We start from the raw sequence: 144,179 nt of genomic DNA on the forward strand, positions 1-144,179 counted from the left end.
CGGATTAAGTGTAGTCGATGTGCCTTTTCTAAATTTCGTTTGATTGGTGAGCATCGTAGTATTGTTGTTGCCAGCTTAACTGCATCCTGTTTCATGTCCTGCTTAGTTTCGTTAACATTTAATTAATGAACCAGACAGGGGCTTAAACGGCCAGTTAAGTGTAACATATACACATGAAGTGCATTTCACAGCATGACAATCATATTTACTGCATGTCAGCGTGACAGTGACCATCAGCCCATATTCGAGTATGAGTAGAGGAGGTGGAAAGCTGGCGTTGGGATTTGAGTCAAGGTCTGGCTGTCACCACTTCAAAAGCCTAATGGGAGTCAGTGTTCACAGAGCGTACGATTTAGCGCAGTTCGTTGACAGTTGACAGTCGACAGGGAGTCGTCGTTCCCAGTTTGCAACCGTAGCTGTCACATGCAATGAACCATAGTTCAGAGCAAAGCTCCATGAGAAACTACCCCATCTAAATCACTTCCTTCTTCTCTGAATACGTTTGGTCGTTAAAAGTTTGTGTGGCTACATGGGGTGTCTATGGCCCTAGTGCATAATGGACCTTTCGGGATATTTACCTCGAATTAATTAATACCTAAATTTTCATTCTTTATTTTAAAAACTTATTTCTGCGGGATACAAATGAAATGTTATTTGTTATTAATCTATTTAATTTCGTTTTTTAATTTTTTTAAATTAAAAATTTGTTTTTTGGCCTATATTTTTTTTAAGATTAACTTATAACTTGACTTAATTGCATATAAATTTACTCCTCAAGAGGGACATAAAGCTAGTAATGCATTATTCTGTTTCTACAGTCTATTCCTAAGATAAAGGATCTTAGATATAGTAACATCCAAAATTTTAAGCTTAATTTTTGTAAAAAATCGGCTTTACAAATTAAAATTCTAGTGACAAAAGCATTTCCATGTCCCAAAATTTTTGGTATCCAGTTTTGGGACGAACGATATTGAACTTAATACATGAGTTATTCTAAAAAAAAAATTGGTATTCTGCACTTTGCTGAAATGGTTTAACTTTTTTGTATATAAAAATAGCTATAACTATAACTAACAGTGCCAAATGCTAATTTCTTTTTAAAAATAGTGTTATGGTTACGCCGAAGAATACCAACGATTAAATCTATTTCAATATAAAACTCGATCCAACGTTTGGATTTACATACATCACTACTACCAAACAATTTAATTTGAAGGAAGCGTGAATGGTAACAGATGTTGATGCAAGTTTTAGAAAGGGTGTTAAATATTCGGTTTTCCCGAAATAGGGAAATTAATAACTTAATCTGATAGCTGTTCTTAAACCATTTTTTTTATCTTAAGAGCTAATTACACTGAAGTTTTGAGCAAAGTTCAGTGTAACCAGCCCTTTAGAAACAAAAAACAAAATATAAATAAGGATTTCCTCTTAATAGTAATAAAGGGTATATACTATTTATGAATAAAAGAAACTGCATATGTGCTTTGTTTTTATTGATTTATTTGTTGTCGCTTTTATATTTTTTGCTGTGCTCTCGTCTCGTTTTGATATGTTGGTTAGCCGAATTGACGTTTTGATTATTGCCGTTATCGTCAATGCTTGATCTAATGGTGGCGTCTGGACGACTTTCGGTATCGTTGCCTTCGAAATTCGAATATCTTTTCAAATACACGTACATATTTGTTTTTATTTAAAATATTTCGGCTAAAATTGCAAATTTTAAAGCAGTTTCTATTGCCTTAACAACTTATTTGATTTGTGTTTCTTGTGTGTTGTGCCTTATATTTATATTTCTCTACAATATGTATTCTAGAAAGAGACACATACATTTTAATGTATGTACAGCTTTTTATTTTTCTTCACTTTGCTTAACACTTGTGATAGACCGTATTGCAAATACATAATTAATAAAATCCAAACTTTTGCTTCTTAAAATAATAATAAGTCTCGTTTTTCTGACCATATGATTTTATAAATATATATTTTTCTGCATCGTGTCCCATATTTTTTTCAATTTTTTTGTGATTACACTTACTGGTTTAACAATTTGTTGTCAAAGGACAAAAATGGTTTGATTTTGAATAAATTTTGAAACCTATCAGGTGATGCAAGCACTCATAGTTTCCAGCCAGAGAGAAAAAAATGAAATATTTGTAGCTTAAATTTTGTTTTGTCAAGCAAATAAAGACAATCGCGGATATCATAGCAAATTTTAGAAATTGTGTTGAGTTGGTTTGCAATAGAGACCTGCATGAATATATTCATTTTTAAAATAATAGTGAATAGCCATTTACAGTTCTTAAATTTTAATGTGCCCTGTTCTCATTGTATAAATATTCATATATATTCATCAGACTGGGTACACCCTTTAGTATATTCACATTTTGTGAATTTAATTTTCGAATACTCTGTATAATCAATGGATGATACGATATATAAGCAATATGTGTAAAAAAAATCAATTTTTTGGAGGTCATCGTGAGGTGGTCTATTTTGGTAAATCGGTCAAAAGCTCAAGAAATCCGACATTACTGTGATTTAATCCCAAAGGTTGGTTATTTAAAAAATAAATATTAGTTTTCTTAGTAAGCCCTAACCGCTTTCTTTCCAAAACTATATCAACTGTTAAGATCGGTGAAAAAACATTGGACTTACAGATTTTTTAAGAATACCAAAATTGGTAAAAATCCGTTACATTAGAGACGGGCACGTTCTTTTGAAATGTGTGTAATGTATGAAGAAGGCACGGTAATTTAGCCAAATGTTTAAATTAATTTTTAAGGTTGATTAATTTAATAATGTGGTTCTAAAAATGTTGTGAAATGGCCTGGCACTATAGTAGGTGCAAGTACCGGTCATAAAATTGGGGAATATTCATTGCTTTAATATTACAAAAATTGTGTTTAATTAAAAAAAAATTTTTAAATTAATAAAAAACTACATTCATTGAACAGTGAGTAAGTGTACATCCAAAACGTTGTAGTCATATTTAATTGTACAACTTTCAGTGAGAATGAGTACACACCTACTAGAAACGTCACAAATACAGTAGTCACTCGCATTCATATAAAATAAATACAGCAAAATATGTACAGCATTTTAGAGTGCATGTCTCATATGTCGTTTTGAATGTATTCATACAGGTCTCTAGCTTGCAACCCCATTGCTAAAAATTCTTATGTCATAGACAATGTAATTGTTTCATTTTTCGGTCATTTGACTCCAAAAAAACAACGAATACAGCTCCTTGGGGACGTAGATTTTTGTTTAACACCTGTTTATACTTAATCGGAATGATTAGCTCGTCGTTATGGATCTATCAGCTTGCCATAAATATGTTTTAGTGTTGGTCAATCAATAAAAAACCAAAATTTTATCACACATTTATAGTCAATGTACACTGAGGCCGGTAAGCAAAAAGACTTAGTTTATGGCGAAAGTCGTTTACACTAATGAAAAGGCCGATATTTTGATGTCTAATTGTCAAATAGTAAATTGCTCATTACTAAATTTATTATAAATTGTACATAAAGTTTGTATTTAAATGTATATAACGGATCCATCATGTATGTCCGACGACTAGTTGAATGCATAATTGAATTAATGAGGAATTGACGGTTTACAAAAATATTTCAAATATTAACTGGTCTTTTTTTGTGAAGGTAAATCGATTTTTCATCAATTTTTAGACAGGGCTTCCAACTTTTGTCAAAAAATCGTCGTTAATGACGCCGTTAAAGGCTCGTCTAAAAGCCTTTATATTTGAACCTAACTGTCCAATTTTTGTATGGTAATGGCCTACTTAAGAGCTCTATACCGGCTCTTTTTCGTTACGGCGTCATACCGGTCTCAGTGTAAAAAGACTATTAGGCTTTTGAAATACTTTAACTCCATCTACAGATATCATGAGTGTATGTGTGTGTGTGTTTGTGTTTATATACCTACTGTTACGGAGTTATTCTTTGTGACATACACAAAAAATGTAGCCCTAAATTAGGTTTTTTTTTAAATTTTTTTTTATATTATTTTTGCTTTACTTTATTTGTTTTTATCTTTACTTGTCTATATCGTTTATTGGTTATTGTTATTTTTATATGTATGATAACTCATAAATAAGAATAAGAACAAATTGTATCTAGTGTTTTTTTTCTCTTTTCACTTTTGATCACCTACAAACACAATAATGTCAATCAAATAAAAGCTAAGTAAGCGGCTACTAAATTTTATTTCTTAGTTTAAGTTTATATCTGTATTGGGAATAGTTTTAAACCAATCCGAAACGCTATGATTACGCAAGCTATTCAAGCAATATGCAATTGATAACTTTGTGTTTGTGCGCTAACATTATCAATAAACGAACATTGCTTAAAATCGGTTTGCGTGTTTTTCGCTTAATTGTTACAAGCTTTATAAATAGCAGCGATTTTTTTGTTTATAAACACTATGAAACAAAATGGCTTTTTTTGTAAGCTTCACCAAAACTACTTTTTTTATATGTACATGTATGTTGCCAAGATCACAAAAAATCCTCTAAAAATTGTTCTATGGTAAAGCTTCTTTTTTTCAATTTAAAAATTATAATTTTTTTGTTTTTGTTTTTTTTTATTTTAGAGGTGTGATTGCATTTTTCATTATTTTACGGTCATGAATCGATATTAAAAAGCTTTACATTTTCTAAGAGCTAATGAATTTATTTTCATATTTTCATTCAAACAACAACAGGTTTACAGCTACCTTTTTTTTGAATTATGAAAATTATAATTTTCTCTGTGCGACCAAATGGCCCAAAAAAAGGTATAATGTATGTATAATGAATGTATGTAACAGGCAGAAAGAGGCGTGGCAGACCCCATAAAGTATACGTTTTTTGATTAGTATTAACAGCCGCCCGTCTGTTTGAGAGCTAGAGACTTCAAATTTAGTATGTAGGTTCCTGGATACCGTACACAGATCAAGTTAGTTTTTTTATTTTTGGATCGGACCACTTTATCATATAGCTGGCAAAGTAAGTAGGAGTTGACGAAAAAAATGTATCAGAGCGTCTGGTGAACGTGGCCAATGAGTCCACCTCTAAAATATGGTGCTTCTAGCTCTTACCATCTCTGAGATCTACTTGTAGGTGTTCACACGGACCGACTGACTCGACTATATCGATTCGGCTGATTTTGCTGATCGAGAATATATATACTTTATGTGGTCTGCGACACTATCCTCTGCCTGTTCCTTTTCACAAACTCAATACACCCACCCAGGGTGTAAAAGTGGTTTTGGTAAAGGTAACAATTCTAGTGTAATCAATTTCGTTCACTTTTTAGTTGATATGTTTTTGTCCGCAGCTCAATTTATTTCTTTATTAAATCGTGCATCATAAAATTTCGTTTTGGTTAAAAAAGGTTTTTATTATTCCTCTGCATTAATTTGCGGTTGTTATTGTTGTTCAAATGGATAAAGCGACTTAAGGCATCGGAAAGTAATTCTGCTCATAATCTTTGTGTCGTTCAGCAAGCAGTTTGTGAGAGTTGACGCTGTCCAGGCGTCGATCCGTGATTGCAACGAATGGTAGACGCTGCTTCCGACTGAATGAAGATGACGAGGAGCCACCAATGCCATCCAAAACGCGATGATACACAAACGAATTGAGTGGCGATGATGGTGGCGCTGTCGTGCTGTTCACATCACCATCATCGGTAGCATAGCTTTCTAATGCAACATTCCTGTTTCTTTGCTTTGCTCTCCCGGCAACATTTGCCACAAACTGTGCGCTACGACTGCGCGGTGGCGTGCCTACAAAGCTGCTTTTGATCGCCGGATACAGAGGCAATTTAAAGAGTGCAGGCTTTGGTGTAGAGCGCAGCGCTGCAGCCGTCTCGGTTGCAAGCTCTTTTTGCCAATAGCTGTCGGCGCCTGCTAGATGCTCCACTTGCTTATCCTCATCTGGTAACTGATTGAGAAGACTTGTTGAATTGTTGAACAGCGTTGGTGGCGTTATTGTTGAATTGCTGCCACTGCGTTGTCGGGAAAAGAGATCTTCGTAACTTTGCTGATAGCGATGTCGGTCCTGTTTCACATATTCATCATCCAGACGTATGGGCTGCAGCTGTAAGTTGCTCCAGACGTCAACGGGTTGTGTTGGTATCGGTGTGGGTGTTGGTGGCGATAATGTGCCCTCGAGAAGATTGAGTAGCTGCTTGTTACGACGATTGTACTTCTTGATGTATGGTGGCAAATTCGCCTCTTCGCCGTGATCTTGTTGGGCTTCCTCTAACTCCGCAGCTGTTTCGTAATCCTCTTCTGTATCATAATCGGGATACAGCTCTGAGTGAGATTCACGATAGTGTTCGTCATAGACCTGAAATTGTACGCGTGCCAAATGCGGCCATTTGGCATAATATCGCTCCAGTTGCTCCAAATCGGTAATCTGATGGCCTAAATGCTGATTTGGCGGTGGCAGAGGCGCTGGTGGCGTTGATGGCGGTACCGACAGCTTTCCAGTTACTGCCTTGCGCTGGTATTGATTTGGTTCACGTTGACGTATATGCTTATGATGATGATGCTTTAGATGATGGAGATGTTTTGCTTGCTGCTGCTCATTGGTTTTGACACCATTACGCAACACTGGACTGATGCGTCGATACCAAATTCCATTGTCAGTGGCAATTAGACGCTCCATTTCGGAATGATGAACGTCCGGCTGATACTGCTGCTGCCGTTCCTCCTGATTATCATAGTAGTTGACTTGACCCTCATAGAATGGCTTTGTTGTGACGCGTTGTGGTCGAACGCCCAGGGCAAAAATTGGCGCTGCATGGGTGTGTATCTGCTCATGCCCTGGATCCTGATCCCATTCTCGCTCTCTCTCGCGGTGCTCGTGCTCCAGATCCTTGCGCAACTTAAGCGCATACTTTGAAGTCAACGTGGGGTTATGCTTCAGGTAATTCTTGTAGCGTTTCTTGTGGGTCTTGTGTCCATTGCGACGATTGTTGCGCCTTAAAGCCTTAAAGCGCTCAAATGCTGAAGGCGAACTTGTGACAGCATCTGCAATAGAGATGGAGAATAGCAATAGTAGAATGAGTTTCAATTGAAATTGTGAGTCTCAACACGATGCGCTCGCTCGGAAGTAATAGATTTTTATGAGGCCCTGGGACAACAAATCGCCATATTTACGGACAGTTGTTGCTGTTCTTGTTGTTCTGTGACCCTCTTCTAAGACCACAAAATCCGTCGCCCATAAGGCCACAATTCATTTCATTTGATTGTGCATAAAAGTGCGGCAACATCGCCATATGAAACGTGGTCAAGTCAAGCTAGAGAGAGGTTGGTTTCATAATTTTTCTCTTTTGTTTTACGCAAACGCTCTGACGTTTTTTTTTAAAGGTAAGTTCCACCTAACAGACAATTACCAATCTATGAAATAAAGCTCGATATTGATTTAAGACCCATGGTTGCTTGGACAATTCTTCATAGAATTCATCGTAGATTACGTTTTTCATTAATGCTTTGTCGCGAAAAAGTTAACCCACTCTAATATACATATCCCACCAAAAAAAACCTCTACACGAGGAAAAAGTTTAGTAACGAAAGCAATTTCTAGCCCCAAAATTTCTGATATCCAATTATGTGGCGAACAAAATTCAGTTCAATCTAAAAATATTAAATAAAAATATAAATTAATAAAAAAAAATTGACATTGTGCACTGTGCGCAAAAAGGGTGAGCTTATTTGTACATAAAAATTACTTTTTGCGCAGTGCCGAATGCCAATTTTCGCTTTTTTTTTTTTATTAATTTATATTTTTATTTAATATTTTGAGATTAAACTGAATTTTGTTCGTCAAAAAATTGGATATCAGAAATTTTGGGGCTAGAAATTGCTTTCGTCAAAATGTAAAATGTTACCCGGGTACTTTAGAAAAGAAGTTTAAAGGTATGCCTAAAAGCCCTTAAACACACCTTTCCAATGTTATATAGAACATACCTGTTGAGGTTTCAATTTTAGCGGGATTTAGCGTTTTCCCGCTATACTAGCGGTTTTTTCTAAAAGTCGTTGAACAAACATATCCAAATTTTCGATATGGAATAAATCCCCATCATTACATCCAAGCTTTTTTAAGCGCTTTGATACAAACAGACAAACAAACAAACTGACTTTTCATTTCATTTTGAGAAGTCCACTGAAAATTTCAATTTTTTTTATCTTTTGAGCCAGTTATCGGATTTGGGTGATCGAGGTATCAATCGACGCGTATTTCTAATTACAATTAAAAAAAAATAAAAACCAAACGGCCCCAACAGCCCCATTAGCTGCAATCATTGAAATTTTTCCTCTCCCACTTACGCCCCCTTATCTCATGAACCAGGTGAGTTAGAAGTAGTTTTGATATGCCATTTTGTAAGTAAGGACTACACCATTCGATCGGTACATAACTCGATCTGATCAAACTTTCCAAATTAGCTGTATATATTGCTAGTTGCCTTTCGCACCCTTCATGCTGCTTTCGTCACTAGCGCGTTCTGCCGTCCGCAGTGATAAACATTTCATTTTATTTTTATTATTTATTTAAGTTATTTCAAAATAAAAGTCGTTATTATATTTAAAACTCAATTGATATTTTTTTTAGGATGTACTAAAACACTTTTGTTTCTTATTATTTACGAAATTTAAATATTGCGTTGTTTTATCGGTACTGGAACCTGAGCCAAAATGACAAAAGTGAAATAGAACTTTTAATGAAATAATTTTTTTCGGAATGTAACGCTTAAGGGACCACAATACAATTAAACACAATACTAGTAGCACTGAAATAAATAAATAAAATCCATATATAATAATTGTAAAACCATATTAATGGTTAATATAAAGCATAAACAGCGAATTATTTATAAAAGAAAATTTAAATTTAATTGTTTTTTTATGAATCAGCATTAATAATAAAGGTTATTAACACTAATGGAGTAGCCAATAACTTATCGAACATCCCTCAAATCACAGAAAGCTACACACGCACACAAGTACACACTTATATTATCTGCGACTGGCTTATGATGCGGCCAAGCACAGGACCTCAGGCAGTCTGGGCACGTACCAGGGACGCCTCCTCCGCTACAACAATTGCAGTGTTCATTTTTTATTTTTCATGATGATGGTATGGGCGGGTATGGGTGGAGACTACGCAATCCTCGAGTCTCGCTCCATTTGGACGGCTGGCTCAGGACCAAGCTATACAATATTTGCAGTTTTGTTGGCTTTATTGCTCTAGGCCGAGAAAAGGAAAACTCCGAACAAAACTGTTATAATAAAATGTTGGCCCATGGGACTTGAAGCTCATTCCATTTGATATCTGCCCGAATTTGCATAAGTTCTGTAAGGCCTATAAACTAATTAAGTCCACATGCGAGCAACCAGTGGCGAATATACGTAAATACATACATTTGCACTGACATTAAAGACCCAGCAGATCTGAAATTCCCTGTTCTTCATTTTCCCTTACGTTTACTTGATGTTGTTGTCTTTTTTTGACGTTTCATTGTCAACTGGCCGCTGCTTTTTCGAAACATAAAATTGGAATCAATTGGTACATTATTGTTAAGCAAAATATGTCAACTCCCGTGGCTCAATGGTTAGAGTCGCCAAGTGTGGCAGACAAGCAGAACTTTTAAGTTCGGGTGCCCCGATTCGAACACCACTAGAGCAGGCATAAATAAAACAAAAATTTAATACAATATATATTAAAAAATAAAAATTCTATTAAAAAAAACCAAAAATAACTCAAAATGAACAACAATACGTTTTAATTAGTTACTATTTTAGTTTAGTGCCTGGGGATTTTTCGGCAGAGTTCCACGAGGAGTCACCAACGTTTTTTGTAAGGGAAACGTTAAGAAATGTAAAGGGAAGCTTCCTCATTCCTCGTTCCTAGGAACTACCAATTTTCAATTCCACAATCATTTTCATACAAACGGATCGATGTTTCCTCAATGACCAGGGAATGTTCCTCAATTTTCCTCAATATTTCTTTGAGGTCCAGTTCTGCTGGGGAGATTTTCGCTTTTCAAATGTGGTTTGAAATTGTGTGCACCACCCGGGGCGTCTGCATTCAATTGGGGATTGCCTAACATATTTTCAATTTACGGTTCCCATTCAAAGACCAGCACCAGCTTAGTGCACTGCAGTCATGTCCAACTAACCGAATCAAAAACAAAAATTATAAACGGAAACCAAGTCAAACTTTGTGATGGAGATTGTTGGCACTCGACCGCAGCTACTGATCTAAAGTGGTTACCAATGCCACATAATAGGATGAAATAATTCCACTTTGCGGATTCTCGGCCATCAATTACCGGCTTTTGGAATGCAACATTCTACATATTATTGTACCATAGGATTTTTTTGAGAGTTTAACGTGAATGTATGACATTTGATTATTGACCAATCGTTTCTATGGCAGCTATATGATATAGTGATCCGATCCAAAAAAAAAAAGCAAACTTGATCTGCGCCCGGTATCCAGGAGCCTACATACCAAATTTGAAGTCTCTAGCTCTTATAGTCGGACGGACGGTCATGGCCAAGAACGGTCAAGGATAAAGATCAGATAAAAAAAAAAAAAACACAATAATATAACATTTAAAAAAAATACAATTATAATTACAAAAAAAATATTTTCTTAGAAAATACTTTTAATGCAATTGAAAAAACAAATATAAATTAATTTGAATATTACAAATAAAAATTGTTAGACTAGTATTAATACTTTTCATATGTCCTTAATATTAGCATAAGTTTATCAATCCCACAAAAAAAACCTCTACACGAGGTAAAGTCTAGTGACAAAGCAATTTCTAGCCCCAAAATTTCTGATACCCAATTTTGTGATGAACAAAATTAAGTTTAATATAAAAAATTTTAAATAAAAATATAAATTAATAAACAAACAACTAAAATTGGCATTGTGCACAGTGCACTGTGCGCAAAAAGGCTGAGCTTCTTTGTACATAAAAAGTACTTTTTGAGCAGTAAAATAAAATACAATTATAATTAAAACAAGTGCGAAAGGTTATAGTCGAGATCCCGACTATAGGATACCCGTTACTTAACTTAAATATGTATAAAAGTATTTTTTTAAGATTTTTTTTTTTAAGAAAAAAGGATTTTGTTATTATTAATTTTTGTTATTTTATATTGCCTGAATCCAGTTGAGAATTCTTAGGCACAAGAATGACAGAAAAGTTTGTTTGGCATATTGTGTTGCTGTTGTTACTTAGTTGTCGATTCAAAAAATTTTAAATTAGCAACTTCTTCAGGCTTATAATTTTGCTAATTGTCAATCCCCTTGGTTAGCGACCTCTCTATATGGTAACCGGTGACTTGACACGCTCAACAAAATACTACACTTGCATAAATGCAAGTAGTATGCTCAATATGATTCGATAGATGCCAGTTCCATCATCATTGAAGATTCATCGGTACCATTTGGGTTGAGTCGAGTAGCGATTCAAGCCGAATGTCATATTTGCGTCGTCAGAAACCAGTTGAGAATTATTTGATGCATTTTTGTTAAGTCTAATAATATTAAAACTATTGCATACTCTAAGGAGCTAATTTTGCTTCAAGAGCTTCGGCACGTTAATACTGCTGTTCTACTTGTCCGATCTTGCTGCGATTTTATAGGATAATAGATAATAGCAACTTGCAACTCTAATACCCACAAAAACGTATTATCTTAAATACTGTGGGTGTGGTGGTTTTTCGCGATTTGCGAGGGCGAAGGGGGGCGTGGCTTAAATTTGAAACAAACTTGACCTTCGTGGTGTGTAGAGAAATCTGCGAGCCAAATTTGTTTGTTCTATCTCTTTTAGACTCTGAGATCCTTTTGTTTAAAGAAATTACTTTGAAAACATTAAATCGCCATAGCTGCCGTTCTACTTGTCCGATCTTGATGCAATTCAGTGGGATATTAGATAATACTAATAGATAACGTTTCGCTATTTGCGGGGGCGGAGGGGCGCGTAGCTTCAATTTGAAACAAACTTGATCTGCGTGGGGTATATAGAAGTCTGTGAGTGAAAGTTTGGTATCTCTATCTCTTATAGTCTCTGAGATCCTTTTGTTCATACGGACGGACAGACGGACAGACACACATGGCTGTATCGACTCGGCTATTGATGCTGATCAAGAATATGTATACTTTATAGTGTCGGAGATGCCTCCTTCTCCCTGTTACATACATTCCAACGAACACAATATACCCTTTTACTTATTTTTTAAGTAACGGGTATAAAAAGGATGTATTCTTAGAAAATACTTTTAATGCAATTAAAGACAAATATAAATTAATTTGAATATTACAAATAATAATTGTTAGACTAGTATTAATACTTTTTATATGTCCTTAATATTAGCATAAGTTTATCAATCCCACAAAGCAACACGAGGTAAAGTCTAGTGACGAAAGCAATTTCCAGCCCCAAAATTTCTGAGATCCAATTTTGTGACGACCAAAATTCAGTTTAATATATATCTCATAGTCCAGGTGCTTCGTGCTGCTTTCATTACAAGCGCGAACTGCCGTCCGCAGTGATTTGTATAAAGTATCTTACTGAATAATGTGTCTAGCGCCATAAAATAAAAGTAACAATACTGTGGGGTTAGGAATTTATGCCTACTGCCTGTTACATACATTAACCCAAGTATATTATACCCTTTATTAAAAAATTACACTAGGAAACAAATTTGAACTTTTTGGCTATTACAAGAACCAAACCCACTTTTTTTGATAGAGATTGGGCCCCAAACGACGAAAAACCATTCTTTTTTTTCTATGATGAGATTTTTCTTTTAGAATTATTTGAAATTTGGATTTTTTTAATACTATTTTTTAGAGGTGCGCTCATATTTGTCGTCATTACTCGAGAATACCAAAACCGATTTTCAAAAGTTTTACTTTTTCTGAAAACTTATGAATAAATCTATAATTCATTAATACAAAGTTAAAACCAGTAGTTTAAGAGAAATACATTTTTGAATCAAGAAAATTATGGTTTTTTGCTTAGCTATTTTTCAGCTTTTTTTACTTAAAAATTCGAGGAAATTTCGAAAAAAATGTATTACATTTTCTTTTCTATTTTATTTGCATTGCATTAATTACACGTCGTTTAAGATATGATTCATTAAAATCTTGAAGAAACAGCGATATAATATTATTTTGTGTCTAGGCATGTTTTTGTCGATTTTGATGACTTCCTTGTGGAGCTTGTGAACTCTTAGTATGAAAATATCAATTTGTAGTTATTTCTTATCTTCACTAATTTTGGTTCAAGACTATGCACTATATCATATATCTACCATAGGACCGATCGGTCTAATATTAAGTTATATTATGAAAAACAAAATTTTTCGAGATATTTTAACGAAACTGACTGAATATGCATATAAGTAGGTCTTATGCATCCTTACCGAAGTTGGTTCAAATCGGTCCACTATATCATATAGCTGCCATAGGGCCGATCAGTAGAAAATCAAGTTTAAGTATGAAAAACTTTTTTGTTTTTTGAGATATCTCAATCAATCTCATAAATTGGGTATCTTTTATTGCCTGTTACATCCTAACCAAATTTGGTATAAATCGGACCACTATATTATATAGCTACCATAGGAACGATCGATGCGAACGCTCGATAAGCAACCATTAGTATGAAAAACTTTTTAATTTTTTAAGTAATCTGTACCAAACTTACAAATAGTAAACCTCGTATCATCTTATACAACCTGTCAAAATTTGGTTGGAATCGGACCACTATAACGTATAGATGCCATGGGACCAATCAGTTCAAAATCAACATTTGAGTGAAACTTGTTTTTTTTGTTTATATGCTAATAACTTAGCCGTCTCTCCATAAATGTTAATGAATCAAATATCAAACGACGCGTAACTAATGCACCTATGTAAATAAGACATGGCAATTATATGATATATTGGTCCGATTTCAAACATCAGATTAGTTAACATAACTCAAAAAACAAAAAAGTTTTTCAAACCAAAGGCTGATTCTGAATCGATCCCTCCTATGGCAGCTTTATGAAATATTAATCCGATTTAAATTAAATATGCTCACAATGTGAAAGACAACAACAGATTGATATTCGGTGAAATTGGTTAAGGTATCTCAAAATATACAAAAAAATTGTATACTAAAGGTAATGCTGCTACACAAGGAAGTCATAAAAATCGAAAAAAGCATCCATACAGATAAAATAATATTACAGATTGAAATTCTGAAAGATTGGTTAAGGTATCTCAAAAAATACAAAAAATGTTCATACTAAAGATCGTGCTGCTCCACAAGGAAGTCATAAAATCGAAAAAACATCCATACAGATAATATATTATATATCGGCGTTTCGCCATAGGTTTTTATTAATCATATCTTAAACAACGCCTAATAAATGCAGCTATGTAAATAAAATAGAAAAGAAAAATTTTAAAGTAAATTAAGCTGAAAAAATCCAATTTTGTGACGAACAAAATTCAGTTTAATTTAAAAATTTTAAATAAAAATATAAATTAATAAAAAAAAAGCGAAAATTGGCATTGTGCACTGTGAGCAAAAAGGGTGAGCTTCTTTGTACATAAAAATTGCTTTTTGCGCAGTGCCGCATATATTTATATTAACAGAAATCGTTAGAGCCGTTTTGTCAGAAATCGCCAAAATGTAAGCTTAAAAACATTATATCACCTTTGATATGTTACCTGAGTACTTTAGAAAAAAAGTTTAAAGGTACGCATAAGAGCCCTCAAACACACCTTTCCAATGATATTTAGAACATTTCTGTAGCTTCTATGGTTTGGGAAACTGTTCAATTTTAGCGGGACTTAGCGTTTTCCCGCTAAACTAGCGGTTTTTTTTAAAAGTCGTAGAACAAACATTTCTAGTTTGTCGAAATGGAATAGATCCCCATCATTACATCTGACTTTTTATTTCATTTTGAGATGACCACTAAAAATTTAAAATTTAGTTATCCTTTGAACCAGTTGTCGGATTTGGGTCATCGAGGTATCAATCGACGCGTATTTTTAATAAGAATTTTTAAGAAATATAATTTTACCAAAAAGCCCCAACGGCTATATAAGCTGCGGTCATATAAATTTTTCCCCTCCCACTTACACACCCGTATCTCATGACCCAGTTGAATTAGAAAAAGTTTTAGTACGCCATTTTGTAAGTTAGGACTAAACCTTTCGATCGGTATGTAACTCTATCTGCTTAGCTGTATATACTGTAAGTCGCCTTTCGCACCCTTCGTAATGCTTTCGTCACTAACGCGAACTGCCGTCCGCAGTGATATGTGGGCGCACCTCTAAAAAAAGGAACGAAAAAAAGCCAGATTTTTAAAAAATTCTAAAAAAAACTCACCGTAAAAAGAAAAAAAATGTTTTGGTTCTTATATTTTTTTGGCTGTTGCCTAGTGTTATTAAAGGACGCAGTCCAACTCATGTTCATGCTAAATTTCAAGCCTCTAGCGTTATAGATATTTAGACTTTATGTAAATATATTACACGAAGAAATTCGAAATTTTACATTAGTCTAACTGATCGTCCCTTTGGGAAGTTCAAGCTAGCAAACACTACAAAGATTTGGGAGTTCACGAGCTTGTACAGTGAGTATCTATTCGCTCTGATAAGTAGTTTTGAGCCTCAGTTCTGATCATATAAAAATATTTGTTGTACTCATTTCTATCATATCTTGATTGTTTACTTGAAACAAGATTCTTTGCCTTTAAACTAAAATTATTGTTTAAGAATTGTTTGCACATTTTTAATAAGTTGTACTTATGTCAAGAATGAATTTAAAGAATGGTCATTCCCACTTAATTTTAGTTTGGCTTTTTTTTTACTACATATTTTCACTTTGTTAAATTTTTTTTTACTCACGATACGCAAATACTGGAATAACTTACCCAAACGATAGCCCAACGCAGTATCCGATTCCAGTTTCAGCATCTGGTCTTCCGTGTAATCTTCGGCGTTTAGGGAACGAGTGTCATGCTGTTGTTGTTGTTGTTTCTTGGTTTCATTTATTGCAACACCGAAATAGTTGCTCAAGTAATTGGCGTGGGATTTGATGGGACTGGGACTGTCTTCGGAACTCCTCAAATTCTGAATGCCATCGTAGTAATGCAGCTCACCCACGTCGCTGGCGTTTACTTCCAAATCTGGGCTGGCAGTGTTAGTTTCCTTGTATTGCGGTTCGTCGTTATGGGCTTGAATACGACCTATGTCGTACTTGTCGTTGTCATTGGATCTACCTCCCACAACCCATGCCAGCTTATTACCGTTGCCATGTCGCTTTTTCTTGCGTCCTATAGGCAACGAAAGATCCTGGTAACTTGAGCTTCTTGCGGTTGTTGTTGCAGCAACATTAGTGAATTCTGTTGTTGTTGTTACTGCGCTGCTTGATGACGTTGTAGTGTTGTTCTTGGAAGTGGTTGCTGATTCATCACTGTCGATTGTGGACTTAATGTCTTCCTCCAATACTTCATCATTGCCAAAATTGTCCGCAATATCGCCGATTGCCATAATGTCCTCCTCGCCATTCACAGCCTTAGATGCTTGCAACGTTGATTGGACCAACGCTTTATTCAATTTTCGTTCATTTAATATTTCAACAGAATCAAACAGCTGCTCTTGCTGTTCCTGCTGCTGCTCTGTCTCCTGTTCTCGTTGGCGATGTCGTTGTCGTTGTTGTTGTCTTTGTTGTGTGCCTTCTCCATCCCTTTCGGTTTGTTCACGCCCTTGGTCTCCCATCTGCTCGCTTGGACTGTTGGCATTTGCATGCTGCTGTTGCTCCTTTTGTTTCTGTTGATTTTCCTGTTCGTCCAAGTTCTTAAATTTTTGATACGCAAAACTTTTGCTGCTAAAGTACATGTTCGACTTCTCGTCCTCTAGATTGCCCTCATTCGCGTCTTCCACGTCTGCAGCTTCGTTCTCGTCCCCATGTACGGACTCTTCGCTGCTGTCTCTGCCACTGTTGATGTTGTTGTCGTCAGTGCCGTAAGTGGAATTTGTAGCTGAAGCTGTATGTCCTTCATTGGCAGCTTTCTTCGGCAGCGAGCTCTTTTTATTGTTTTTTAATTTGTAATTGTAGTGGCTGTTACTGTGTATATTGTTTTTGTTGTTATGGTATTTTTTCTTGGCTGCCTTACCATCTATGGCTAGATAAACAGTAAAATTTCTTGAAATGGGCCTTTGAGATTCAAGTATCTGCAAGAAAACAAGCAAATACAAGAGCATAAAAAACAAAAAAACACATTCCCATCGCATTCCCAGTCTCAATTCCATTCCTATTCCGCATCTTATCTCGAAATGCAGCAGTTACAAAAATGCTGCATAGTTAAGTATATACGAGGGCGGGCTGATAAGTAATCGGTCTACTGGATCGTTTAAAAAACCCCGGACTGACAATGAAAAAAAACATATTTTTTTTTTCCAAAAATCAAGTTTAATATACGTACACTTAGTCCAACAATCTTTCAATATTTCGATGCCCTTTTTGTAATGGTCGAAAGAAAGTCCCTCAAAATAGGCTTCAGTTTTCCATTCAACTTCTTCATTGGAGTAAAAGTTTTATCCCTGGAGCAATATTTTCAAGTTTGAAAACAGGTAGTAGTCACTGGGGGCCAGATCTGGGGAATATGGAGGATGATGAAGCCATTCCCAGCTCAATTCTTTTATTTTTTCCATCGTTAAAGCGGCTTTGTGAGATGGTGCATTGTCTTGATGAAAAGGGGATTTTTTCCTTTGCCATACTCGGGCAATTCTTCTTGATTTCGTCATTCACACGATCAAGCAATGCTAAGTAATATTCTTTGTTGCATTTTTCACACTTTTAAAGATAGTTGATGTGTATTATACAATGTCCATCCCAAAATAAACTGGCAAAAACCTTACCAGCCCATCGACTTGCTTTCACACGTTTTGAACGGCTTTCACCGGCCTCTCGTCACTTAGCTGATGACCGATTAAGCTCCGTTATGTAGAATGGATCCAAGTCTCATCCATGGTGATTTCATTATTATGTAATGGTGAAATTGCACCAGCGACCTATAAGATTTATTGTACCCCCTTCTGAGCTTATAGCTCTTCTCCTGTACGTATTCCAGGATTTTGATAGGGTTGAGGTCTGCTATGTCCCCCAACTGGATGACATGTTTCCCTAGGATACTTCGTCTGTGTCTAGCCAGTGCTGCGCATTCTGCAATGACATGTATTGAGGATTCCTCTTCGGTGTCACAGTATATATATATATCGATATATATATATAGATATATCGACGCAAAAGTTCGCTTGGATTGCGGATATACATGTTCAAACAGGACGTGGAATCGGCAACTCGTTTTTTCTTTTGTGCAATATCTAGAAAATGCGGCACCCATTTTACATTGAGCTTTTTCATATGCAAATGGTCATTCAAAATCGAAACCGCCGACCCAGTTGATATGCCCATGGTCTCAGCAATTTCACGCACTATGACTCTTCGATCAGTCAACACGATTTGACGAACTTGTCTGATGATCTCTGGGATAATAACCAGAACGTTTCGAGTCTTTGGTTGGAATCCCAATCGCAAATGGTTGATATTTTTTCCCATCAAAAAACAGTGTTTTATCAAAACACGAAATTCTGCTTTTTCCATTTAAAAAAAAAAATCAAAAAGTTGCACCACAATAAAAATTCCAACTCAATAGCGAAGCGTCCGCTTGCGCTTAAATTTTGACAGCAGCCTAGAAATTAATTATTTCAAAATTTTATTGGCGTACCCTATGTGTCAGTCCGGGGACTTTTTCAACGATCTAGTATAAACGAAAACACAACTCTTTCATTCTAATTATAATTTTGTTAAATTGTGTAATTCATGAACTGGTGGTTCTTTAATTTTAATAATGTACAGTTACACTATTACATTTTTTTAAATGAACAACTGTAACAAAAAGGTGACTTTCATCAGGACATAAGCGTAATTAGCACGACAAATTTATATAGATTGGATTGCCTAAATTGCCATAAAGAAAGATTATGGTGAAAAGAAAATTTATTTAAATTCAATAAAGTTGTTACTTAGGGCAACAATATATCAGCCCACTCTCGTACTGGCAAATATACTTAAATACATGTATAGAAAAGGAGACGAGTCTGTTGCTGCAGCAAAAAAAAAAAAAGACAATAAAAACAAAGTAACACAGACAGTCTGAAAGGCGCACCGTGATACTTAGTTACTCAGTAAAAAAACATGTGCATGTGTAAAAGGCAAGTTTTGTGAGAAAGAAATGCCATACCGCCAAAATTGCCACTGGAAATTGTATTTGGCGGGAAACTTGTATACTTTCTAGATCTGCTTATGTGTGAATTTCAGACTCCTAAATGAGGTAAATATAAAAAAGATTTTATTTTGTAACAAAACAGAATGAACTTTACTTATTTTAGTTTCACAACAGGGTTCTTTAGCGTACTTAACCGAAATGTATGTAGTACAAGTACACACTGCGTATACACATTATTATAATTGTTGTTTAATGCTGACTACTATCGCATATGGTAAGAAATCTCATGATCAGACAACGTTTTCTTTTAATCTGCAACATTAAAATTATTTTCAAGAATCATATGAAATCAAAAGCGTAGACTGTTCAGGCTTCAAATATTCATCTTGAATACTTGATGTCAGAGAATTCAGAGAAATAAATTTGACTCGGCGACCACATTGTGTGACATTTCAATGCGCTCCTTTTCTCTACGTTGCTCATGCTCTTTATATGACTTTCTTCAATAGAAGTGACCTCATTCGAAACACTTGCACCCACATATGAAATTGTATTAGTGTATGTCTACACAAACAAGTACTCGCTGCATACTCTGCCTCTGCTCGAACTTACAATATCAGCCACTTCGGACTCGTCAGCGTCATCAACAAAAGGCTCCGCAAATTGCAGTTGGGATTCCGTATCTTCTTCAATGTCCTCATCATTTTGGTCAAATATGTCCTCGGGAATGGTGGCGTCAGCTTGCAAATTGAAATCTACAAACAAATATATAAAGAGACATAAAGCAAACAAAAGAGAATGCTATAGTCGAGTCGCAAAATCGCTAAAAACCGCAAGTCTATAATTTTTTATATATTATTTAATTATTCTTAATAAAAAAATGTTGGCAGTTGGCACTGCTCATAAAAATTATTTATAGGTATAAGGAATCAAAGCTTTTCTTCGGGATTTTTTTTTTAAGAACAATTTTTTGTTTTTAATAATAAAAAATATATTAAATTTATTATCGCTCGTCACAAAATTGGATATCAAAGCTATTGGAATATAGAAATGCTTTCGTCACTAGACTTTTACCTTGTATTATATACTTACATATACATATGTATGAACCTTCAACAAATAGCGTTATTTGACACGACAACAGTTGTTATATTTTGCTGATCAACAAATACTCACAGTCTTATGAAAATCGTATGCAGAGGAACTAATTAAATTAATTTTACTGTAAATAAATTAACCAAAAACGGACGCTGTCATCATAGACCCAAGGGATAACCTCAATAAAGGCTAAACAAAATCTGTGAAAATAAAATCAAGCAAATGCTTTTTATGTCCCAGCGCTCTGCGGCGACACTTTACGGAGCCCCAATCTCAAGTTTTTCCAAGCACTTCCCCGCTCGCACCTCGACTCACACCCCACGTCACTGTTTCCTCGCCAGTTGGGGGCTTCATTGAGGTTATCGTTGCAGAGCTTCGCTCATCCAAAGCTTTTGTTGCCCAGCTGTCAAGCGAATATGGGACCCTCCCTTTCCTATCCAGCTGCTTCATGCCTTAATGAATAAATGTCGCATTAATTTGCACGCAGCGCTGGGGTCCTTAGCTGGGGATAGGTCCACATCTGATGTGAGGTATGAGTACTTGGCCTAGGACTGTCTGTGACTTGCGTCGGGGCTCGGCTCGGCTCGTCTCGACACGGCACGGCACGGCACGTTTTGTTTAAGACCCTGTACTTAAAAAGTACAAACGGTCTATTAAGTAACTCAAACAAAGTGCATGCAAAAAGTAAATAAGAGTTATGACAAAGTTCATAATCAGCATCTGAGTCGATATAACAATATTTGTCTGTCTGTCGCTTAGTGTACCTCCGGTCAATTTAATTCTTAACAAGTGGGCAAGGCTATATTCAAGATCCCGACCATAGGATACCCGTTACCTTTTTCAATATATATAAAAATACTTTAAAGAAATTACTTGTACATATTACTTTGAAAACATTAAATCGTCTTAGCTACCGTTCTACTTGTCCGATCTTTATGCGATTCGGTGGGACAAGATATAATACTAATAGATAACGTTAATTACCATAAGAACGTATAATCTTAAAAACTGCGGGTGTGGTGGTTTTTCGCGATTTGCGGGGAGGAGAGGGGCGTGGCTGAAATTTAAAACAAACTTGTCCTTCTCCAGCGCCTTTGGAGTCTGTGAGTGAAAGTTTGGTATCTCTATCTCTTATAGTCTCTGAGATCTAGGCTCGCACACGGACGGACAGACGCATGGACGGACGCACAGACACACATGGCTATATCGACTCGGCCGTCGATGCTGATCAAGAATATGCCTCCTTCTCCCTGTTACATACATTCCAATGAACACAGTATACCCTGTTTTGTTACAGTACAAGTTCAAAGAGCGGAAACATGAAAAAAGCTATTTTACTGTCAGGGGTGCCACAGAAATCTCTGGAGATTTTGACTCGATCTGATTTGCAAATCTCTCATACCAAACCGTAGGTGACACAGAATTTTGAGAGATTTCATTTTTCGCAGTATTTAATCCGAGTAAACGCGCAAAACGAGAACGGCAACAAAGAGTTTCTACCGTTCACCAAAAAAAACGTACTAAAATGTATTGTTATTTTTGTCTTTGTTTTTAAAGTCGATCCCAAAGTGTTAGTATTATATTATATTTGTGTGTGGAAAAATAACAATACTTTTGTGACTAATCGCTGGTAAATTAAATACAAAAAATTTCAACTATTTTGCCCGCCAGAAAATGTAAGTTGTGTGACAGCCCTGCGATCATGTCAGCTGCTTAGTCTCTTGCTCGATTGCTTGTGAATAGCAATTTGGTTTGTTAACATTTGTAAAGTGATTAAGTGAAGAAAGATGTCTCTTGCAAGATTGCTGGCCTTTGTTTTCTTGCGAAGGAAACAGTTGGCCAAGAAAAGGATCGAACGCAGGTTTCTTCAAAGCGCATCGGATCCACTTTCGATTGCTGACAGCACGTACTCGCTTTTAATGTTGATTATGTACAAACACAGCAAAATTATTGCTATTCTTAATTTTAACAGTTTTCGATATAACTACCGTGTCGACAAGTACACATTTATGATAATTTTTAATATAATCGGAGAAGACATGCCATCTCTTTCTCACTTTGTGTAAACAACCCAGTTTTTCTTCTTACTAAAGACATTCACACATACCACAAACACTGCAAAAATTGCCACTTACTGAAAACAAATGAATAAATCTATAAATCATTGATACAAAGTTAAAACCAGTAGTTTAAGTACAGATATATTTATTAGCTTTTAGGAAAAGTAAAGCTTGAGTAATGATGACAAAAATGGGAGTACCTCTAAAAAACGGATCGAAAAAAACCAAATTTTAAAAAATTCTAAAAAAAAACTCTGCCATAGGAAAAAAAAATGTTTTTCGTTGTTTGGGGCCCCATATCTATCCAAAAAAAAGTCGGTTTGCAGGAAACATTACCTTAAATGCGCTCTCCTACTTTTTTCGTTATCACCTCTTGGTTTTGACATAACAATTAAAATTTATGACAATATGGCATCCCACTTTTCGAGTGGATTTAGTGTGACTTGTGTCTAGACCAGTGGTGTCCAAGTACCTAATTAAATACTTATTCCTATCACATGTGCTACGAAAAAGTATTTTACAGCCTACTTTATCCTACTTTTGGACAACACTGGTCTACATTTTAAAAACTGAAACAGCTAAAGCACCCAGAGTATTTCAAATATCGCTAAATATCGCTCCTTGGCAACCCCCGCGAACCACGAATAAAATCTACCAAGCCCTCAGCTTTGAAGATAAAACAATATTCCCTTTTACTTATTTTTTAAGTAACGGGTATAATAAAACTATCTTCTTGGTGGAAAACATTTTTACAATTATTAACTATTATTCTACAGAATCGCATAAGATCAAATAAATAAAAAATCAGTCACCTAAATGCATGCAGTATTTTTTTTTTACCCCTCGGAGTTGCCCTTAGCAATTCTGATTTAATCTGAGTAGGCAAATTTTAAGCCCTTACAGAGTGGATGCTCAGCCCAGTTATTTCAAACCTGGCTGTAACCTAATTTTTTTTAACAAGAAAACCAAATCTAACTTGTCGGCAAATATCTAGACCAGGTGGGCAAGGAATTTGCAATCGTGAGCACTACAACAACATCTATAACAAACACAACTTCTGAAGTCATAAATTAAAGCGAAATGAAGACATGTATGACTCTGTGCGTCGCAACGAAAAATCTGTGTGGTTGTTGTTTGCTTCCATGAGCCAAACAAATTATACACTAAAAGAAGTTCCAATTAATTTTATTTGCAAGTCAAACGCTTATTATGTGGTAAAAATCAAAACGCATCAAAATCAACTTTGCTTTTTCACACAGTGTACAAGACGCTGTTGAAGTCATAAATCATAGCAAAATGAACACTTTTATGACGGTACGCGTTGCAGCCGAAACTCGAGCATTTGCTATGTGCTTGTTCTTTAGTTTTATTGGGGGTCATAAATGATTTGCGCGAGGCGTCAAAAGTTGTTGTTGTGTTGTCGAAAATCTCGAGCAAGCCAATTTACCGGTTGAGTTTTGTGAGTAGCGCGAGCAAGGGCTTGCCCACCGCTGATCTAGACTGTAAGGTTGATAGATACTTATACATATGTGAAAGAAAGAAAAAACATATTTTTAGATCGGAACCCAAAGAAATTGGTACTGGAGCTTTTAAGATTCTGACTATAAAAGTTAGAGCAACAAAATTTGGTGACAATACTCCTAGGATGGTGACAAATTATGGTACACTACTTTGAACACCTTTATCTCCAAAACAATAAAAGTTAGAGCAACAAAATTTGGTGACAATACTCCTAGGATGGTGAGCAATATCAAGTTTATATTAAAATTTGGCCACGCCCAAGTCCACCTACGTAAGTGTTATAAAATCTGAAAGCAAGAGCAATATTGAAACTACCACCTTGAGACTTGGCACACATGATGGGAAGACGAGTCCTGACGTGTGATGTTAATGAGAAGATATTTTAGGAAATATGAGATATTGAGGAGATATAATCACCCAGATCTCGGAGACTATAAGAGCTAGAGTTACCAAATTTGGGGACAATACCGTCTGTTGTGCACGCAGATCAAGCTTGCTTCAGAATTTTGACACGCCCGCCAATTGTCCTGTAATCGAAAAAAAAAACTAAATATCCAATAACATGGCCAATAAATAGGTACAGATTTCAAATTCAGCATACGTATAGATTACCATCTTTATTATGTATTCCATTGCGATCGGATAATAGACAACGAATATATTAAGCAAACTAGTCGAAATGGCTATAGTCGAGATCCCGACCATAGAATACTCGTTACTTTTTTTATAGCATTTCTCTGAGATTTATTTTGTTCATACGATTTGCGGGGGCGGGAGGGTCCGTGACAAAAATTTAAAACGTGTGAAAATTTGGTTGCTCTATCTCTTACAGTCTCAGACGGACAGACACGCATGGCTATATCGACTCACCTGTTGATGCTGATCAAGAATATATATACTTTATATTATAGGGTCGGAGATTCCTTCTTCTCCCTATTACATACATTCCAACGAACACAATATACCCTTTTACTTAATTTTTTAGTAACAGGTATAACACAAATTTGAGCTTTTTGGCTATAACAAGAACCAAACCCACCTTTTTTTGATAGACATGGGGCCCCAAAGGACGAAAAAATTTTTTTTTTCTATGGTGACATTTTTTTTTAGAATTTTTTAAAGCTTTACTTTTATTTATATTTTTTTTCAGAGGTGCGCCCACGTTTGTCATCATTACTCGAGAATGCCGAAATCGGTAAAAAAAAAAATGTAATGACCGTAGAAAATACATCAATGAAACTACTAATTTAATTAATGTGTTGCATTTTTACTCCGAAAATCTTTTTGTGCTAAAATAAAGAAGTTCCGTCCAACACCGAAAAAATTTATTACATTTTCTTTTCTATTTTATTTGCATAGTTGCCTTAATAACACGCCGTTTAGGATATAGTTCATTAAAATATATGGACAGACAGCGATATAATATTGTTTTGTGTCTTGACATGTTTTTGTCGACTTTGATGACTTCCTTGTGGAGCTTAGTATAAAAATATTTTGTGATTTTTGAGATATCTTAACCAATCTCACACAATATCAATTTGTTTTTATTTTACACATTTTGACAATATTTGGTTCAAATTGGTCTACTATATCATATAGCTGCCATAGGAATGATCAGTCAAAAATCCAACTTTAGTATGAAAACCTTTTTTATTTTTTAAGATATTTCAACAAATCTCACAAACTGTGTATTCTTTGTTGTCCTTTACATCTTTACCAATTTTAATTCGAATCTGACCAATATATCATATAGCTGCCATAGGACCGATCGGTCTTAGTAAGAAAAACATTTTTGTTTTTTAGGATTTCTTAACTAAACTCGCGGAATAAGCATATAAATTGGTCTTATGCATCCATACCGAAGTTGGTTCAAATCAGCTCACTATATCATATAGCTTCCATAGGGCCGATTAGTAGAAAATCAAGTTTAAGTATGAAAAACTTTTTTGTTTTTGAGATATCTCGATCAAACTAATAAATTGAATGTCTTTAATTACCCATTACATCCTAACCAAATTTGATTGAAATCGGAGCACTATATCATACAGCTGCCATAGGAACGATCGATGCGAACGGTCGATAAGCAACCATTAGTATGAAAAACTTTATAATTTTTTAAGTTATCTGTACCAAACTTTAAAATTATAAGCCTTGTATAGCCTTATACAACCTGTCCAAATTTAATTGCAATCGGACCACTATAACATATAGCTTCTATGGGACCGATCAGTCGAAAATCAACCTTTGCGTAAAACTTGTTTCATTGTTTATATGCTAGTTACTTAGCCGCCTCTCCATAGATTTTAACAAATCATGTCTTAAACAACGAGTAATTAGTTCAGCTATGCAAATAAAATAGAAAATAAAATGAAATAATTTTTTTTCGACTTTTCCTCGAGTTTTAAAGTAAAAAAATATAAATATAAAAATATCATAATTTTCTTAACTCAAGAATTGATGTCTTTTAAAGTACTGGTTTAAATCGTAAACTTTGTAGTAATTAATTATATTTATATTTATTCATTAGCTTTCAGCAAAAGTAAACTTTTAAAAAGTCGGTTTTGGCATTCTCGAGTAACGATGACAAATGTGGGCGCACCTCTGAAAAAAGTAATAAAAAAAGATTTTTAAAAAAATATAAAAAAAAATCTCACCGTAAAAAAAAAACAAATGTTTATCTCATATGGGGCCCCAAATCTATCCAAAAAAGTAGGTTCTGTCAATTTTTTGGCTGTTGCCTAGTGTAATTAGTTTCGCTTTGCACACCGCCTGGAGGAGTGGGGGTAAAAGCAGGTTATATAAATGTTTTAATAGCATAGTATAATTTATGTTAGACATGTTATATGAATGTAATGTTAATATAGTTTTATTTTAATATATATTTCGTCTGTATATTAAATTGTTTATTTAGTTATATTCACTTACAAATGTTAAATTTGCATATATTTATGTATGTCTAATGGTTATTATGTTCAATTTTCTTTTATTTTACCATTTTGCAATTTTAAAGTGTGAATTAAATTTAGTCTCTGGACGAATTTAAGATTTTTAAGTATTTATTTATTAAATAAACGGTAATTAAATCGAACGTCAGCGGAGATGTGGGTAGCGAGCATACAACTATCGAGTGGGCTCGACTGTAGCACAAATAAATTTTGGAGTAAAAATCGAACATTTTAATTAAATAAGTAGTTTAATTAAAATATTAACTACGGTCATTACATTTTTGACCGATTTTGGAATTAGTCATTTAGTTAAAATCAGCTAGATCGAAAATAAAAAATGCTTAACAAATAGGGAAACAAAAGATTTTAAGACTAATAATAAACAGAGATGCTAAATCGCAATCGCAAATGCGACTAGCAATAAATATATATGGGAAGAATGTTTAAGAAGAAGATGAAGAATGTATAATTTATTGTCCGATTGAAATGTATGGTTTTAACCAAGGAATCAAACAGGAACCAATAAAGGTTACGGTCTCGGTTTCAGTCTAGCCCCGAAATCTGCTTTCGTCACTAGACTTTTACCTCGTGTAGAGGTTTTTTTTGTGGCTTTTTTTCTAGCCCCAAAATCTTCTTTCGTCACTAGACTTTTACCTCGTGTAGAGGTTTTTCTTTGTTTTATATAATATATATTAAAGGGTGTTTTTATTTTTAGAGGTATAGAACTTCGAATTAAAATAAAACACAAGAAAATCGTTTTAATGTCCATCAATTTGGCTTTATTGGAAGGATAATTTTATGCCATTTATGTTTAAATCCCACAAAATAACCACTACACGATGTAAAAGTCTAGTGACGAAAGTAATTTCTACCCCCAAAATTTCTGATATCCAATTCTGTGACGAACAAAATTCAGTTTTATCTAAAAATTTTAAATAAAATTATAAATTAAGAAAAAACAAGGGGGCTCCGACCCCTGCTCGCCTACCCCCGGCTCGCTTCGCTCGCGGTGAGGTGCGGCTACAGTCGAGCACGCTCGACAGTAGGATACCATGAGCCCATGTACTCTTTTATAAAAGTTGATTGTTGCCCTTTTTCAATGGGCTCAGGGTATAAAAATTACACACGCGAAACTATGAACAACTTTCGGTTTTCTTAAATCACTGTGTTTATCACTGCAGACTACGTTATTAATGCCTCACTGAACTAATACATCACTCGGTATTATATAAAACGTATTTAAAATTAATTGGAAATTGATAAATTGGTAAATCGCAACTCGTAATCGTAGTCGCTTGCAATCGATGTAGAGTGTGTCAAGAGTAGCCACAAACTACAACTTTGCTCAGCCTGCAATCTGGCAGCACCCATTTTCCTCTCTCACTCTCTCCCTTTTACGCAACAAATTTGAGCCTGCTAAAGCTGCTGCTGTCGCGCGAAATTTGAAGTAAAAGACAGTGTCTAATTTTATGAGATTTTTAAAGCAGAAAATGCTTAGCAATATGATTTAGTGGTTCGATTTGAACCAACTTTGGGCAGGATATATAAAACCAAGTTAAATGCATATTGTATCAGTTTGATTGAGATATCTCATAAAACCAAATAGTTTTTTGTGATTTTCGACTGATAGAAAAATGTATATATTCGGTTAACAGGTAATATCTTCCAAACCCCTCAGCCAAAGTTAATGTTTCATATATCAAAAAACGCAAAACGTACTACAACATACTCAAATTAAATAAAAATCTTTAGAGCCGTTTTGTCAGAAATCGCCAAAATGGAAGCTAAAATACTTTACTTCACCTGTAAAACGTTACCTGAGTACTTCAGAAAAAGTTTAAAGGTACGCCCAAAAGCCCTCAAACACACCTTTCCAATGATATATTGAACATATCTGTAGCTTCTATAGTTTGGAAACTGTTGAGGTTTCAATTTTTCCGGGATTTAGCGTTTTTTTCAAAAAGTCGTAGAACAAACATTTCTTGATTTTTTAATTGGAATAGATCCCCATCATTACATCTAAGCTTTTTTAGCGCTTTGATACAAACAGACAAACAAACAAACTGACTTTTAATTTCATTTTGAGAAGTCCACTAAAAATTTAAAATCTTTTTTATCTTTTGAACCAGTTATCGGATTTTGGTGATCAAGGTATCAATCGAAAGCCCCAACAGCCCCATTAGCTGCAATCATTAAAATTTTTCCCCTCTTACTTACACCCCCGTATCTCATGACCCAGGTGAGTTAGAAGAAGTTTTGATATGCCATTTTGTAAGTAAGGACTAAGCCATTCGATCGGTATATAACTCGATCTGATAAAAATTTCCAAATTAGCTGTATATATTGCTAGTCGCCTTAGTCACCCTTCGTGCTGCTTCGTTACTAGCGCGAACTGCCGTCCACAGTGATTAAACAGTATTCTTTTTATTTAATAAATAAATTATACATTATTTCTTTATGTCTTTGTAAGCTATTGGCAATTTCATTGCGAACTCTAGACATGCTGTTAATTGGATCTGGCAAAAGGTCGCTACTGTCGACAACAGCTTACATGTTATTATTTTGATCTTCAGGTAAAACAAAACCAAAATCAGCTTCATTTCGTTCGCGACACATGTTATGCAGCGCACAACATACATTTATAAATTTGGCAACCTTGGCTGGGTGATATAAAAGGCAATATTGAAGCGATCTGAATCGACTTTTAAGCACTCCAATTGTACACTCTACTACATTTCGAGCTGAGGCATGCCGAAGATTAAATATATGTTGGCCTGTGTTTGCTTCGGGGTTCCTATAAGGAGTTAGCATAAAGGGCTCTAATGGGTATCCCGATTCAGCAAGCAGCCAGTTACTATGGCAGCCACTTTCATATTTCCGTTGGAAAAAGTCACGAGCCGCTGTCAAGTTCCACGCGAACGAGTCATGAGTAGCTTCAGGCATTTTAGCATTCACATAAAGGACACTCATATCGTAATCACATATCTGTCGAAACCAAGAATTCTTTTAAGAACATTTATATAAATATAAATATCTAACAGTCAAATGTCGATGCACCCAATTACCACCCGGTATTCCAAATTTTTAAAAAAAAAGATTCTTCGATTTCGTAATTCTTTCCGCACTCCGATCTAATTTTATAAATCGGGTACAAGGTTTCCATTCGAGCAGCGGAAGTACGGTCCACAAGATTTTGCATACTGCCTGTCGAGATACTGCTAAATCCTTGCCCTTACCAATAACTTGTTGAAATCAGCCGACACTAAAGAATCGTAGCACAACTGCCATCCGCAGGATTGTCGAAATAATCGCGACGATGATGATATGTCTTCTTTGATTAAATTAAAAATGATCATAAATGTGTCCTTGTCCACACGGAACTTATATCGAAATCTGTTCGAGATAAGAATAGCTATACTTTTTCTTTGTTTGTACATAATCAACATAAAAAGCGAATACGTTCTGTCAACAGTGTATCCGATGCGTTTCGAAGAAACCTTTTTTTTTTTTTTGTTTTGTTCTAATGTTGCCACCGTACGTGGCCGTCCAGTGATCTGGAAATCGCCAAGACAAGATATATATATTTTATGTGTAGATTTATAGATCGATTCGTGCCTCTGTTAAAAATTCAATTTTGGTTTGGTGCTGCTGTATTTCTTCTCGACTGAGGAACTCGTAAATTTCGTGGTATTTCAGTAGTGTTGGGTAACGTCTGCGAATCGCACTGTGTTTGTGGCACTTGAATATGATGTGCGATGCGTTATCGATAGTGTTACAAGTATCGCAATTGCTATCGTTTACGACCATAATTTTGGCTAAAGTAGAATTATCGAATGCGTTGCCACTCATGAGTCTGTTCAAAAATGTTATGCTATACTGCTTCAATTTCAGATTGGAATTTGCGAACAATTGTTTGTTGATTGTGTGTCGGAAAAGGTTGCAAAAGCCTCTGCTTTTCATTGAAGAAAATTCGGCATAATCTCTGTCCCATTTTTCTTTTATTTTTCTATATATGGCTGATGTGGCATCCTTTACTGTCCAGCTGAGGGTGATGAAAACTCCTTCCCTCGGCGCAGTTTTGAATGCTGCGTCTACTGTTACATTTTGGGGAATGTTTAGATGTTCAGGTATGTAGTGAAACTCTGCTTCTCTTATTTGCGGATTCCTGTTTATCTTTTCGATTCTGCCTCTGCCTATGTGGTTATCTTGATGCGATCTCTTCATTAACTGTACTCCGGACTTACTGTCCGTCAGAAAGGCTACTCGAGGTGCTCCAAGAGAGATAGCATGGTCTAGTGCCTTATCGATAACAAGCAACTCGGCAGATAGTGACGACAAATTTGTATTCGTATAAAAACGGCTTGTGTGGTCTGTTCTTTCCTAGAAATAAGCTGCACTTGAATGTGATTCAGTTACTGAGCCATCAGTGAAGTAGCAGACGAATCTCTTTAGTTTAAGCTGAGCTATTTTTTCGGTAAACAAAAGAATTATGCTGTTCCCATCTATTGAGTGCTTGTCTTTGCACTTCCCTTGAACAAGTCTGTGTCTGTGGCTAACTTTTTACACTTTGTAGTGCTGTGATTTACTGTTTCTATGCTATCTAGAATTTGCGAGAACTCCCTATAAACTTTAGAATATTCTGTGTTAATCTGAGGATTTTCAGACAATGTTTCGCACACAGGTAAGTTGTACGCAAAAGCTTTGACTAACTCCTTAGCTGTGGCGTGTGCATTTAATAAGGCCTAATGCTCTTCTTAGAAATCCATTCACATGTACCCTTACCTTGTTCAATGCAGTTTTGCCCAAATTACTAAAAGATGAACAAGCATACTCAAGCTTACTGCGAACAAAGGCTCTAAAGAGTATCATAGCTCTTTTTGGACTAACTCCAAGCCGACAACCGTTGAGCAGGTTCAGAAATGCGCATGTTCTATTAGAGTCTGAGAAGACTCTATTGACATGAGCACAAGCAGAGCCGCTAGCTGCAATGGTTCTTTCCAAGTAAGTAATCTGATCCACTTCTTCTAATCTTGTCCAGCATGCTGAACGTTGAGCTCCCTTCTTTGTAAATTGAAATGTATTATTGTGGACCTCGCAGGATTAAAGGAGAGATTGATTCAAGCACAGTCAGCTTCAAATTGAGCGATTTTATCGATTAGTGCATCCCTAGCATTCTTGAATTCTTTATGGAAGCAAAGTATAAAGAAGTCATCTGCATATTGAAATAAAACACTGTTAGTGTCATTTATACGGTGCAGCTCAGCTGTATACAGCTTAAAAAGCCCTTCCCTTCCATACTCCCCTATCAACCTCCAATTGACTTTTTCCTTTGCCTAGCACTCTTCTACTAAGAAACAAGATTATCCAATCTATCTGAGCTCTGCTGAAACACATTCTCTACAGTTTGGACTCCAACACCTTCACTTCTTCGCAATCGAAGGCTTTCTTTAGATGAAGGCATGCAGCCATTACTTGGTGCACAGTTGCTTTATGTGCCTCTACCTTGTTCACTAAATCGTTGATACATTGCGTCGTTGACCTGTGCTTGCTAATCGCATATGATCTTTCTGCAAGGAGCCAGTTTTCCGCTATGTGTGCCTCAAACTTGATTTTGATTAGCCCTTCCAGAATCTTGAACAGTATGCTTAAAAGGCAAATCGGTCTATGATTCTGTGCAATACTAGTGTCAGAGTTTTTCTTGGGTACAGGCACTATTCTTATCAGCCTCCAGAAATCTGGAATGGCTCCTGTCAGCCATATGTTATTAAGCATAATAAATAATTCTAGCTTTTTCGAGGGGGATAGAATTTGAATAAATTTGTTAGATACTTCATCTAGCCCTCTAGCAGAATTGGGATTTCTTGAGCCAATAAAATCTAAGAAGTCAAAATCAATTTTTTCCATGTTTTTTACTCGCTGCAGAAATTCTTCCTTTTCTGTCCATGTGTTTCCTGTTCTTTTTACTTTCTTATAACGTTTTATTTTCCTAACCCTTTTCCACTTATTTGAAGACAAGGGAAGTGTCCTTGCTCTACAAACTTTTCAAAGCTAAGCTTTTTAGACCCCGTACTTAAAAAAAGTACAGGGGTCTATTGGGTTTGTTTTAACGAATATGTGCGTAACAGGCAGAAAGAGGCGTGGCAGACCCTATAAAGTATTATATTCTTGATCAGCATCAACAGCTGAGTCAATATAGCAATGTCCGTCTGTCTGTCTGTCCGTCTGTATGAGCGCCTAGATCTCAGAGACTATAAGAGCTAGAGACACCAAACTTGGTATGTAGGTTCCTCTATATTGCAAGCAGATCAAGTTTGTTTCAAAATTCGGCCATGCCCCCTTTATCGCCCACAAATCGAAGAAAAAAATTTCATATCCAAATTATAAGCACAATTTAAAAGCTAGTGACCATACCAAATTTGGTATGTAGACTTGCAGGCATGTCAAGTTTGTTTCTTTTTTGAATCGGACCACTATATCATATAGCGCCCCTAGGAACAATCGGTCGAAAAACAAGTTTTAGTATGAAAAACTTTTTTGTTTTATGAGATATCTAAAACAAACTTATACAATAAGCATATGACTTGGTTTTATATATCCTGTTCAAAGTTGGTTTAAATCGGACCACTATATCATATAGCTGTTATGGGACCGATCGGGCGAAAATCAAGTCTTAGTATGAAAAACTTTTAATTTTATGAGATATCATAACCAAACTAATAGAATAATCATTTAAGTTAGTCTTATATATCCTTACCGAAGTTGGTTGAAATCAGTCCACTATATCATATAGCTGTCATAGGACCGATCGGGTGAAAATTAATTCTTAGTATCAAAAACTATTTTGTTTTATGAGATATCGTAACCAAACTGATTAAATATACATTACAATTGGTTTTATATATCCTGTCCAAAGTTGGTTTAAATCGGACCACTATATCATGTAGCTGTCATAGGACCGATCGGGCGAAAAGCAAGTCTTAGTATGAAAATCTTTTATGTTTTATGAGACATTGTAACCAATATGATAGAATATGCATTTAAGTTAACTAAATATTTTTTAATTTTTTCCATTATAAGTTTTTGACATAGTGAGTACGGAATCTCCGACAGTCGAGTATGCTCGACTGTAGCACCGGCCGACTAGTTTTTGTTTGAAATTTGTTTTTGAAACCTCTCGTAAGCCAGAAATGCTTCCCTTATGTCCGTGAAGGTTTTCGTTTTGTAAAAAGTTTTTCCTTGTCTGATTCCTTATTCTAAATAGTTTGTCCGATTCTTCATCCCACCACTTTTTATACCCGTTACTTAAAAATAAGTAAAAGGGTATATTGTGTTCGTTGGAATGTATGTACTGGGAGAAGGAGGCATCTTCGACCCTATATATTCTTTTTCAGCATCAACAGCCAAGTCGATATGGCCATGTGGGTCTGTCCGTCCGTCCGTCCGTATGAACAAAAGGATCTCAGAGACTATAAGAGATGGAGATACCAATCTTTCACTCACACGACTTCTATATACCCCACGCAGATCAAGTTTGTTTCAGATTGAAGCCACGCCCCCCTCCGCCGCCGCAAATAGCGAAAAGCCGTTCGATCGTCTGTTTGAACAAAGGGATCTCAGAGGCTATAAGAGATAGCGAAATAAAATTTGACACACAGATTTCCATAAACCTCACGCAGATCAAGTTTGTTTCAAATTTAAGCCACGCCCCCTCCGCCCCCGCAAATCGCGAAAAAACACCACATCCACAGTTTTTAAGATAATACTTTTTTTGTGGGTATTAAAATTGCAAGTTGCTATGATCTATTATCCTATAAAATCGCAGCAAGATCGGACAAGTAGAACAGCAGTTATAGCGATTTAATATTTTCAAAGTAATATAAGTAATTTCTTTAAACAAAAGGATCTTAGAGACTAAAAGAGATAGAGTTGCCAAATTTGGCACGCAGATTTCTATGTACCCCACGCAGGTCAAGTTTGTTTTAAAATTTCTGTCACGCCCCCCTTCGCCCTCGCAAATCGCGAAAAACCACCACACCCACAGTATTTAAGATAATACGTTTTTTGTGGGTATTAGAGTTGCAAAAGGCTATTATCCTATAAAATCGCAGCACGATCGGACAAGTAGAACAGCAGTATTAACGTGCCAAAGTTCTTGAAGCAAAATAAGATTTTTAGAGTATGCAATAGTTTTAAAATTATTAGACTCAACAAAAATGCATTAAATAATTTTCAAGTGATTCTGACGACGCAAAAATTACATTCGGCTTGAATCGCCAATCGAGGCAACCCAAATGGTACTGACTGGCATTTTTGTTGGTTGATCATGTGGCCTGTTACTCAGTAGAGGGGTCGGTAAAATATTTAAAAGTTGGCCTAAAGTCTTGTGTATTAGGTTTCAACTAAGTCAACACAATATGGCATTCAAACCTTTTTATCATTCTTGCGCCTTGGAATTCTCAACTGGTTCTAGCGACGCAAAGATGGCATTAAGTTTGAATTGCTGGTCAACTAGCAGAAACGGTACTAAGGGTGGAAATTTAAAATCTCTTGAAATCATGCTCCTTGTTTTTATGCATGTGTTGTTGTTGCTTGCTGAAGATGTCATATCGACAGTAAACCAACAAAAGACACAATTTTTGTTTTTGCCTAATTTATCTCATACAATATTTTGTAAGCGATAAAAGTTTGAATTGATTTCAAACTACGCAGAATTTTTTTCTTAGACCTGAAGCAGTTGCTACTTGAATTAAAAAAAATATTTGTTTACAATACTTTTATATATATTTAAATTAAGTAACGGGTATCCTATTGTGGGGATCTCGACTATAGCCTTTCCAACTTGTTTGGTTTATATCTGTTACCTGCCTGTATCTTCATAGTGTTACGTTTAGTTATTTTTTCTACTTTACTGTTTAAATTATCTACATCGTTAAACGATAAATCACAGAAATCTTTGGCTACCTTGTTGTACAAGATATTTTTATGTTGTGTTACTGGACTTATATCCTTGATACTTATTATAATTGACATGGGATTGCAATTCGTCATTTTTGATTTCCCTACCTCCCAGCTTACTTCTAGATTTCTGTCGTTCACAAAAGTTAGATCAAGCACTAAAAAATGTGAAGGACTGAGTGAGAACGTTGGCGCTCCATTATTGATACAAACAAAACCAGTGTTCAATATTGTTCTCTCAACTACCTGCCCTTTGGCATCGTTTGTGGGAATGCCCCAGCTAGTGGCCTTGGCGTTAAGATCCTTACCTACAATGCTTATGTTATTCAGTGATGCTGCAAGGTTGAAAACACTTCTAACACCTGCCTTGACGGATGCCAAAGTGGAGGCAGGTGGAGAGTACACACTGAAGACATCTATGCTCTTTCTTTGATTTAAAGTTTGTATGCCTATACTATCTATTGTGCTGTCTAAGTATGTTATTTTTAAATTTGATATTACTGCTTATATAAATCCCTAGCTCCCGTAGCCGTCCGATCTGGGTTTACAATAAAAACTATAACCTAAATTGCTACAATCCGCATTGTCCCTAACCCATATTTCGGAAAGTAAGGCTATGTCCATATTATTATTAATAAGGAACATGTTAAGGATACTTTTATTGTTGTTTTGATTAAAGCTTTATATATTGATTTAACGAACTTTCATTATAGTGTTCTATTGAGGTTATTAACAGATTCAGAAATAAGAAGAGCATCAGTCTGTGCATTGCTAGCGTTGGTGTAATCCCTTAACCCAAAAAGAAACCTTTCGTTTCCGTATTTATAATCATATTATTGTTTTGGGCTGTTAGGAAAGCAGATAGCTTGGCATTGCGAGTGTTAAGTCTCTTTTGCACGAGCTCGAGTGCCCCCTGCGCGCTTTTAGCTTCCTGTTTGCTTTTATTAGAACTTTGTCTGCTTGCGCGCTTGACCATGTCAGCAAAAGAGCATATGTTGTAAACTACTTTAGATTCTTGCACGCTGTTAATGCTTACAGGACTGGTTTGCCTGCTCCTAACCAGATTCGGAAACGAAGATGTATCCTCTATGCTTGGCATTGAATTCCCAAACAAAGAAGGATACTTCCTTTTTACCTCTGTTTTGAGTGATGCTCTCCAGGGTCATGCACTTCTGAATTGCATACGCCTTCTCCCTGGCTGGGCAGTCTCTGAAGTTGGACGCGTGTTCACCCCCACAATTCGCAAAAAACGCCCGAACATAGCACATATTTTCCATGCTCCCGGCCACACCTGAAACAGATTTCTTTGCCCTTGCAGTGCTCTGCCATGTGCCCCAATTTGTAGCACCGAATACTCTGAACAAAGTGAATGTAGGGCTGAACTGCCATTCTAGAGTACACGATCCTAATTTCTTTTTGGTAATTTTTCCCCGGCGAGTGGGTAAGAGCACTTGTCTATCTGACTTACATCTCTTTAAAATTCTCCACACATGCAGTATTTTGTACTCCGACTTTATATGTTCTTGCACTTGTTCATTTGACAGGTGTACAGGAACGTTAAAAATAATTGCTGCCTTAGAAATCATATGCTTAAACATATAACATAACATATGCTAACATAACATAAGTGAGCTTGCGTAACTTGTCGAGCTGCAGACCACCTTGCACCGACCAAAACCAACTCTGTCGACCTCTTCTATGCTGCCAATTTTCAAATTATACAGACATTTTGATAAATCAAATTCGTTTATTGCCACTCTTTTGACATTCTCATATTGTTTATCAATATAAACCACGTACGGGCTTTTATGATTTGAATCATATTGGTTTTCTGAGATTTGATCTGGCTTGCCATTTCTTGTATGCATAGTTTCAAGACTCACTACTTATTCATTTTCTCCATTTTTTTTTTCAATTCCTTTTTTTCCCACATTCGATTCCGCTTCTGTTTGTTGCTCCACTTTTTCCTTGTCCGTTGCCGCCTTTTTTACTTTTGGCGCCATTTTTGCTGCCTCCTTTGCCTTGTTCGCTGTCACCTTGCATTTTTCCCGCCTTTTCTGCAATAGTATGCAGTTTTGCTGCATCATCCTTCTTACTTTCCGGCGCCACCGATGTACTTCTTGTTGCTCCTCTGTTGGGAGCTGTGCGTCTGGGTCTGGTGGCTGTGATGTTCATTCTGCCGTTTGGGCGGCAGGCTGCCGATTGTCGTTAATGCAGACCGGCAAAAAAGAAAAAGACAAAAGACACACACTGTAAGCTAGGTGCTGCTGAGAGTCTTGGACTTAATAATCCTTTTCCGCTTGCTGGCGCTAGCTTTACTTTTTTTTTAAAACACTGCTTATTTAATAATTCTATATGATTTTTTTTTCTTTATGTTGGAGTCAGTCACAAAAAGATGCGCACGATAGGGATGGCCAATCGCGACTGTGCTGCGCATGTTTAAAATTTTCTTTTTTCACTTATGCACTTCACAAATGTAAGCCAACCAATTTTTCATTCACAATCAATCCAATAAGAGACTAAGCAGCTGACATGATTGCAGGGCTGTCACACAACTTACATTTTCTGGCGGGCAAAATAATTAAATATTTTTGTATTTGATTTACAAGCGATTAGTCACACAAATATTGTTATTTTCCCACTTATAAAATATAATAATAACAATTTGGGATCGACTTTAACCCTCTAACAGGCAAATTCGAAATAGACATTCAATCAAAATATTTCTTTTATAAGTAGATATAGGTTAAATAAGCTTAAGTTCTAAATTTCATAATTTTCCGTTGGTTGGAACGACCGTCAGGTGCAAAATACTGAAGACAGTCTGTAGACGGTCTTGTCGGCTTGATCACAAGGGAATATCGCACGCGAATCTTTTCGATAACTTAAGCTATTTTTTGTTTCTAAAGTGTTTTTTTTTTGAGTTTGTAGTCACTTATATATATATTAATATGCAATTTTCTTGAATTTAAGTGTCTATTATAAAATATATAAATTTATAAGCAGTTTTAAATGAACAATTGCTTGAGTTGACCGTTACTATGTAATATGTGGAAAATCCTTTTCACAGGTATTTTTTTTAAGTTAGATGTCTTAAAATATATTTATTTTTGTAATGGTAGTCCCAAAAAGAATTTTGTATTTGAATTTGTATAAATTGAGCTTGCCCTTCTACCAAAATACTGACGATATGCATCTTTTCCCCTTTAATCCAACCAAATTGGAAAATGATTTACAGTTTTATATTTTTATAATCTAAAAACAAAAGACCGTCTACAGACGGTCTCACCCGTTAGAGAGTTAAAAACAAAGACAAAAATAACAATACATTTTAGTACATTTTTTTTGTCATCGGTAGCAAGGGCGTACGCAGGATGAAAATTATGGGGGGCAGAACAATTTTTGTAGTATGTAATTTAATACCGTGTGCGGGAGGGAGGCGTGCCAGACCCCCAAAGTATATATATATTCTTCATTAGCAACATAAGCTGAGTCTATATACTTATGTCCGGCTGTTCGTATGAACTAAAATATCTTGGAGATGGTAAGAGCTAAGCGTACATTTGGAATGTAGCTTCCCTATAATTTCAGGCAGATCCAGTAAATATTAAAATTTTTCAGCTCCCACTGTGGGGGGCGTAGTTCGCAAAAAACCGAGACTATTAATAAAACTTGCTGGTGATATGTGAATAATGGCAAGTGTCTGCCTATGTCTTGAACATCCTAAGCAAATTTTATTCAAATCGGCCCGCTATATGATAAAGTTGCCATACGTAAAAAAAAATTTATTTGTTCACCTGGGCTCAACTAAATCACCGCGATAGAATCGAGCAGGGGGCGGAGTTCCTTCTGGATACAAAAGGTTTGCAAACATGCCCAGCCGATTCTCTACCATATATTTTAATGTCTAATATCTTATCGGAAGCTTACTTAATCCAATTATGTAAACACAGTAACGAGAAAAAATTTTAAAAATTTTCTTATTTTGAAAATTTATATAAGTTTGTGAAAGTAAAATGCTCTTCAAGATCGGCTGAGTGATTTTTAAGTAATGTTAAATAGCGCACGCTCACCTCTAGAGAAAAGCATTTCAAAAATGCTAGATTTTAAAAATTGAAAAATGTTTTATTACAGAAAAATTTATTAAATGGTGGTGACAACTTGGGCTCCAGGAACATTACGCAAGCATAAGCAAACTCTTTTAAATTTTTGCATCCATTATATTTAAAAATTCGTTCCTTAATTTTTTTTTTCAACTGATTGTATTATCTGTTAAAGTACATTATTTTACTATTTCCCTTTTGGAATACAATAAATACAAATTTTCTTTATAATTTCTTTATTTTAAAGGATCCTGGGGCAGCTGCCCCTACTGCCCATACCTGCGAACACCCTTGAACGGTAGCAACTCTTTATTGCCGTTCTCGTATTGCGCGTTTACTCGGACTAAATTCTCCGAAAAATCTCTCAAAATTCTTTGTCACCTACGGTTTGGTTTAAGAGATTTACAAATCAGCTGTAGTCAAAATCTTAAAATTGATTGTCAGAATTATCAGGTTGTCCGAATTAACAAGTGTACGAATTATTGAAATAGTTCAGTACAGTGCTTCTTTTTTTACGCTTCAATTCCACGAGCGAAGCGAGCAGGGTCGGAGAATTCTAGTAATACATAAATCTGTATATATGTTAGAATAAAAACTTCAACAATTTATTTATTATAAGTTTCTCTTATATACCTATAATCCACAAACGCGAGTAAAACAATTGAATACCACCCCTTGAAATTGTGGTAGTTGGATGCGTCTTCTTTCGGCACTGCGCAAGATGCTATTTTTGGTATTATATAAAAAATCGGGACCTTTATGCATAATGTGCCAGATGCCAAACCTTTTTTTTAAGAATAATTTATGTATTAAATTTAATATATTTTTATACAAAGCTGGATATCAGAAGTTGTTTTGAATAGTTTATGCTTCTGATTGAAGGTTTTTAATATGATTACTCCAAATTTAAAAAGCAAATCACAATTACGTCACTCAGTTAATTAGAAGCCGTTCGGCACGCCGAAGATTTGATGCTATTGCAAAGCGCATATTTAATTTTTCGATCGATTGTCGCAATGCATGCTATATGAAATAGTGAACCTATTTGAATTAAACTTCGTCAGCATCTATAAGACCAGTTTAATTGCATTATCTGTCAGATTGATTAAGATATATTAGATATACACATCCCTTTAACCGATCTTGTTGTGATTAAGCAGGAATATAAATACTACAGAGTATACAATTGTGTTTTGTTAAAATCAGTTCCGATTGTAATATTTGTTTGCTGTCATTGTTTGTCATTTCTATGTTATTTCCTATTTAGTTTAAGATATTGTCAATATCTTTTAAATTTATTATATGTACTACTATATCCGTCGTAATGATTATATCCTGATTTTTCATCTCTATTTGCGCATACCGGTCCTGAGCAGGTATTTGTTGAATCCTTAATGTTCCCGATATTGTTGTTATCGCCATCGTCATTTGTATTGTCGTCGTTAGTATTTTCTGTAAATTTATTAGGTCGTTTAATATTTATTGGGTCACTATTTCCCAGACTTGCTTTCTTGAATTTCGGAGCTTCTTTGTGTCTGACTGCCTTGAAGCTCTTTATAAAACCCTCCTTTCGTTTTTTCTCACAATGCTGTTGTGCTTTTCTAACATTTTTTGTTCAGCGCAATCTATATATTCTTTTATTTTTGTTAATTCTACAATATCTAATTGTTGTGGGCTTCACTGGGGGTACATTTTATTGTGGAATGATATCTTTCGTTGTAGTTTCTCACTGCTCTCTGCATAATTTGTTTTGCTGACATATTCGGTGCTTCCGTTTTATATGTAATTCTAAACTTTTCGGCTAATGAATTGAGTTGTGCTTATACATCTGAATTGCCAGTGTGACTATTAGTTTTTGTTAGTTAAGTTCTTTCCCTTGTTGTCTTAGTAATTCCTTAATTCTGAATGAATCAAATTTGTCAGCTATTATTTTACCTGGTTTATCTACTTTTATAAAATGTTCCTCCAATTGTTCTACTATAGTGATATGATTTCTATCATTTAATTGGTATACTGCTGCGAACATTGAAATTTTATCTGTAACCATTAAAAAATGTGTATTTTTCATTACAGGTAACGTTAACTACCAAAATATTATGTACCAGTTCATATCTGTTGGCTGATTTGGTATTGTTTTTTTGTCGGCGCCCCTCCACCCCCTACAATTTCTTTTTAGCAACATATTTTTTTAAGCAAATAAAAAAAACAAAGATAATTCCTTTAAAAACATATTAAATTGACAACTCCAGTGTCAAAAATGTTTACTAAAATAATTTAAATGTTACTACAATAAAAACTTATAACATGATAAATAGCTCGTTACATAAAAATGGGTACTATTAGATTCGTGACAGATTATGGTATACCAGTTTAAACACTTTTATCTCCGAGACTATTAGAGTTGGAGGAACCAAATTGGGTGACAATACTCTTAGGATGTTGACCTATCGGAAGTCAATTTTAAAATTTGGCCGGGCCCACGTCCGCCCATGTTGTTTTTAGTTAGATCAAATATTTTAGACTTCTTTGACTTTTAAAATGCTGAGTCGTTGCCATTTTATCCGCATATTGTCTGAATTAAACAATAACATCCTGAATACATACTTTAAAAATACATGATAAAATTAAGAATTTTAAACTTTAATTTCATAATGGTTTGTACCTTCTAAAATTGTAAAATTGATTTAAGGTCTCCCAAATTGAGGTATTAATTGTTAGCTTTTATGAAAACAAAATCATAAATTACATTACCCATGTTTGGAAATATTCGATTGATAGCAAACAGAGACTGCTGAGTCTCTCTTGTCCAATTGATGATCGTAAGTGGTTCAAATTTATTTGAAGTTTGCTAAATAAACGGTGTGCTAATCCTGATGTGATGTGAATCGTTAAAAAATCGTTGTCAAATTCATTGTATGCTTTTCAAGTTCACTGTCCAATTTGGATTTAGTGTTAAAATCCTATTTATAAATTCAAATCATCATAAACAATAAAAAGTGCCTCAAATCTCAATTTTAGTTGCTAAATGATGGAGTCGATTGATTCTAAAAATGGAATTCGAAATGTAGCAGTTTCTGGTATGTTTTTGCTATCATCTGCAGCCACATATTAAAATTGTTTTCGCACTTTTCGGTGTTTGATTTATGTAATCTCAGGCTCAACCCCTCAAATTTTTTCTGAGTTCAAACTCTTTTTGAAATATCGGCGGTTGCACTACTTGTAGTCGAAAGAAGAACCATTACACTTGGCCCTCGCTTAACACGGACTCTTTTAGCACTAACTCGATCTTACACGGTAACAAATTTTCCCCTTCCCCCTTTTAACAAGCTAAAAACTTCGTTCTTACACGAACGAAGCCACTAAAAAAGAAAACATGATTAAACAAAACGGCTTAAACTATAAATGCCACCAAATGCATTTAAAATTTTTTATAAATAGTAACATATGATCTCCTTACTTTTTAACATTTTTAAGTTTTTAAAAAGTTTAACCTATTAATTAACTATATGAAGCAACATTTTTAATTTAATACCAACTTCTAATTTTGAAAATATGAATGTCATATATATATTTAAGGCATATACATTAGAGTGGGTCAATTTGTATGGAGGAAAAAAAATGACAAAGCGGTTTTGAAATTCGTAATCTGCGATGAATTCAAAGAATAATGGAAAGAATGAAAGAATAAAATCAATTCCACTTTTTACAGAGAAGTTATAGCTATTTCATATATTGGTAATTGTCTGTTAGGTGTGACCTACCTCAAAACAAAAAAAAAAACACAGATAGGGGCCGAATTGTAATGAATTTCGAGATAAGAATAAATTCGCGGTCTATTTTCAATTGAATTTTAAAATTCATACGAAATTGACTTTTTTATTGAAACTTGACAAAAGTGCTTATGCTTAAAATTAAATTTAAAAATATTGTTAAGACCGCCAACTAATTCTTATCTCTTAATTTATTATAATTTGGCCTCTATCTGTAATTTTTTATTTTTTTTTATGTAAGTTTTACCTAACAGAGAGTTTCGCCATACAAAACACATGAAAACTTTCCTCGAAAAAAGTGAAAGCTCGATATTGATTTTAGACATATGGTTTCTTGGGCAATCCTTCTTAGAATTGATCGTAGATTACTAATTTCATAACCGCTTTGTGAATTTTTAATTTTGTTTTTACGCAGTGCCTCATATTTCTCAATTTTATGACCGGTACTTGCACCTACTATAGTTCCACACCATTTCACAACCATATTACAAAATTTGTCAGCTTAATAAATCATTCGAACATTTTTAAAAAATCTGTAAGTCCGATGTTTTTCCACCGATCCTTACAGTTCATATGGTCTATTTATTTTTTAAACAACTATCATTTAGGATTAAATCCCTTGTAAGTAGGATTTTTTAAGCTTTGGACCGATTTCTTAAAATAGATCGTCAATGCGCTACCTCAGGATGACCTCCACAAAAAAAAAAGATTTTTTTTTACAGGTATTGCTTTTATATCGTATAATACATTGATGTGCAGCGTTTTCGAAAGTAAATAAAAAGCTCAATTCACTTTAACGACAAAGCTCATAAAAAACAACTAGCATTTCGGATACGGTGCTACAGTCATATAGAAAACTCGACTGTCGGTGCTACAGTAAACGAGACATGCGAAAAAATTAACATAGTTAGAAATCTTAAATAAAATTTTTAATTTAATCTTATGTACTTGGTTACAAAATTTGTCATTCGGTTACAATGTTCATATGGATTTAGGATTAAACAGCTTTCTCTATAGAAAATTATCGCCCGATCGGTCCTATGATCATATTGGTTACAATGATACTAAGACTTGTGATCGGTCCTATGACAGCTATATGATATTGTGGTCCGATTTGAACCAATTTTCGACAGGATATATAAAACCAAGTTTTATGCATATTTAATCGGTTTGGTTACGATATCTCATTAAACAAAAAAGTTTTTCTTACTAAGACATAATTTTCACCCGATCGGTCCAATGACAGCTATATGATATAGTGGACCGATTTGAACCAACTTCGGTAAGGATGTATAAGACTAACTTTAATGCATATTCTATAGGTTTGGTTCCGATATCTCATAAAACTAAAAAGTTTTTCATACTTAACTTGATTTTCGCCCGATCGGTCCTACTTATGGCAGCTATATAATATAGTGCTCCGATTTGAACCAACTTTGGACAGGATATATAAAGCCAAATTTTATTTATATTCTATCAGTTTGGTTACGATAACTCATAAAACAAAAAAGTTTTTCATACTAAGACTTCATTTTCACCCGATCGGTCCTATGACAGCTATATGATATAGTGGATCGATTTGAACCAACTTCGGTAAGGATGTATAAGACTAACTTTAATGTATATTTTATAAGTATAGTTATGATATCTCGTAAAACTAAAAAGTTTTTCATACTAAAACTTGATTTTCGACCGATTGTTCCTATGGGCGCTATATGATATAGTGGTCCGATTCAAAAAAGAAACAAACTTACCTGACTGCAAGGTAGAGGAATCTACATACCAAATTTGGTGTCACTAACTTTTAAATTGTGCTTATAATTTGGATATGAAATTTTTTTTTCGATTTGTGCGCGATAAAGGGGGCGTGGCCGAAATTTGAAACAAACTTGATCTGCTTGCAATATAGAGGAACCTACATACCAAGTTTGGTGTCTCTATCTCTTATAGTCTCTGAGATCTAGACGCTCATACAGACGGACAGACAGACAGACAGACGGACATTGCTATATCGACTCGGCTGTTGATGCTAATCAAGAATATATATACTTTATAGGGTCTGCCACGCCTCCTTCTGCCTGTTACGCACATATTCGTTAAAACAAACCCAATAGACCCCTGTACTTTTTTTAAGTACGGGGTCTAAATATACTCTTACACTTTTAAAGTAACGGGTATAAAATCTAAGTTATATGCACCAGAACGCTATGACTACCTCAGGAAAATTGAAGAATTCCTACCGAATAGCGTGGCTAAAATCTGTGAAAGTAAATGTGGCACACTTTTCTGCGCAAGTTAGCCGATTGGGGTGCTTCGGAAGACCTGCCTCGACATTGAAATACCCAAGGTGTGCAGGAACCCATAAATTGTAAGTTTTATTTATTTTTTTTTTTGGCTTCCTACCACAACAAGAATAACCTATAAATTATTATGCTTGTCACGACTACAATTTCGATACAATGTTTTTCATACGAGTTCTTAACCCGAATTGTCAATCTTGGTCAAATTCACCTTAAGTATAGAAAACTTTTTTGTTTTTTGAGATATCTCAACCAAACTCACATATATATACAAACTCACTTAAACATACGCGTTTAAGTTTGTTTTAAGCATCTTGACTAAATTTGGTTCCAATCGGCTTACTATATCATATAGCTGCCATGGGAACAATCATATTTTATGAACAAAACAGTACTGAAACGCGATTAAAATGTATGGAAAAAACCTGTACCCTATACTTCCCAGCGATACCATATGGTAACACGAAAATAAAAAGCGTAAATATATGCACTGCAGAATATAGTGAGCAACTAGCTTCGAGAGCTTGTTTCAATCAACTTTCTAACGGTAAGACAACAACTTGTTCTTAGAATATCATATTAAAGTTAATCTAATGTTAATATGTTGTCTAAAAATGAAGTTTTAGCAAATGCCTATTGCTTGTTAGCATATGGTAACGCTGGGAATATTCGGGTTAAACCTTAAAATGTAAATTTAAATGTACACAGAATTTTGGATAGAATTATCCCACAAAAAAAACCTCTACACGAGGTAAAAGTCGAGTGACGAAAGAAATTTGTAGCCCCAAAATTTCTGATATCCAATTTTGTGACGAACAAAATTCAGTTTAATCTAAAAATTTTAAATAAAAATATAAATTAATACAAAAAACAAAGAAAATTGGCATTGTGCACTGTGAGCAAAAAGGGTGAGCTTCTTTGTACATAAAAATTTCTTTTTGCACAGTGCCGAATGCCGAATAGTCAGGATATATAAAACCAAGTTAAATACATATTGTATTAGTTTGATAAAAATTTCTCATAAAACAAAAAAGTTCCTCACAGTAAAACTTTATTTTCGCCTGATTGGTCCTATGACAGCTATATGATATAGTGGTACGACATGAACCAACTTCAGTCAGGATAAATAAAACTAACTTAAATGCATATTCTATCAATTTGGCTAAAATATTTCATTAAACAAAAAAGTTTTTCATACTAAAACCTAATTTTGAATCGATCGGTCCTATGACAGCTATATGATATAGTGGTCCGATTTGATCCACCTTTGGTCAAGATATATAAAATCAAGTTAGATGCATATTGTATCTCATAAAACCAAAAAGTTTTTCGTACTAAAACGTGATTTTCGACCGATAGAAAAATTTATTTATTCACTTAACAGGTAATATCTTCCAAACTTTAGAAAACAAGTTTAAAGGTACGCCTAAAAGCCCTCAAACACACCTTTCCAATGATAAATAGAACATATCTGTAGCGTCTATGGTTTCAATTTTACAGGGACTTAGCGCTTTCCCGCTAAACTAGCGGTTTTTTCAAAAAGCCGTAGAACAAGCATTTATAGATTTTCCAACAGGAATAAATCCCCATCATTACATCTAAGCTTTTTTAGCGCTTTTATACAAACAGACAAACAAACTGAGTTTTCATTTCATTTTGAAAAGTCCACTACAATTTTCAAAATTATTTATCATTTGAACCAGTTATCGGATTTGCATGATTGAGGTATCAATCGACGCGTATTTTTAAGTAAAATTTTATCAAAAGGACCCAACAGCCCCATTAGCTGCAATCATTTAAAATTTTCCCCTCACACACCCGTATTTCATGAACCATGACCCAAAAAGTTTTAGTATGCCATTTTGTAAGTTAAGACTAAACCTTTCGATCGGTATATAACTCGATCTGATCGGACAGTCGTAGCAAATTTTCCAACTTAGCTGTATATATTGTTAGTCGCCTTTCGCACCCTTCGTGATGCTTTCGTCACTATCGCGAACTGCCGTCCGCAGTGATATATTTAAATCGTCTCCTGCTTTTATTTATAGGAAAACGCCTAAGCCTACACCGTTTATAATTTGTGAACAGTAACAGCATTTTTGATACCGAATCGGTAATGTAAATGTAATGTAAAACTAATGTTGTTGAATTTCGAACGTTTTTTATACTTCTGTAACGACAATCATGTTTTAAGAACATGGGGCCACAGTTTGAATACATATGAAGTTGTTTTGTTAAAAAAAAAAAATAAGAGCGATTCGGTCACGAATCAAAACCAAATGTGCTTGATATTTTTTGATCTTTTTTTTCTGAGTGCAGATGTGCACTTACATACTACGTACTACGTCTACATGTGCGTATTTTATCGAGATAAACCTAACTTAAATTTAAAGTTTTATTTTTAATAGAAAGCAAAATATGCAAAATTATACACTTGCAAAAAACAACAAATAATTTTTGGAAAAGTGTACCGGAAATGTACCGGTACAAAAGTTTTGGTGTTCGGTTCTTAAACAAAAATTTATTTCGGTTACTCGAAATGAAACGGTTAACGATTTTGGTCAACGGTTCCGGTATCATTCACTGGTTACCGCCCATTTACTCGTGATGGATCAGTAATCAGTATCTGCACAATGATATGGTACCATTATACACAAATCAGCTTACTACCGTTTTTCACCGTCCGTAGAAAATAATTAAGAAGAAATCAATTTCTAGCCTAAAATTTCTGATATCCAATTTTGTGAGGAACAAAATTCAGTTTAATCTAAAAATTTTAAATAAAAATATAAATTAATAAAAAAAAATGCGAAAATTGGCATTCGGCACTGCGCAAAAAGTAATTTTTTCGCTTTTTTTAATTGATTAATATTTTTATTTAAAATTTTTAGATTAAACTGAATTTTGTTCGTCACAAAATTGGATATCAGAAATTTTGGGGCTAGAAATTGCTTTCGTCGCTAGACTTTTCCCTCGTGTAGAGGTTTTTTTTGTGGGATAGAAAATACCTTAGCATCAAAAGCACTTATTCCTTATCAACCTTGACTAAAAATTATAATAAAAAAAACAGCCGTTAAAAAAATGGCATACTGAAATAAATGCATTGGCTTATATGAAAAAATATCAGACAGACTGCATCTTTGCTACTTTCAATTCCAGCTGTTTTCACTAATGTGCGACGTCAGCTGACTGCTGCGTAAATCTCTTTTAGGAGTTGCGGTTTGGTCACGCATTTATCTGTATGCGGCAAGCCGCTCACCGAAGGTGGCTTAACCAATTGCTGCTGGCATTACACAAACGACTCGTTGCGGCCTGTTTGTCAATAAACCTGAACCAGGACCTGGACTGGAGCAGGACTGACTGCCTAGAAACAAAAACATAAACGGAAACTCACGCACAAGCAATTTGTGCGGGCTGCAAACTTGAAAACGTTTTGTAAGCGCTCATGTCTCGTTTGTGTCTGGCAATCTCTTCCTCTCTCACTCACTCGTTGTGTGTATGTGTGTGTATTTATGTGTGTTGGCGTGTGTGAATTTGTCACTTAACTGATTTGGGCAAACGACTGGTACAAACTTTGCTCAGTTTGTCGGCTTAGTCAGTTGTCAGTCACTGAGTGAGTCAACATGAACAAATGGTAATAATGCACATTAGGGTGGAGTACATTTCACTTTTATTTAGATTTTCGAAAACGCTGTGTCATTATGGGATGATACGATATAAAAGCAATATCTGTAAAAAAAAATCCATTTTTTTGAGGTCATCCTGAGGTGGAGCATCGACAACCTATTTTGAGAAATCGGGCAATAACTTCAAAAAATCCGACATAACTGTGATTTATCCCCAAAAGATAATGATTTAAAAATCAAATATTGTTTTTCTTAGTTAGCCCTAACTTTTAGCTTTCCAAAACCATATCAACTATGAAGATCGGTGGAAAAATATCAAACTTACAGACTTTTTAAGAATTTTAAAATTGGTAAAAAGCCGTTACATTTGATGCGGGCACGTTCTTTTGAAATGTGTAGCATGTATGAAGCAGGCACGTTATTTTTGCAAATTTTTGAATAAATTTTTTTGGGATGCTAAATTTTAGAATATGGGCTTGTGGAAACCACAAAAAGTTGTTAAATACCTTAAAACTATGCTAGCTACAAGTACCTGCCATAAAATTGTGGAGCAGAAGTACCTGTCACAAAAAAATAGAGGGGCTTTTTTACAATTATTTCTTTCAGTAAAGAGTTTAACGTAAAAACCATAGATTTACTATCGCAGCTGCCAAAAGCCTATGATTTAACATTCCATAATACGAAATCAGGCACCTCTTTACTAAAATTAGAGTTTTAGGTCTTACGTCAAGTAGAATATTTGCATTTTTTCAGAAGTATTTAGGGACTACAAAAATCGTTAAAAATACATCAGCTCGCATGTGGGATACACAGAGAATAAAATCTTTGTTTGTTATTTTTTGCATATATTAATTTTTGTATGTAACGAAAAATATACTTAATTATAGAATTCCATAAATCAAGGTTGAAAAAATTACAAAAGATTTAACAATTCAAAAAATTCATTCAAAAACGCGCCTGCTTTATACATTTAACACATTCTAAAAGAACGTGCCCGCCTTAAATGTAACGGCTTTTTACCAATTTTAGAATTCTTAAAAAATCTGTAAGTTCCATTTTTTTCCACCGATCTTTACAGTTGGTATGGTTTTAGAAAGCTAACAGTTAGGGCTAGCTAAAAAAAAAATTATTTGATTTGTAAATCATTATCTTTTGGGGCTAAATCACAGTTATGTCGGATTTTTTGAATTTTTTGCCCGCCACCTCAGGATGACCTCCGAAAAATTGGATTATTTTTTACAGATATTGCTTTTAAAACGTATCATCCATTAATGATCCAGCGTTTTCGAAAATAAAAAAAAGTGAAATTCACTCCACCCTACTGCACATAGAGTACATATGTTGAGTCAGTAACTATCCTGAAGTACGGAGGGCCGACAAAAACCTAGCGAATTGCTTAGGGAATTGGTGATGAGTACTACAACCATGGAACAGCAGCAATGCAAGTTTCTAACGATTTTTTGCACTGCATGTGTGCTAATGTACCGGGTTGCATTAGCTAACGACTTCCCTAGTACAAAGTGGGTTGAATAATCGTTAAGAAAAAAAATAGGCAGTTTTTAAATTTTCAATTAATTTATTGTTGTTTTTAACTTTGATATTTTGAAGCATTTCTTCTGGATTGGGGCTTTGGAAGTTAGAAGAGTGAGATAGGGCGTCTGAAAATGCTTAAATTGTTAGTTTTTCATTTTTAAATTAAATTTAATAATCTTTCCGTGTGGGTATTCGAACTCCCATTTTTTGAGACTGAAGCGGCAACCCTAATCAGTGCAAAATCAAATCGTTTGTTTGCCTAGCATTCTATGCATTACTTGAATCTAACGACATACCAACTACAAGTGATTCATCACGGGTATAGAATTTGCCTAGCACCCTCTGCATTACTTGAACCTAACGACTTAGTTAGCTACTAGTGATGCACCACGGGGCTAGAAATGGGTGATGCCTAACCACCAGTCGTTCCATAGGGTATGTACTAAGTATATACGACGTATGTGTGTGCCACATTTATGATTGCATTATGTTGAATAACAGCTGAAGAGTCTCAGAGAACATCAACATCTGCGTAAATTTGCATAATTCCACCACATGCCGTCAGTTGCGATCCTTAAATGCTTTTACCCTGCTGCTGATGAAATTTTAACACAGTTTTCCTGAATATATCAATATTTATGGATTTGAATTTGCCTACAAATCTTCAATTATAATTTTAAACTGTTAATGCTTTATTTTGAAGTATTTAAATGCATAAATTACACTCACCATGCAATTTATTAACTAAGCAATTAAAGACCTGTCGAAATTTTAATCAACGGATTGCACAGTGGTACTTTTAGAAGATTTATCAAAGTGAAACTTTGGTCACAGCTTCATAAAATTGTTATAATTATTAATTCATAGAATCTTCATGCTTACACAGTTTCAAACCTTTCGCCAACAAAAAACCCTCACCCTGAATGAAGATAAAAATTAAATCCTTTTGATTTAAATTTATAACAGCAAGTATAATAATGTTTTATAAGAAACAAATAAGAATTATACATAAGAAAAAAAGATCAACATAGGCAAACTCTAGTCGAGTGTGCACAACTACAATGCACCCAGGTCCCTTGATACTCTAATTTGTATTAGATGCACGCATGCATCATATAAATAAATCGTTTATATATATGTATATTACATCAGGCCGCTTACTGCTCGGTTCGCTCGGCAACCACCGGCTGTTTTCTCTTGAGGTATTGAAAATAAGTGTTGCTACTGTAATCAAATTTATATAAAGAACATCATTCTTTTAGAAAAATAAATTTAAAAAAAGCCATAGTACTTACAAAATTTGCACATTTCTTTTATTCTTTTTGCATAAAGTCCCCCTATATTGACGAAATCGTGCACTGTTTACCGTTTCGATATCGCAACCATAAATATATAAATTTAATTGCTGTCAACGCTTTTGCCAACGGATTTTGGGGAGTAGCAACTGGAGCTATATCGATTAAATAATAATCTCTTATGCAGCCGCAATTGGCCACAAACACGAAATACTCGTACACTAACACAGACAGCCAGATAAGCGTGAACGGACTCAGAAACAGTCAGACAGATTGACACATGGCGCCTATGAGTTATGAGCGGTGCACACTGGTGCTTCAGGTCAAAAACAGTGGCTAATGTTCTTCAAAGGTTAGGAGTAAATAAAAATTGTTTTCATTGTATATCCACACACCAAGAATTTCTAGAGATTATTTAAAGAAATGATTTTAAGAATAGCGCTTTGAAAATTTCGGAGTTTACAAAATGTCAATGTCAATTTTTGATACACAGTATGTATTTTCGAGGTCACTAAAGTCGACTGCCATAAAATTATTTTAATTTTCAAATAAATAAAATAATTTAATTGAATGCAAAAAATTTTCAATTTTACCAAATCTCCACAATTTTTTTTATGAAATTTCTCAGTATTGGTTGCTTGGCTTAAGGAATATAAAAACTTTTGGATTGCTTTTAGAGATTTGTATAAATCACGTGAATATGTACTACCAATACAACCTCGTGATAATATTAGTAGTCGTGAATTTTTTTGCAAAACTATATAAGTTAAGATTTTTTCGGAGAGTGTTTTTTGTGCGCACTCACCATACATTATCTTGAAAAGCATTCAGGCATGTTCTACAAATTTTCTATGAAAAAGCATAGAAAAAGCAATATTCTATGCCCCAAAATTATTTAATAAAATAAAATTGATTTTCAAATAAAATAAAAATACCTATCAGGTGTGTTCTACAAATTTATAAGAGCGATAAAGCAACCGAAAAACAATTGTTGGTGTTTCTGAAAAAAAGAAACCATTGCTTTCAATTGTCATTTGTCAGTTTTAATTTGAGAGATTTGACAAAATAAATATTTATTAAGTTTAACTAAAATATCTTTAAATTGAATAAGAATGCAAAAAAAAACAAGTTCGAAAATATCAAATCTCCGACATTTTAGGAACACCAACAAAAATTCATACGATTGATTTCAAAAACATTTCTCTTCAAAATCCCCAAAGATTTCTGGAACACACCTGTATAGCAAATTAAAAATTTTTTTTTTACCAAATACTTCAATAACTAAAAATGTTGTTAATATTTTCTGTATCTTTTATGAATAGTACCATAGCTGAAATATATACTCAAAACCTTTCATGCACTAAGAGCCAATTTTTCAATGTCTCCTTAAATTTTATAAAAAAAATAAATTCAAATTTTACATTGATTTCTATACATTTTACGTCAAAATATCTGTTGTATAGTTATCAAACCCCTTAAATACACATTGAAAAACCGGCCCTTAGTTTGAAATTTTTTTGTTTTCTGATGTGAAGCTAAGCACCTCTGATGGCCGGTTTTTCAATGTCTAGTTAAGAGGTTTGATATTAATTTTAGAGATATTTTGACGTAAAATGTATAGAAATTAATGTGAAATTTGAAATGATCTCTAATTCGATTCGATTCAGTGGGATAATATATAATAGTATAGTATTTTTTAAGTAACGGGTATAAAAACTGCTTTTAAAACTAAAATATATATATATAAATATGATAAATTTATATTATTTTCTAACTGTATTGGCCAAAGAATTGAGCATTACCTTTGATTAAAAACGTTTATTTATACTTAAATTTAATTTTTTTGTCTAACCCACTAAGATGGCTTAAAAACGGCCATCCAACTTTTCACCTGGCAAACCAACTTTAAATTCGTGTTTTCAGCCCAAAATCATGAAACAAAATTCTCAGATAAATATTTTTCGTATTTCGATTTTAGTGTTTTTAGGGTTAATATACCCAAGGCAGGGTGGCAGTGGGGGGCATATCCCCCCTACACTCTGGCTAACAGATTTTTAACTTCCAAAATCCATTCATAATGGTCACATAACATAAAATAACAAAATGGGGGCATTCAGCAGGTAATTCAATCAGTAATCGCTCCTTTACTTGTGATCAATCAGTTATCAGTACCTGGTGAATGACATGATACTTTTTTTTATAAAAATGTGTAAGCTTCATGTCATAATAAAAATGCATTTATTTAATTTTCTTTATTTAAAAATACTGCATCAAAAACATGTGAACTCCTTTGCCAATAAATAATTATTTACTTTAAGTCAAGAATTGTAAGCAAACACAGAATAGCAACACGACAACTGTTGTTTGTCATTTAGTATCAGTTATCAGTTTCGTGTATCACACTATTTGTACCATACATTTTTTGTGATACTGATACTAAAATTTGGTATTTTTGATTGTCGAAAATTTCCTGTTGAATACAAAAAGTAGTGATCGGGTATCATAATTGATGATCAGAATTACTTGCTGAATGCCCCTATGTATATGTATAAATATCATATGTGTGAACATCTTTTATTATATCAAAATAAACTTTTTTTATAATAATAAGCAAGCTAAACAGTCATGTACAGTTACAGCTTGGAAGCGTTATTATCACCTTAGCCCGAAAAATCTGAGACATTTGCAAAAGAAGTCGATATAAAAACACAGCCTTCAAATTATAAAAAACTTTTGCTAAAATTTCCTTAAAAATACATTAAAAAAGTAAGTTCTTATGAAAATCCAATTTAAAACGTTTTACGAAAGTTTACCACAGGGTATCAAACCGAAATGAATATCGGTTTCAGCTTCGGTTTCGGTTATGTTCGCATTTTAGTTTTCAGTTTTCCGTTACGTAAAATCTTTGTACATACATTATCGCTTTCGTAACGGCTATAAGTTTTTTTTTGCATGTTTCGCTTTCAAAACACTGTTATGATTTCGGTTCAATAAAATTAGGCAAAAAAATGTAAAAAATTTTAATTTGAAAACACACATTTATTTATAAAAAGAAGATCTGAAATCAATATTCAAAATAAAAAAAAAGTTAAATCTTGTTGCAAAAACGATTATTAAACCTCAACAATATAATTGAATTTAATGATTGATTGATCCGATATTAATCGTTATACATGAAACGGTTACAATACAGTTAATTCGGCTAGAAAAATTAAGTAAAGGGGTATATTCAGGCCTGTTCCGAATTCCGTACGTTTTCAAAAAGTAAAAACGAAACGAAAACGAACGTTTTACTATTTGCTGTTCCCAATTCCGACCGAAATGAACATGTTTTTACTTTTCGAACTCGGTTTCGAAAACGTTTCGATAGCAGTCAGTCATCGACCGTATTAGCTGTTTTAGCGAATAAATAAGTAGCAATCGCTACTCTGGCAACCAGAGTTGTCATGAATTCAATAATAAAAACTTTCAATCTTAAATTTTTTGTTAAATACGATAAGAATTACTTAAAGCTATTTTTGAAAATTAATTTTAAATATTTCATGTTAAATATAGCACATAGAAGCTAAGTTAGACTAAAATTTCGTTGTTCGAATTTTATTTATCAATTGAGGTTACTCTAGTAACTTTCGATTGCGAGAGGTAGTATCGATAACAAAAAGTAAAGTGGAATTCAGAACACCTCGGTTTAGTCATTGCCGCTCTATTTTGTTTTGTATGCAATATTTTATAGATGTTTACAAAAAAAATCTTTTAAAATATACTTTAACTTTAAACAGTTGAAGTAGTGATGTTAAACGGTTCTAAAAATGTTCAAGGTTATTTGAATTTTCAGTTTATTGTTTTAGAGAATTATTTTAATGCTTTATGTATTTTTTACTTTTGATTCTCCTCACTCAACAGCACACGTTTTGAAAACGACAATTCTTGTCGATTTTCGGAATTCGGAACAGCAATCAACTCGATTTGCGGCAATTCCACTCGTTTTCGGAATTCGAAACAGGCCCGATTAAAAATATTATTTTTGATTTTTACAATAAAAATTGAAATTACTAATTATTTTTATTTTTAGAATAAATTTTTAGAATTAACCTAACCTTACCTAAAGCAAATAATTGTTATTTCATAATTTTTATTTAAAAAATTATAACTGTTACATTCCCTGCTTAAAAGTCTAAAATTTTAAATTTCTGAAATGTTGTCTAAAGATATGATTATTACTACTCATAATAAGATTATGTCCCACTGTTCAGGGCTGAAAACAAATCAACGCTAAGCCGTTTCAATTCATTCGCATGATCCAGGCTGATGCGCCTTGTGCTGGCAATGTTGGCAGGGGCGCCACATGTCGCACCGGGACTTACAACTGAAATTGACTCGCTGTCTGGGGACTTACGCACAATCTGCTTCTTAGCCATTTGAGCTATAAGGCTACACGTCAGACAGTCTGTACGTGATATCTAAATAAAAGCTTTGCCGTAAGCAATTCAAGGTCACGTAAACGTTTCTGTAATTCTTTTGTGGAGTTTTTACGAAAAAAAATGTGTAAAATATCCTATTAGATTCGTGACAAATTATGGTACACTACTTTGAACACCTTTATCTCCAAGACTATAAGAGTTAGAGCCACCAAATTTGTTGACAATACTCCGAGGATGTTGACCTATCAAGTTTATTTTAAAATTTGGCTACGCCCACTTCCGCCCACGTAAATGATATAAAATCTAATAACAAGAGCAATTTTAAAGCTACAGCAATGAGACACACAGGATGGGGGGACGAGTCCTGAAGTGTGCTGAAAATTTAATCGAGATCGGTTAATAAACAGAGAAGATTTTTGAGGAAATATGATATATGGAGGACATATAATCACCTGGATCTCAGAGACTAGAGCTACCAAATTCGGTGACAATACTGCTATGTTGCGCACGCAGATCAAGTTTGCTTTAGAATTTTGCCACGCCCCCAAATTTACCTATAATCGACAATAAACTAAAATATCCAATATAAAGATTTCAAATTCAGCACTCGTATAGATTACTATCTTTATGATGTATGCTGAAAATTTCATTACCATCGTATAATAAACAACGAATATATTAAGCAAATCAGTTTCGCTTTGCACGCCATAGAATGCACAGTCTGGAGGGATCGGGGTAACAGTAGGTACACATGTTATGTTAATGTTATAATAACATAATATAATTTCAGTTATACATGTTACATCAATGTTATATTAACATAGTACAATTTATGTTAGACATGTTATATGAATTTATTCTGATAATTGAGTTTTTCATTTAGCTATGTTAATCTATAAATGTTAAATTTGCATATATTTATGTATGTTTGATGGTAAGTATGTTAAATTTTCCTTTATTTTAACATTTTTAAAGTTAAAAGTTGCAATTATACTAAGCCTCTGTACGAATTAAAGTTTTTTAAGTATTTATTTATTTAATTAATGGTCATTAAAATTAACTGCCGCTAAGATGTGGGTAGCGCGCAATAACTGTCGAGTGGGCTCGACTTTAGTCCTTTCATACATCACCGCGAGTGAAGCGAGCTGGGGGTATGCGAGCGTAGCGAGCAGGGGGTTGAGCCCCTCTTGTTTAATTTATTGTTATTCGTATTTTTTTAAATCAAAACAGTAGATTCAATAGCATTTTCAAGACCTGCCAGTTCAGCCCAGTCAAATATTACTATTTTTTTTTTAATTTATTGTTATTACTATTTTCTAAAATCAAAACTAATATTTATTTACATTATGAATTTTTGTTGTTGTTTGTTGTGCTTTGTAATCTTTGCTTAACTATTAATCTCACACAAAAACAAAATCAAAGGGCTGCAGCAAAAAATTTATTTAACAGATGCCAAAGCTGCTGAAGGGATACATCATAAAAATTGTTCATTTTGTTATTTTAAATATTCTTAGAATGTAATTAAGGTCTAGATATTTTCGTTAACAACAGAAAATATTTATTTTACAATACACGGATTTTCCAACATATGTTCATTTTTAATATCACAAATGAGAGTTCTTAAACTTTGGACAAAATAGAATAGGAAATAATTTGGTTAATTCATAAAGATTTTTTCATTTAATAAAATTGGCTCATCTATCTTTATATATAAATCTCTTTATCCAACTGACTGACTCACTGACTGACTGATTTCGCATTATAAAGGCCAAATGGTTTGACGTACGAACTTGAAACTTGGCAAAAATAATCTTAAGAAAATTTTATCGGGAGATAAAACGGCGTTTTTGAAAATTTGACCTGCAAGTGTGTCAAAAAAGAGGCCAAAGTTAGCGTCTATTTTGATTTAAATATAGATTAAAATTGAGTGTCCGAATTATCAGGTTGTCCTAATTAACAAGTGTCCCAATAATTAAAGCAGAACAGTAATTTATATTTGCGTAAAAGAAGTTTATTCAAGAAAAATATAAGAAGTGCTCCTCTTTGTCACGTTTCAATTTCGATAGCGCAGCGAGCAGGGGGCGGATCCCCCTAGTTTAATATAAAAAACTCAATATCCTTCAATCAAAAAATCTATGACTCGTTTATCTGTGACGACGAAATATTAATTTCTTTTAGTGTAGTTTCCTTATTAACCAGCTCACCCACAAATCTTGCAATAGACATTATAGGCAAAAAAAAAAAAAAATGGACCGACATTAAAAATTCACCGAAATACCAAAAAAAAATTAAGTGACCCGATATACCACAATGAAATAAACGTATCAAATAATAGACTTATTAAAAACAAGCGATTTTCCTGAAAACACCATAAAGTCCCCAATTAAAAACAAGTAGTCGGTTACAGTCGAGCACGCTCAACAGTAGGATACCCTGTGCCCAGGTACTCTGTACTGAAAGTTAATTTTCGACCGATTGTTCCTATGGCAGCTATATGATATAGGAAACCGATCTGAACCAAATTTGGCTAATATATAAAACACCAGCTTAAATGCATATTCTATCAGTTTGGTTAAGATATCTCAAAAAACTTTTTCAAACTTGATTTTCGGCTGATCGTCTCTATGGTAGCTATATGATATAGTAGGCCGATTTGAACCAAATTTGGTCAGGATGTATATTACCAGCACAGATATATATTGTGTCAGATTGGATGAGATATCTGAAAAAACCAAGAAGTTTTTTATACTAACACTTAATTTTCGACGTATCGTTCCTATGGCAGCTGTATGATAGAGTGGTTCGATCCAAAAATTAAAACAAATTTGATCTGCCTATGGTATCCAGGAACCTACATACCAAGTTTGAAGTCTTATGCTCTGATGGTCTCTGAGTTCGACGCGTTCAAACAGACGGACAGACGGACATGGCTCAATCGACTCGGCTGTTGATCCTGATCAAGAGTATATATACCTTGGTAGGTCTGCCACGCCCCTCCTGCCTGTTACATACATTCTGCCAAACACATTTTGCCCTTTTTTGTCCATTTTTAATGGACACAGGGTATAAACAGCAAAAAAACACATGCCTAAAAAACAAAAAGAACAAGCCAAGTCAAACAGATCATGCAGTGGAAACAACATAGAAACTTGCATCAAAGTCTATGTTGGTACCAGAGAGCTGTATGCTCGAGTATGAGTATCATGTGTGCGAAAATTTCAATCAAATCAACTCAGCGACTCGGGCGCAACGTGTTCGATCGGGTTCCGCGCCTCTCTGTTAACGATCGAGTATCGGGCGTGATTGTTTGTTTACGAACTACTCAACTCGATTGAGGTTCTTTTAAGACGATACCCATGCTTCGAACTTGTGTATGGGTATGCATGGGTATGGGTAGGTTTTGGGTATCAAAAAGGGTATGGGTATAAGTATGGGCTTGGATGTGTACATGGCTGTGCGCATTGTTGCCTGCGTTTGGTTATGCAGGCTTGCAAGCGTACATTCGCGTATGTTTTATTGTACTCTTGTAAGCTAGTTTGTATTATAAATATTATTGAATGGCAAAATAAATTGTATGACAAAGAAATAATGATTGAAAATATATGAATTGTTTTATTTTATTTTTATTATTAATAATAAATATTATTTTTGCATTTTAAAAATGAACTTATGCTTTAAACATTTTACTGACTGCATTTTTTAAGTAAATTAAACGGAAGAAATTAATTATTATTAACTTATTTCTAGAAGTTAATTTTAAGGTTTATTTAAAATTATTGACGAAATTATAGTTGTAAATTTTATTAACGTAATCCTAAAAGTTATACTTATTCAAACAAAAACTAAAATTTTATATTTTCTCACACCTGTACCATACATCATACCCATACCTATACCCATTTAGATACCCAAAACCGATACCCATGCTCATATCCATACCCATGCATGATTGCATACCCAAAAGCCGACACTCGTTCGTATACCCAAAACAGGCTCGAGCCTCGTGTAAAAATAACGATCTGATCGTTTGAACTAAACGATTATGCATCAAATCAAGTCAGCCTGCCGGTTCGATCAATACTCGTGATAGAAAAAAAACAAACGAGCACAAACGGTCATGAACACAAACGGGCAATGTGATCGAACTGAGCGCTCAGTTCGAACGGTCCGCTCCTGTCGCTCAACCAAAGCGAAAAAATCATAACGAGTTCGAGTCAATGCTCGAGTATGATTGAACATTTTATTCCCGTTGCAGTTCTCTGGGTGGTACCACAAAATCAAAACTTAGAACCAGAATATCAAAACATAGATCAGATAGTAAACTTCGCCTACAATCAAACATACAGAAAGCAGCCCTAGATACACACTGCATACAAACAAATCATTCAGCAAATTTTGAAGACCCAAAAATATTACAACAAGAACAACATTACAAAAAACGTTATACACTTGAGATGCTACACATCATAAATACAGCAACAAACAAACGACTAAACTACAAAACCGACACTGACAACTGAGCTCACATATACAGACATTTATTCAAGAAACCTCAGTCACGAACTCCAAGCCGACGAACGCGGACTTGTAAAACAAGAAAGAAATTGTATGTAAACTTATATAAGTAGTGTTAAGATTCAATGTTTAATTATAAGTTTCTTAATGTTTATTGTTTAATGTTTTTTGTACAGTCGCCCTGAAGACGACAGCCGAAGGCAGTCGAAATATAACGGCAAATAAATAATAAACTCAGACCTCGAGCTAACTTAAACCATTATTGCATTAAAAATAATCTTCCAAAAAAACCTCTTTACTAGGTAAAAGTCAAATGACGAAAGCCTTTTCATGCCCCAAAATATCTGATGTCCAATTTTGTGACAAACGAAATTTAATTTAATTTATATATTTAAAACAAAAATATATAAATTTAAAAAAATTACAATCTGCACAATGCGCAAAAAGGTTGAGCTCATTATTGCTTAATATTTTGTTTTTTCGCAGTGCCAAAATTTGTTTAACATTTTTTCATAAATTTTAAATTTTTTTTAAATTTATTTACATAATTTTAAAGTACCAAATTTTTAAATGCTTTTATTAAAAAATTCAATGCTACTGCTAATTAACATCCGATTTCATTAGCAATAATCAATGCCAAAAACAAAAATAATTAATTGATTTTTTAAGCATTACTAATTAAAAATTTTCACTAGCATTAATTTTTCAATGCTAGTGAAATTAAATTTAATTAGTACTACTTTTATTAATGTCAATGAAATGGTAATTTCATTAAATAAATAGTTAATTAGGCCCGTCTTCGATTAACATAATCTCGAAAAAAGTTATATCAAATAATTGAAATCGGTGTCATTTTTGGTACCGTTACATTTAGAGCCAAATTTCTTAAGAGGTAAACCATGGAAAAACAAAATGATTTTCCCAGAAAAAAATATATAGATCGATTCAATAAAATAGTTAAGTAAAAATTAAACAGTTGATGTATACATTTTTTTAAGACAAGGATTGCCATTCATATCGGTGCTTTAATTTTCCCCGGAGCATATGTACACTAGATTGCATCGATTTGTATGGACCCACAAAAATTCATAAAAGGTACCCCATATTCGTAATCTACGGTCAATTCTAAGATATTTTCACCAAGAACCCATAGTTCTAAAATCAAGTCCGCTTTTTGGGTTGAAAAACGTGTTTTTTTATATTCTTATCATGAATTATTACCATATCTTTAGTATTTTTATTCTAATCCTGACAAGATTGGTATCAAAACTCGTGCTAGGACCAGGACTTTCAAATACAAAGACAAATTGTCCTTAAAACACTTTTTCGGTTTAAACAAAAAATGTTTTTAAACAAAAAGTTTCTTCAAACAATTCTAATAGTGACTGCAAAAAAAAATTTTCAAAAATCTCTTTGCTTATATTTTTTATGATTTTTTGAATGGGATGATCTCAGAAAAATTTTGTATGAATGGGAGAATAATTTGGCAAAAATAGTAATTTTTAGCAATTTTCAAAAAATCATAAAAAATATAAGCAAAGAGATTTTTGCAAAATTCTTTTTGCAGTCACTATTACAATTGTTTGAAGAAACTTTTTGCATCAAAACATTTTTCGTTTAAGCCCGAGAAAAAAGGTTTCAAAATTTGGCTCAATTCTACGTCGACATAAATTCAAAATTTTCAGTGGGTACTTAATGGGTTAAGGAAAATTTGCATCATTCAAACAGGATTTAAATGACTTTTTCATTGATGCTAAAATCTTCATAAAGTTAGTTTAAATTGTGAGTAGATTTAACGTAACGTTTTGTCAAAATAAAGATGCCGACCACTGTATGTGGAGCATGTTTTCAGTTAAAAAATTTTTTTTATATGTTTTGCGTGCACAGCTTTACAAAGTATTACGAGACACGCCACCAGGCACACATATTACACGCACACACCCATCCACATACTCACACTCGCACTTGTACACACCAATACGAGTACATGTTTAATTATCCCTCTACCACCCTCCAATAAAGCTGGTAGCAGTCGAAATATTTTGTTGGTGACTTCACCATGCAAAGTAAGAAACGCTTGCAATATAAAGAAAGCGTTAAATAATAGAAAAAGTAATGCGTACGGGAATTCCGATTGTAGCTGAGCAAGAATGTGGTGGAACGAGTCAGAAGACAATTTCTGTGACATTGTATGTACACGTATATATGTTAGTAAATTTATACCATAGGTAAACTCATTACTAATACGAAATTCTTTAACATTTCAGAAGTAATTACAGTAGTGAAATTCAATGGGGTCGGGAGAAAAACAGCAAAGGAATGTCGTGCACCTAAAAAAAATATTTTTATTTTTTAATAACTATTAGCATATTCAATAAAAACGTTCAATAAATTAATGCGTTTTCAGTGGTGATTTGGTTTGGTGAATTATTTGGTGGTTGATATGTTTTGGATAATGGTGAATTCACTGGTTGCATTACTGCAGTACGGGTGACCACAGAAAACCTAGCGACTTGCTTACGAAATTAGTGATGAGTACTAGGTCCACATGGAACACCAGCAATGCAATCTTCTGACGATTTTTTGCACTGCATGTCTGCAAATGTACCGGTACGCATGAGCTAACGACTTCCCTAGTACAAAATGGGTTAAATAACATAGCCACACAAAAAAAAAGTGATGTTCTGACATGGGGGTCTCTCTATGCTTACTATATAGATTTTGAGTCACTGAATCCGAATCCGAAGTCCATTTTGCCCCAGCATGTCAGGTTTTCGAAATAACCTTAAATTCCAATATGCGGAGACCTGTGTAATCGTTAGGATAAAAAATAGGCTGATTTTAAATTTATAATATTTTTGTCGGGTTACGCGCATAGTCGACCGCCCAGCTGATAAACCATAAATAGTTAACGTAGCATACTCTCTTAAGTTTGTAACTTGCTTTGTATTGCTTTGATCTTATGTTTACATTTAACATTCTCGCTGTAATCACTGTAATCAGGTGTCCGTCGCCTTTTGCTTCGGCTCACCTTACATTTCAGTATCGATTCGCTCGCCATTGTCGCTGGTCAGATTGTCGCTGAGCCAACGTCTTCAGTTATCTTTCGCTTGACACTTACTACTTCGAGCAAGCTGGCAAGCTAAACATTTAAACCAGTGATCTGCCGCAGCGCTGTCTGCACGTCCAAGTCCCATATTGATTCGCAACATTCTGGAGACATTGTTCCCGCAGCATCCAGAACATGTCGATGTCAGCTTCGCGAACCAGTCTGAGCAATGGCAACCGATCTCTGTTGACGAGGTCAAGTCGGTTAAAAAGCAAATCAGCGAAAAGAAAGCACCAGGACCGGACGGCATTCCGAATAAGGCCCTGAAGCTTACCGTAGCCACTCGATCCGAAGTATTTGTTGACATTTTTAACAAGTTCTTACAGGAAGGAGTGTTTCCCCAGCGAAGAAAAATGCTGCGTCTTATTCTCCTGCCATAAGGAAATAAGCCCGCTGAGGAACCTTCTGGATACCGACCAATTTGCCTGTTAGACACTGTCGGCAAGATACTGGAGCGCATACTCTACAACAGGCTCTTGCAGATAGTTGAGGAGAAAAACGCAATGTCTGAGACCCAGTACGGATTCTGTAAGGCAAGGTTGCTCATCAGAGGTGCACTTATTCGGATCGGATTGCCGTCCTATCTGCTACGGATAATATCTAGTTATCTGTCGGAAAGGGTACTGGAATATGAGACAGAAGAGGGCCCCAAGCGTTACAGGGTGACAGCTGGCGTTCCGCAGGTATCGGTGCCAAACATTGGTGGACCGAAGGTTGGAAGGCGACTGCTTTCGGCAAGGGTAGTTGCGTCTTCTTCTGTGTGCAACGCCGATCTGGAAAAAGGCCGTCGAAGGTAACAAAAGCTTCCAGAGAAAACTTTCAGGACCTTACAGACTTTGAGCTCTGCGAGTCATCTCTGGTTTCAGGACTGTGTAGTATGATGCAGCCTTGGTATTGGCGGGTATGATACCAGTAGACATCCTGGCTACGGAAATACGAGAGATATACCTGGCGCGCTCGGAGATGGGCGACATCGTATCAGTGGAAGCGATGAAGAGGGCAGAGAGACAGGCATCCCTAGCTACGTGGCAAGCTAGGTGGGACGCGGGCACCAATGGGCGATGAACGCATCGGCTTATACCAAAGGTGGAAGATTGGTTGGACAGATGTAGGGGAGCGGTTAATTTTAACCTTACTCAATTCCTTACTGGGCATGGAGGCTACAGGAAGTACCTTCGTAAGTATAGGCACGAGGATAGTCCATAGTGTCCGAATTGCCCCAATACTAGTGAAGACCCGGAGCACGCGATGTACCACTGTATACGGTATAGTACCAGAGCCGTAGGCATTCCACCACCCGATAACCTTATGGCTTTTATGTTGGAAACGGAGGAGAATTGGTGTACCACGTGTCAGCTCATATCAGGCATCCAGAGGGATCTGAGAAGAAGCGAAAGAGAGTGACGCAAGAGAGACAGTGCCTAGAGAAGGCAACCCCTCCTTGCGAAGTAATACTTGGCGGTCATCCCGCGGGAAGAGAGGTGTGTAGTTGTGTGAGGGTGTGTTTAGTACGTAGGCATCGACGTTGTCGTTGAATCGTGCATGCTGATATTTCGGGCCATCAGTATCTTTCGATAGGTTCACTTCCCCCATGGCGCATCCATGGAAAATAAAAAACACTTACACAACGCTGGACCTTCTGATCACGGGATGCTCACCCGTGTCGTAGGGTCTCTTTTCCTGCCTCAGCTAATCCGACAGCGATCCAACTCTGCTCGGTTTTCGAGATAGCGCCAGTCACTATCCAAGGGGTTCTGAGACTAGGAAGCGATGTGGCAAACAAAAAATCACCTGGCCCAGACGGCATACTAAATAGAGCACCAAAGCAAGCAATAAGTGAAAGAGCTCAGCTTTTCGTCCAGGTATATAACAACTGCCTTATGGAAGGATTGCTCCCAGCAAGGTGGAAGCACCAAAATCTAGAGGTAATTCCGAAGCCAGGTAAGGACCCCGACGATCCTGCGTCCTGCAGGCCAATCTGTCTTCTAGACACGGCAGGAGAAATTCTGGAGGATATAATCAGCACTAGACTTAGAAAAAAAGCCGAAGCTGTTGGAGGCCTATCAGATAGCCAGTATGGTTTCAGAAAGGCCCGTACAACACTGGATGCACTTACGAGGGTAAGCAGCATTGCCACCAAAGCCATTGAAGGCACACGGTGGCTCGGAGGCAGCAAGCAATACTGTTTAGTGACCACGCTCGATATAAAGAACGCATTTAGCTCGGAGTCGTGGGACAGAATACTGGAAGCACTAGAAAGATTGAGCACGCTCGGATATCTTTACCGGATGATCGACAGCTACCTGCACGAACGGTGGCTCCACTTTTAAGCCGAGGATGGTGGACAGACGTATCAAATTACAGACGGGGTACCCCAAGGGTCAGTACTGGAACTGCTATTGTGGAAAACGATGTACGACGGCATCCTTCGGCTGGTATTTCAGCAAGGGGTGGAAATAGTTGGCTTCGCTGATGACGTGGCAGTCGTAGCAGTCAAGATGCGTTTATCAGAGGTGGAAAGTGAAACGAACGATGCCATCCTTAGCATTGGCAATTGACTCAGACTGGCAGGGCTGCATCTGGCGAAACAAAGAACAGAAACTGTACTTATAAGCAGTCGAAAAAGGGACTAAGTAGCTCACATAACCGTAGGAAGTACGGTTATAACACAACGAGGGCTATAAAGTACTTGCCAGAGATCTTCTGCGGTCCACCGCAACTACAGTGTAGGTCATGACCATGTGATTTTGAAAAAAAAACATAGCTAAAACAAATATAGTTTTTCTTTGTTTAAAAATTAATTTAGTATGGCTCTAGGAGATTTGTTCCAGCTAATATTTAAGATGAATATTACGTAATTGAACACCCTTAGCTTTGATATCAAAATGCACTCTTTTTTCAATATTTTCCATGACATTGGCACATTATTTCAGACGATACGGCGGCTTTTTTTTAAATCGAATGTTGACTTTCAGTTGAGCGAAGGTCTTTGGCTTACTAGCGTATAACTTGGATTTTAAATAATCCCACAAATAAACGTGTGGAAACGTCAAATGTGGTAGTTCCGGTGGCCAGTAAAAATCATCACTTTTCGATATCAGCCGCCCGGGGAACAATGGTTTCAATAAAATGATTGTTTCTTTAGCTGAATTCCATGTCCTGTTAATCCAAAAAGTTCTCCATGTAATTTTAGCTATGACTTATGCGTCAGAATTGCTGAAAGTGGTTAAATGGCCAACCCTGTACTAGTGCACGGCATTCGTACAATATCATTTAATACATGAGTATTGAATCACTGCAACAAAAATTGATGCGGTGTTTTTTTCCTCGTTTCTTTTTCTTTTCCTTTGTATGCGGTGCAACTTTTAGCAACTTTCAATAAATACACAACTTTACTGCTGCAACTTCGCCGAGATAGTGATGATCGTCAGTTCCTTTTAGAGGTGGCATACCATTCGATAGTGGGGGATGCCACCTTGCATCAAATGACCAGTGTTGCCTCATTACACTCGGCCATCCTGCTCTTCATCTGCCTCAGATGATTCTCCATCGCCGTAGCGCCATAGCTTCATATAGTCTGTACTGGATGAAGTCTGATTTCGACCCTGGAACTCAGTAGCTTATTTTACGTCGAACCTTCCATTACGCTTGAGTTTAACAATCTCGTACGGACCAATGTATTTGTTGCCCAATTTATTGCCTTTAACGAAATGTGTGACTTTGATGGCAACCAATTTTGCTAATTGGTAACCGGGTTGTCCCTTACGCTTTTTATCGTAGTTCCGCTTCTAAGTGTCCTGTGCTTTCTTAATTTGTTCTCTTGCTTCCAATCTTATTTGATCACGTTCATCATGTAGTCCTACCAACAGCTCTTCTTGTAGAATTTTGACAGCTTCTGCTTCGGATTCATTTCTCATTTTGACGCCAAACATTATTTCAAAAGGAGTGAATTCAGTTGGCGAGTGGGCGTGTGCATTGATCACTTTTTGCACCTGCGAGGTATATTAATACCACTTCGACGGTATAGCTCCTGACAATTTTTTTAATACTGATAGTATGACCCTGTTGACACTTTCTATTTGCCCATTTCCTCTCGGAATTCCAGTTTTTGTCTCGACGTGCTCTATCTTGTGGTCTACGCAAAACCTCTTAAAATACTTTGAAGTGAAGGCTGCTCCTTTATCAATGATTATAATCTTCGGATTTCCAAATATAGTTACCCATGCACTCATATGCTTGATGACTTCTGCCGCATCAGTGGATTTTGTCGGATATAACCAGGAATATTTAGAAAATCTGTCCACCATATCTAGTTTATACTTGTACTTTTTTGCGGTTGTATCTAACGATTCAAGATGGTCGACGTGAAGTGAGGTCAACGGATTATCCCCCTTGTCGATGCAATGTAGAAAATCCAGGGACCGTAATCATTATAAGTTTTATTTAAAAAATCACTTTTGATTTTTACAATTTTCTTCAACTTTAAAATTAATTTGTGATCAAAAAAATTGAAATAAAAAATATTGATTATTTTTAATCAAAAAAACTAAAATAATGATTATAAACTATTTTTATTTTTTTCGCTCAAAATAAAATTCAACAATTGTTTATGACTTCTGTGTTAAACTTTTCGCCGATATGATTACAAATTCATGATCTATTATTTAATACCTTTAATATGATACATCACACGTCCTTCAAGGACGAATATTAAGGATCCTATTAAACGATTTTTATTAAATTAGAGTATGTTGTAGTAGGTAAAAATTGAGTTTTTTGGTATATGACACATGAATTTTGGCTGAGGGGTTTGGAAGATATTACCTGTTAACTGAATATATACATTTTTCAATCGGTCGAAAATCGCGTTTTAGTACGAAAAACATTTGGTTTTATGAGATATTCAACCAAACTGATACAGTATGCATTAACCTTGGCTTTATATTTTCTGACCAAAGTTGGTTTAAATCGGACCGCTATATCATATAGCTGTCATAGGACCGATCGGGTCCAAATTAGGTTTTAGTTATTTATTTTATGAGATTTTTTTAAGAAATTTATAGATTCGGGCGAAAATCAAGTTATACTGTGAAATACTTTTTTGTTTTATGAGAAATCTTACCAAAGTTGGTTCAAATCGGACCACTATATCATATAGTTGTCATTGGACCGATCGCACCAATATTAAGTCTTAGTATGAAAAACTTTTTTGTTTTACGAGATATCGTAACCAAACTAATAGAAAATGAATTTAAGTTAGATTAGATTAGTTTAAGTTATAGATCATGACCAAAGATGCTTTTAATCGAACCATTATTTCATATAGCTGTCATAGTATTTAAGCTCCGAAACTTATTTGCTTAATATGTTCGTTGTTTATTATCCGATCGCAATGAAATTTTCAGCATACATCATAAAGATAGTAATCTATACGAGTGCTGAATTTGAAATCTTTATTTGGATATTTTAGTTTTTTGCCGATTGTAGGTAAATTTGGGGGCGTGGCAAATTCTAAAGCAAACTTGATCTGCGTGCGCAACATAGCAGTATTGTCACCGAATTTGGTAGCTCTAGTCTCTGCGATCCAGGTGATTATATGTCCTCCATATATCATATTTCCTCAAATATCTGTTCATTAACTGATCTCGGTGAAATTTCCAGCACTCCTCAGGTCTCGTCCCTTTATCCTGTGTGCCAAGTCTCAAGACTGTAGCCTTAAAATTGCTCTTATTATTAAACTTTATATCATTTACGTGGGCGGAAGTGGGCGTGACCAAATTTTAAAATAAACTTGATATAAGTCAACATCTTCGGAGTATTGTCACCAAGTTTCGTTGCTCTAATTTTTATAGTCTCGGAGATAAAAGTGTTCAAATTACCACAATTGTCACGAATCTAATAGGCTCTAGGACCCATTTTTTTGGGTACCGAGCTAAAAACGGCATTTGGGAATTCCTCGCAAGTAAATTTAATTCGATTAAATTATTTTTGTACTGAACTATATGCAATGCATATCTCATTAGAAAGGTAAAAGAGAGCTCTTTTTAATTATAAAAAAAACTCGAAAAAAAATCACTTTTTTTTCTGTAAATTTACGCTTTTTATAATTTAAATTTTATATTTTAGAAAACAAAAAAGTTTTCCTAAAGGTGAATTTGACCCCGATTGTTCCCATAACATAACATATCTTATGGCCAATTCTAACCAAATTTGGTATATATATCAAGAAAGAGCCCCCCTGTTGGATTAAGCTGTGTTTATTAGACTTTTTCGCAAATATTCGTATTTTGTAGTATTAAAAAAACCTGTACTCTGTTATTCCCAGTGTAACCATATGGTAACAGCCGAAAAAATGGTCCTGTCGATAATCCTGACAAGGACGAATAAAAATAATGTAATTTTCGGATTCAGTGACCTCAATTTAATCAGTCCTGGAAGTTTCATGAAGAAACTCGAAAGACAGTTGCTCTGGACAATTCGGGTTGAGTTGCTCACTATATTCAGCAGTGCAAAAAAAAAGGCATTTGGCAATTCGTCGCAAGTAAATTAAAATTGTTTAACTTATTTTAGTACTGAACTATATGCAATGCACACATTATTAGAAAGGTAAAACAGTGCTCTTTTTAATTATAAAAAAAAAAATCGAAAAAAAAAAACATTTTTTCTTTGTAAATTTAAGCTTTTCTTTTTCTTGTTACCATATGGTAACGCTAGTACGAATAAAAAAATGTAATTTTCAAATTCAGTGACGTCAAATTTATCGGTCCTGTAGAGGTAGGTTCTACACTTGCAAAAACAGATTTTTCTACGTTGTCCGAATCAAACCAATCAAATCGTACGCCAGAAGCGCAGACAAAAATTGTTAAAATGTTATAGGAGTGCTGGAAGTAAACGTACAATTTAAACCCGTATCAAACCTATGAAATTGTATTAGTTCCATCAATAAAGCAGAATATTATTTTGGGCCATGATTTTGGAAAGCATTTGAGCTGGCTCCAAATATAATAAATTCCGAGGATTTCGAATTACAGGCAAAAATTAATCCGGACGAAGTCTCTAGTAATTATCCCTTGAATAGTCAGCAAATAGCACAACTAAAATAGACTCCAAACCTGTAAAACAAAGATTTTATCCTGTAAGTCCTGCAGGATAGTTAAAGATACTTTCTTATACAATTACAGAATATTGCGTATTTAGGATACCTAGATTGTATTAGATAGATACCAGTACTGATTGATTTCGAGCCAAGTATTTTCTGGGAGTAGTATATTTAACTTATAGTGAAGCTAAGAGCCTTCATTTTGCGAATTTTGGTTTGTACGTAGTGAGCTTGGAAAGCGGTTAAAAGTGTTATCTGGAACTCGGAAAATGCTGAGTATAAACTATTGTCCAGTTTAGTTTCAATAGACCCGAATAAGTAATCAGCTCTAATTTAAGATATTTATTGCATTGAAAACTGTTACTAAATTATGCTACCAGAGTATCTTTAACCAGGAAGATGATAGATAAATATTTATGATGACAATAGCACATACACTGAAAAAAGAGACCAACTTCTAAAATCAAGAACATTCATCTTAAATATTTTGTTCTTAAAATAATATGATTTTAAGACAAAATTACTAAAACTTAGATTATTAATCTGAAAATCTTAAAGTCTTAATATAAGAATAAAAATCTTAAATTATTAGGAAGGTATAAATAGGTACTATTTCGTATCCAGCAAATGGTGACCCTGTGGTGCTCTGATTAGAGAGACCGCTTCAGTTGTGAAGCAGTAGGCGACGCACACTGGGGCAGGAGGCCGAAAAGCGTGGCAAAAATCATTTTTTGACGAAAACGTTTGTAATAAGTAATAATGGCTTTCGATAGGGAAAACTTAAGTTAAGAAAACTTAACTTAACTTAACTTAACTCAACTATTTATCAATCGAGCAACTTTCGACTGCGAGAGGTAGTATCGATAGCAAAAAGTAAAGTGGAATTCAGAACAGTAGAAGAAGTATGCAATATTTTACAGATGTTAATAAAAAAAAATCTTTTAAAATACTCTTCAACTATAAACAGTTGGAGTAGTGATGTTAAACTATTCTAAAAATTTTCAAGGTTATTTGAACTTTCAGTTTATTGTTTTAGGGAATTATTTTAATACTTTATGTAGTATTTACTTTGATTCCGCTCGCTCAACAACACACGTTTTGAAAACGACAATTCTTGTCGATTTGCGGAATTCGGAACAGCAATCAACTCGATTTGCGGCAATTCCACTCGTTTTCGGAATTCGGAACAGGCCCGAATATGTTTATTATATAATTAAATGGAAACTTGTTGCACGCGCTGCAATCCATTATTTAACTGCGAATGGCTGTTGTCATTTTTTTGTTGTTGCTGTTTTTGTTAGTGTTGCCACCTTCCGTTGCTAAAGTAAGGTTATAAAGCCACCTTTTGGTCATATCTGCATCCGTTTGCCATAAATTATGTGCAACGCATAAAATCGCGATTTGAATATGGGTAGGATTCGTAGCATACACATGGTCATACATGAATATATATATACACGTATCGGGTCATGCAACCGTATCATTGTTTGTTAATATTTGCATACAGGTGTGCATTGTGATTATTCTATGTGCGCATGAGTGTGTTTGTATGTGTCCGGGTTTGCGCTCTTATGTTTTTTTTTTTTTGCAAGTGCCTCTCTCCGATTTGATTATTCATAAGCCGCGACAGGCCATGTTGACACCTTCGCCTATCTATCGCCTACAAATACACAGACACAGCCACACAGAAACAAAAACAGGCCGCAGCTAATGTAACCGAAATTGCCACAGCGAGGGGTATCACATGAGTTCGGTAAATATTACTTACTAAGTACGGAGAACTACTTCCAAAATTATCTTTCCCAAAATTAAATGTATTATATTAACTGACGTTGCTTCTATTCTTGATTAAAGACCCGTATCAAGAAGAGCAGAAAACGTTCTGGTAGGTCTAATATCCATTTTTTACTGGCCGCATCATTGATGATATCGCATCATTTCGAAGTTGTAAGAATTTTCCCATATAAAACCTGTAGATAGAAGAAGAGTCACATTTGTCAAGATGCGACGAATGTTTCAAAAGTGTGACCGTATTCGGCTAGAACTTCATCGAAATCTAATATTTTTTAGTAACAAAATAGAAAGGGTCGATAAACAAGAGAAAAATCTTAGCCGGGAAAACAAAAATAATTTGAAAAAAAAAAACATGAACAGTGAAAAGCGAAAGAAAAAGCAGTGGAAAGAAGCGCCAAAGGGTGCTTGAGGTCCGTGAATTTTTTGGTTCACACAGATGAAATTACTAGTAAGTAATGAATACACGTAAGAACTCATTTAAATTATTTCGATTAACTATTTTTATTTATGTGCAGCTAATTCAAACTCCTTCCTCAACGTCGGCAGTAGAGGAACAAACTGAAAAAAAAATTAAATTACTGCTTGCTTCTGCGATCTCCCTCAGTGAAATCCAAGCATGGATTTTTCCTGACGGTAAGAACATCTGCTGCAACTCCGTCTTGTAGAAAGTTGTTATCATTTCTGGCAATGATGAAAATGAGCAAAATGGGATAAATTTGATTATAACGTTTGCATTCATTAAAGCATTCTCATTTCTTCTTCCAGTTCGCAGATATACTAAGGGGCTCTGCCCCCTGCTCGCTTCGCTCGCCAACCCCCGGTTCACTTCGTTCGCTACGCTCGCTGCTTTGATATGCAATTTATAATTTTTCCTTTAATTTTCCTCTTTCATTTTCGTTATTATTTTCATTGGAATACCGTCTGATTTGTCCTGAAAATAACCTTAATTTTACGGGATAGTTCACAGTATGTTAGAAAGTCGATTATTTGTAATAACTATTGATTTTTAAAGAAGATTCGATATAGCCCTGTCTGTCTTTTTGAGCGCCTCGATCAAGCCTTTTTTTTTGACCCCGTACTTAAAAAAAGTACAGGGGTCTGGCCGGTTTGTTTTAACAAATATGTGCGTAACAGGCAGAAGGAGGCGTGGCAGACCATATAAAGTATATATATTCTTGATCAGCATCAATAGCCAAGTCGATATAGCAATGTCCGTCTGTCTGTCTGTCTGTCCGTCTGTATGAACACCTAGATTTCAGAGCCTATAAGAGCTAGTGACACCAAACTTGGTATGTAGATTCCTTTATATTGCAGGCAGATCAAGCTTGTTCCTGTTTCGAACGGACCACAATATCATATAGCGCCCATAGGAACAACCGGTCAAAAATCAAGTTTTAGTATGAAAAACTTTTTGTTCAATGAGATCTCATAACTAAACTTTTAGAATATGAATTTAAGTTAGTCTTATACATCCTAAACGAAGTTGGTTCAAATCGGATCACTATATCATATAGCTGTCAAATGACCGATCGGGCGAAAATCAAGTCCTAGTGTGAAAAACTTTTTTGGTTTTTGAGATATCGTAACCAACCTGATACAATATGTACCTTACTTGGTTTTATATATCCCGACCAAAGTTGGTTGTAATCGGACCCCAATATCATATAGCTAACATAGGACCGATCGGGCGAAAATCAAGTCTTAGTATGAAAAACTGTTTAGCGATAGCGATCGATAGATTGAAAACTAAGGTTTAGTATAATAAACGTCTTGGTTTTTGATATTTCTCAAGCTATCTGACACAATATATATTTGGCTGGTATTATACATCCTGAGCAGATTTCATTTAAATCGGACTACCATATCATATAGTTTCCATGGTAACAATCGCTCATAATTCAAGTTTTTGAGTACAACATTTTTTGTTTTTGTTTTTATGTGTCTTAACCAAACTTACAGAATACGCATTAAGGTTGTTCTTATATCTCCTAATCATAGTTGGTTCAAATCGGTTCCCTATATCATATAGGTGCCATTGGAATAATTGGTCGAAATTCAGCTTTAAGCATAAAATACCTGAATACACCGTGATCGACAGTAGGCCAACCTCACTGCGATCAAGGGACCCCTGTTTTATTTGTATTTATTTGCCCGCGTGGTTGTGTAGGTGAGTGTGTATATGTGTCCATCTGTCTGTCCGTCTGCTGGAACGCTTCGATCTTAGAGAATATAATAGCTAAAGACTTCAAACTTGGTATGTACGTTTCTGGATATCGTCTGCAGATCAAGATTTTTTTTTAGATCGAAAATGAAGATTTGGTATAATAAGCTTCTTGGTTTTTGATAATTCTCAACCATTTTGACAAAATATTTATCTTGGCTGGTTTTGAACATCCTGACCAGATTTTATTTAAATTGGTCAACTATGCTACAGGAACAATAGGTCGTGATTACATTTTTTTTTATAATATAGCTATGCATATGTGCATGTATGTCTGTATGTATGAATTTGTGTATCTATGTATGTGTGTGTATGTGTTTGTATGTGTATTTATGTGTGTATTATTGTTCGTACTTTTTTTTTTAATTTAGTGATTATTAGAACAAGGTAGAAAAGAAACAATATATATATTTTATGAAGAAAAGGAAAAGAAAGGCACAGATGGCTGCGTGGAACTCCACGAATGAAGCCGGAACTGCGGGACTGACGTGAGGTAATGCTTCACAGTTCCGGCTGGTGGCTGGCATGCGTGTCTACTACGTCTGGCGACGTCTTCTTCTCTCCTCGGACCTGTGCTTGTCCATGACCGCATCAGCCAAGCTGAAAAGAGCTGACCAGGTCGCCGGACTACTTAGCATATGGCAAACTAATGTGCGAGGCTCAACATCCCCACCGATAGAACTTTCGACGCTTCTTTTCTTCCTTGTAAAACGGGAACACGAAGTTAGTACATGCTCCGCGTCTTCTACTACGCCGCACGATGGGCATAAGGGGCTCTCGTCGTGTCCAAATCTGTGCAGGTAGTGGCTGAAACAACCATGACCGCTCAAGCTTTGGCTTTGGCTTTTTACACATCGCTGGATTCGGAGACTAGAATTTTAAGCGGGATCATACCAGCTATTACCATCGCCGCCTCTCCTGAGACCTTACGGAATGCGTTTCTAACTTTGATAGCGGACAGTCTGTATGAGGATTCGATGCCCTTCATATACGACGGCTTGTTTACTGCCTTTGCCCAGATAGGGGACGCGTTTTTATACGCTGCTGAGTGGCCGCTTGCAGCTGTACCTCGGCCCGTTGTGATTTGACATCATTCGTGACAGCTGGATATTTATCAGTGCTGCGTTCTTGTTGATGCGCAGCAGGTGTTCCTTGAAGGACAGACGCGTGTCAATATCGACCCCGAGGTAAAGAATTGACCTTTTTGAAACAATAGTTGCACCATTGAGTCTTAGAGTCGCTTGCTCGACCTTCTTTCTGCTGCTTATGCTCAGCCAGTTTTTTATTGTCCTTATGGACTTCACACCCAGAAGTTTCGCATCCTGCAGACGCTTTGCAACCACAATGATTGCTATGTCGTCGGAAAATCCAACTATTTGTACGTTGCTGTGGATGGCTAAGCGTAGAATCCCATCGTAGATGATGTTCCAGATGGTTGAACCCCAAATGGAGCCCTAGGGAAGATTGCGGTCACCTTATATGAGCTAGAGCCAGAGTCTGTTTCAAACACTAGAGTACGATCGTTTATGATTCGTACAAGGTACTCTGGTACATTAGAGTTGTAAGGTGCCCGGATGATTCAGATCCAATTTGCCGAGTGGGAAGCATTTTTTTTGTCCAGTGTTATAACTAAACAGTAATGCTTTGCTATTCCTTTCCATCTGTCTCCCTGAATTGCATCTTCAGCCATCTTTGTAACGAGCGTGATGGCGTCTACTGTAGACCGTGCCTTTCGAAAGCATTTCCGAAAGATCTCCCCCACGTTGGATTGCTGCTGTGAGTCTTCTGCATATTAAGCTTTCAAATAACTTCCCGACTGAGTCTAGCAGACAGATCGGTCTGAAAGCTGATGGATCATTGGGCGATTTTCCTGGTTAAGGCAGTAGCAGAAGTTTTTGTATCTTTCAGCTCCTGGGAAAAGTTCCTTCAGAAAGGCACGTTGTGAAGAGGCATGCAAATACTTCCAGCTGCAGAGCAACTGCTAACTTGATGGCCCTAATTGGGATGCCGTCTGGACCGGGTGCTTTGTCGTTCGCTATAGCGTTCGCCGCCTCGATAATCTTGGCCATCTGGTCGCTGGCCGTATAAATATCGCTTACGCGCCACTCGTTGATCTGGCCGACTGCGGTGAAGCAAAAGTTAAATCCACAATTGAGCTCGAACACCCTCTGCAAAAAGTATACGACGAGCCTTCATTTAGTAACAACAGGTTAAGGACTCCGAACGCTTCTAACAATATTCTTCCTCTTGCATTCGTCGCTTGGGATTGCCAATCGATGGCCACGCATTAAAGTCGCCAGCTATTAATGTAGGCGTGTGAACGCGGGCATCCTCTACGAGCTCGTCGATTGCACTTTCAAATTCTGTAGCGCTCCATCTTGGCGGCATGTAGCAGCTGTACACCCAGAAACCTTTAGTATTGGCTCGAACATAGCCAGCCCCTGACCTAGTGCTGTCTAGGAAGTTAGGCTCCTTAGAGCATGCCCAAATCGCAGATGTGCTGGATGTGTTGCTGTGGAAGTTGAGTGCATCCGGGATGCTGTATGGCTAATGATGGCTATGTCAGTGTCTTATTCAACCACCGTTTGATGTAGCAGGTCTTGTGCCGCTCTACAATGATTTAAGTTGATCTGTAGTAACTTCATATTTTGAGTTTGCGAACTGCTTTCTTGTAGGTCGGGCATTTAAAACTGCCGGTCGCGTGCGATGTGTTTTCTGCTCCAGAACGCTAGCAAAGAATGCACACTGGTATTGATGTGCATGATTTTGCCGGATGATCGTCCACTCCACAGTTAAAACATAGTTTCGAGGCGTAGTGCTTGCTCCTGCACCTGGCAGCTATGTGACCAAAGTTGAGGCACTTATGCCATCTTCTTGGTGCATCTTTTTGACACAGGCGGCAGTTTGCCCAACCAATACGAATTTTCCCCACCTTGAGGAGTAGATCAGCAACATCCTTCGGCAAGGCCATCGTTTCAGTCAGAGTGCTGTTATACCCCTGGCGCAGTTTAGGAGCCGCCTCGCCAGTCAGGTCGGAGTCCACCATACGGAAAACTGCCTCGAAGATTTCCTCGCTGGATGTACCCTCAGTTAAATCGCGTATATCTATTGTGACCTTATCGCCTAGTGCCTAGTGTATCGCCTTTTGTAGCTTAAAAGTGTTCTCGTCTGCGGCCTTTGTCATGCTCAGCAGCACTTCACCCGCAGCTGTGCGCTGATTGTTTGTATGTGTATGTTTGTGTGGGTATGTGAGTGTATCTCTATGTTTATGTATGTGTCTGTGTTGTAAATTTGACCACGAATTTGACCCCTTCCATTTAAAAAAAAATTGGGCGTAGTTATTAGCCCATAGCTCCCATTTATATATACATATATAATAAATAAAATTCGAGTATATAATTTTTTTGAGTACTATTGAACAGAAAGTTTATTAATAAAAAACAAAAACATAAAACAAAATTAAAAAGAAAATTTTAAAATGAAATTTATATTAGAAAATAGTTAATTATTTTCAAATAAATCAAAACCAGATTCTTTTAATTAAGATTTCTTTACTTATTGGTACTTTCAAAAAATTGGTCTTAAACATTTCGAATAAAACAAAATTAATATTAATAATAACAAAGAAAAATTAAAAACAAACAGAGCACTAAGCCCGAATGGTGCTAGCGTAACCATATGGTACTACGCAATAGGCATTTACTAAAACTTTTTTCTTAAAAAATTATTAACATTAGATTAACTTTTCTATGATATTTTTAGAGTAATTTGTTGTCTCTAACCGATCAAAAATTGATTGAAACAATATCTTGAAGTTGTCTGATCGAAAAATGTGCATTAAGTTGCACACTATATTCTGCAGTGCAAAAAAACGGCATTTGGCAATTCGTCGCAAGTAAATTTAAATCGTTTAACTAATTTTAGTACTGAACAATATGCAATACATCATAAAAAAGGTAAAACAGAGCTCTTTTTAATTAAGAAAAAAAAAAAAAATAATTCGGAGTAAAAAACATATTTTCCGGTCAATTTATTCGGGTTAACATGGGAAGCCCAATCGACAAAACACAAATTCCTGGTGCATTCCAATCGAAATATTATGACGCCGGCAAATTTGGGCAGCTTATTTTTTTTTTGCATTTTAATCTATTATTATTAACAAATTAATAATAATGAATATAAACGTGGACTTTGACGGCCTTCACAACTTAAAGCTTAAAGCAACGTACTCAAATCGAAAAAATTCCGTTCGCTAAGTCAAACTCCATATAAAAAAACAGTGTCGGAACGCAAGATAAATTATGAGAGATAGATAGATGAGATAGCTCAAAAATTAGTTAGTTAATTTCCATTCCAGTTGAGAAGTCTAACACACCATCCCCTGCATCACTTTGCCACTGAATGACGCGCCTGACCTACACTACGAACACATGTAAACAGAAAATACATGGGAACTTTCTTCTTTAATTTAATGCACTTAAGGGCGAATTTGGCAAAATTCCGACTTATCTCCCGATGAAATTATCTTAAGATTATTGTGGCCAAGTTTTAAGGTCGTTCGTCAAACCGTTTGGCCTGTACAATAATAAATCAGTCAGTTGGACAAACAACTTTATATTTATAGATTATTTGAATTTTTACTCAAACTGTTTTTTTCCCCAACCCTTGAATGTACGCAAATCAAGTGTGCTCAAAGTGTCTGTGTTTCTTAAATGTCAGAGACTTCATATTTTACAACCTAGTTTTGAATTCGCAAAAATCGTCTGCCAATCCTTTTTTTTTCTAATTTCAATAAAATTATTAATTTTACGTATGTATGTTTTATATAGTTAAAAAATTTATACAAAATATATTTCATGCATTTTTATTCAATTTAACTTATTACATTTTAATTTTTTTTAAATAATTACCTCATAACTTTTTTAAAATTTAAATGCATTGGTTTTTTGGCTTCAGAAGCAACGACAATTGATTTCGGGTTGCTTTTGCACTCTTAAGCTGGGTGCAGACGCGAACTTTTTCACCTACACTTTTTCACCGACGGTAAATTTAGCCAAACACAATCCTCGCATCGGTTGTCAAACAAAAATTCCATCGGTTTTTCTTCTTACAGAGTCTGGTCACACTTTGAGCAATTAAATACAAAAATGCTTTGACATAAGTAGTGGGCATTTCACCGACACCAAAAAACCGATGGAAATAATACGTTTTTTATATATTATGTGTTGACACGACACCGACGATTTTTTAACAAAAAGTGCCGGTCGAAAAACTCTCGTGTGTAAGCACTTTTAGAGATTAGAAGAACATGAATGCATATGTGTATGGGTATCTATAATGCTGCGTAATATGTGTATTTCGCAAAGCTCGCGTGGCATCAGTATTAAAAATGTAAATGTGTTAATATATATCCAGAATATATACTTTTGAAAGATGATAGTGCTTTCTTGTTTCCGTTATATTGCACGCACTTAATTATTTTTAATGGGTGCATGGTTTAATGATAATAAACTTCTGAATTTATGATTTTTCGTGAACGAAGAGTGAAGAACTTTCTGGATAGCTCTCGCACATATGTATATTTACATACGTCTGAACAGTGTACATATGCTGATACATATTTAAAGCTTTCCATAAGCCGAATGTTAGCCATATTGTTGTTGCTTCCGGTGTTGTTATGGTATTTTTGCCACTTTATTTGCTTGTTGGCTTTGCTGCCATCGCAGTCGTATTCGCTGTTGTCCTGTCCGTCGACGTTTCTTGTTACTTGTTGCCTCACCTTGCTTTGTCCTGTCGGCATGTTTCTTTGACTATATGTATGTGTTTATATATGTATGTATGTATGTAAGTATGTATGTTTATTTGCTTTTTTGGCCGCAATTGTCGTTGCTTGACTTGCCGACTTTCTTACAGAGTTTGCTCGTCTTCTGCAACTGTGTTTTTAATGCCGTTCTTAAGCAGATAATCAAAAGTAAATAAAAACATTTTTCATTGTCTGTGCTTGCTTGTTTCCGAGATTAAATCACAGCTACTTGTAGTATATAGATTTTCCGGCCATTGCACAATTGTTAACGTATAGAATCAACTAGAGTACTATACTTTAACTTTTACTTTTGTACGATACTTTAACAAATACATAACAAATTAACCACTAAAACAAAATGCCTTTATCCCATTTTATGATCGCCTAATTTTCTAAATAATCAACGGATTTATTTTATACTTGTACTCAATTTCACCCTTATTCTACTCGACCTTACTCGTAGAACTTTATTATATTCAAATACATACATAAGAGTATGTGAATATTGAGCGTTTGTAAAACAGTCACTTGCTCAGTCAGTAAGTAAGTCCGTCATGTTGCTGTAATTATCTGAATGATTATTAAGATTACTACAAAGGTGGCAGACACTCGCACACTGGCACTTCAATTAACTTCCAAGACAATTTGATTGAATCAATTAGGCGCATAATGGCATTAAACAATTAGATAAGGACACAGACTGTCAGACAGCCCGAAAACCAAATAAGACACGGAGGGCAGGGAGCGACTATAGCACAGTGTACTATGGGCGATTTTTCGATTTAGGCGGCATAAACTTTAAATATAAAGCTAGAGACTTGAAATTCTTTGTGTACGTTAGTTAGACAAAAATAAAATTAAAATTAAAATTTTGGAAATTTGACCATTCCCTCCCCACTCGGCTGTGGCCAGAAAATTCGACATATTGGCAAAAACTCCAAACGTAAAGCTATGCCCTTGAAATTTTGTACAAGTATTACCAATATTGAACAAGATTTTTGAAAAAAAAAATTTGTCAATTGGGCCACTCCTTTACTTCCCGCCCCTGAATTTGTACAACCAAAACGACATTTTTTAAATGTGATTTATTCGAAAAGAAGCAAAAAGGAGCATAAAAAAAAGATAATTACATTCAAGACTACAGACCTTAACAAAAAACTTATCATCTTTAGTTGTTTTGACCGGAGAGCACTACAAAAGAATTAGTCCACGGAACACAACTTCTTTGGTTAGATTTTATATAAAAAACTATACTAACAATAACAGTGGACAACAACAACATAACACATATAAATTTACTTATGTCAGCAGATTAATATTTTAAATACATCAAGTAGATTTATCCATTTCAAACTTATTTAGCTGTTAACAGTTTTGCCTATTTTTTAGCTATCAAAAGTCCCCATACATTGGGCGCCAAATTTCACAAACACGTTTTATGAAAAATCAGCTGACTTTGAAGAGCTGCCACAAAAAAAAGTTTGCCACCCAACCGAAAAAAAAATTTTTTTAATCTAATTGAAGTATCTACTTTTAATAAATGAAGCCATTTTTTTGATTATGCTACTATGAAATCTTGGACTTTATGCCGCCCAACCCAAAACATAGTGCAGTGGGAAAAACCGCTAAATTAGCTTATATTAAATCAAATGTTCGAATCTTGAATATGGAGTTCGGCATTGCGCAAAAAATGAATTTTTGTGTATAAGGAAACGGGACCAATGCGCCGTATGCCACATGTACTAAATTTAATATCGCTTGTCACAAAATTGGATATCAGAATTTTTGGGGCATTAGAATAATTAGAAATACGCAACGATTGATCCCTCGATTGATCATCCAAATCCGATTTTGGAAAAACCGCTAGTTTAGCGGGAAAACGGTATTTCCCGCTATAGTTGAAACGCCAACAGTTTCCAAACTATAGAAGATACAGATATGTTCTATATTTCATTGGAAAGGTGTGTTTGAGGGATTTTATGTGTACCTTTAAACTATCTTTATACAGGTGAAATAAGGTTTTTTAGCTTACATTTTGGCGATTTCTGACAAAACGGCTCTAACGATTTTTATTAAATTTGAGTTTGGTGTAGTACGTACAATTTTGCGATTTTTGGTATATGACACAGGGGGTTTGGCAGATATTAACTGTTAATTGAATATACACATTTTTATATTTCGTTTTAATACGAAAAACTTTTTGGTTTTATGAGATGTCTCAACCAATCTAATACATTCTACAAATAAATTTACATATTTTACAATCTGTCTACATTAATGATAAAGTTACAATGTCAAAAGCAAAAGCAATTGCAAAAATTTCTGATATCCCACAAAAACAAAATTTACATTTGGCCCTGCTCAAAAATTAATTTCTATGTACAAGAAAGTCCACCCTTTTTGCGCACAGTGCAGAATGTAAATATATTTTTTTTTTAATAATTTATCTTTTTATTTAAAATGTGTGTACATATTAAATTTATTTTCGTTTGTCACAAAATTAGTTATCAGAAGTTTTGGTGCTAGAATATGCTTTCGTCACTAAAATTTTACCTCGTGTAGAGGTTTTTTTTTTGTGGTTTATAGAATACACAAATTCTCTCTTTTTATACGTACGTCGGTCGCGACGCCGGCAGCATTCGGCTTTCCAGCCACGCTTGTTTGCCCTTACAAATTTTGGACACCAATGTTCTAGAACTTGAATTTCGACTGATTGTTCCTATGATAAAGTTGACCTATTTAAATCAAATTTGGTCAGCATTAATAAAACAAACGCACATAAATATTCTGTCCGATTGGTTAAGATATCTCAAGTAACAAAATTTAGTTTTGATTTCTTAATTTTTGACCAATCATTCCAAGTGTAGCTATTTATATGATACTAGAGGGCTCCGCCCCTTCCCCACTTTGCTCAACAACCCCCGGCTCGCTTCGCTCGCGGTATTGAAGCGAAAAGGGAGGAGCACTTCTTATATTTTTCTTGAATAAACTTTTTTTAACGCGAAAATAAATAACTGTACTATTGCAATAATTCGGACAAATGCTTATTCGGACAAACTGATAATCAATCGTCGTTCTTCAGAACAAGTTGTTTTATTTGAATATTAGTTTTGCGTTGATTGGTCTGCACATGCGCTTGTTGTGGAGTATAGATTTTAGCTGCTTCAACAAGTACAGATTTAAGTAAATGAGCAGAGCAGTCGATGTCCGCTTCGATGATGAACTGCCGGGCAAGATCGAGGCGAGGTATTTCTTGTACTTGAGCCAGTTGGTTCTGTGAGTTGTTAGTTTATTAGGATATTCCACATATTCCGGGGGTTGGTGTAGATTTAATAACACGGGGAGTGGTCGGATGAAAGATCTGAAAGTGCTACGGCACTTCAGATTGCGTGGGATGTTTTTTGTCACAGGAAAATCTATTTAGTCTGGTTGTTCGTTAGGGTCTGCTGGCCAGTATGTAGGACTACCCGGGAACACATAGTTGAGTTTGTTGCTTGGCTTTATGATTGCTTTGTATAACTGCCTTCCTTTTGTGGTCACAAGGCGAGAGCCCCAGTGCGGGTGTTTTGCATTGTAGTCTCCTGCTGCTATAAATCGCTGTCCCAGTGAATTGTAGAATTGCATGAATTGATCTTCAGAGATTATAAAGCGGGGAGGACAGTATACAGCGGCAATAGTTAGATACATCAGTTAGTTTATACGTAACTAGAGGGCTCCGCCCCCTAGTCGCTTCGATCGCGGAATTGAAGCGTGAAAAAAAAACACTTCAAATATTTTTCTTGAATAAACTTATTTAGCTCAAAAATAAATTACTGTACTATTTCAATAATTCGTACACTTGGTAATTCAGATAACCTGATAATTCGGATACTCAATTTTTATCTATGAAATATTTTGTAACCCAGGCACCACACGAATTTGTCGTTTCTGAAATCCGATCACATTAACGTGTTTGTAAGAAAAGAATAAAATTAGGAAAAATATGTGCAAGAGAAGGCGTTTCAACTTCAGTAAACGCAAATTATATAGTCTTGACGAATTTTTTTTTTTTTTTTAACAGTTAATGTTCGTTATTTCTAACATTGGGTTTATTCGGCAGGTTTTTTTAAATCAGTAATCCTTTCTTTAATTCAGATGGATCAGTAATCAGGATCTGCTGAACGACATGATACCTTATTATACAATTCAGCTTACTGCGTTTTTGAAACGGTCGTACAAATCAAATATTATCGTGTATCATACAATTTAATCAATATATCAAAATACAAAGAAATTACTTGTATTACTTTGAAAACATCAATTCGCCATAACTGCCGTTCTACTTGTCCGATCTTGATGCGATAAAGTGGGATAATAGATAACGTTAGTTACCATAAAAAAACGTATTATCTTAAAAACTGCGGGTATGGTGGTTTTTCGCGATTTGCCGGGGCGGAAGGGGGCGTGGCTTAAGTTTAAAACAAATGTGATCTGCGTGGTGTATATTGATATCTGTATGCCAAATTTGGTTACTCTGTCTCTTATAGTCTCTGAGATCCTTTCGTTCATACGGACAGACAGACAGACGGACAGACACACATGGCTACATCGACTCGACTGTTTATGCTGATTAAGAATATATATACTTTATAGAGTCGGAGATGCCTCCTTCTCCATGTTACATACATTCCAACGAACATAATATACCCTTTTACTTATTTTTTAAGTAACTGGCTTCAAAATGTTATTCGTCTTTTGTGGCCAAATCTCTCCAAAAAAAAGTGGGTTTCGTTTGTTTAATAGCCAGAAGCTTAAAATTTGTTGCCCAGTGTTATTATCCTCCTCCATAAAACAGAAACGAAAATAAAACGCAATTTATTGGTGATTTCCCCGAAAAATTCGACTTAGAGACTTAAGTGCCAATATTGTAGTTCGAGTTATGAATAAATTCGACTTATGGAAGTTCTAGTTACGGAAGCAGAATTGTGTGTAATTTGCTCAGTAAACGCAATTGCCATTATAGAAGTTCGAGCTACGGAAGTTTGACTGTAATTAAAAATTGTTTGGCAAATTGCTCAAAACGGTCGACATTCTTTTTACCCCAAAATAGATTTTTAACACAGTGCCGATTGCCGAATTATTTTTAGTTATAATCATAATTATAATTTTAATATAATGTATATATTAAATTGAATATCGCATGGATTGACTTGCGTCACTAGACTTCTACCTCGTAAAGATGTTCTTTTTTGGAAAATATGTATTGAATTAAAAATAAAAACTTTTTATTACAATACTCATATAATATAATAAGTGATTAAAACACCAATCCTGGTTTGTCCAGGCGTGTTGGCTAATAATCCTCTTTGATATAATAGATTAAGAATATTCTGAATTATATTAAATACAGCCAATATTTAATTTAATTTTTTGTACGTTTGCGACCACATGTAGTGTATTACTATACAAATTTAAATTATTGAAAATCATCTTTTACACTAAACATAGAGCTACCATAATGCTATGGAATCACAAAAAATAGACGGGAAATTTTATGTTTTCTATTTTATAGATCATCAAAAGCGTACGAGTCATACGGTCGCGACCGTGGAAATGCCCATATGTAGACTGTAAGACATATGTAGCTATATTAACATTATTTCAACGGTTTTTCCCTCATTTCGGTCGCCTTTTTTTAAATTTTATAACGAAAAGAACTTCAATCATTTGTACGTTTTGCATTTGAATTGGTTGCTTCAATCCTTTGACACTATAAATGTGTATCATCTCATACATAACTGATCAAAGATGCTTTGTGGGTCTTGTCCGCATCGTTTTTTCCACTACGTCACTTTTCGGGCGTGTATTTTAATTGAGTTGAATTTGTAAATTATCCATTCATAATGCTTTTTGAAGGCATCGGTAATCCTGCCAAGTCTACTGTTCCTATCTGTTTTTAATGGCCGCAGTTAAGTCGGCAAACAGCAGCAAAAGCAGACCTGCAAAATACGAAACGAAAATCGATAATGAATTAATTTCCAACATGAGACAAATGGTCCAGACAAATTTATGACGGTAGGTTGTGGGCTGCCTGCTGATCAATTATCTTGGCCAGTTTCACTGCAACTCCTGCAGTAGCTAACATTTATCACATGGTCTAGTCAAATAACCAATTGGGAAACCAGCTCTTACCTGTCCTTTTGCTGCACTATGGGGCGTTTGGCCTGATTTTTGGCATTCAATATTTTTTCCCAATACTGAAATGTATGCATTTGTAATGACAACCTATTATAAATACATTAATCGTTATGGTACATTCCAAAAATGTTAATATAAAAGCGAAGACCTCGTGCTATTATGTTAGGTGTAAATTTACGGTGCATTTTAAAATTAACAACTATCAAAGAAGATCATTAGATTTGTTTTAGAATCCACCCACGCTTACGAAACTGTGGAAACTTTCACTAGAATAAGCACTCAAAGTTGTGATATTTTTCCCGCAAACTTCTCATAAATCGTGTGGTACAAAATAAGCTTTAAAAGTTTAAAACTTAACGGCGCGCTAACAGAACAGTATTTTCCCAAATATTTCGTCGATTAACGATAACGAATCGAACAACTCAAACACCAAAAGATTTTTTTCCAATTTTTTTTGTTGTGTATTCATTTTGACCTAAAAGCCCATAAAAAAAAATTGTATTTTAATTTTTTTGTATTTTTAAAAATATAAAAAATTATTTTTTTATTTTAGTAGAAAAAAATGTTTTTAATTTATTTTTCGAGAATTTAACAAGTTTTATATATAACAAAATTAAAACTCAAAATTACTGTAGTCTACGATAGTCCTACTAAGTTACTCCACCAAAGTTAAAACTTACTCACAAAAAGGTTGTTGCAAAGGTTGCTATTTTAAGACACAAATTAATAACATAAAACATATGCACAGGTCACAAAACAATTTTTTTTTTTCTTTAATTACATACCATTAACTTTTATAAAAACCAAAAACAAGTTGCTTATAATAAAATTCAACAATTTTTCAAGACGATGTGTGCAGCTATAAAAAAGACGGGAAATGCTTTTTGTACAGATGTGTTGACTTTGAAAGCTTACAGCTGATCAAAAATATCGATTAAAAATGGAAAGATAACATTTTTATGCTAATTAAACATTTTGCTATCGGCGGGAAATCAAATTTTGGTAGATTTCAACGATCGAAAAATTTAATTTCGTTACGCTAAATCAGCCAAATCGACCACTGTGGAGCGTGTCTATTACTTATTTAAAAAAGCCAAAGTCCGCCGGGCCGAACCATTACCAACATTTTATTGGATTCCAGCCTAGCGTGATAGCAGAATTGCAAGCGATGCTCATACCCATATGTGCTGTGGTTAGTCTATTTCAAAAGGTTAGAAGGAGCATTTTGCAAGAACCGTGTTTTAGAACCAATTGAGGAGTATAGGGGTCATCAAGAATACGTCAAAAACGTTGTTGTTATCATTATACGACTAATCCTTTATATAGGAAAAATTCATATAACTGATTATTATCAATCTGTAGATCTTCGAAAAAATTGTCTCCTGTTTGCCCATGCTCATGTCTAGATGATGTTTTTTTTTTTTTTTTAATAACCAACTTTCTCTCTACTAGTTTAAACACATTCTCCTGGCCCACCTTATCCTCCTCTGATTGATCAGCACATTGAACATTCATTAATACGAAGTTTAAGATTTAATCCAGTAGTTTTAGAGACATACATTTTCGAGTTAAGAAAATTATGATTTTTTTAAATTTTGTTCTTTACCTTTTTTTACTTTAAAATTTGAGGAAAAGTCGATAAAAAGTCTATTTTATTTGCGTAGCTGCATTAATTACACGTCGTTTAAGATATTATTCAGACTGCGATATAATAGACAGCGATATAATATAATTTTGTGTCTAGGCATGTTTTTTTCGACTTGGTTGACTTCCTTGTGGAGCGGCATGACTCTTAGTATAAAAATTTTGAGATATCTTAATTAATTCACACAATATCAATTTGTTGTTATTTTACACATTTTGACCATATTTGGTTCAAATCGGTCTACCATATCATATAGCTGCCATAGGAGAGATCGGTTGAGTATCAGTCTTTAGTATGAAAAATTCTGCTTTTTCTTATGATATATCATCCAATCTCGCAGGTTGTGTATTTGGTAATGTGTTATATATCTTTTTGTTTTTTGAAATATCTTTACTAAAGTTGGTTCAAATCGGTTAACTGTATCATAGGGCCGATAGGTAGAAAATCAAGTCTTTGTATGAAAAACTTTTTTGTTTTTGGAGATATCTCAATCAAACTCATAAGATCTTTAATGGCCCATTACATTCTTACTAAATTTGGTATAAATCGGAACACTAAATCAAATAGCTGCCATAAGAACGATCAATACGAACGGTCGATAAGCACCCTTTAGTATACAAAACTTTTTAATTTGTTAAGTTATCTGTACCAAACTTACAAATTATAAACCTCGTACTGCCTTATGAAACATATAAAGTTTTCATGGGACCGATCAGTCGAAAATCAACCTTTGCGTAAAACTTGTTTTATTGTTTATATGCAAATTACTAAGCCGTCTTTCCATAGATTTTAATGAATCATAGCTTAAACGACGCGTAATTAATGCAGTTATGTAAATAAGATAGAAAAAAAAATGTAATAAATTTTTTTTGACTTTGCCTAGAATTGTCAACAAAAAAAATCTAATAAAAAGCTAAACAAAAAATCATAAATTTCTTAATTCGAAAATTTATTTCTCTTAAACTACTGGTTTAAATCTTAAATTTTGTATATTTTTTATTATAGTTATATTCATTAGCTTCAGAAAAAGGAAAGCTTTTGAATATCGATTACGTCATTCTAGAGTAATGATGACAAATGTGGGCGCACCTTTAAAACAAGGTACGAAAAAAAGTCAGATTTTTAAAAAAATCTAAAAAACGAATCTCACCACAAAAAAAAATGTTTTTCCTCATATGGGGTCCAAAATCTATCCTATAAAGTGGGTTTGGTTCTTGTAATTTTTTGGCTGTTGCCTAGTGTTAGTGTCAATTGAAAGCTTTTAACTCGAGCAAGTCTATTAATGATGTATGTCTGCGTGATTAATAGAGTACGAGTAATACAGACGTAAATATATAAGTGTGAAGCGAAAAACAATAATACAATATTATTTGTATTATAGTTGAATTATCCTATATCTTAACATTCGGTAGCGATTTACATATGACAAGATTATGGCTCAATAACAAAAATTTTAAATATATCAATTATATAGCTTTTTTAGTTGTGTAATGATATTTCAGATAAATCATCAATGCGCCAACTCAGGATGACCTTAATGCTTTTATTAGGATCATCCACTTATAATACAAGCTAATTATATAATTATAATAAAGAAATGTTTTTCGCTCCAGCGTAATGTACAATGTACATACATGTATGGAATTTCTTATTCGAGTATGGCATTAAATGCTCCTAAGTAGAAAGTCAGTGAACCAAGTCATTGGTTATTAAATGTCAATTGAAACACATTAAACACTAATCGCGACTTATGTATGTCGCAAAGCTCAAATGATTAAACGTTTAAATTGAAATCTCGACATGCAATTATAGCCGTGGCAATTTGTGTTCAGTTTTTCCTCGTACGTTGACTTGCATGTTATGAGGCTTTGAGAGCAGACTCGTGTGCTGCGTGCTTGTACATGCATTGCACCTGTAATTATGCGCACGGCTGACATACATTTCACAGCACTCTACTTTCACACATATGTACATACATATGTACGTACACACAGTTGTATATATTTATAGCCTACTTAAAGTTCCACAGCATTTATATAAGCTGACTTTGGGCAAATAGTTCTATTAGGGTGGGAAAAAATTGGCTTTTTTGTTTTTTTATTTGTAGCTCCTGTATTATTGATAGATGATACGATATAAAACTAGATGGACGGAGCTACAGTCGAGCATTCTCGGCTGTCGGAGGCCCCGTACTTACTATGGAAAAAGCTCAGACTGCTAAAAATTCAAAAATCTTCTGCTCACTTAACGCCCTTGCAGAGCGCTGTAATATAATATTCTAAGAGTAAAAAGTTGATTGAAACAATCTCTTGAAGCTAGCTAATCTAAAAATGCGCTTTAAGTTGCTCACTATACTCTGCAGTGCAAAAAACGGCATTTGGCAACTCGTCGCAAATAAATTTAAGTCCTTTTAGTAATTATAGTACTGAACTATAGTCAATGCCCACATCATTAGAAGGGTAAAAGAGTGCTCTTTATAATTATAAAAAAAAAATTCGAAAAAAAAACACTATTTTTTGGTAAATTTACGCTTTTTATTTTCGTGTTACCATATGGTAACGCTGTTAAGTACAGGGTACAGGTTTTTCCCATACATTTTAATCGCGTTTCGGTACTGTTTTGTTCATAAAATATGATTGTTCCTATAGCAGCTATATGATATAGTAAGCCGATTTGAACCAAATTTTGTCAGGATGTATAAAACCAACTTAAATGTATATTCTGTGAGTAGTCCATACTAAAGGTGAATTTGACCCCGATTGTTCCTATGACTATTGCTGTCATAGTCCATATAGTGCACCGATTTGAACTAAATTTGGTCATATATATCAAGGAGGTCGTGCGAAAATCAAGTCTCATACTAAGACTTTTTTGTTTTATGAGATATAATAACCAAACTTATAGAATATGCATTTAAGTTAGTCTTATACATCCTTACCGAAGTTAGTTCTTATCGAAACACTATATCATATAGCTGTCATAGGACCAATCCAGCGAAAATCAAGTTCTACTGTGAAAAACTTTTTGGTTTTATGAGAAATCTTAGCCAAACTAATATGTTACAATATGCATTTAACTTGGTTTTATATATCCTGACCAAAGTTGGTTCTTATCGGACCACTATATCATATATCTGTCATAGGACCGATCGGTCCAATATTAAGTCTTAGTATGAAAAACTTTTTTGTCTTATGAGATATCATAACCAAAATAATAAAATATGCATTTAAGTTAGACTTATATATCCTGACCAAAATTGGTTCTAATCGAACCACTATATCATTAAGCTGTCATAGGGCCGATCGGGCGAAATCCAAGTTTTAGTATGAAAAACTTTTTTTTTCATAGTAAGTACGGGGTCTCGGACAGAAGAGTATGATCGCTGTAGCAACGAAAAATTTACAGCAAAATTTACCTTAAACATAAAATTTTTTTCATAAATTACTAGAACCAATTCTTTATCGGACTACATTACTATCAAATGGAACTACGCGCGAAATGAGCCACTGTGCATCTACGTTCTATTAAAAGAAAATTCTTGCGGTAATTGGAGCTATAACTGTGGTTCAAAAAGGCTTTAAATGTTAGCTATTTTTATTAACTTAGCAGATAAGAAAACTTAAAATTTTTAAAATTTATATTAAGCGCTAAGAAAACTTTTTGTCAAAATACCTATGACTCAGTTCATTTATGTGTATGAAGCTTAATTTTCATGGCATAGTTACCGCATATATATGTCTTTGAATATGTTTTTATAATCTAATTACTGTACCTACCAGAAACAAATAAAGTTTTTCCTTTGCTCAAATAAAAAGTTACTAGCAAATATGTTGTGCATTATTTTTGTCGAAATTTGTATGTCGACATTTTTATGAACAAGCTTTTGAGCTTTTGGTTACTGCCCAACTCATATTCCATATGCTCAAAGGTATGCATGTTTGTGTTAGTTTGACTTTTGCTAAATACATGCATTGGGATTACATTTAACTATATTTTATATGCCATTTGACAGGATTCAATTGGCCGACATATGGGACTGAGGAATCCAAAAGCCATTAGTTACATTGATTGAAAAATTACAGTCTAACTAGCTTTTAAATTCGAAATTATTCCAAGTATGCAAATAAAATTGTTAATTTATTTTTACAAATTCATGTTGATTATTTTATGCAGAGCTTCCAAAATTTTTACGCAATCACAACATGCAATATTAAAAAAAACTGTTAATTACACTGTGTTACAAAAAAAATCAATGCAAAACTTCTGGAATGTGACATAGCGTATCTTGTAACATAGGTATAGCTAAATAAATTAATTTGCATACTAGAATTTTGTGGTTCACATCGAATTTTTAAATTAAGGTAAAAAAAACCGTTTTTTCATACTTGCGCTCACTAATACGCTCATAGCTTCTTCAAATGTTCACAGATTTCAATTTGGTAGCAAAAATTTGTAACTTTTGAACTCGGTGGGATATCAGTCTAGTATTTGAAATAAATATTCTTAGCACTTTAAAGAAATTTGGACAACAATAAAATCTAGTATGTCCCAATGCTTCATCTAACAATATCTACAACCTACGTTATGTTGCATTCCAGAAGTTTTTTGACTGTTACACCGTGTTATCAAAACATTTTTTTCGTACTGCGTTATTTGTAGGTTGTACTGTAGTTACAACTGTAGTTTAAATTTAACATTGAAATTAGAAAACTCTAACAACAAATGTCTATGTCAAACTTATTGCTTCATCCATAGATTGAAAATAGATCGCACAATTAAAACAGACGGAGTATTCGAATTTTTATGCCCTGAGTCCATAAAAAATTACCAAATTAGGGTATGTTTTTTTAAACTGTTATTGTCAAAGTGCGATTTTAATTCTACATACCAAGTTTGGTGTCACTAGCTTTTAAATTGCTCTTATATTTTGGATTTGAAATTTTCTATGTCAATTTATGGCGATAAAGGGGGCGTGGCCAAATTATGAAACAAACTTGATCTGTTTGCAATATAGAGGAACCTACATACCAAGTTTGGTGTCTCTAGCTCTTATAGTCTCTGAGATTTAGATGTTCATACAGATGGACGGACAGACGGACATTGCTATATCGACTTTGCTAATGATGCTGATCAAGAATATATATACTTTATAGGGTCTGCCACGCCTCCTTCCGCTTGTTACGCACATATTTGTTAAAACAAATCTAATAGATCCATGTACTTTTTTTTAAGTACGGGGTCTAAAAATGCGAGAAAAGCAATCTCCACTCAACTCTTCATGCTATGTATCTCTTTACATCTGAAATTAACTGGAACAAAAAGCATGTTGTTAGCGCTTGTTTTATTGACCTTGAAAATGCATTTGACACGGTCTAGATTAAAGGTCTAATTGCAAAGCTTATGAGCTATAAATTCCTATTATACCTATTGATCTCAATCTTCAATCACTGAGGACGGCAGTTCGCGCTAGTGACGAATCGAAATGCGACTAGCAATAAGTACAGCTAATTTGGAAAATTTGCTACGATTGTCCGATCAGATCGAGTTATATACCGATCGAAAGGTTTAGTTCTAACTTACAAAATGGCATACTAAAACTTTTTCTAACTCATCTGGTTCTGTGAAAAGGGGGTGTAAGTGGGAGGGGCAAAATTTAAAAAAATTAAATTATTTATTAATTAAAAATTTAATTAAATTTGAAATTTTTAGTGGACTTCTTACATGTTAGCGATTTTTGAAAAATTGACACATGCCATCTTTATCAAACTTCACTAGGTTATAGTCAATAAAATTCCGCGTGGTATATCACACTTATCTGTAAAAATTTGTTTCGGCAAGATATTGACGATTTAGTGTATATATACATATTACTAAGAGTTCAAAGATGACAGCAGCAATAAAGTGGCATATCAGCAAAACTATGTAGAAGACAGCTTTTGCGCGAAAGAAATAACAAGTGTTGCAGAAAAAGCCAGTGTTGAAAGATAGTTTAGTTTTGTTTTTTCACAATTCGGGCTTAAATTAGTTTAATTGACCTAAACTTCTTGTGTCTTTCTGCAACGCATATGAAATTTATTTATTCTTTGTATACCCTGAGCCCATGAAAATGGACATAAAAGGGTATAATATGTTTGGCAGAATGTATGTAACAGGCAGAAGTGGGCGTGGCGGACCCCCAAAAGTATATATATTCTTGATCAGGATCAACAGCCGAGTCGATTGAGCCATGTCCGTCTGTCTGCCCGTCCGTCCGTCTGTTTGAACGCGTCGATTTTAGAGACCATAAGAGCTAGAGACTTCAAGCTTGGTATGTTTGTTCCTGGATACCATAGGCAGATCAAGTTTGTTTTTTTTTTTGGATCGGACCATAGCTGCCATAGAAACGATGCGTCGAAAATGAAGTTTTAGTATGTAAAAGTTTTTTGTTTTTTGAGATATCGGATTATATCGGTTTACTATATCATTTAGTTTCAATACAGACGGTCAATCGAAAATTAAGTCTTAATATGAAAAAGTTTTTTTTTTAGATATCTTAAACAAACTGATAGAATATGCATTTAACTCAGATTTGTACATCCTGACCGAAATTCGTTTAAATCGGTCCACTATTTCATATAGCTTTCATAGGACCGATCGGACAAAAATCGAGTCTTAGTTTGAAAAAGTTTTTTGTTTTTTGAGATATCTTAACCAAACTGATAGAATGTGCATTTACGTTGGTTTTGTACATTCTGACCATATTTGGTTTAAATCGGTTCAATATATCATATAGTTGCCATAGGAACAATTGGTCGAAAATCAACTTTTAATAAATGAGTACTTGAGCTCAGGGTATCCTACTATCGAGCGTGCTTGACTGTTGCCGCACCTCACCGCGAGCAAAGCGAGCAGGGGGCGGAGCCCCCTTGTTTTCTTTATTATTAAGGAAAACAATATTTTTTAAATATAAAAGAAATTCAACAAATAAATTAAAATAATTTATTATCTGTCTGCGTTAATGATATATAATGTCATATATATCTAATATAATTTCCAAAAAAAAAAACAATTGCAAAAATTTCTGATATCCCAGAAAAAAAAAACCTCTTCACGGGGTAAAAATCTAGTGACGAAAGCATATTAGCATATTAAATATAAAAATTTTAAATAATAATATAAATTAATAAAAAAAACACCAAAATTGACATTCGGCACTGCGCAAAAAGTAATTATTATGCTCGTGGTAGCTCACCCTTTTTGCTCACAGTGCACAATGCCAATTTTCGTGTTCTTTGTTTATATTAAATTATATATTTATTTAAAATCGTCACAAAATTGGATATCAGAAATTTTGGGGCTGGAATATGTTTTCGTCACTAAACGTTTACCTCGTGTAAAGGTTTTTTTTGTGGGATATGATCTCATCTCGCAAGTTCGTGGTTCATATAAATGGCTCGACTAGTACCTCAGAGTTTAATGTAATCAATGGCCTTCTACAGGGCACTGTAAATGCAACAGCTATTTTTAACATTTTTATTCACGACCTACTCATAAAAGTTCATAATTTTATAGCTTATGCTGATGATACCATGATTTTAAATGCAGTCAGCACAATAGCCAATATTATGTTAACATAAAACTTACTTACTTTTTCTTTTCCCATTCAAAATTTTGTCCAACATTTCCAACGTTCCCATACCCCTTGCAAATGAGGTCAAATACTTTGGGGTGCTTTTTGATAAGTTCCTTTACTTTAAAGATCACATACATTTGCAACTTTCCAAGAAGCATTCCAAAAATCATTTAGTTCAAAAATCTTAAATAAAAAATTTAAAGTCTTTTCATACCAACCAGTTATAAGACCAATAATTGTATACGGTTGCCCAATCTGGTTCTTAATCTCCCGTTCATACATGGAAAGATTAAGACTATTGAAGAAAAAACTATTGAAAGAAGGATTCTAAGAGCATGTATTGTACAGAGCCCCAGCCAGTAACTTCGTAAAATTCAATTCTCACAACAAAATTTACAATGCAGCAAATATTATAAGTATAAATAACCAAATCATAAATCTAACCAGAAGATATTTTTTGCCGATGCCTTGATAGTTCCAATAATCTTATTAAAGCTCCATTATATGAAAGCGATCTCTACTTCGAACGCGCAATTTGTAACGGGTTTGTACCTCCCGAATCATTCCTCCATTTAGATAAAGAGGTTTCACTCAAGACCACAACGGCACTCCAATTATATAATATACCATATTTTGAGGAGAGCAAATAAAACGTTGATACAATCAAATATAATGACTGTAGAAAAACCAAGGATTTGATACCTCGACGTCAATCAGAGAGAAAGGAAACCAACTAACATCAAGAAATAATTTCAGGTGGCCCAATAATAATTGACTTTTTTTGCGATCTAATTTGTATCATCTTACACTATATTTACTTAACTGTTAGTATATAAGTAAAAATGTTTTTTTGAAAAGAAAGCCTCCTAACTATAAGATTTGTTTTTGCTAGAGCTCGATCAGAGACTAGCATTAAATTTGAAAATTAAAATATAACCAAACTCAAAGATTAGCTTTTGCCAAATCTCGAAATTTCCTGACAAAACTGTTTTTTTTCGAATTAATCTAGCTTTATACCTTCCGCAAATTTTCCCGCCAAATCTGGCGATTTCCATTGGTGACTTAAATGAAAATAGACAAGACAGTGTAAAGCTTGGTGCTTATTGGTGTGTCCAACTAATTAAATATTTTGTGTGTCCAAATAAATTAGTGTATCAAAATGGCAAATTATAGCCTATATTCAATTGAAAAGCTAGACGAGAAAAACTATAGAAATTGGTGTGTCCAAATAAGTAGTGTGCTAGTGATAAATCATGTGAAAATCATTTGAGAAATTTGTAATAGCAATGGAAATTTGCGATAAATTTTAAAACTTCAACATATTGCGAAATAAATTATTGGAATAAGCAGATCGCAGAAATCAAGTAAATGACGAAAAGGGCATACAACAAGCTTACATGATAAAGATAAAAGCGGATAGAAAAAATGATGCAAAACGAAACTCGAGTAAGGGCAAATGTTTCGTGTGTGGGAAACGCGGGCACTTCGCGGCAGCCTGTCGCAAAAACAAGACAAGAACCAAAGAGAGAAAGAAACAGCGAAGCATAAAAAGAAAGGAAATCATAGATCGTTTGTGTGTGTGTCGCCAATTGTTAATCTTTTCTCTGTCAATTCGAATACAAATCGTGATGTATAGTGTGTAGACAGTGGAGCAACCACGCATATGTGCAACAATCGTGAATTATTTATTTCGTACACTGAAGCCCATTAGATAGTGTTAGTGGCTAGACATAATTCAATCCCACAAAAAAAACATCTAAACGAGGTAAAAGACTAGTGACGAAAGCAATTTCTAGCCCCAAAATTTCTGTTAACCAATTTTGTGACGAAAAAAATTCAGTTTAATTTAAAAATGTTAAATAAAAATATAAATTAATAAAAAAATGCGAAAATTGGCATTCGGCACTGCTCAAAAAGTAATTTTTATGTACAAAGAAGCTCACTCTTTTTGCGCACAGTGCACAATGCCAATTTTCGTTTTTCTTTTTATTAATTTATATTTTTATTTAAAGTTTTTATGTTAAGCTGAAATTTGTTCTTCGCAAAATTGGATATCAGAAATTTTGGGGCAAGAAATTGCTTTCGTCACTAGACTTTTACCTCGTGTAGGGGTTTTTTTTTGTGGGATTCGTCGACACATCAAATATGATAGATGATATTTGTACTTAAAATTTAAATAAGCAAAAGCACATGAAATTGTTAAGCTTGACAGATTTAAAGAACAATATATAAAAATTAATGTACTTTTGAATTGAGAAGAGGTGTTGAAAATAATCGGTAGTATTGTATGGCAACACAAAATCTGTTAGGCTTATGTTAATAAATAACAACAGCGCCTTCAGAAAAATTATGTATATCGTGCGCGTCAATTACAGATTGTTTTTTTTTTATTTTTTATTTTTTTTTTTTTATTTATTAAGTGTAGAACCTGTACAACATAAAATGTACCTTAACAACACATGGATGGAACATTAAAAAATAGACCAAACCTCATAGTTCAGTATGAGGATTCTTTGTTACAGATTGTGAAATTATTATTTGTCATAAAACGCTTTCAATAAAACGCATCTTATACTTTATGCTCCGGAAATCTGTTTTTATTTACTCGAACACGTAATATATCCCAACAATAAAAAACATCGAGACATTGTTGTATCGACTTCTGTAAAATCTAAACAAGATTCATTATACCCATTTTATACTGCCGCATCATTGTCGAAGTGTTTACATTGAAGTCGCATCATTCAGAACTGCTGTCAGTGTCAAAAACAATTCGAGACGTAACCAAAACAAAAATTCCTGGAATGAAATAGATCCAAAATGAGGGAAACCTCTTAACCGGTGCATTTGGTAATTACAATGCCTTTACCAATATGCTAATGGAACTCGTAAGGGAGGAATGATTTGTACACGAAAGAATTGAAAGCTCGGAAATAACGCTTTAGGCCATTTGAAGGAACGGTTTCGGCGAATTGGAAGGAGGCTAAAAAATGCCCCAATGAATGCAAACGCCATAGTTAAAAGCATCTTTGTTTTGCTTAATTTCATCATTGCTAGAGGGAGTTCCCGCAGAGGTTCTTACCAATGTCAGGAAACAGCTATGCTTGGATTTCACTGAGGGAGATCGCAAGAGTATGCGTAAACTATAGACATTCGATATCTTTGCAATTATAAATTTTTATTTTTTTAACATTTCTTAAAATTGATTTTGGCAGGATCTACTCGTAATCCACGGCGCCTCGACTTCAAGCAATTTCTATTACGATCTCTGCAGGTCTTGTTCGTCCCCTTCAAGTGCTCTAAAATCTCGGCCTGCGAAGTCAACGGTTGTCTTTTTCTGCAGTTTATTCGTCTACTGCCGACGTTGATGAATAGCTGGCCTCTTCAATAGAGAGAGAGGAAAATGCGTGAATGAGCACATAAATAAAAATTGTTATTACAAATATTTTAAATAATTATTACGTGTATCACTGCGGACGGCAGTTCGCGCTAGTGACGAAAGCAGCACGAAGGGTGCGAAAAGCGACTAGCAATATATACAGCTAATATTGACAATTTGCTACGACTGTCCGATCAGATCGAGTTATATACCGATCGAAAGGTTTAGTCCAAACTGACAAAATGGCGTACTAAGACTTTTTCTAATTCACCTTTATAATGAGATAAGGGGGTGTAAGTGGGAGGGGAAAAATTTAAATGATTGCCGCTAATGGGGCAACATTTTCAACATTTTGTTAACATTTTTTATTTCTTAAAAAGACGAGTCGATTGATACCTCGACCACAGGAATCCGACCAACTAGTGCAAAAGATAATTAAATTTGAAATTTTTATTCCTTTTCGATGATCTGGAAATGTTTGTTCTACGAAAAAAAAACGCTAGTTTAGAGGCAAAACGGTAAATCCCGCTAAAAGCTGTGCTTGAGGGCTTTAAGGCGTACCTTTAAACTTTTTTTCTTAAGTACTCAGGTAACATTTTACAGGTGAAATAAAGTTGTTTAGCTTACATTTTGGTGATTTCTGACAAAACGGCTCCAACGATTTTTATTAAATTTGAGAATGTTGTAGTAAGTAAAATTTTGCGTTTAGTATGTGACACATATATTTTGGCAACGGGAAATGGAAGATATTACCTGTTAACTGAATATATACATTTTTCTATCGGTCGAAAATCAAGCTTTAGTACGAAAAACATTTTGATTTTATGAGATATCTCAACCAAACTGATACAATATGCATTTAACTTGGTTTTATATATCCTGACCAAAGTTGGTTCAAATCGGACCACTATATCATATAGCTCTCATAGGACCAATCGGGCGAAAATTAAGTCTTAGCATAAACTTTTTTTTTGTTTTTTGAGGTATCGTAACCAAACTGATACAATATGTAGCTTACTTAGTTTTATATATCCTGACAAAAGTTGGTTCAAGCTAGACCCATATATCAAATAGCTGTCAAGGACTTATCGGGCGAAAATCAAGTCTTAGTACAAAATACTTTTTTGTTTTTTGAGACATCATTATCAAACTGATACAATATTATCTAACTTGGCACTATATATTCTGACCAAAGTTGGTTCTTATCCAAATACTATATCATATGTCAATCACCCGATCGGTCCGGGTGAAGTCCAAGTCTTAGTATGACAAATTTTTTGTCTCCGACAGTAGAGTATGCTCGGGCGGAGCACCCTAGTTTTCAATATAATTAAAGGAAAACATTATTTTTAATATAAAAGAAATTCAACAAATAGATTGTATATTTTACTATCTGCCTGTATTAATGATAAAGTTACAATGTCAAAAGCAAAAGCAATTGCGAAAATTTCTGATATCCCACAAAAAAAAAACTGAATTTTGTTCGTCACAAAATTGGATATCAGAAATTTTGGGGCTAGAAATTGCTTTCGTCACTAGACTTCTACCTCTTGTAGAGGTTTTTTTGTGGGATTTATTACTTACTTTTAATATTATATATTAATGAACCAGAATGTTCACGGATCTCGAGTACTCTTTGGTGATTCTTTTTACATCTTTTTCTTTTGTTTCTCACGATTCATGTGTTTATTTTCAAAAGTTTTGTTTTCCCGGCTTAATTTTTTCTGTTGCTTTTCGATCTTTTGATTTTTGTCTCGAAAAAATATCACATTTCGATTAAATACTAGTAGAATACTGTCACACTTTCGGAACATTCGTCGCATCTTAACAAATGTGACTCATCTTCTATCCACAGGTTTCATATGGGAAAATTCTTTAACCTTCGAAATGTTGCGATATCATCAATGATGCGGCCAGTATAAGTTGGGTATTAGTGTCTTAACATCACTGTGTACTCTAAATATCACTGCGGACGGCAGTTTGCGATAGTGACGAAAGCAGCACGAAGGGTGCGAAAGACGACTAGAAATATAAGGACTTACTTCCTACCTGATTGTTCAGTTAAGAAGTGATATCTTAAAAATTGCGCCTGTAAATCATTTAGTGTGATTTGAAGTCTCTAGCTCTTATAGTTTCTGAGATCGACAGGGCTAGATCGACTCGGCTGTTGATCCTGATCAAGAATATATATACTTTATAAGATCTACCACGCCTTCTTCTGCTTTTTACATACATTCTGCCAAATACATTATACCCTTTTTTGCCCATTTTTAATGGGCACAGGGTATACAAATTGCCAAGTATAAAAATTAAGTTAAAGATAAAAAATAAAAATTAAATTAAATATAAATTATGAACTGTAAAGAAAATAGTTAAAATTAGAATTAGATCTGGGGTATGCAAAAATTATAAATGATCCAACATTTGTTGCAAGGATTGGGGAAAACCCAGAAAAACCCAATGAGATCAATAAAGATTAGTGTCGTTATTAGTAAATGTAGAATGTTAGACCAGTTTAATGTCATATAACAAGTTATTACTATTAAAAAGGTCAGGGATTTAACGAAAGGTATTGAAAAAGTGCGGATTTTCGGGAAGGGAGAGGGAGAGAGAGTTTTGAGGAGAAAACGTGAAAGAGGATATTATAGCTTGTGCAGAAAAGACGAAACGAGCCGCGTGAAGCGTAATCAGCTGTGCATGTAGATAAAAATAAAGGCTTGTAATTCCTTGTAGACCTGCGGGAGACCGAAAAGGTGAGGCGGTCCAGAACGGAACTAGAATCGATCTCGCCAATAATCAATTTGTGAAGAAAAACAGCACCAAGAGTTTTCCTACGATTAATTAAAGACGGAAGATTGAGAAAACGAAGCCTATGGGAGTACGGTGGTAAACGAAGGTTGGGATCCCAGTTAAAACCACGTAAGGCGAAAAGCAAGAATTGCTTTTGAGCTGATTCAATTCGATTCGGGTTTATTTGATACTGCGAGCTCCAAATGCATGAACAGTTTTCCAGGATGGGACGAACTAAAGAGACTTAAAGGAGTTTAGTGGTGAAAGTATCATTAAATTCTTTCGACCAACGTTTAATGAAAGCAGGTACTCCTTTGGCGTTATTAACTATAGTACAGATGTGCAAATTGAACCATGATTTGAAATCAAATAAAACTCCAAGATTCTTTACATTTCATACGTTGCAAAGGGGTATTGTCAATCTTATAAGAACCTAAATAGGGCCTAGTACGACTAAATGTCATGAACATATATTTGAACAATTGAGATACAACTTATTGGCCGAGCAACATAGTTGCATAGCGTTCAAATCGTCTTGCAGACGATTGTGAAGAAGTGGATCAGTGTATGAAAAGATAAGCCTCACATCATCCGCATACATTAATATATAAGAATGGGATAGAATAGTGGGTAGATCATTAACCCTCTAACAGGCAAAATCGAAATAGTCATACAATCAAGTTGACATTTATTTTATTAGTAGATATAGGTTAAATAAGCTTCAGTTTTAAATTTCATAATATTCCATTGGTTGGAACGACCGTCAGGTGCAACTATGTAATATGTGGAAAATCGCTATTTACAGGCATTTTTATACCCATTACTTAAAAAATAAATAAAAGGGTGTATTGTGTTCGTTGGAATGTATGTAACAGGGAGAAGCAGGCATCTCCGACCCTATAAAGTATAAATATTCTTGATCAGCATCAACAGCCGAGTCGATATAGCCATGTGCGTCTGCCCGTCTGTCCGTCCGTCCGTCCGTATGAACAAAAGGATCTCAGAGACTATAAGAGATAGAGCAACCAAATTTGGCACACAGATTTTTATACACCCTACGTAGATCAAGTTTGTTTCGAATTTAAGCCCGCCTCCCTCCGCCCACGCAATTCGCGAAAAACCGCTGGTTCGTCTGTATAAACAACAGTATCTCACAGACTATAAAAGATAGAGTAACCAAATTTGACACACAGATTTCTATAAGCCCCACGCAAATCAAGTTTGTTTCAAATTTAAGCCACGCCCCCTTCGACCCCCACAAATAGCGAAAAACCACCACACCCACAATTTTTAAGATAATACGTTTTTTTTAGTAATAACCGGTATCTATTATTATTTACTATTATCCTACTAAATCGCAACAAGATCGGACAAGTAGAACAGCAGTAACAACGTGCCAAAGTTCTTAAAGCAACAAAAGCTCCTTACAGTATGCAAAAGTTTTACCTTATTAGAATACTTCAAATTCTCAACTGGTTCTGACTAGGCAAAGATGACATTCGGCTTGAATCGCTAGTCGAGACAACCCAAATGGTACTGATGATAGGGACTGGCATCTCTTGAATCAGCTGTACCATGCCATGCTCCCTGCATTTATGAAAGTTTGTTGTTGTTTGCTGAGATGTCATATCGACACTAAAACCAACAAAAGACACAATTTTCGTTTTTTCCAAATTTATCTCATACAATATATTGTAAGCCAGAAATGTTTGAAATGCCTTCAAACTATTCATAATTTTTTTTTTACCTGAAGAAGTTGCTACTTAATTTAAACCTGAAGTAGTTGCTAATTTAAAGCAGTTGTAACTAAAAACCGTTGTTAACCTGAGGAAGTTAAAGCAACATTTAATTGCATAATTTTTTCGTCAAGACACCAGAAAGGTTGGTTTAAATATTGAGGAATGTAGAATTTTTTGTACAACCCGAAGCAGTTGCTACATGAGTGGTTGGTATAAAATAACTGCAATTAATTATTGCACTCAACTTGGGTTTTGCCAGCATGATCCTTGTTCCTGCTATTCTCAAGTCGACGCACTACCTTCACGTAGTTCCTCCTGGATTGTCACCTAGTAACCGTTGGGTGGCAAACTAAAGCGCGCGGCGAGGAGCCAAATTGAGCAACAAGCCAAGCTCCAATAGTAAGTTAAGGCCATAAAACAATAAATTTTAAAAAGATTTACTATTTCTCAAAAATCTTTTTTTCTTAAAAAAAAATTCTTTAAAATACTTTAAGTTAAGTAACGAGTTTCCTATAGTCGTGATCTCGACTATAACCTTTCCCACTTGTTTTAAGTTAGATCTTTAAAAATATATTTATTTTTGTAATGGTTGTCTCAAAAAAAATTTTGGGAGACTGATTTGTATAAAATAAGCATTCACTTCTACCAAAATACTAAATATACTTACTTGGCACTTGTTTTCGCTAAGTACCGAAATTAAATTAGAACAAAAAACACAAACACATTTAAGTGCAGATAAGTTTTTATTCAGAGTGTTGTTGGTGAGCTTTAGAATAAATTAAGACTAACTCGATCTTCGATCGTAATGAATTAAGAAACCTCAAAAGTTATGTTTAATTATGCTATCCATGCAAATTATTTATTTATAAGTTGAATCGGTGGCTGCGGCTCTTATCAAGATATTTCATGTTTACATTTGGCTTATATGATCTTCCTGTGAACCGTTCTGTTTCTTGATTGTTATGTTTTGAATTTGAGTTTCCTGAAAAGTGTTTATGTTATGAATTGTATCTGGCTGTGGTTCTGTCTGTTGAGTTATGTTTGTATTGGTATGCGGGTCTAGCTCTATAACTACGTTACTCCCCCTTTCCTTGCTCGAATTACGTCCTCAAATTCACAAATATACGTATAAAATGGCAATTGAGATGATAACAATAATTATAATGTATAAAATTATTTCTTGCCGATTGGATTTTTTTACGTAGTATTTCATTTCTTTGCTTATGTGTTCTATTGGTTCAAAATTAGTAGTATCACTTAATATTATTTCCGTTTTGTACAGATACATTTCTTCTACTGTTATTGTAACATTATTAATTTGAATGCCGCATTGATTTACTTGAACTAACTGATAAAATTTTGGGAAGCCCCTATTGAATCAAAAGTACTTGCTCTTGTTTTGTTTTACATGGTAATTTGGATTTCTTAACTATTGATATTATACATTCATCGGTTATTAATGATTTAGTTTTAAAATATATGACATTGTCTTTGTATAAGTATGCTGATACAGTATTAGTTATTAATGTGTGTTCAATAAGATTTTCATTAATATTCGGATACGGTACCACTGTATACACTGGGATTTCAAGAGATTTTCATGGAATTTGTAAAATTATGTACAAATTATTATCTATCGATACCCAAACTGATGTTTCAATATGTAGGAGTTGATCCTGGTTTAATTGAATTGCTGTGTCATGATTTAAAAGTTTTGGATCTAGTAAGCCGTGTCTTGCTAATTGCATGCCCATTTGAATGTCATCAATATACTCTGAAAGTCTCTTTATTTGTTGGCGGGCGAAATTTGCTGTGTTTGCATATTTTTTAGCAGATTAAATATTTTTCAGAGCCGTATTTATTGGTCAATTACTACATTAATTTGGTCATTACTGATTATATTTTTCCGAATATCGTTAATGTTATCATTTAAGTCTTCTAATTCATCAGCATCTAGAGTCCCATACAAATAATTGAAAGTTTTCAACATACAATTCATTAATCCCCGTTTTTGTCTTCCTGTGTTGGTAATTAGTTTCACTTGTAAGTCTTGTTTGCGTAGCTCCCAGTCTAAATCTTTTATTTTGGTTTTATTTACTAATGCGATTATATTGTAATAGGTTTCTAAGATAGAAGTGTTATTAATACGAATAAAGTGGTACGAATAAAGTGTTATTAATACGAATAAAGTTATACGGTTAATTAATTTTATCCACTTCGAGCAAGATAAATCCATTATTAGTTTTTTATTTCGCTTTCTGTATTGTCTGGCTCCCGATTGATTGTATTATTAACAGGATTATTGTCATCTGCATCATGGTCTGGAATATTTTCGTCGGGTTCGCTGGAATATTTAGATTTGTTTATTTTCTTTTTCTTCTGAAATGCCGTCTTGTAGTGAACTGTCTAATGTCATCGGTTTTGTATTTCGTATCGTTTGCTGTTTACTTGTGTAACGTAAGTATTTTAAAAAACTTACGTAAATGGGTTGTGCGGTTTCTGAGTCTTATGTACATTTTTAGAAATTTTTGGGTCAAACTCATTTTCTTTTCTATTTTCATTTATTTTATCTATCCTAATTTTCTTATTATCCTGCACATTTTTTTATTATTGTACTAAAATATGTCAGCGGGTGTTCTACCAGTAGTTCCGTGTATTATTTTATGGTTATAAGTGTAAGCTATTTTCTGCATTTCTGTACCTGATTGCTTAATGTCCGTGGTAGTTAATATAATTCTCATTTTCTCGTCAATTGTTTTATGAATTCTTTCAATGTCTGCAACTCCTGTTTTTTTTGTATTGTATTTTATGGCTACGTTTTCATTTTCTAACCAGTTTCGAAGGCTTAAACTGTACATTCCAGTATCTCTGTCTGATTTAATTAATTTTGGTTTCCCCATTGTGTTGTAAGTAATGCCCCTTTTACATCAAGCCATGTTCTTGATTCTGTTTCTACGGCCATCATGAATTTAGAATATAAGTCAATACAAGTCAGAAAGTTTCGTCTGTTATTTCTGTAATAATCTGTCAAATATTTTTCCCTGATTTAATTTAGTTTCGGTGTAATTTCCATAGGCAATTTGGTAAATCTATGTTCTGCTTTAACGAGTTTGCAAAATTCACATTTATTAATAATATTCTGTATTAAGTTATGGTAGTCTGGGAAGTAAAACTCTGAAGCCTTAAATTCCTTTACAACTTTTTCTATACCTTGATGTAATTTTTCCTCATGTAATTTTAAAATCATTTCCTTGAAATCTGCATAGCTATTCATATTTTTCTATAATGCTGTGGATTTGGTCAATTTTGCTCTAACTCTGGGATTTCAGAAGGTCATGTATGTTCTTTGTAGTAGCGCGAAGTCTTGATCGTCAGCAATATAAATTGTTGTATTTTTGGTTCCTACGACGTTTTCTAGTATGTCTTTTTAGTAATTAATAGGTCTTTCTGTTATTTTAATATACTGACTTCCCTCCTCTGATGTACTGTGTGTTACTGCTAATGTCATTTCAGCCTGTTTATCATTGTCTACATTTCCATACCTATTTGATTGAATATTTGTGAATATTCATGTTCCTGTTGATATTCTTCTTGATCCATTTGGACCTATGACTGTTCCTGGCGATTGCCCGAGGCTTGTAGCCGAAAAATTTCAACAACTTCCATTGGTTCTACCCGTCTTTGTTATGTACTTTCTCTTTGTCTTTTGAATGGAACTCTAAATTCTGTCTGTTGCTGAGTTTGGTTGTTTTGTATCGGGTTAAGCTGTGGTGTTGGTTGCAATTGATTTGTTCGAGGAAAAGTTTGTTGAATTTGATTTAATGGTTGAATTTCGACAGAATGTGGTCGCGGTATATAATTGGGATTAAAGCTGTATCTTGGTGTATACAGCGGTACTGCGTTTTGTGGGATTGGTTGAAAAGTATTATTTGGTCTAAAATTAGTTTGGTTGTACTTCAATTTATTCAATTGATCATTTTTGGAATATTCTTAACTGTTTTGTAGACAATTATTTAATAAGCCTTTTTTCATAGCTATTTGTCTTAATTTCACAGGTGTACTTATATCAAATCTGCTTAGTCTAAACAAAATTCTTTCTGGTAATTCTTTGTAAATACAATCGCTTAAAAAGTCATCAAGGGATGAAGAATACATTAATTTTTGGTTGTAGTAGGGCTGCCCTTAAGGTGGACCATGTCTCGTAGTTCGCCTTCATCAATACCCGCATAGCGTCTCCGATTAGAAGCCCCTTCACTGCATTCAGCTGGAGTGTCATCTGGATTGGTCTAGCGGTGGAAAACAGCGAAAGTGCTGAATCGATGCTCTTCACAAACAAGCACAGGTGCGTTGGGTTGCCATCGAATTTTCGTAGGCTGTTAATATATTTTAAGCACATTCCTATTTGTTCAACGCTAAGCTCAGCGTTAGCACTGCTGGTTGCAATTGGATCTGGAGCCATTTTTATTTATTAACTTTTTTTCACAAAAAGCTTCGTTCGAGCTTTGATTGCTTTAAGTTTTCACTAACCGAATGTTGTAATTAACACGGTTTAAGAAATGTAGATTTTGATTTTTAATTTTATTATTTTTCACCAAAAAGCTTCGTATGAGCTTTGATTGATTTACTATTTCACTAACCGAATGTTGCAGCTAACGCGGCTTTTGCAAATGTAGTACTTTAGCGGATAGAAACTTTATCGTATACGTCAATAAATAATTTATATCCTACCGGCTGCTCCACTTACTTGGCACTTGTTTTCGCTAAGTACCGAATTTAAATTAGAACAAAAAGCGCAAACACATTTAAGTGCAGATAAGTTTTTATTCAGAGTGTTGTTGGTGAGCTTAAGAATAAATTAAGACTAACTCGATCTTCGATCGTAATGAATTAAGAAACCACAAAAGTTCCTGAGAAGTGTTTATGTTATGAATTGTATCAGGCTGTGGTTCTGTCTGTTGAGTTATGTTTGTATTGGTATGTGCGTCTAGCTCTATAACTACGTTACTATATATGCATATTTTTCCTTTTTATCCAGCCAAATTGGAAAATGATTTGCATTATCATATCTTTATCTGATATCAGAAGAGCAGCTCGTTTCCAGTGATTGCTAAGCCGGTCTAGTCATTGCATGCCATTTCCTTGAAGGAAACAAGTTCTGCTGCTATTTTTGTAAGGAACTCTGCATGCTTTAGCTGCTCTCCGATCCCATACTCTGAAACGGAAACTTTCTATACAAGAAACCACCTGTATAATATGTTTGCATTAGTGTTATTCATGCTCACGAAATGATAGAAAAGCCACTTATCATATAGTAGAATAGCTTTCTTTATGTTTCCTATCTTCGTCCTTTGATTGTAACTGCCCATAAGGCCGTCCATCAAAGGGACTCCATTAAATGTGATTATTGTATTCATCATTTATTTGCAGGCAACTGATTTCTATACATAGCTTCAGCATCCTGCCATAATGCAGTGCTTTAGCTCTTTTCTCATTGGAATTGGCTCTGAGGAGAGAGCTATTCCAAAATATATAGATGCCAGCCTACCGAACTTGTTAACTTCCCACAATACCGAATTTACGATAACTCCTTGAATCTTGGAACAGAACAGGGCGGGAAGTTGACTGGATTTGGGGACTAGTTGGTTCAAGTATGGGCAATGAAGATCGAATGCTTTAGAAACGCTTGAAGCATGCAATTGTTGATGAGGATAGTTCTTATATATTCATGGGTATAGGAGCAACACTTTGGGTGAAACATCGAATGAGAGGCTTAAATTTTGAAGAAATGCATCGAAGTTATCATTTTCAATAATTTTCCAATTTTCGAATGATTTTGGAATAGTCTGGGTTTCTAGATGGAATGTTGTCGACAACAGAATCGGAGTCCCATCACTATTATAACTGCTAAACTTACCATCGCTTCTACAGAATCTATCAACTCAAGCAAATGTTCATTTAAAATTGATTATAAATTAATATATTTTATAAATAATTGACACTTAAATTTAAGTAAATTGAATATTTATAGCTATATTAGTGGTTACCAAACGAAAAAGAACTTTAGAATCAAGAAATGACAAAACTTATCGTTAAAAGTCGCGTACGATATTCCCTTGTGATGCAAGCGAACGGCCATATTTTTTTCGCTCAAACCGACAAGACCGTCTTCAGTTTTTAGCTTTTTTAATAATACTTCAATTTGTTCTTTTGTATTTATTTTTCTACAAATCATAAGAGAATAATATTACCTTGTAGCAGTCTAAATCTCAGATCGATAGACTTAGTCAATATATATTTTTATGGCGATTGAAAATGCAATTTATTTGGTCATAATTAAATTTGGTATTTTCCAATTCTGAACACAATAAATAAACTCGAAAAGAAAAGTTTATTAGTTTTTCATTTATATTTTAGAAACTTTTATATCAAACTTAATTTCGTTCGTCACAAAATTAGATTTCAGAAATTTTTGTGCAAGAATATGATTTCGTCACTAGACTTTTACCTCGTGTAGAGGTTGTATATGTGTGATCACTGCGGACGGCAGTTCGTGTTAGTGACGAAAGCATTACGAAGGGTGCGAAAGGCGACTAACAATATATACAGCTGAGTTGGAAAATTTGCTACGATTGTCCGATCAGATCGAGTTATATACCGATCGAACGGTTTAGTAAAAACTTACAAAATGGCATACTAAAACTTTTTTATTAAAAATTAATTTATATTTTTTTTAAAATTTTTAGATTAAACTGAATTTTGTTCGTCACAAAGTTGGATATCAAAAATTTTGGGGCTAGAAATTGCTTTCGTCACTAGACTTTTACCTCGTGTAGAGGTTTTCTTGTGGGATTAATATATTATATTAAAGTGGACGCACCTCTTAAAAAAAAGTAAAAAAAAAACCAGATTTTTAAGAAATTAAAAAAAAAAACTCTGCCATGGAAAAAAAAATGTTTTTTGTCGTTTGTGGCCCCAAATCTATCCAAAAAAGTGGGTTTCATTCGTTTAATTTTTGGGCTGTTGCCTAGCGTTTTCAATAAGTATTATTCAACCGGCTTAAATTTGTAACCTTTCATCATCGCGGAAGGACTAACACCTGGTGATATAACCGGATTTTACGTTTATATGAACAACAAATTGTTGTAAAGGGATTCGATGAGCACTTACAGGCATATGAGGTGGGTGATCCAAGTGACTTCTTCACAATTAAACAACTTAATTTTTTCAACATTTTTTCATTTCACTTATACCCTAATAATAATAGGTATAAATTGAGAACTGGCTGTTCTATATGAGATACCAATTTGGCCTCATAATGGGAAAAATGGGTATAAATTCACAACGTTCTGTTCTATATAAGAAACCATTTTGATCCCAAATGTGAAAAATGGGTATAAATTGAGAACGGGCTATTCTATATAAGAGACCATTACGGTCATGAAATAATAAGTAAATGGTCATGAACTGAGCATGAATAGTTCATAAAATGATGTAAACATGTTCATAGACCAACCCCAAACTGTTTATAGTTCAATACCACTTCTTTACGAAATTGTACTAAATATGTTCCTGAATTGTTCCCTTTCGTTCGAAAAAAAGACCCAACGTTTTAGAACATTTTATGAACAAACGTACATGAACTGTGAACAAACGGTGTCACGCTGTTTTTGACTACGATTGGAAACGATTCTCGACCGTTTCGACAGGATTTTTTTCTGACTGTGTTAATATATTTTTGTTAAATAACACTTAATTATTTTTTGTTTAAATTTAATTGTTATAATGGTACGTACCAGTACTAATGCCGGAACCGAAAGGAAAATACCGAAATAGAACCGTTTACCAAAATAGTTGGTTCGGGACGTACCGGAACCGAAACCGGAACCTATTTTTGTTACGGATTGATTCCCTGGTGGTAGCTGATCAAAAAACCTTCCGAATGCCCCTAATGTTCCCAAAAGTGTAAAAATATGACAAGACTAAACAATTTACATTTACAGCTTTGCACTGTTCTTACATACAATACCATTAATGCGATCAGATTTCAGAAACAGCAAATTTCTTTGGTGCCCAGAATATTTCATAAGCCAAATTTAAGTGTCCGAATTACTGAAATTGTACAGTAATTTATTTATGCGTTGAAGTAGTTTATTCAAAGTAAATATAAGAAGTGCTCTTTCTTTCACAGGGGGCGGAGTTCCCTATTGTTATATAAATTTGTTACTTCTTCTTGCATTCAGCATGAAATTTCTAACAGAAAAAATTTCAAATTTATATCAAATGCTATGATACCTGATTATAATACTATATGGTAGTTTCGTACGAACGCTAAATAAACTTAGTAGTCAGATTTGTATAATAAAGTAGTCTGTAGTATTATAGTAATCAAGGCTGCCGGTTCGAAAAAAAAAATAATTACATAAATCTTATAGTTTTCTAATATTACGCATTTATTTGAGACTTCGGATTAAAATAAGTCATATTTAAATCTTCACATATATTACAATTATCATCAAAAATTAATTTATTTAAAAAAAAATTAATTAGCTCAAAATGTAGAGAAAAATGTATAACAATTAAAATATTTTCTTGTGTAAAATTGAATCAAGGTTCGAACCCAAACCTTGGGATCAGGGGGTATAAAAACCAATTCGCGAAGCGAGTCGATGTCTTGCTCTATGGTTCGAACCGCCGAACCGAGCCCTTAACAAAATTTTTGAGGCTTGCAGCATTTGTTACCACTTCTTGCATTCAGCAGGAAATTTTCAACAGTAAAAATGTCAAATTTTGATCAAACAGTATGATACCTGATAATAATACTATAGTTTCGGTCCAACGCGAATAAAATTAGTAGTCTGATTTGTACTATATAATAATGTAGATTGATTTATATAACAAGGAATCATGTCATTCAACAGGTACTGATTTCTGATACATTAGGAGTAAATAAGGAATCTTCCAAAAAAAACCTCTTCACGAGATAAAAGTCTAGATGCCCCAAAATTTCTTATATCCCATTTTGTCAAAAATAATAAAAAATTTAATATAAAAATTATATAAATATTATAATCATAATTAAAAATAAAATAAGTTCGGCAATCGGCACGATTTTCATAACCGCTTTTCTATTTTTTTTTACTCAATACAAATTGACTCACTCTAATATTCACTACAATTTTATACGGTTACAGAACGTAAGGCTGGGTGCCGTGCACCCCTTATGCATTGTCTTGTTGTTAATTAAATTTTGACTCGAGGAATCCCTCGAATATATACGTGTGTAAGCATGCACGTATTTAAAGGATTTGATTTGAATTTTGATTCTATTTACCATTGGCATAGGCTGAAATATTAAAGTGTCTGTATGTCTTCGGTTCCCGTTGCTGTTGATGTTGCTGTGATTCTGTTGCTGATGCGACATCCTCATTGGTTTTGTTATTCACACTGTTAGCATTACGATTTATCACTAAGAGCTTCGGTGCCACTGACTGAAGATGACGGCGCCCGCTGTCAGCGCTGTCATCGGAAATAGCATAATTTCCGCTAGCTTTAGCGGGCAGACATTCCGTCAAAAGCATGAGCATCAACAGCGGAATGGACATCAGCGGTTGGGGAAGGAGCGTTCGGCGTTTAGGCATTGCCTGAGCGTACATGTTGTAACCGCTGCCGCCTCCTGGTGCGTCTCCTCTTCTGGTTGCTGACTCAGTCAGCCAAGTCTTTTAAGTAATTACAGGATATGCAAAAAGAGAGCGGTGCACCGCGACACACGGAAATAACGCGCGGAGAGCAACCTACAATAACGTCGACGATGACGGCGACATCTCAAGAACTAGTTTTTATTTCTATTGCTGTTTCCTTTGTTATTGTTTATCGTAGACACACACACAAGCGCACACCCTCGCATTTACACACTCACTGTACCTTGCCTTTAGGTTCCCCGAGAAGCCATTAGGCGGCACCTTCGACCACAACAAACAACGCAAACAAAAACAAAAAAAAAAACTTTGAAATTGTAAAGCCCGTTTTCAATTTGGATATGCTATAAATATGTGTTAGACGCGACGATTTATCTTAGTTTAGCTTGGACTTGTACGTGTGCTTCCAATTGCCGTCCAATTAAATCCGAGGGCAATTAAGCGATTGCGGATCGCAACTGACGCGTTTCGCACTCCGGTGATGGCAAAAGAACTTTGACGGTAGGACACTAAATACGACGTGTGGTGTGACCAACGTGCGAGTCGCTATTGAGTCAGAGAAAGCCATATGCGATGCCAGTACTCATATTGCCAAAATGACTTGTACTCGTATTTCGTACCTTAGGCTCGTCCTGTTACCGAGTGTCAATTTTTGTAGTGAATGAGCGTCGTCGTCTCTGCTCGTTTGGCGCCTGCGCCGGCATCAAGACAAACCATTAAATGCCAGACGATTCAAACTCCCAACAAGGACGAGCACGGACCGTTGACGTCGCAGTTCATTTGCTTTCTATATTTGTCGTCGTCGTACAATGGGCAAAACCGATGGAATAGCTGCTTTTGACTCTAATTTTCGAATTCCGAATATGGTATTTTTTTCAAATCTTCCAAAAAAACCTCTTTACTAGGTAAAACTCAACAATATTTAATTTAATTTATAAATTTAAACCAAAAAAATATAAATTAAAAAAATTACATTCTGCACCATGCGCAAAAAGGTTGAGCTCATTATTACTTAAAATTTTGTTTTTACGCAGTGCCGAATGGATTTCTTTTTTAAATTTATATTTTTTAGGAATTTTAGGGGGCTCGGCCCCCTGCTCGCTCTTGCTTGAATAAACTTTTTTTACGCAAATATAAATTACTGTTCTAATTTAATAATACGGACACTTGTTAATTGGGACAATCTGATATTTCGGACACTGAATTTTTATCTGTAAAATATTCTGTAACCCGGGCACTTCACAAATTTGTTGATTCTGAAATCCGATCATATTATCGTGTTTTTATGTAAGAATAGAAAAAAAGTATATAAGGAAAAAAACTGCAAGTAAAGGCATTTCAACTGCGGTTTCTGTCAAAGGGTCGTTTTTTCAACATTGGGTTTATTTTTTAATCAATAATCCCTTCGTTACTTCTAATGGATCAGTAATCAGTACCAGCTAAATGAAATTATACCTTCTTATACAAATCACACTACTACTTTTTTTCACCGTTCGTACGAAGCAATTATTATCAGTTATTTAAGAAGAATTTAAAAGTTTTTGCTGTTGAAAATTTGCTGCTGAATGTTATAAGTAGCAACAAATTTATCACGCCGAATTTCAATCCGATAATTTGACCCGAATTTCCTATAATTTTCTACTCCGATTTTGTGCTGCATATTTTTCGCCAGAACAGTGATGGAAAATTTTCAGAGCAAATTAACTTATTGTAGAGATCAAATTTGCATTAGTTGCAATTTAAAGTCCATTCCCTTCAGAATAAGATAAATTTAAAAATGATTTTGAAGCATAAACACTGATTTTTAAGCTTTGTGTGGCAAATAATAACCCATTTATTTTCACAAATACTTTCGGATATAGAACAGGTTGAGCAAATCCAACAAATTTGTTTAGGTAAAAAATTCTTACTAAGAATCGAGGTGCGATGCCTTTCAATTAACTTAAAAATCAAATAAACACTTTATAATTTATCTGAAGATGCAAAATTGCTCCTAAAATATTTAAGTATTTTTTAAATATTTTGTTTTCACAATGATTTAATGCTAACCTTGTCAAAATCATCAATTTATCACTTCCGAGTTCAAACTCACTAGCTCAATGTTAAGTGGATTCAATTCGTAAAATCTGGCCTAAAGTGAAATCCCAAACAGGTAAAGGAAATTCATTTCCTCAAAACCTAGCCGAAAGTGAAAACAGGAACAGGCCTGTATATAACATAACATGTTCACGTTGCCAGCTGCCCCTACAATTAGGCTTTGGGAAAAACGCCAGATTTGGAGTGAAAAAGTCAGATTTGGCGACTTTTTGTGAGTTTGGTTGAGATAACTTTAAAAACAAAAAAGTTTTGTCATACTAAAGCCTAATGTGGACCCGATTGTTCCTTTGGCAGCTGTATTATTTAGTAACCCGATTTTCACCAAATTGTAAAATATCGTTTAATTTAAAAAAGTATTAAAAAAATTAAATTAAAAATAAATTCTTGCCCGAGCGCCTGCACGCACCTGGGTCTAAGACACCATCCCCTTCACTACCTAGGTACTGAAGCTGCCAGTTGACAAAGCCCTGCTATTTGTAAATCCAAATTTAATTTTTTGACAGTGAAATGAATAATCACTGCGGACGGCGGTTCGCGCTAGTGACGAATGCAGCACGGAGGGTGCGAAGGGCGACTAGCAATATATACAGCTAATATGGAAAATTTGCTATGATTGATCGAAAGGTTTATTTCTAACTTACAAAATGGCATACTTAAATTTATTCTAACCCACCTGGTTCATGGGATACTTGAATGTAAGTGGGAGGGTCAAAATTTAAACGATCGCAGCTAATGGGGCCGTTAGGGCCTTATGGTAAATTTTTCATTTTTTTAAAATTCTAATCAAAAAAAGCGTCGATTTATACCTCGACCATCCAAATCCGACAACTAGTTCAAAAGATAATTAAATTAGAAATTTTTAGTGGACTTCTCAAAATGAGATGAAAAGTCAGCATAGTTGGCATAGGAAAGGTGAGTTTGAGGGCTTTTAAGCGTACATTTCAACTTTTTTTTCTAAAGTACTCAGGTAACATCTTACTGGTGAAATAGGGTTTTTTAGCTGACATTTTAGCGATTTCTGAAAAATCGCTTTATCTTTATCAAATTTCAATAGGTAATAGTCAATAAGATTCCGCGCTTTTAAGTATATCACAATTATCTGTAAAAATATATACACTGAGAGAAAAATCAAGAATTTTTATACTTGGATCAAGAATTTTCGGTGTCAAAAGTCAGCCAAGCCCGAATATTCTTGATTCAAGAACAAAATTCTAAATTTAAGAATTTCTAAAAGTTCTTGATGACAAGATCGTTCGGATAAGTCAAGTACGTTTCATTGATGGATTTAAGAATATTATGGTCTCGATATAATCCCAAAATATTATAAGTTTGACAACATTTTGTACTTACTTAAAGCGCTTTTCAGACTTATAGTATCAAAACGTACTAAACTTAAGTATATTTCATACTTAATTCAAGTCCTTTTAATTTCATAACTGAGTGCTAAAACATCTTAAAAAAAAAATTCGAAAGGAGTATTATGAGCATTTTGCAACAAAATAAAATGATAAAAATCATAAATCATAAGTTATCATCAAACGTGAGGACTGACCACAGAAATTATCCTGTCATATGGAATCCTCAACTACAGTCTTAATTTTATAGTGGCCGTCGAACAGCTCCTCATAGCAGACAAGCCAGAACCAGTTGAGAATTCAAAGCAACCGCACGGAAAAATACATAAGAATTAAAGATCTTGATTCAAGTCATATTGTACTTAATAAAATACCAGTCAATCTCTATTTTTTTGAAAGAACATACATACAGTATACAATCATACACATTTTTAGTATGAAATGCTCTTGTTTTCAGCATTATGTTAAATATTGTCGTTCTTATTGTTATAAGTTAAGCACGATTTGTACTTAAACTTATAAGCAATCGTACTTGCCGAAATATTTTAAGATTAGGATTAAGCATGTTTATATTTTAGAACGAAACAGTCTTTAGTATACATACATAATTCTTAATATAAGAATCTTGTTCTTATTTTTTAATTTTTAACGGCTACTTTTGCTTTAAGAATGATTCGCTCTTAAAGTAAGGAAATTAGAAACTGAATCGTTCTAAATAAATTTTAGACCAAAACAGGATTAATTTAAGAAATTATTTTTGTAGAACGAATTGAACTGCTTTTTTCTGAGTGTATACATATTACTATGAGTTTAAAGATGACAGCAGCAAGAAAGTGGAATGTCAGGAAACCTATGTATCAAACAGCTTTTGCGCGACAAAAATAACCAGTGCTGCCAGAAAATTTTGTTTTGTGTTGCAGAAAAAGCGAGTGTTGCCAGATTGTTTTGCTTTGTTTTTTGACAATTCGGGCTTAAACTAGTTTAATTAACCTTAACTTGTTGTGTCTTTCTGCAACGCATATGAAATTTATTTATTCTTTGTATACCCTGAGCCAATGAAAATGGCCAAAAAAGGGTATAATGTGTTTGGAAGAATGTATGTAACGGAATGTATGTAACAGGCAGAAGGGGGCGAGGCAGACCACCCAAAGTATATATATATTCCTGATCAGGATAAACAGCCGAGTCGATTGAGCCATGTCCGTCTGTCTGTCTGTCCGTCTGTCTGTTTGAACGCGTCGATTTCAGAGCCCATAAGAGCTATACTTCAAATTTGGTATTTAGGTTCCTGGATACCTTAGGCAGATCAAGATTTGTTTGTATTTTTAGACCACAAAAAAAACCTCTACACGAGGTAAAATTCTAGTGACGAAAGCAATTTCTAGCCCCAAAATTTCTGATATAAAATTTTGTGACGAACAAAATTCAGTTTAACCTAAAAATTTTAAATAAAAATATAAATTAATAAAAAAAAAAGCGAAAATTGGCATTCGGCACTGCGCAAAAAGCAATTTTTTATGTACAAAGAAGCTCACCCTTTTTGCTCACAGTGCACAATGCCAATTTTTGGTTTTTTCTTTATTAATTTATATTTTTATTTAAAATTTAGTTAGGACTAAACCTTTCGATTTTTATATAACTCGATCTGATCGGACAGTCGTAGCAAATTTTCCAACTTAGCTGTATATATTGTTAGTCGCCTTTCGCACCCTTCGTGCTGCTTTCGTCACTAACGCGAACTGCCGTCCGCAGTGATCGGATCACTTTATCATATAGCTGCCATAGGAACGATACATCCAAAATGAAGTTTTAGCATGAAAAAGTTTTTGGTTTGTACAGATATCGGAGCCAAACTGATAGAATATGCATTTATGTTGGTTTTGTACATTCTGACCAGATATGGTTTAAATCGGTTCAATGTATCATATAGCTGCCATAGGAACAATTGGTCAAAAATCTACTTTTATAAAAGAGTACCTGGGCTGGGGGTATCCTACTGTCGAGCGTGCTCGACTGTAGCCGCACCTCACCGCGAACGAAGCAAGCAGGGGGCGGAGTCCCCTTGTTCTCTTTATTATTAAAGAAAACAATTTTTTTTAAATATGGTTTGAAAGAAATTTAAGAAATAAATGTACATATTTTATTATCTGCCTGCATTAATGATAGTTATACTATATTGTCAAAAAAAACAATTGCAAATATATCTGATATCCCAAAAAAAAACCTCTACACGAGGTAAAAATCTAGTGTCGAAAGCATATTACATCCCCATAATTTCTGATACCCAATTTTGTGACGAAAAAAGTAAAGTTTATTAAAAAAATTGTAAATAAAAATAAAAATTAATAAAAAAAGAACACGAAAATTGACGTTCAGCACTGCGCAAAAAGTAATTATTAGGTTTGTGGTAGCTCACCCTTTTTGCGCACAGTGCAGAATGCCCATTTTCGTGTTTTTTTTTAAAATATTTATATTAAGACTTAAAAAAAGTACAGGGGTCTATTGGGTTTGCTTTAACGAATATGTGCGTAACAGGCAGAAGGAGGCGTGGCAGACCCCATAAAGTATATATATTCTTGATCAGCATCAATAGCCGAGTCGATATAGCAATGTCCGTCTGTCCGTCTGTATGAGCGCCTTGATCTCAAAAACTATAAGAGAAAGAGACATCAAACTTGGTATGTAGCTTCCTCTATATTGCAAGCAGATCAAGTTTGTTTCAACATTCGGCCATGACCCCTTTATCGCCCATAAATCGAAAAAAAAAATTCATCTCTAGATTATATTATAACAATTTGAAAGCTAGTGACCCCAAATTTGGTATGAAGATTCCTCTATACTGCAGGCAGGTCAAGTTTGTTTCTTTTTTGAATCGGACCACTATATCATATAGCGCCCATAGGAACAATCGGTTGAAAATCAAGTTTTAATATGAAAAAATTTTGTTTAATGAGATATCTAAAGCAAATTGATACAATAAGCATATGACTTTGTTTTTTTATATTCTGTCCAAAGTTAGTTCAAATCGGAACACTATATTATATAGCTGTCATAGGACCGATCGGGTGAAAATCAAGTCTTAGTATGAAAAAATTTTTAGTTTTATGAGATATCGTAGCCAAACCTATAGAATATGCATTTAAGTTATTCTTAAACATCCTTACCGAAATTGGTTAAAATCGGTCCACTATATCATATAGCTGTCATAGGACCGATCGGACGAAAATTAAATCTTAGTACAAAAACTTTTTTGTTTTATGAAATATGGTAACCAAACTAATAGAATATAAATAAAACTTGACTTTATATATCCTCTCCAAAGTTGGTTCAAATCGGAGCACTTTATCATATAGCAGTCATGGGACCGGTCGGGCCAAAATTAAGTCTTAGTATGAAAAACTTTTAAGTTTTTTGAGATATCGTAGCCAAACCTATAAAATATGCATTTAAGTTAGTCTTAAACATCCTTACCGAAGTTGGTTCTAATCGGTCAACTATATGATATAGCTGTCATAGGACCGATCGGGTGAAAATTAAGTCTTAGCAAGAAAAACTTTTTATGTTAATGAGATATCGTAACCAAACTGATTAAATATGCATAAAGCTTGGCTTTATATATCCTGCCCAAAGTTGGTTCAAATCGGAACATTATATCATATAGCTGTCATAGGAACGATCGGGCGAAAATCAAGTCTTAGTATGAAATTTTTTTTATGTTTTATGAGACATTGTAACCAATATGATGATAGAATATGCATTTATGTTAACTAAATATTTTTTAATTTTTTCCATTGTTAGTTTTTGCCATAGTAAGTACGGGGTCTCCGACTAGTTTTATTTAAAATTTTTATATTAAACTTTATTTTTTTCGTCACAAAATTGGTTATCAGAAATTTTGGGGCTGGAATATGCTTTCGTTACTAGTCTTTTACCTTGTGTAGAGGTTTTTTTTGTGGGATTATATTCACGCTGCCCGCTGCCCCTACAATTGGACATTGGGTTGAAGTACTGTCAACAATTGGTGTTACCGACTGGCAGAGACGTGCACAAAAAAGGGACGCGTGGTGGCCTTTTACGCATCGGGCTATGTCCCAGAAGAGGTTTCGATACATATAATTATAATATTATGTATGTTACTTATAATTATGCGCTTAAATAAATAAATTTAAGCTTTGAATATATATAATATTAAAAATAATTAATTTTGTTTTTTAAGTTTGGGGAAAAAAAAAACGAAATATGGTTAAAACAATAAAAGCAAAGAGCCTGCTGTATATTTTTTAACTATAGATGTAAAAAAATATTATAATTATTATAAAAATCAACAATAGAGCTCTTTCTCTCGACAGACTAAGATAACACTACGATGATGTTGACATAGTCAGTGGAATGATCACACAGCGACTATGCTAGCTGGGTCACATTGTACGCATGGAGTAATGTCTTTGAAACGGTAGTAGGTGAACATCGAGACAGAGGAAGACCACGGACACGTTGGAAGACCAAGTGGTTGAAGTACTGTCAACCATTGGTGTTACCGACTGATAGAGACGCTCGCAAAAAGAGACTCGTGGAGGCAAATGGGACAAACATTTGGCACCCTGTATTAACCGTAAGATGCAATTCTTGGGTTTCTCTCTTCCCACTATATTTCGATTATAGTGTGCTTATGCGGTAGGCAAAAAATTTCGAAAAAGTACCGCAAGACTTTTCCGTTCTGTTTATTTATAGATGACAATGTTGAGTTTTCGAAAGAAATAAGTTAATGGGACAGATAAGTTTGTTTTAATTTGCGACTGGTTAACCACGTGGAGTTTGAACTTTTCATATTGAATTCTGTTGAAAATATTAAAATAAACAAAAATAAGTAAGTTTTAAGTAAATTCATTACTTATAACAGCTCCTAATGGCTTTTTTTGTTAACAAATGTCAAGTTTTGGTCGTTTAACGGATATCGAGCGTGGAAGAATCTTGGAACTGCGTGATTCGGGGATGTCAATACGCAAAATTGCAGACAAGGTTGGCAGAAATAAGAATACGGTGGAAAAATTAATAAAGAACCCTGAAAATCATGGGAAACAACTCCGTTCTGGGCGCCCACCCTTGGTTGACAACCGGGACAAAAGGCGAATAAAAAATCTAGCGGTCAAGGAAAATATCAGCGCATCCCAAATACGGAGCAATTTGTCTCTACCGATATCTACGAGACGTGTACAACAAATTTTAAAGTGTTCCGAGAATGTTTCGTATGAAAAAAAACTGTTAAAACCGGAACTACTGCCAAGGCACAAAGCTGCTCGATTGCAGTTTGCAAACAAATATAAATTTTGGGATACTGAATGGGAAAATATAATTTTTAGCGACGAGAAAAAGTTTAATTTAGACGGCCCTGATGGCTACTGCTATTATTACCGCGATTTACGGTGCCCAAAAAAAGTTCACGTGTCCAGAAATTTCCACGGAGGATCACTTATGATATGGGCTGCGTTCGGCTTCAATGGAAAGACACCCATGTGCTTTATAACGCATAAAATGACTGCACAAAATTATGTGGAGCTCTTGGAGAGTGTGTTAGTGCAATTTGGAGAGGATAAATTTGGTGATTCCTGGATTTTTCAGCAGGATAATGCACCCATCCATACCGCAAGGCTCACTAAGGCTTTTTTTAAGGAGTCCCAAATTCCTGTTTTAGAGTGGCCAGCACGCAGCCCGGACCTAAATCCGATTGAAAATCTTTGGGGTATCTTGTCTCAACGGGTTTATGCCAACGGGAAGCAATTTTCAACTCTAAAAGAGTTAAAAGAAGCCATTATGCGAGAATGGGAGAAATTGGACATACAAATGCTCCAAAACTTGGTCAATTCAATGCCAGGACGGATAGTGAAGGTGTTAAACAACAAAGGGTGTTCTATTTAAGATATTGGTATAGTTTAAAAATTTTTGTTTTTGTTTTTTTTAAGTTTTGACATACAAATAATGAATTTGTCCCAGTTACTTATTTCGCTTCAGAATATTTTGTCTTAATTTTTTTCTTAATTTTCCCAATTTTTTTTTTATTTAAATATGTTAAAATCTATTCATAATATTATTAAGTTTATATAATAATTTGTTTTTTGAAAATATATTAAAAGGTTAAGTTGTTATTCCTTAGAACGTAGTGTCCCATTTACTTCTTTCGCGCACTTTAGGGTTGAGCCATATTCCAATAATATTATGTATGTTACTTTAAATAATTAATATTTTTTTTTAAGTTTGGCTAAAAAATCTTCAAAAAAAAATCTCATACCAAGCTCATTTTTTGACCGATTGCTCCTATGGAAGCTATAAGATAGTTAGCTTTAAGTAGTTCGATTTGGAATATATTTGGTCAAAATGCAACAGTGAGTTATGTAGAGATACGTTAAAAATGTTTGTCACACAACATAAGCTTTATGATATAGTAAACCGATTTTGATCAAATTTGGTCAGCGTGTAACAGACCGTCCCAAATTTACAATCTGTGAGTTTGGTTAAGATATCTTTTGAAACAAAAAAGTTTTCAATACAATAACTGTATTTTTTCATACAAATGCCCTGTGGTGACCTTTGACCCTTTGTTGAGTCCATCAAATTATCTCCGATCGGGCTCATATTTTGCTAGTTTTTTTTTAGGGGGTAAAAATAAATATTTCTCAGCCCGGCTCTCATTGATATCACCAACTTAAAAAAACTCCATACAAGCCGCGGCCAGGTTAGTGCAGGCGCACGATCAAACCCCAGCACAGGCAAGAACTTATTTTTAATTTTTTTAATACTTTTTTAAATTTAACGATATTTTACAATTTGGTGAAAATCGGGTTGCTATATAAAACAGCTGCCAAAGGAACAATCGGGTTTACATTAAGCTTTAGTATGAAAAACTTTTTTTGTTTTTTAAGTTATCTCAAGCAAACACACAGATACGCTTTTGCACGCCAAGTCTTGAATTTTTCTGCCAAATCTAGAATATTCCCGCAAAATCTGACGATTTTCCCAAAGTCCAATTGCAGGGGAAGCATGAATATAATCCCACAAAAAAAACCCTACACGAGGTAAAAGTCTAGTGACGAAAGCATATTCCAGCCCCAAAATTTCTGATATCCAATTTTGTAACGAAGAAAATAAAGTTTAATATACAAATTTTAAATAAAAATATAAATTAATAAAAAATACACGAAAATGGGCATCCTGCACTGCGCTCAAAAAGGGTGAGCTACCACAAGCATAATAATTACTTTTTGCGCAGTGCCGAATGTCAATTTTCGTGTTTTTTTTATTTTATTAATTTATATTTTTAATTACAATTTTTTTATTAAACTTTATTTTTTTTCGTCACAAAATTGGATATCAGAAATTTTGGGGATGGAATATGCTTTCGTCACTAGACTTTAACCTCGTGTAGAGGTTTTTTTTGTGGTATATCAGAAATTTTTGCATTTATTTTTTTTTACATTATATTATAACTATCATTAATGCAGACAGATCCAAACTTAAAAATAATATTAATTATTTTTAATATTATATATATATATAAAGCTGAGACTTATTTCTCTTATTTATTTAAGCGCATAATTATAAGTAAAAGGCATGGCCTGACACGCAGTTTGCCACCACGCGTCCCTTTTTGCGAGCGTCTCTATCAGTCGGTAACACCAATGGTTGACAGTACTTCAACCACTTGGTCTTCCAACGTGTCCGGGGACTTTCTTTTCTCCTTGTTGTCCACCTACTACCGTATCAAATACATTACTCCATGTGTACAATGTGACCCAGCTAGCAAAGTCGTTGTGTGTTCATTCCACTAACTATGTCAAAATCATCGTACTGTTATCGTCGTCTGTCAAGAGAAAGAGCTCTACTGTTGATTTTTATAATAATAATAATATTTTTACGTCTGGCATTGTTCTATAGTTTATAAAAGGTACTACAGATTCTTTGCTTTTAGTCTTTTTACGTTGGCATTGTTCTTTAGTTTATAAAAGGTACTGCAGGTTCTTTGCTTTTAGTTTTTTGTTTTACCATATTTGTTTTTTTTTATCGAGCGATATTGTCGGATTAAAATATGCCAAACCCACTGCCTCAGGTGTTAAGTAACCACAAGTGATTTTATAATGGAATATCAAAGTGCTTTGAATTTCTTTCAGAACCTTTGCGTTGAAATTTATGTTGCTGAGCGTGGAGTAAAATTTATGAAAGATTACAACCGAATTTAAAGCAAAAGTTGTCGATCTATAAAAAAAAATATCCAATGCATACAAAATTCGAATTGACTTAAATACATAATATATACAGGCCTGTTCCTGTTTTCACTTTCGGCTAGATTTTACTGAAATGAAGTTCCTTTACCTGTTTGGGCTTTCACTTTCGGCCAGATTTTACGGATTGAATTCACTTGACATTGAACTAGTGAGTTCAAATTCGGTAGAGACAAATTGATGAATTTGACATGCTTAGGATAAAATTAAAGTGAAACCAAAATATTTGTCAAATACTTTAATATTTCAGCAGCAATTTTTTATCCTTAGATAAATTTTAAATTATTTATTTGCGTTTTAAATTATTTTTTAGTAATCATACCTCGATTCTAACCTAAAACATTTGTCAGATTTGCTCCGAAAGTATTTGTGACAATAAATGGGTAATTTAGCAGGGCTGCCCTTGCATGTGCAGAAACGTGTAAATTTTTTGGTACACATTTTGAACAACATTTTGAGTGCTTTCACTATAGCGAAATACAATATAAAACAATTCTACACTTTTTAAAAGGCTAATTTGGACAAAATTAGGTTTAATTAAATGAAAACAAAACATATTAGTTTTGTAATCAAACATTGTACCCGAGCTGACAACTCTGTAAAAAAAAGTTTCTCGAACTCTCTCAATTAGGCAACGTTATTGTTTCCCATAAGAAGCTTACGTGTAATAATGAATGCTAATTCTTCAAAAACAGTTTTTAGTTTTACGTATACTGAAAAATAACGGTTTTTAAATTAAAAGCACTGTAAATTCTATCTGTACAATCAGACCCTTTTTTATGAAAGTTTTTTAGCAATGTTTTGCCAAAAAGTATGCAGCACTAAATCGGAGAAGGGAAATACAATAAGAAATTCGTAGGAAATTTCAGGGAAATTTATGGGAAATCCGGGTAAAATTATCGAATTGAAATTCGTAAAATATAAGTGAAAGCCGGAACAGGTCTGAATGTATTACTTATGTACTTGTGTATATTACTTACCCACAAAAAAAACCTCTGCACGAGGTAAAATTCTAGTGTCGAAAGCAATTTCTAGCCCCAAAATTTCTGATATCCAATTTTTCGACGAACGAAATTCAGTTTAATCTAAAAATTTTAAATTAAAAATATAAATTAATTCAAAAAAAGCGAAAGTTGGCATTGTGCACTGTGAGCAAAAAGGGTGAGCTTCTTTGTACATAAAAATTACTTTTTGCACAGTGCCGAATGCCAATTTTCGCCTTTTTTTATTAGTTTATATTTTTATTTAAAATTTTTAGATTAAACTGAATTTTGTTCGTCACAAAATTGGATATCAGAAATTTTGGGGCTAGAAATTGCTTTCGTCACTAGATTTTTACCTCGTGTAGAGGTTTTTTTTTGTGGGATATCAGAAATTTTTGCAATTGCTTTTGCTTTTGACATTGCAACTTTATCATTAATGCAGGCAAATAGTAAAATATATAAAATTAGTTGTTGAACGTATTTCATATTTAAAAATTTTTTTTCTTTAATTATAAAGAAAAACTAGGGGGCCCCGCCCCCTGCTCGCGTTGCTACAGCCGAGCGTACTCTACTGTCGGAGACCCCGTACTTACTGTGAAAAAAAAATTTTTTCATACTAAGACTTGAATTTCGCCCGATCGGTGCTATGACAGCTATATGATATAGTGGTTCGATTAGAACCAACTTTGGTCAGGATTTTTAAAAATAACCTAAATGCATATGCATATATCTCACTAAACAAACAAGTTTTTCATACTAAAACCTAATTTTGACCCGTTCGGCTCTATGACAGCTATATGATATAGTGGTCCGATTTTATCCAACTTTAGTCAGGACATATAAAACCAAGTTAAATGCATATTGTATCAGTTTAGTTGAGATATCTCATGAAATCAAAAAGTTTTCGTATTGAAACGTGATTTTCGACCAATAGAAAAAATGTATTTATTCACTTAACAGGTAATATCTACCAAAACTCAAAAATGTAAGCCAAAAATCTTTATTTCACCTGTTAAATGTTACCTGAGTACTTTAGAATAAAAGTTTAAAGGTACGCATAAGAGCCCTCAATCACACCTTTCCAATGCACTATGGTTTTTTTTACCATTTTTTTTTTGGCATAAACTTTAATTTTAAACCTATTGAATTGAAATTTGGTTTGAATATATTTTTTAAGCTCCCAAAATGACATACCAAGTTTCAAATGATTTGGGGCACTATTTCATATAGCTGCCATATAACCGATCTGGCCGATTTGCCCTAACTTTTTTGTTTATCAAGCTATTGCTTTGAAATTTGGTTTGTATACATTTTGTCTGCTCCTGAGATGACCTACCAAGTTTCATATGATTTGGGGCACTATTTCATATAGCTGCCATATAACCAATCTGGCCGATTTGCCCTAACTCCCAAGATGACCTACCAAGCTGCCATATAACCGATCTGGCCGACATGCAACAAGGCTCCATTAAACATTTTTATTTTTTATTTTCTATTATATTTAATGAAAAAAACAGTAACAATTATACAAATTCACATTTTAGTATTCATCCATTATTAGTGCTTCATTCTGAAAGTAAAGATACATTTTACAAAAATTTAAATAGGTTTAGTTATGTTACTTACTATAGAAGTTACTCAATTTTCTTCTAGTTGATAGTATTCATCTTCTGAAGCAATAACCTCAAGTCCATCCAGTTCTTCATAATCTTCGTCGGACGAATTCTGTGTAGAATCTGGATCATCATTTTCACATTGAATTTCTAAATGTGGTGCTTGTAGTAGAGATATAACTTCTGCTGGTATGATTTTCTTTTTGATTGTATTTCGTCGTTCTTTTAAATAGGTACTGGACAGCAATGGATCACTACTATCCATGGATCTATTGAAAACGTCTGTAATATTGTCTAATCGACTGCATTTTCTAGCGTGGCCTCTTCTATCGCTCTTATATAATTTATTTCGGGATTCTGATGCATGTTCCCCAAGGCATCCTACTGGAACTAAACAAGTGTCTATTATTTGGTACCCATGTACTAAGACTTTGTGAACAGTGGGCGACATCGGATACCAAGGATATTTTTTCTGATAAGCCACAAAAACTTTAGCACAGAAGTCTTTAAACTTTTCCGAGTTTATTTCGTACTCGCAGTTAATTGTCATTAGAATTGTATGAAAACTTTGTAAAATATCATAATCAAAATCAAGAATTGATGACAGTAAAGCTGCATTGGAAAATGCTCTTCTTGCTGTGTTGCCGTCGTTGGAGTTTCCACTGCCATTTGAAAGAGGCTTGTCCACATTTATGCCCATTTCTTTCATCATTTTTAATTGTAAAAGTCTTTTTCGTTCTTTTAGTTTAAGCTTGTCTCAGTCCTTGACATGTCACTTCTTAAGCTCAATTCTATATGAGATTTTTAAAACAAACTCGATAAAGTGGATCGAAGCATGTAAAAGACTGATTCCATATTGAAGAGCGTGTGCCTTAGCCATAAAAGCCTTCGAGTTTATGTCTTTAATGTTGAGCAATTGTTTTGGCTTCGCTCAACAGATTGGGCAAGACTGACAAGAGTTGGTGCCTGACAATATGTTTAAGACTTTCCCATCTATTAGTGTCATGTGGCCAATATACTCGACATATATATATTTTTCTTTAAATTTATACAAATATATTTGCATGTTGCGAATCTGGGCATCCAAATTTCCCTTTTCTTCTAATATAAGGGAGGTAGTTTCCTTAATGAATTCAATCTTCAAAGGGCGGCAAAATCTAACAGATTGCGGAGTCTTATTGAGCCAAATAATTTGTTGCGTTTCATTTATCAATTTCAATGGGACAATTGTAGTAACAAACAGTGAACTGTCAATTGAAGGACTATCGTGGATCTGGAAACGCTGTTGGTATAAGCTCTGGCCGGACGAGCCATCATATCCATAGCTGAAGAATAACTTGCAATGTACCACGTTGGGAAGTGTTTCTAAGACCTCGTGTTGCAATTCAAGAATGCGGGATGATGTATGATCCAAGAGGTTTTGCAATGATACAAGTGCCTTATTTTCAAAATACTCAATTCCTTTTGGCCTGAGTTTTAATTTAGAATTAAGAACGGCCGGATATGCCGGGTTATATCACATCCGTGAGTTTTTGCATTTCGTTGTATATTTATATACTGACGTTTTGTGAATCCATTTTCCATTAAAAATGCAAGCGCACTGTCAGCTGACATTTGTTTGGGCTCATCCGCAAAAAGCTTCTTTTTTATTTCATTAATGCTCTCACAACTCGCAGCTGCTTTTAAAACAACAGCCGAGTCTTTTTCGTTAGATTTTTTAGCTGAAACTGTGGCAGCATGTATGAGTAAGGGAGATAAGTTGTTATTCTCCTCTGAAAGTTCCGCGGCTAATTTTCTTTTCAGGCGAGGACCAGCGCTTTCGTAATCACATTTTGGGCGACCCACTTTATTTGCCAATGCATAATGACCAGTGATTTCTATGAATAAGCTTTTCCCAAGCCATTTTGCGTGCTTTCCCTTAAATCTTTCTACAGTTGAATTACATTTAGGCAAGTGTTTATTTAAATAATTGACACTATTTCATTTATCGACTTAATGGTTTCGTTATCTAAAAAATTTTGTGCGATCACTCTCAATATGTGATGTTGTACGGCGTCTCCTGAGCGATTGTTGTTGCTCCAAATGTCAACCAGCTCAGCACGACTGAACACACATGGAACTAGAAAAATTAGATTTTTTCGAAAACGTGTGGATTCGGACAAAAAGGATTAGTTTCTCATTAATCTGCACACTTTGGTTAATAGATTCTCACTTACAACTTTTTGCAACGCTTTGCCATGCAAAAGTACTGATCCACGAAACACAACTACACTTGTTAAGCTCGTTCTAAAAATACACATAAACAAAACACGGTACAATTGGACAAAAACACATAACAACGACACAAACATTGGTAAACTTTAGTTTTACATACCTGGACAATCGTTTTCCATATTTATTCATTTCACTTTTGTGTAAACTTTCGCCAGAGCAAACAATCAAAGTCGCAAAATTTTTCCCGCCAATTTTATACAAAACGGGTGGTACATAATCAGCTGACTTTAACAGCGCGCAAGCAGAACAGTATTGCTCCACATGTTAAAGCTAAACATTTTTTTATCTGTCTAAAGTGTTTAAAAATATAAAATCAAAAAATTTTTAAAATACTAAAAAAAAAAAATTTACTTTATGCCAAAAAAAACGAAAAAAAAAACCATAGTGCAATGATATATAGAACATATCTGTAGCTTCTATGGTTTGGAAACTGAACAAAAATGAAAATGAACAAACATTTCTAGATTTTTGAAAAGGAATAAAACCCCATCAATACATTTAAGGTTCTTTAGCGCTTTAATGCAAACAGACAAACAAACTAACTTTTCATTTTCTTTTGAGAAGTCCACTTTATTTATCTTAATTTATTAATTAAATTTATTGGCCAAGTCGGACTTCGCCAATTTAAACTCGCTATGCTACGAGAATTATCTTACTCGATTCAAAAGACAGTTTTCCCGTGACCCTAACAAATTTTAAAAATTTATTAACTTGAAGCGTTAGTCCGCCAGTTTACCTATCTCTTTTTTTTATAGAATAGATGATGCCAGCAACGACTCTGCAGCCGCTGAACTATTTGCTAACTTTTTTCAATCCACCTATTCTCCAATCTCCACTTCCAACTCATCTTATCCTTATTCTATTTTTCAATCAAACACTATGTTTGCTCCCTCTTTTTCTTATAACACTATAATCTCGTCTATTAGCTCTTTAAAATCTTCTTTCATTCCTGGGCCAGACAACATTCCTAGTTGTCTCCTTAAGGAATGCTGTTCTTCTTTAGCTGCTCCGTTGCATAAGCTTTTTAGTCTATCCCTTGAGTCTTCAATCTTTCCACATCTTTGGAAAGAATCTTATATCATGTCCTCCATTAAAAAGGTGGTAAGTCTGATATTTCGAACTACAGAGGCATTGCAAAGCTATCAGCCATTCCTAAATTATTTGAAATAATCCTTGTTTCTTCTTTGCAGCATCTCTGTAAATCGATCATTTCCCCTGCACAACACGGCTTTATTAAGGGTTGGTCCACTACGACCAACTTGCTTGAATTTACCTCCTTGGTAAATGTTGAATTTTCAGAGAAAAAACAAACTGATGTCACATACACTGACTTCAGTAAAGCCTTTGACTCTGTGAGCCATGACCTCTTACTTTACAAACTTAATTGCATAGGTTTCCCTCCCGCCTTTGTACTTTAGGTTTTCACCTACTTAAAAGGTAGGACCCAAAAAGTGCTTCTTAGGTCAACCATTTCGAGTTCGGTTCACGTTACTTCTGGTGTACCTCAAGGTAGTCACTTGGGGCCTTTATTCTTTACTCTGTTCATTAACGATCTACCCACCATTCTGTCGCATTCTTATATTTAAATGTATGCGGATGATGTAAAGCTTATCTTTTCATACACTGATCCCCTTCTTCATAATCGTCTGCAAGACTATTTGAACGCTATGCAACTATGTTGCTCGGCCAATAAGTTGTATCTCAATTGTTGAAAGTGCATGTTCATAACATTTAGTCGTACTAGGCCCTATTTAGGTTATTATACGACTGACAATACCCCTTTGCAACGTATGAAATCTGTAAAGGATCTTGGAGTTTTGTTTAATTGAAAATTATGCTTCAATTTGTACATCTCCACTATAGTTAATGACGCCAAAGGAGTACTTGCTTTCTTTAAACGTTGGTCGAAAGAATTTAATGATACTTTCACCACTAAACTCCTTTACGTCTCTTTAGTTCGTCCCATCCTGGAAAACTGTTCATGCATTTGGAGCCCACAGTATCAAATAAACCAGAATCGAATTGAATCAGTTCAAAAGCAATTTTTGCTTTTCGCCTTACGTGGTTTTAACTGGGATCACAACCTTCGTTTTCCACCGTACTCCCATAGGCTTCGTCTTTTCAATCTTCCGTCATTAATTAATCGTCATTAAAACTCTTGGTCTTGTTTTTCTTCACAAATTGATTATTGGCGAGATTGATTGTAGTTCCCTTCTGGACCGCCTCACCTTTTCGGTCCCCCGCAGGTCTACTAGGAATTACAAGACTTTATCTTTTTATCTACATGCACAACTGATTACGCTTCACATGATTCTTTTCGTGTTTTATGCACTAACTAAAATAGCCTCTTTCACGTTTTCTCCTCAGAACTCTCTCTCCCTCTCCCTTCCCTAAAATCCGCACTTTTCCAATACCTGTCGTTAAATCCCTGACCTTACTAATACTAATAACTTGTTATGTTACTTTATACTAGTCTAACATTCATTCTATTAATATTAACAGTACTAATCCTTATTGATCTGATTGGGTTTTTCTGGATTTTCCCCGATCCTTGCAACAAATGTTGGATCATTTATAATTTTTGTTTACCCCAGATCCAAATTTAATTTTTTTTCTTTACAGTTCATAATTTATTTATATTGAATTTTATTTGTATTTGTAATCCTTAACGTAATTTTGATACTTGGTAATTTTTTCTTTGCCGACTGCTTTTAGTCGTGCATAAACAAATAAATAAAATAAAAAAAAAATAAATAAAACAATATATTTCTTAATAATTTTGGTACTCTTAGTTCCGGTTTTTTGAATGGCTCCTTAAATTTTATCAAATAGATAAATTCAAATTTTGCATTGATTTCTATGTCAAAATATGTGTGATATTGTTATCAAATCCCTTAAGCAGCCCTTAAAGCCGGCCCTTAGTTAATATTTCTGCCGCCTTCAATAATGTCGATTGATCGTATACTTAAAATTCTTATAGTGCTCGACAGTGTGTTTCAAATGCGTTATAATCAGGGGTGACACAGAAAACAAAACAACCCAAAAAATCTCCAAAAACGCCATACATCTCCATCTAATCAAACGAGCGGAAAAATCAAGTAAACGAACGAAATTACTCACAATCACGGACTTACCTCATTTGATCACTTCTGTCATTCTCACAATCACGGACTTGCCTCTTTCGATCACTTCTTTCATTCGACAAATCGAACTTATTTCAAACCATTTAATACAACTCCATTCTGATGCACTAAAATATCGAGCCTTATTTGCATAAATAACGTAAGTGCCAACGTTATTTATGCAAATAGGGCTCGATATTATAATAATGATATCCCATTCGTGCGCGAGACAAATAGCGAAAGAAGAGAAGCAATAAAAACACGTGGACTGTGAAGTGAACGAAGTACTACATTGAAAACCAAGGTAAAGCTTATATGAAAAAGAAACTTTTATGTAATAATATGTAGACCAGGGGTGCTCAGTGCCTATGCACACGACGCACATTTGTTTTTGTTGTGCACATAGCATATGGAAGTGTGTGAGCTTACACATTAGTAGGCTCCTAGTGCACATTGACAAATTACACAAACAATTTTTGACTTTTCGTTTTCCGTCCCTTTCGATCCTTTTAAAACAAAAACAATTTTCGCATTCGCTCTCTTTGTAATCATTTTCTGTCGTGCCGATGAGCTCAGCAACAGCAATCCGAATGTAATTTGTTGTTGCCTTACCGTCGTGTACACAGAAAAACGATGTATTTTATTCGCATTTTTTAATTTGTAATTTCATATTTTTCACATGAAGAAACATGTTCCTAATTTTTCCAGTGTTCACATTGAAACAAAAGAACTTGTCGTTACTTGTGTGCGTGTGATTTCTTTTATTTGTTTTTGTGCGTGCACATCCATAAGGCATCTTTGAGCACCCCTGATGTAGACAAATTGTTTTAAAATTATTGTTTTACCAGTGACCTGTTGAGTGGTGTATTTTCTTTATATTTGTATTTAACCCATTCGACCCCAACGTTGCTTGTGAGCAATTTCAAATGTTTAACGGCTAACGGTAATCGTTTCTTCTATTATTGTCTGCTTATTCTTCGATATTACGGTACTTTTAAGTGTGTACTCATAATGCGAGCCAAAAAATTTTAATTTGGACATCAGTTGACGAAAATATTTTCAACAAGCTGAACGTGCGTCGGAAAATAAATTGTTGTGAAATTCTGAGACTTTTTAAAAGTGAGTGATTTACTTATAAAATTAATATAAAAAGGTAAAAAGTATAAATGCAATATTGTTAATCAATGATTTAACTAAACTATGTTAATGTTAAATTTAATTTATTTTCAATAATAAACAGGTGTCGAATTTTCAAAGTTGTAAAGTTGCTTGTGGGCAACCTTGGGCCATTGCGAGTATATTCTATATTATGAAACCCAAAGATAAAGGTTTATCAAATGATGACATTGAGAAGATTCTCAACTTCGATTGGGATGTCTCCACTGACGAAGAAAGTGGAGATGAAATGGAAGATATCTCTGCAATGCTGGAGAAGAATTTAAAAGGGATTGTGGATAAAGGAGAATCACTTATTGAAAACTTGATCGAAAAAGAATGTAACCAGGAGCCTAGTGTTGTGGCTAATAGTTGCTTTGAAAAAGTTGATCCCAATACACTTAAATGGAGAAAAGGCCATTTGAAGCTTCAGAAAGTATTTGGGAAGAAGAGGATAAATTCAAAGTTGATGAAGTGATAACACCTGTGGCGTATTTCTGCACATTTTTTGACATCAAAGTAATAGATTTGATAACAAAGCAAACTAATTTGTATGGGTTGCAAGAGCATGGCATAGAGCTTCAATGCACTGGGGAGCACATCAGGAGATATATTGGAATTTTGTTATACTTGGGTGTAATAAAAGTTCCGCAATTGAAAATGGCTTGGTCAAAAGAATTAAAGCTTACTGCTATATCAGATTCAATGCCACGAGGAAAATTTGAAAAAATCAAACAATATTTACACTTCAACGATAACACCAAACAATCAGTAATATCCTTGGGCTCTCCATCAAGCAGTGTGTCATCGATGCAATCCAAAAAGTACAAGTTTCAGTCAGACCCGAAATATTCTTGGCGTTACGATGATGTGGGACATTGGGTGGTATTTGGTGAAAAAGGACGTTGCAGATTGTGTAAGACGGGAACCCCAATGTCAAAATGCATTAAATGTAAGGTGCATCTATGTTGCAACACTAATAAGAACTGTTTTCTATCGTATCACACTTAAATTTAAAGATAAATAAAAATAATTGCTATCTAAAGATTTTTTTTGATATTATCACTATGGCCCAAAGTTGCTCACAAGCAACATCCGGTAGCGCCAAAACTGGTGGGCGTGGCGATTTGAAATTTTGCTCAAATACTTCTTAAATCATTACAAAAAGAAAAGATTGAAAAAAAATTTTTTAATTCTTCAGGAAAAAAGTTGGGGTCGAAAGGGTTAAGTTATAGAAAAGTTAGTGATCCCCGACTCGCCCTCAAATGAAACATGTTTGTTAATATTTGTTAATGTTTTCTTAGTCTATACTTTGAAATTCAGCTGCCACCTTTTGCCCCTCTCTGTGTTATTCGTGTTATTCCATCAAGCATTTTTTGCAATAAATGCAAAATTTTTTTCTATTTACTTGTTAACTTTACCTACATTTAATCAATTATAGTTTGTTATCGTCATAATCATATTATTACAATTTATGTTTCATAAATTTTGGAAGTGGCTCAGATATCTCAAAAAACAAAAACTTTTTTACACTAAGACTTCTTTATCAACTAAGCGTCTCTATGGCAGCTATATGATATAGTGGTCCGATTTGAACAAAACTTGGTCAGGATGTATAGTAACAGCCCAAATGTATATTGTGTGAGATTGGTTAATATATCTCAAAAAACCAAGAAGTTTTTCATACTAAAACTTCATTTTCGATCTATTGTTCCAATGAAAGCTATAGGATAGGACTTTATAGTTGACACTCAATTATTTACACGTAGATAATCGTATAATCTACATGGTGTAGTCCACACGGCACATCACTGGTTGTAACTTAGTATCGCTATATCGTTTTTAAAAGTTAGCTGCGTCTATTTCTATGACAAACCAAAAAATTATAAATTTAGATAGAGATTTTGACAATCTTTGATAGCATTATTCGACAAAGATAATGTTCATTAAATAACAAAAGTTCAAATAATTAAATCTACACAAAATTGGATAGATCGCAAGGGCCAAATTTTTCCTATAGCAATTTTAGTAAAGAAAAACTCCATGCGTCTAAAAAGTGACGCGCAGTGTGTAAGAATGTTCCTATAAGTGAAGCTTAGCGCAGGGATTACTTATGTTAAAAGATAAGCAGAAAATGACCACTCAAGTGAATTAAATTCAACGTGGGTGATAGAATATCGGTCACTATGTGAACGTAGCAACAAAAACAATGAAACGACCTGCCAGCAAACACAACAAACAACAATAACAATAAACACAAGGAAAACATTCACGGAACAAGGGGCCAACTTTAATTAGATTAAGTTACTGGCGCCCATAAATATCAATAGCAGCTCAGCCAAAAGACCGCAGTTGTCGCTAACAAGCTGATACACATAAGCACATTCGAACATGTTTTGTCATACCAAATGATTAAACAAATGGGCCTTGCGGTTCTGTAATAAAATAAAGAGAATCAATTAAATAGTTTTGAAAGCAGCACGAAGGGTGCGATAGGCGACTTGCAATATATACAGGTAGAATGGAAAATTTGCTTCGACTGTCTGATCCGATGGAGGCATAGACCAAAACAAAGGTATAGTAAAGGTTTGTCCATCGAGTGTTTGGAATTTGAACTATTCATAATTTGACTTTAAAAACGTCAAATGTCTTTTGGAAAGCGACTAATATTTAGTAAAAACTTTAATATTTACGAAATGGGTCGATATTCGCTTGAAGAAAATTGGGAAATATTAAAAACATATTTCCCAAGTTGTGAGTCCTCGACTCAAACTGTGCGAAATTTGAAAAAAAAAAACACTTAACAAAAAAAATTTTCCGAAAACTCAATTTGTGTATCAATTCGTGAAGCGAGTTCGTGAAACTGGAATGTTGGTGGATGAACCAACCCGTGTACGTACTCGTCCGGTGCACTCGACCAAAAATATTGCTTCGGTTGCTGAAAAATTTCGTGAACAACCATCGACGTCAACTCGCCATCGATCTCAACAATTTCGCGCACTTCTTTGATGCGAATTTTACATTAAGACCTTGCCATCCGAATTGTCTACAGTTCGCTAATTGAGCGGAAGATCGTTTTGACGAAGAAGGTGATTTTTACCGAAAAATCATCTTTTCGGATGAAGCACATTTCCACCTCGGTAGTTATGTCAATACACATAATTGTGCAATTTGGTGCACAGAAAATCCGCATATCGTCGTCGAGAAGCCAATGCACCCACCACGTGTCACTGTTTGGTGCGGATTTTGGTCTCGAGGCATCATTGGTCAATTTTTCTTTGAAAAGAGAAGGAGCCGCCGTGACCGTGAATGGTAAGCCCAACCGCGCAATGTTAAGTGATGGGTTCTTCGATATTTGGTTTCAATAAGACGGTGCTACGTGCCACACAGCACGCGTCAGAATTGATCGTCTGCGCCCTATCTTCGAAAATCGAATAATCTGCAAATATGAAGATGTGAATTGGCCGCCAAGAAGAGTACTCTCGACAGTAGGATACCCTGAGCTCAGGTACTCTTTTATAAAAGTTGATTTTCGACCAATTGCTCCTATGGCAATTATATGATACATGGAACTGGATCAAACCAAATTTGGTCAGAATGTAAAAAACCAACTTAAATGCAGTTTGGATAAGATATATCAAAGAACAAATCATTTTTTCAGACTAAAAGTTGATTTTTGACCGATCGGTCCTATGACAGCTATATGATATAGTCGCCCGATTTGAACGAACTTCCAACAAAATGGACAAAACCAAGTTAAATACATATTCTATCAGTTTGGTTAAGATATGTCAAAAAACATAAACCTTTTTCATACTAGGACTTAATTTTTGATTAAGCGTCTCTATTGCAGCTATATGATATAGTGAACCGATTTTAACCAAACTAGGTCAGGATGTCTAATACCAGCCCAGATGCATATTCTATAAGTTTGGTTCTGATATATCAACAAACAAAAAACTTTTTATTACTAAAATTTCATTTTCGATGTATCGTTCCTATTTCAGCTATATGAAATAGTGGTCCGATCGAAAAATAAAAACAAACTTGATCTGCCTATTGTATCCAGGAACCTACATACCAAGTTTGAAGTCTCTAGCTTTTATAGTTTCTGAGATCGACGCTTTCAAACAGATGGACGGAGGGACAGACGGACGGACGGACAGACAGACGGACATGGCTCAATCGACACGGCTGTTGATCGTGATCAAGAATATACATACTTTTGGGGGTCTGTCACGCCCCATTCTGCCTGTTACATACATTGTGCCAAACACATTATACACATTTTGCCTATTTTCAATGCGCTCGTCGGCCGGTGCTACAGTCGAGCACACTCGACTGTCGGAGACCCCGTACTTACTAGGCTAAACACTAATAATGGAAAAAATTAAAAAATATTTAGTTAACTTAAATGCATATTCTATCACATTGGTTACAAAAACATAAAAGATTTTCATACTAAGACTTGATTTTCGCCCGATCGGTCCTATGACAGCTATATGATAGAGTGCTCCGATTTGAACCAACTTTGGACAGGATATACAAAACCAAGTTATATGCTTATTGTATCAGTTTGCTTTAGAAATCTCATAAAACAAAAAAGTTTTTCATACCAAAACTTGTTTTTCGACCGATTGTTCCTATGGGCGCTATATGATATAGTGGTCCGATTCAAAAAGAAACAAACTTGACCTGCCTGCAAGATAGAGGAATCTTCATATCAAATTTGGTGTCACTAGCTGTTAAATTGTTCTTATAATTTGGATATGAAATTTTTATTTCGATTTGTGGGCGATAAAGGGGGCGTGGCCGAATTTTGAAACAAACTTGATCTGCTTGCAATATAGAGGAACCTACATACCAAGTTTGGTGTCTCTATCTCTTAAAGTCTCTGAGATCTAGGCGCTCATACAGACGGACAGACAGGCGGACAGACAGACATTGCTATATCGACTCGGCTGTTGATGCTGATCAAGAATATATATACTTTATAGGGTCTGCCACGCCTCCTTCTGCCTGTTACACACATATTCGTTAAAACAAACCCAATAGACCCCTGTACTTTTTTTAAGTACGGAGTCTAAAAATACAGACTTCTGTCGCTATTCTTCTGCCGAAGTAATGTCGTTTCGAAAACAGCAAAGATATATCGATTGAAACAGGGAGCGTAAGTATCATAATTTTTTTTGCATAAATATTTAAAATAATAATTATTTTTGATTTTTTTTTTAAATAAAAATAATTATTAAAATTAATACAAAAAAATACATTCTGCCAACCACATTTACATTATAAAATTGAAAAAAAATAACAAATTGGCTACCTCAGTTTAAAAGACATTTGAAATTCAAATTTTGAATTCAATTGTTATTATAAAAATTAACTAATTATCCTTACTTTGGATTTTTAAAGTAAAAATTGAAAATTAGAATTATTGTTTGAGTTTTCTATTAAAATTTAAATATAATAATTACTTTTGATATTTTTATAATGTAAAAAAAAGCGCAAATTGGCATTCGGCACTGCGCAAAAAGTAAGTTTTATGTACAAAGAAGCTCCCCCTTTTTGCTCACAGTGCACAATGTAAATTTTCGCTATGTTTTTATTAATTTATATTTTTATTTAAAATTTTTAGATTAAACTGAAATATGTTCTTCACAAAATTGGATATCAGAAATTTTTGGGCTAGAAATTGCTTTCGTCACTATACTTTTACCTCGTGTGGAGGTTTTTTTGTGAGATATACTGTATACAGCTAACATGGAAAATTTGCTACGACTGTCCGATCAGGTCGAGCTATATACCAATCAAGAGCTTACGCAGGTATGGACAGGGGGGACAGCAAAAAGCTTATCTCTAGATGTGAGCGTGCCTTATTCAACATTAGTTAAAAATCACTCAGCCGATCTTAGAGAGCATTATACTTTCACAAACTTATATAAATGTTTAAAATAAGAAAATTAATAATGTTTTTTCTCCTTCCTGTGTTTACATAATTGGATTAATTAAGCTTCCGATAAGATATTAGACATTAAAATCTACGATGGAGAATCGGCTGGGCATATTTGCAAATCTGCCCAACCTAAATTTATGGGTTTGTTTGGAAATATTATAATAATGCTACATTTAAAATTCAAAAATATTTCGAGGCCGACAAAGTGCATCTTGCTATAAGCCATTATAAAACCACTGCAGTTTGAGTGATGTTTTGTGAATTTTATTTTAAGTGATTTAAAAACATGCCTTCACTTGGAAAACAAAATTAGATGTTGCCAGTTAAATAAAACTATTATAGAATGCAAATATGGAAAGTTTTTTTTATCCAGTAGCGAACTCCGTCCCCTGCTCGATTCGATCTCGGTGATGTAATTGAGCCCAGGTGAACAAAGAAGTTTTTTTTTACGTATGGCAGCTATATGATATAGTGGGCCGATTTGAATAAAATTTGTTTAGGATGTATAAGATATAGGCAGACACTTGCCAGTATTCACATATCACCACCAAATTTTATTAATAGTCTCGGCTTTTTGCTCACTACGCCCCCCACAGTGGGAGTTGAAAAATTTTAATATTTACTGGATCTGCCTGAAATTATAGGGAGGCTACATTCCAAATGTACGCCTAACTCTTACCATCTCTCAGATCTTTTAGTTCATACGAACAGTCGGAAATAAATATATCGACTCGGCTGTTGATGCTGATGAAGAATGTACATACTTTGGGGGTCTGGCACGCCTCCTTATGGTATTCAAATACATACTTAAGAAATTATTCTGCAAATCTGACCTTTATTTCATATAGCTGTCATAAGACCGATCGGGCGAAAATCAGGTCTTAGTATATAAAATATAAATTTAAGTTACTTTTATACATCCTTACCGAAGTTGGTTCAAATCGGACCACTATATCATATAGCTATCATAAGACCGATCGGTCCAATATTAACTTTTAGTATGAAAAACTTTTTTGTTTTATAAAATATCGTCACCAAACTAATAGAATATGCATTTATGTTAAACTTATAGATCCTGACCAAAGTTGGTTCGAATCGGACCACTGTATCATATAGCTATCATAAGACCGATCGGGCAAAAATCAAGTCTTAGTATGAAAATATTTTTTTCCACAGTATGTACGGGGTCTCCTACAGTCGAGTATGCTCGGAGCCCCCTAGTTTTTTTTTATAATTAAAGAAAACTAATTGTTTAAACACGAAAGAAATTCAACCAATCAATTTATATATTTTACTATATGCCTGCATGAATGGTAAAGTTACAATATCAAAAGCAAATGCAATTGCAAAAATTTCTGATATCCCACAAAAAAAACCTCTACACGAGGTAAAAGTCGAGTGACGAAAGCCATTTCTAGCCCCAAAATTTCTAATATCCAATTTTGTGACAAACAAAATAAAGTTTAATATAAAAAAATATATTTTGATTTAATAAAAATACATGAAAAGGAGAATTCGGCACTGCTCAAAAAGTAATTTTTATGTACAAAGAAGCTCACCCTTTTTGCGCACAGTGCAGAATGCCTTTATTTGAAAGCTAATGAATATATCTTTTATTCGTTCTTACACTGTTTAAGAGTTAAGCCAGTAGTTTTAGAGACATCAATTTTCGAATTAAGAAAACTATGTTTTTTGGTCAGCTATTTTTTTTAGATTTTTTTAAAACTCTAGGAAAAGTCGAAAAGTATTTGCATAGCTGCATTAATTACGCGTCGTTTAAGATATGATTTATTATAATTTATGGAGAGACGGCGATATAATCGGGCCTGTTCCGAAAACGAGTGGAATTGCCGCAAATTGCTGTTCCGAATTCCGCAAATCGACAAGAATTATCGTTTTCATAACGCGTGCTGTTGAGCGAGCGGAATTAAAAGTTAATGCTACATAAAGTATTAAAATAATTCCCTAAAACAATAAACTGAAAATTAAGAAACTTGAACATATTTAGAAACTTTTGACATGACTGTTTAACTGTTTAAAGTTGACGTATATTTTAAAAGAATTTTTTTATAAACATCTATAAAATATTGCATACTAAAAAAAATCGAGCGGCAATGACTAAACCAAGCTGTTCTAAATTCCACTTTACTTTTTGTTATCGATACTACCTCTCCGAATCGAAAGCTGCTAGAGTTACCTCAATTGATAAATAAAGTTCAAACAACGAAATTTTAGTCTTATGTAGCATCTATGTGCTATATTTAACGTAAAATATTTAAAACTAATTTTCTAAAATAGTTTTAAGTAATTCTAATCGGATTTAAGAGAAAAGTTAAAGATTAAATGTTTTTATTTTTGAATTCATGACAACTCTGGTTCATGTCGATATGCACAAGCCAGGCAATCAGCTGGTGCCAAAAAAATTTATGCAAGCAACCAATAACCATAATTGCCGCCATTTTGCAGAATTAAATTAGCAATTTATATTATTTTATCCATTTCTACTTCATCTAAAACAATAAACTGAAAATTCAAATAACCTTGAACATTTTTAGAATCGTTTAACATCACTACTTCAACTGTTTAAAGTTAAAGTATATTTTAGTATTCGTCCCCCCATCGTGTGTGCCAAGTCTCAAGGCTGTAGCTTTAAAATTGCTCTTGTTATTAGATTGCTCTAACTTTTATAGTCTCGGAGATAAAGGTGATCAAAGTAGTGTAATATAATTGAATCTAATAGGCTATAGTACCCATTTTTTTGGGTACCGAGCTCAATATTCCCATCACCATATCTAAGTTTTTTTTTGCGCTTCGATGCAAACAGACAAACAA

At 34.5% G+C, this 144,179-nt stretch overlaps 1 protein-coding gene across 1 annotated transcript; it reads right to left on the reverse strand.

The window, feature by feature from the left end:
• Positions 1-5,373: 5,373 nt before the first annotated feature.
• LOC117794004 lies at positions 5,374-114,477 on the reverse strand. The gene is made up of 5 exons (XM_034634466.1): positions 114,156-114,477; positions 19,927-20,069; positions 16,997-17,257; positions 15,955-16,927; positions 5,374-7,035 (listed from the first exon to the last, which is right to left on the reverse strand). The coding sequence occupies exons 1-5, from the start codon at positions 114,475-114,477 to the stop codon at positions 5,456-5,458; spliced, it is 3,279 nt and encodes a 1,092-aa protein (XP_034490357.1). The 3' UTR covers positions 5,374-5,455.
• Between the last annotated feature and the right edge of the window lie 29,702 nt (positions 114,478-144,179).

This window comes from Drosophila innubila, chromosome X (genome assembly GCF_004354385.1).
Source record: "Drosophila innubila isolate TH190305 chromosome X, UK_Dinn_1.0, whole genome shotgun sequence".
Lineage (NCBI taxonomy): Eukaryota > Metazoa > Arthropoda > Insecta > Diptera > Drosophilidae > Drosophila > Drosophila innubila.

Excerpts from the sequence above, each read along its gene's own strand:
- LOC117794004 (XM_034634466.1), bottom strand. The coding sequence starts at position 114,477 with ATGTACGCTCAGGCAATGCCTAAACGCCGAACGCTCCTTCCCCAACCG. Across the intron at positions 20,070-114,155 it reads TATTTCAGCCTATGCCAATG|ATTTCAATTTGCAAGCTGAC; the intron begins GTAAATAGAATC and ends ATTTGTTTGTAG. Across the intron at positions 7,036-15,954 it reads TGCGTTGGGCTATCGTTTGG|ATGCTGTCACAAGTTCGCCT; the intron begins GTAAGTTATTCC and ends TCTCTATTGCAG.